At 38.6% G+C, this 144,179-nt stretch overlaps 9 protein-coding genes across 15 annotated transcripts in view; 6 read left to right on the plus strand and 3 right to left on the minus strand.

Annotated features, from left to right (window-relative positions):
- The window catches only part of ufd1l (ubiquitin recognition factor in ER associated degradation 1), a 3,519-nt gene extending 933 nt beyond the window's left edge, over window positions 1–2,586 (minus strand). Inside the window, exons 1-8 of the mRNA XM_052108290.1 lie at window positions 2,455–2,586; window positions 1,876–2,008; window positions 1,738–1,770; window positions 1,539–1,660; window positions 1,287–1,417; window positions 1,107–1,179; window positions 240–308; window positions 1–51 (exon numbers count right to left, since the gene is read on the minus strand). The exon at window positions 1–51 is cut by the window's left edge and continues 18 nt beyond it. Of these exons, the coding sequence (XP_051964250.1) occupies window positions 1–51; window positions 240–308; window positions 1,107–1,179; window positions 1,287–1,417; window positions 1,539–1,660; window positions 1,738–1,770; window positions 1,876–2,008; window positions 2,455–2,457 (615 nt within the window). The 5' untranslated portion in view covers window positions 2,458–2,586. The remainder of the gene's footprint in view (window positions 52–239; window positions 309–1,106; window positions 1,180–1,286; window positions 1,418–1,538; window positions 1,661–1,737; window positions 1,771–1,875; window positions 2,009–2,454) is intronic.
- A 384-nt stretch (window positions 2,587–2,970) lies between these two features.
- Window positions 2,971–17,297, plus strand: LOC127630644 (cell division control protein 45 homolog). The gene is made up of 18 exons (XM_052108281.1): window positions 2,971–3,123; window positions 3,424–3,483; window positions 4,216–4,308; window positions 5,331–5,468; window positions 5,565–5,723; window positions 5,870–5,928; window positions 6,021–6,069; window positions 6,441–6,502; window positions 8,158–8,208; window positions 8,300–8,419; window positions 10,002–10,133; window positions 10,463–10,561; window positions 10,683–10,844; window positions 11,988–12,126; window positions 14,330–14,413; window positions 14,656–14,774; window positions 14,892–14,968; window positions 16,617–17,297. Exons 1-18 carry the CDS (start codon window positions 3,073–3,075, stop codon window positions 16,679–16,681), a joined length of 1,719 nt encoding a protein of 572 aa, XP_051964241.1. The 5' UTR covers window positions 2,971–3,072; the 3' UTR covers window positions 16,682–17,297.
- Window positions 17,298–28,787: 11,490 nt separating this feature from the next.
- On the minus strand, window positions 28,788–30,967 carry LOC127630659 (claudin-4-like). The gene has a single exon (XM_052108296.1). It carries the CDS (start codon window positions 30,602–30,604, stop codon window positions 29,957–29,959), a length of 648 nt encoding a protein of 215 aa, XP_051964256.1. The 5' UTR covers window positions 30,605–30,967; the 3' UTR covers window positions 28,788–29,956.
- A 607-nt stretch (window positions 30,968–31,574) lies between these two features.
- On the plus strand, window positions 31,575–69,212 carry LOC127630650 (septin-2-like). Its single transcript, XM_052108288.1, has 12 exons — window positions 31,575–31,673; window positions 40,629–40,675; window positions 40,776–40,875; window positions 40,961–41,047; window positions 41,668–41,791; window positions 43,705–43,839; window positions 44,285–44,402; window positions 62,821–62,922; window positions 63,885–64,030; window positions 65,244–65,327; window positions 65,410–65,467; window positions 67,467–69,212. The coding sequence occupies exons 2-12, from the start codon at window positions 40,649–40,651 to the stop codon at window positions 67,533–67,535; spliced, it is 1,050 nt and encodes a 349-aa protein (XP_051964248.1). The 5' UTR covers window positions 31,575–31,673; window positions 40,629–40,648; the 3' UTR covers window positions 67,536–69,212.
- Window positions 69,213–70,014: 802 nt separating this feature from the next.
- On the plus strand, window positions 70,015–84,739 carry LOC127630649 (septin-5-like). 3 transcript variants are annotated; one of them, XM_052108285.1, is made up of 11 exons: window positions 70,015–70,309; window positions 76,654–76,744; window positions 76,877–76,963; window positions 78,490–78,613; window positions 78,756–78,890; window positions 79,029–79,146; window positions 79,314–79,415; window positions 80,737–80,833; window positions 81,283–81,418; window positions 81,582–81,684; window positions 84,162–84,739. In XM_052108285.1, exons 2-11 carry the CDS (start codon window positions 76,735–76,737, stop codon window positions 84,222–84,224), a joined length of 975 nt encoding a protein of 324 aa, XP_051964245.1. In that variant the 5' UTR covers window positions 70,015–70,309; window positions 76,654–76,734; the 3' UTR covers window positions 84,225–84,739. The 3 variants fall into 3 exon arrangements, with proteins under 3 accessions (XP_051964245.1, XP_051964244.1, XP_051964246.1); XM_052108284.1 differs by lacking the exon at window positions 70,015–70,309 and adding an exon at window positions 73,625–73,992; XM_052108286.1 differs by lacking the exon at window positions 70,015–70,309 and adding an exon at window positions 76,171–76,246.
- A 308-nt stretch (window positions 84,740–85,047) lies between these two features.
- LOC127630660 (platelet glycoprotein Ib beta chain-like) lies at window positions 85,048–90,582 on the plus strand. The gene is made up of 3 exons (XM_052108297.1): window positions 85,048–85,724; window positions 86,933–87,286; window positions 90,024–90,582. Exons 2-3 carry the CDS (start codon window positions 86,946–86,948, stop codon window positions 90,319–90,321), a joined length of 639 nt encoding a protein of 212 aa, XP_051964257.1. The 5' UTR covers window positions 85,048–85,724; window positions 86,933–86,945; the 3' UTR covers window positions 90,322–90,582.
- Window positions 90,583–99,584: 9,002 nt separating this feature from the next.
- On the plus strand, window positions 99,585–122,935 carry LOC127630642 (clustered mitochondria protein homolog). 5 transcript variants are annotated; one of them, XM_052108277.1, is made up of 26 exons: window positions 99,585–99,715; window positions 102,832–102,938; window positions 103,209–103,380; window positions 104,271–104,402; window positions 104,618–104,772; window positions 104,996–105,150; window positions 108,079–108,201; window positions 108,281–108,413; window positions 108,716–108,808; window positions 109,883–110,586; window positions 112,192–112,265; window positions 112,344–112,448; window positions 114,259–114,359; window positions 114,437–114,589; window positions 115,209–115,271; window positions 115,462–115,697; window positions 116,068–116,152; window positions 117,067–117,220; window positions 117,302–117,441; window positions 118,753–118,833; window positions 118,922–119,047; window positions 120,747–120,856; window positions 121,416–121,509; window positions 121,589–121,714; window positions 121,801–121,874; window positions 122,491–122,935. In XM_052108277.1, the coding sequence occupies exons 1-26, from the start codon at window positions 99,670–99,672 to the stop codon at window positions 122,918–122,920; spliced, it is 3,972 nt and encodes a 1,323-aa protein (XP_051964237.1). In that variant the 5' UTR covers window positions 99,585–99,669; the 3' UTR covers window positions 122,921–122,935. The 5 variants fall into 5 exon arrangements, 4 of the variants coding, with proteins under 4 accessions (XP_051964237.1, XP_051964235.1, XP_051964238.1 ...); XM_052108275.1 differs by having other exon boundaries at window positions 99,588–99,715; window positions 102,829–102,938; XR_007968891.1 differs by having other exon boundaries at window positions 99,588–99,715; window positions 102,829–102,938; window positions 121,589–121,874; window positions 122,491–122,563.
- A 602-nt stretch (window positions 122,936–123,537) lies between these two features.
- srrd (SRR1 domain containing) lies at window positions 123,538–127,254 on the minus strand. The gene is made up of 7 exons (XM_052108292.1): window positions 126,878–127,254; window positions 126,549–126,589; window positions 125,786–125,949; window positions 125,598–125,696; window positions 124,882–125,033; window positions 124,726–124,771; window positions 123,538–123,859 (listed from the first exon to the last, which is right to left on the minus strand). Exons 1-7 carry the CDS (start codon window positions 127,018–127,020, stop codon window positions 123,665–123,667), a joined length of 840 nt encoding a protein of 279 aa, XP_051964252.1. The 5' UTR covers window positions 127,021–127,254; the 3' UTR covers window positions 123,538–123,664.
- A 165-nt stretch (window positions 127,255–127,419) lies between these two features.
- Window positions 127,420–143,234, plus strand: rad9b (RAD9 checkpoint clamp component B). The gene is made up of 11 exons (XM_052108212.1): window positions 127,420–127,864; window positions 127,966–128,036; window positions 129,004–129,141; window positions 132,076–132,190; window positions 132,459–132,558; window positions 133,146–133,252; window positions 133,411–133,517; window positions 135,242–135,306; window positions 135,440–135,562; window positions 141,336–141,618; window positions 143,065–143,234. The coding sequence occupies exons 1-11, from the start codon at window positions 127,831–127,833 to the stop codon at window positions 143,188–143,190; spliced, it is 1,269 nt and encodes a 422-aa protein (XP_051964172.1). The 5' UTR covers window positions 127,420–127,830; the 3' UTR covers window positions 143,191–143,234.
- The last annotated feature ends 945 nt before the right edge of the window (window positions 143,235–144,179 follow it).

Here is a 144,179-nt window from a genome sequence, read left to right on the forward strand (position 1 = left end):
TTGCATGTGTCTTTCTGGTTCTTTATAACCAAGAGGAGCATCAAAGTCCACCTGAAGGTAAAAAGAAAAATGCAGTCATCAGACATATTAAAGGCAAAATGTGTATGGGGTTTTGTTGAACATAGAGGTATAATTCATGGCTCATTCAGTGACTGTACTTTATAATGTAACCTGAGTTCAAAATATATCACATGAGATATGTGTGTATTATTTAAACAAAGTGAAAAAATCAGTCCTACATTCATATCACACTCAATGATGGACACGGCCTTGTCTGGTTTAGTCTCCATGACACGCAACTCGTAGATCTGTAAGAGAGGAATTTATGGTTTAGTTCATTAGGACTTTAGCCACACTTGAAGAAATAGTTCACCCAGAAATTTAAATTCTCTCATCATTTACTCACCCTCGTGCCATCCCAGATGTGTATGACTTTATTTAATCTGCTAAACATGAATATTTGTGACAAATGAAGATTTTTAGAAGAATATCTCAGATCTGTAGGTCCTCACATTGCAAGTCAACAGGTTTCAAAACTGAAGCTCCAAAAAACACGAAGGCACTATAAAAGTAATCCATAAGACTCCAGTGGTTTAATCCATGTCTTCAGAAGTGATATGATAGGGGTGGGTGAGAAACAGATCAATATTTAAGTCCTTTTTTATTAAAAAATCTCCACTTTCAAATAGCCTTCCTAAGAGATCTTTTATTTTTTACGATATGCATTCTTCGTGCATATCGCCACCTACTGGGAAGGGAGGGGAATTTATAGTGAAAAAGGACTTAAATATTGTTCTGTTTCTCAACAACACCTAACATATTATCTCAGAAGATATTGATTTAACAACTGGAGATGAATAGATTACTTTTATGCTGCCTTTATGTGCTTTTTGAGCTTCAAATTGATGTTGTTGTCTTGCTGTCCTGCATTGTATGGACCTACAGAGCTGAGATCTTCTAAAAATCTTCATATGTGTTCAGCAGAAGAAAGAAAGTCATACACATCTGGGACAGCATGACGGTAACTGATGAGAGATGTTTCATTTCTGGGTCCCTGTCCCTTTAAGTGTAACAAAATTACCATAAAATTTCATAGACACATTCACCTTTTCATTATAGTTGATTGCAATCACATCTCCTGTGGTCAAACAGGCGAAACTTCTCAATCCATTCTCTAATCTGCAAAAATAAATATCAAAAGAGAATGTATTCATACAAATGCACAACCAGATCTAAAGTTTTTATGTTTTAATGTCATGTTAAAAGTGGGCATAGTTTTAGCTTACACAGCTTTAGGGTTTGTGATATCCAGGAAGTCTGGACTCTGAGGCTGAAATTTGGAATATGTGGCCACCATGAGATTGACACTCTCCACCTGGACCAAACCTCCTTCTTCCAACAGCAAGTTCTGCATCATCTGATGATAAAATAAAACATGATACATAAGGACATTTTTACATCCTGAATAACAACATGTCTAATCAGGGTACATAAACATTTCTGTAATAAAAAATGTAGTAGGTTCTAAAGTTTTATACCCAATGAGGGAGATAACAGATTCCTTCATCAGCCACAAACTCCAGAACGCCACAATGTGTCATTCTGTCTGAATTCTTATTGGTGAGTTTGAACAGCATGGGATAGGTGATATTAAGTCTGCCTGAAAATAGATCAGATGTGAAATGAAAATACACAAAATGACTGTAAAGATGGAATGTATTTCATGTTTAGACTTACTCAGCTGGTCCAAAGCAGATGGAGGCATAATTACTGAAAAAGAACATCATATCTGCATTAAACAAGTCTCATGAAAATCACTGCATGTCTTTTATTGGCAAAACAGATCTTTAGACTGTGTTTTAGACCATGACATACTCTTTCCTCCTTTCTCTACATCTGAACGGTCATTGGGCCCCGCCAGCATGGACACAGAGTAACAGCGGTACTGAGTGGAGAAGCGGTTCTGGAAGACCCGACCCACATGGGGCTCGAACATGTTGAAGGAGAACTGGTGGAGGAAGAAGAACAGACACTTTCACAACAAAAATATCTCATAGTATTTTAAACAAATATATATATATATATGCATTTGATCATCTAACATACAAATGGATTGATATTTTATAATATTTCTGTATATATATATATAATGTAAGTACATATGATTCACTATAAATCCATTTGTATGTTAGATGATCTTATGCAGATAGATAGACAAACAGACAGACAGACAGACAGATTTCTGCCTTGTAATTCACTTTGGATAAAAAGCATTTTCTAAAAGAATAAACGTTAATGTAAACGGAATTCTAAACAAACAATCGATGATGCCACAGTGACAGTGCAGCTTTCCACTGACTTAGCTTAGCATTAGCGAACTCTTCATTGTATTTACAATAACAGGTAAATTATGCTACAGTTAAATTTAAAGACAGATAAACGTCAACTACACACCATATTATCTTTTTATCTGATTGACAACAGCACCCAATATTATTCAGAAGAATATTAATGACACTCGATAACAAACACAACAGCTTTCCCCTCAGTTAGAAGAAGCACTTCTGTTGGAAGTGACGTATCAACACAACAAACCCACCGCACCAATCAACAGCTCCGACTCAGAGCGCTTTAGCCAATCACATCTCCCGTTTGAACTTGGGTCCAGCTCCACTGTTTGGGTGTTGAATACAATTTGTTGTATGATTTTGTCATGTATTTTACAGTAAAAAGATCATATTCATACAAAAAAAATATGTGAATACCCTTGTTATTATATTCTATTAATTTGTGCCTAGTTTTTTTAACTTGCCAGGCGTTTTGCACCACATCCGATTGGACCAAAGGACAGCCTCTGTTCGAATACCATTGGACAATTTCCCCATCCGTCACACCAAATCATGATTCTATTGGTTATGTTTGCAATGGTTTACTTAATATTTAATGAGAACATTTGGCGCCACATATCAAACACGGACATTTGTAGTTTATAACAACAAGGGTATGATTTTAAAGCGTGAACACACGGCAAAGTAATAGTTTTATATGTTTTAAGTTTATAAACTTTTTAACATGTTTGTGACCGATATTCGAAAGGATTTTTATGATGTTGTCGTTAATCAGGTGAGTAACAAGCACTTTTGCTCGTGGTTTGTTGCTTGAAGAATTCAAGCCTAAATACCATTGATTGTTTATAGCTACTAGTATATACGTCACCTATTGTTAAATGCTAGTGTTTTTAATAGTATATGGCATATAATATATAATGTATGTGAGAATAGATTTTTCAACGTTTTAATGTTTTTTTCTTTTGAGTTTGAACAACAGTTTTGCTGGTGAAATTGGTAATAATACAATCATATCCATACTTAACACTTATTACTTAACTTTATATTTTTTTATTCTTGTTTTTTTTGTCTTTAGAGAGTGGCTCTGCTGGTGTCCCCTGACATTGATGCCCTCTGTGCATGTAAAGTGCTGCAGGTTAGTAATCACTGTTGGGATAGTTACTTAAAAATGTAATGAATTACTAACTACTAATTACATATTCTACAGTGTACTTGGGTTACTTTTTACTAATTACTCTGTCTGAAAAGTAATTGCCTCACTTCTTGCTTTCTAAAACCCTTATTAACCTCGACCAGATGAAAAATATAAGTATAGACATGAAACTGTTCTTATTATTCTTTCCGATAAATAATATAAAATCAAATAAATTATTAATGACCTGGCCAAAGAATTTAAGGGGGCAGCGTTAAATTAGAAAACATATATTTTAACATTAGACTTCAAATTTCGATTTTAAATTCACTAGTTTTATATAGAATTTCTCTATAGTCTATACAGTATTTAATACAATTATATCAGAAGTAACTAAAGTAATTAAATTACTGAACAATTAAGAGTAATCCCATACTTTTTACAATGAAAAAGTAATTTAATTACTTAGTAAAGCATTGCACACAACACTGTTAGTAATATATAGATACATGTTGTTAATTACAAAATAAACAGCAACATTAAACAGAGGCTACACAATACACACTGTACACTGATATGAAATGCACAAAACAACAGACCACAGAATGTGGAAAAACAGAATAAAAGTTGAAAAAAAAATGCAATTGCACATTTAAAGTATGCATATAGATGATCATGAGGTACATGTTACCCAGTTTATGCTACATGGTTTATTTCTCTGTCCATTCTGTTCAGGCTCTGTTTCACTGTGATCAAGTGCAGTACACACTGGTTCCTGTCACAGGATGGCAGGATTTGGGGACTGCGTTTATGGAACATAAAGAACAGGTACTTGAAACACTTTACAGTCTCTGTAAAGCTGCTCTGAATGGTAAAGATGGGTTGTCTGATGCCAGTACTAGTTGTTAGCTGCCCACCTTGACAGCAATTCTGGGCATTGTAGGTGTATTTAGGTAGATGTCGACCGATAGTGGATTTTACAGATACCGATAACAAACTAAGGTGGTGGAAAAGGCTGATAGTTTTTAAAATCGATTTGTAGAATGATAAATGAAAAAAATGACCATGGTGGACACGGAGGCTACAAACATACCTGCTTTATTGGTTGGGCGGGAATGTTGTCAATTAGCTTATACAATCCCAGATGCGGTTCATTGTTCAACCAAAATCCCGATTAAAAACAGAAAAATAATAATGTTTGGTGCTTAACAGACTTGAATTGATGGAGACCTGGCTCTGTAACAATGCTCTTTATTTTAGTATTAACCACATTAAGCCTTTTAATCAGTGGCTTAGCCAGGGGTGGGCCGGGGTTGGCCCTGACCAAATTAGACCCAGGCCCACCCAGAATATGAGAGATTATTCTTTGTCTTCAAATATATATTTATAAAATGGTTTAAAAATGCATAATTCTGATTTCTGAGAGTGTGAAAGAACTGTTTGAATGTGCTACTTCTCTGTTGTTAAATTTGGGCAAAAACTTTGCCCATCCATTTTTATTGAGGCCCATCCAAAAGTAATTTCCTGGCTATGCCCTACCCTATATATTCACCAGATGAGGAGTTTAATAAGCTTGTTTTCTTTGCATTATTTGAGTTATTTTGACCAGTTGTCATTTTCTGCAAATAAATGCTCTAAATGACAATATTGGAATTTGGGAGAAATGTTGTCAGTACTTTATAGAATAAAACAAAAATGTTCATTTTACTCAAACACATAACTATAAATAGTAAATCCAGAAAAATGGATCGTTTTGCAATGGTCTCTCTTTTCCAGAGCTGTATAGTCCTTGGGATTTTCATTTAAATCTACAACCAATTTTTGTTTGTCCTGGTACCTTTTGTTTTTAGTACCAATATTTTGTTTTGATGAACTGTGGGGCAAATGTGGACCTGCTGGAGACCCTTCAGCCTGAGGAAGACTCTGTGTTCTTCATCTGTGATACGCACAGACCTGTTGATGTTGTCAACGTCTACAATGACACTCAGGTACAAACATACAGCAGCATTTTACCAAATATAAAGTTTATGAATTATCTTTTCACTTGAAATGCAACATACAATAGCATCAAATTGTGTACACAGATTAAGCTTCTGATTAAGCAAGACGATGATCTTGGCATTCCGTCCTACGATGACATCTTCCGTGATGACGATGAGGATGAAGAAGGCGATGGAGATGATTCTGGGAATGAGAGCGATGGCAGCGCAGAGGCTTCTGGGAAACGGAGGAGATACGATGAGGCATGTACCCCCCATGGTTTAACCAAGCTCACTGTGTCACACCTTAAACTCGTGCTATTGTTTGAGCAAATATTGCTATGTCAGACTGGGTTCTTAAACGAACAGCAAACACGTTAGGCCGCTTTAAAGTCTGCATTTTGTTTCAGGGTGCATTGGAAAGGAGAATAGAGCGACAACGGGCTCGACGTGAATGGGAAGCTCGCAGGTCATTAATTAAGAAATGTCATAATGCTCATTCCGTAAGAATTTTTGTATTCATTCAAGTTGTATGATATTAAAGTTTGCTTGTGTTTGCAGGAGAGAGATTCTGTTTGACTATGAACAATTTGAGTTCCATGGAACCTCCGTAAGTAACAAGTTCTCTAAAATAGAATCTTTAAAAAAATGTAGTTACATTTTACATCTTATTTTCACACTAGTTTTTATATTTTGCTGGATGATACGATGTGACACTTATAATAGGGTGGTCACCAAGATAAATTGAGTTGTGTTTGGCTGGTCATGTGATCTCAACATTTAAAGAGACTATGAAGATTAGAACCGCTTTTTTAAGACCACTGATATAACTGAAGTCTTCAAAAGTTAAGTGCATCTTCTATACAAGTGATGTTATTTACTTAGTAATACTGTTACTGATTATATAGCCAATAAGCTACAGTTTCTTCAAAGTTTGTTGAAGGGATTTAAAATGATCTTTGTTTATTCTGTGTTCTACAGGCAGCAATGGTGATGTTTGAGTTGGCTTGGGTAATGTCTAAAGACACCAAAGACATGCTGTGGTGAGCATCATGCTACGATAATATGGATATTAAAGACCATAATAGAGGTCGGCCGATAGTTGATTTTGGCGATATGATAACTAAGGTGGAAAAGGCAGATAACTAATTAAATGGGTGATAGTTTTCAAAAAAATCAATAATAATTATTTTTTTTTTACTAAGAGTCCAAAAGGAACAAATTCCCAGATGTAGTTTGTAGAGGTAGAATGATATGATGGGTTTACCGATTTATCGGTACTGATTGTTGCTATTTTGAACAATAGGCTATCGGAAAAATCTAAATGCCGTTAGTTGCCGATACGTTTATTTTTTTCCCCTATAAGCCTCAGCTGGTGAAATATATACATACAAAACTCTTCATCTAGTGAATATAAAGAAGACTATAAAAAGTTTAATTTAATAAATACTCCCATGTAGAGCATTTTAACGGAGCCAAATCTCTGTAATTTCAAAATACGAGTCCCCGGTGTATTTTGGGCTTGTTTGAAAAGTCCTGCATTATGCACCAAATCGTAATTATTAATTCATATTCAATTTTTTGTTGAAATATGAATTAATAATTACACAATAAATGCACAATAAACTGCTTTTGAGATTTTATTCATTTTGCTGCCTCAATATCCGTGCCCTTTATAGTAAGGAAAGAATACAATCGTTTATATTTTTATATTTTATGAAACTACTGGCCGATTAATCGGTTATCTTCCTTTTCCACCACCCTATCGGTATCGGCAAAATCCACTATCGGTCAATCTCTAGTTTGTTGTGTAACCAAAATCCTTATAACAATCAAAACATTTACATTATGTGCTGTATAACACAGACTTTTAACTATAAACAAGCCTGGAATATACTTTCTTATCTTGGGACTCTTATTTTGAAATAACGGTGTCTTTGCTCCAAGTATTTGCCAAACTAACCTTTTTATAGCCTATATTCACCAGATTAAGGATTTATAAATGAGTTATTTTTGTTTTATTCCCAAGATATGTCATCTCCTGTATGATGTATCTTTGTCATCTCCTGTATGATGTTTCTATGTATTGATTAATTAAAATAACAAAATATGCATTAAATTGAGGATAAAAATGTGAATGAATATTATCAATGATGAAAGTTACAGCGAATCCCCATGAGGTGTCAGTGATTGTTTTTATTTCATCTCTAGAAGTTGCTGTTATACTGTTAAATTAACTGCAAAATCCTCCAACTCCGGTCACAGAGGAAATATTGTTTTTAATAAATATTTGCAACTATCGGGACAGATGTTTGCAGAGAACCGATAGTTCCATAAAGCAACTATTGGCACCGAATAATCGGTTATATCAATCTACCTTTAGACCAGATGAAATCAAAATTAGTTTTGTGGCTTTTAGACATTTTATTAGCCGAAAGGTTGACAAAACATTGACCAAATTCACTTTCAAGAGATTTAAGCATTTAAAGGTACAGTCTCTCTCTTCTGGGATTAGTGTCCCAGGAAAAATGATGATGACTATACTGTAAGTGGTGCAGCCACTCTCGGCACCTCTGTAAACTCTATGGTTTGCAAACCAGAAAAAAAGTCAAAACTATATATATATATATATATATATAATAAAACTGTAGACTTCAGGCATAATTGACGATTTGCTTTCTGCACAACTTGTTGACAGGTGGAGCGTTCTTGGACTGACTGATCAGTGGGCTCATGACAAAATACCACAGTAAGAATCTCCCACTTGGCATATATTAACAACAATCATGTTTAAACCAATACATTTAAAAATAAACTGCATGTCTGTCTGTGTCATACAGCATGAAATATGTGACGGACATCGCTACTCTGCAGCGTCACGTGTCCCGACACAACCATAGAAACGAGGATGAAGAAAACTCCCTCTCCATTGACTGCATGAGGATCTCATTTGAATACGAGTATCCTGAACTGCATTATGTTGGTTTTGTGTGCGAGTGTGTTCAGAAGGCAGTATTAGTATTCTGCATACAGTGCAGTTTATATACTGCACAATGTACATAGTATGTACTGTTTCAAACAGTAGTATGCCACATTGTCTCTTCTCATCACTACATTGCAGTGAGGGGCATCCAGTTATCATCTCAATAATAATGTTTATTATTATTAATGTAAATTATTTTGTATATAAAAAAAAGTTAAACTTTTGGCAGTCAAATTAAAAGAATAGTTCACCCAAATATGAAAAATATCTAATTTACTCGCCCTCATCCATCCCAGATGGCACTTTCTTCTTCAGCAGAACACAAATGAAGATTTTTAGAAGAATATTTCAGCTCTGTAGGTCTATACAATACAAGTGAATGGTGATCAGATCTTTGTAGCTCCAAATATCACAAAAATTAAACATAAAAGTAATCTATATGACTCCAGTGGATCAATCCATATCTTCAGACGTGATATAACAGCTGTGGGTGAGAATTCACATGTGGTGCCATTTTCATTTTCACATCTTAAAGTTAAAGTGGAGATTTTGAGTAAAAAAGGACTTAAATATTGTTATTTTTCTCACTCAAACCTTTTATGTTGCTTCTGAAGATATGGATTGAACCACTGGAGTCGTATGGATTACTTTTATGTTTCCTTTATGTGATTTTTGGAGCTACAAATGTCTGGTCGCCATTCACTTGCATTGTGAGGACCTACAGAGCTGAGATATTCTTCTAAAAAAGGGTGAGTAAATGATGAGAGAATTTTCATGTTTGGGTTAACTATCCCTTTAAATAATCTATATGTAGATGTTTAAATCACAGTTGATATTACTATTGTTCATTCATTACACAAATCTAGGGTGTGCTGAGTGACTCCAGACTAGGTCTCCTAAGCAACCAAATTAGCCAAGTTACTAGGGAGGGTAGAGTCACATGGGGTAACCTCCTTGTGGTGGTGATTAGTGGTTCTCGCTCTCAATGGGGCGTGTGGTGAGTTGTGTGCGGCTCGTGGAGAGTAGCATGAGTCTCCACATGCTGTGAGTCTCCGTGGTGTCATGCACAACGAGTCACGTGATAAGATGCGCGGATTGACGGTCTCAGAAACTGAGGCAACTGATACTTGTCCTCCGCCACCCGGATTGAGGTGAGTAACCGCATCACCACAAGGACCTACTAAGTAGTGGGCATTCCAAATTGGGTGGAAAATGGGACCAAAAAAAAAGGTTGATGTGTGAAGTAATATGCAGTGTGCCCTGGTTGTATACTGCATGCTCTAAGAAAATTAAGAATTTCACTTATGCTTTCCATACTATTTAAAAAAAAAACTATACTCCGTAAACATGCCATTTCTAAAAATAGAATGGCATATAGTATGCTTGCAGTGTTGAGGATGGCATACTACTTTGCATTTTTAAAAAGAAAGTAGTATGCCATTCTGAACATTGTAAACATGTTGCATACTATTTTCTGTAAAAACATAATAGGTAGTGTTCAATTCTGATCAAGTCTGATAAAGGTGTGTGTTGTTATGACCCTTGACCTTGTCCATCAGTCTGCGTTTAGTATTGTATCAGCACTGGTCTCTGTATGAGAGCATCTGTAACTCCTGCTACACCTCCTGCAGCTTTAAAATTTGGTCCATGAACGGACAGAAGAAATTGCAGGAGTTCCTGGCAGACATGGGGTGAGTGGATATTAAAGCCATTGGTTCTTGTGTGACTGGCAACCATATTCAGCCTATAGTTAGACTATAGATAAACTCTAATACTCAGCAGAAGAGTGGCTTTCTCTGATTATTAGTAGCAAATAATACTGTTTATTTAACATTGGTTTCTCTGATCTTATTGCTGATGTAATTCTTACGAGTTATGCAATACATTTCTAATGCTGTTTGTTAATTTATGGGTTTGTGTTGGCCCAGGCGTTCATATATGAACACATTTTCAAACGTGGCTCATTCATTCAGGGTTTAGCGCACAGACTTTAATTTTAATTATCGCTTTTACTCTCTAGTCTCCCACTCAAGCAGGTGCGGCAGAAGTTTAACTCCATGGATATGTCGATCAAAGAGAACCTGCGTGATGTCATCGAGGAATCTGCCAATAAATTTGGGTGAGACAGTCAAAAGATCATTTCTATTGCATAGTTGTTAGTAAATAAGATAAAGCATTCATGAGTGTTTTTGAACTTATTTGTCATGTTTACTCATTCATTTAAAATTTTTCTTCCTCAGGATGAAAGATATTCGTGTTCAGACGTTTGGCGTACACTTTGGATATAAGAATCGTTTTCTGGCCGGTGATGTAGTGCACGCCGCTGCCGCCCTGCTGGAAAACATTGAGAAGGATGAAACTCCAGCAGACAACTTCATCAAAGCTCTGGACTGTCTGTCCAGGTATGACTGTGTACCAATACATTTCCTACGATCATGGAAATCCTGGAAATGTCAGGGAATTTGCACTTTACATGACTGAATAGTTCGTGGAAATAAATTAAATTCTTAAGGTTTTGGAAATTTTATAGTGAACGTACATTTTTGAAGATATGCTCTGCAGTTAATCATTTCATAGGCTGGATATTGCTCCTACATTGATATTTTGTAGAGTTTAAGTTGCTTGCACACTCCGGTGTTGACCCATGTGTGAGCAAATCAGTCTAATGAATTGGTTATTTTCAATGAATTAGTTGAACTGCTTCACGAAACCTTAGCAGGGGAAAAAAGGGGGGGTGGGGCTGGGTAGCTCAGCGAGTATTGATGCTGACTCACACCTGGAGTTTGCTGGAGTTCAAATCCCAGGGCATGCTGAGTGACTCCAGCCAGGTTTCCTAAGCAACCAAATTGGCCCGGTTGCTAAGGAGGGTAAAGTCACATGGGGTAACCTCCTCTTGATCGCTATAATGTGGAGTTGTGTGTGGATGGCATGAAGGCATGGCATGTAGCCTCCACATGCTCTAAATCTTAGCGGTAATGCTCTCAAGTCACGTGATAAGATGCGCGGGTTGATGGTCTCAGATGCGGAGGCAGCTGAGATTCATCCTTCGCCACCCGGATTAAGGCGAGTCACTACGCCATCATGAGGACTTGGAGCGCATTGGGAATTGGACATTCCAAATTGGGGAGAAAAAAAAGATTACAAAAAATTTCCCACTAATCAAAAACCACTGGAAAGGATGGGTAAAAGTCATGGAAATTCATTGATTGAAAAGTTGAAATGGCTTTGTAGTTTATGTATTTTAGTAGGGCTGGATATATCAGTACAGATTTCATGATTTGATTAGATTGTGATTCACAAGCTTTCAATTTGATTTTGATGCAAATCTAATTAAATTCGGAGTCATTTTGGTGTATTTCAGTTTTAAATGCTGATGCTGTTTTCATTTTGTAGGAACCTTAAATAACAACGGGGCCCAAACTATGCAGTTCAATTGCTGTTTATTTCAATAGATACAAAAGTACAAAAATACATTTGGGGATTGTTTAAGAATCAGGAGTCATTCAAATCGATTTTTACTAAATACATTTTCTTTTGTTCTGCAGGAGTAATCTGGAGCGGTTGCATTTAGGTATCGGTCTGGCGAAGAAGAAACTAAAGGCCATTCAGCAGACGGTGGCGAGCTGCATCTGCACAAACCTCATACTGTCACAGGGACCATTCCTTTACTGTCATTTAATGGAGGTTTGTTATCATATATCTAGAGGTTGATCGAGAGTGGATTTTGCCGACATGATGACTAAGGTGGTGAAAAGGCTGATAACCGATAAATGGGCCGATAGTTTTTAAAATAGATTAATAGAATGATGCAAAACTTTCTTAGCCTTTCCTTACTATGATGGCCACAGTCGTAGAGGCGAGAAGATATGAATGAATGAATAAAATCCCAGATGCAGTTTATTGTGCAACCAACATCCCAATAACCAGAAAATAAGTAACTAAGATTTGGTGCATAAAAAGGGACTCTGTGATAATTCTCTATATTAAAATATTAAGCAAATGAAGCTTTGTCACCTGATACGGTTCTATATGGTTAAGATATGGAGTTGGAGACGCAATGTTTGTGCTGTCGGAGCACGTTTCTATGTTGTCGCATTTTTCTTTTCACGCCCTGGCTTCAATATGAAACCCTTGATTGATCTAATCCAGGGTGTCTGCGGGTTTTAAAAAGGTCCTATCTCAAATTAAGGCCATAAAAAGGTCTGAACATGTCTAAAATGAATACGGTCATGGCATCAAATGTGCACGAGGGATTGTTTTCTCATTGCGTTTGTCCTTTTAAAGTGAAGAGTATGCCTAATATCTGTGTCACGTGGCTAAGATTAGATCGCTAAATATTCATTGAACAGTATATAGTATGTGGCGGTAGGGTTGCAAAATTCCAGGAATTTTCAATGTTGGAAACTTTCCATGGGAATTAATGGGAATAAACTGGACATTTGCAAAATTGCATGTTAGCCTATTACAGGGAACTTAAATGTAGTTGGAAAAACAACATAATCATCATTTAAAGCAACCTGATTTAATGCAAATTCAGTTGCGCATTCCTCAATCACATCCACACAGCACACTACTTACTGCAGGCTACTAACTACAGCAGGACTATTGAAGCCACACTACTGCATTTGAGCATGAGGACTACTACGGTCAAGTAAGTTTTGCTGATATTACTAGGGTAAATATATTTGATCTATGGTATTAAAGTTTAACCAGCATATACTAAATCAAAACGTGTTTATACAGTAGCTAGCTAGCCAGTAAATAAGATATGCTAGCAAACACCAGCTAGCAATTGACAATTTAAGAGGCTAGCTATCATAGTGCTAGCTAGCTCAACTGTGATGCTGTTTCTTCTGCCTTCTGTAAGCCATGGCATTGCATTAGTGAAAGCTTTTTTTCTAATCTTACTCTACAGAACAATGCCACGTGTGCCATCTGATGTGTGGATACATTTCATCGCAGCCCATGTAGAAGGAAAGGCTGTGTACATTTGCAAAGACCTATGATAAGAATGCCACAAAGATGCAGCAGCATATAGCCAAGTACCCAAAGTTTTTTCCAATATTTCCAAAATTCCCCAGCTTAACTTCCCATGGAAAGGTTCCGGAAATGTTCTGCCCCTTTGCAACCCTAGGTGGCGATATGTGCCGCTTCATCTCAGTAACCATTGAAGAGCTTGCCGATCATGTGCAGATGCACCGTTTCTGAATCTCACAGTTTAGAGTGTTACAAGAGATGCAGTTCGATTGACAGGCGATAGATAAGTTGGAGAAATGGGGAAATGTTTGTTTCCGGACCAAATGTACAAAAATACGATTATTTTTCTTAAGAATTATTTTTGTCAGAAGAGTTCAAGTAATGGAGATCTATTGAAAATTGCATTTTTAAACATTGTAGTGTTGCTATACCTATCTTCATGTGCTCCTTAGACATTTACATTAACAGAACATATTGGCGTATGGCGTTCCCTTCAATTGATTCCTTGCATTTTCTTTAGTTGGTCTTAAAAAGGTCTTAAATTATGCTAAATAAAAATTGCAGAAACTCTGTAATCAAAATAACCAAATATGCATTGAAGTGAGGATTAAAATATGGATGAAATTGTCATTGTTTGTTTTTATTTCATCTCTAGAGGCTCCTGTTATACCGCAGAACCAAGTTCTAACTGTACAATCCTCCAGCACCGACCACAGAGAAACATGGAGGGATATAATAGAAATATCTGCATGAAGTTTTGCAGATATTGGAAGTTTTAAAAAGCAAATATCAGCACCAATTAATACTAATATCTTCATCTTACATTATCGAGTCCGCAGTTCCTGAGATTAAAGTGTTTTATGTCTCCTACTGTTGTAACCTAAGCGGAGAATGTTTTTCCTGTCTGTAGGGAACGCCAGATGTGAAGCTCTTCTCCAAACCTCTGGCATTGACTCTGCTCTGCAAGTATCTGCTCAAAGCTTTCGTCTGCTCTGTAAGTATAACGGAAAAAACGGCTTGTTAAAAGTCTTGCGTGCCTCAATCTTATTTCATCTTTATTTGACCAGATGGTTTTAGATACTTAATGCTTCATACAAAAAAAACAAAACATGGTTTGAGTTTGTCTTGACCTTTACCCTCAAAGTGATTAATACATTTACCTGGTTACAAAAGGAATATGGAGGTCAGCACGTGTACAGGTTTGGCCAGTTCTCACATGCGTGTTTTTTGTTTTAGACGAGAAATAAGCGCTGTAAAATCTTGCCATTGATAATGGCCGCTCCTCTGGATGTGGAAAAGGGAACCGTGATCGTCCTGGGAATTCCACCCGAGTCCGACACTTCCGACAAGAAAAAGTGAGTTTGGATTGTTTTGATACAGAGATGTACAAGCACCCCTTCTATGTTTGTTCTCGGATTAAAGTTCATGCGTTTACTGGAGTACATTTAAGTTTACGTATTTTCTTTCTCTAGTTTCTTTGGCAGGGCTTTTGAAAAGGCGGCTGAGAGCACCAGCTCCAGAACTCTACATGATCATTTTGACACGTCAAGTAAGTAACTGCACACAATCTCGTCACTCGACACTTGTATGAACCATTAGGGGGCAGAACAGGCCAGTGCTTTACTGATATACTGCAAAGAGAGTTTTGATTTGAATTTTCAATGATAATAAAAATAGAATAATTTTCCTGAAGAGTTCATGTAAATTCATAGATGACAAATAGTGCATTTGTACTGCCATCTCAGTCTCCTAACCTGGATCCCATAGAAAACCTGTGGGGGTGAACTGAAGAAGAGAGTCCACCATGTGGACCTCCTGAATTTGAAGAATCTGGAGAGATTCTGTATGGAGAAATGGTCTCAGATCATTTGCCAACCTCATTGGGCATTATAGGAGAAGACTCAGAGCTGTTATCTTGGCAAAGGGAGGTTGCGCAAAGTATTGAATAATAGGGCGCCAATAATTGTGTATATTTAATATATAAAATATATTTGACAAAAATATTTGTTTTTGATAAAACTTGTGTTGTGTTTGCAATTGTTTGATATCCATTAGAGGATATATTTTGAATGAAAGATCAAAAGGAGGAACAATAAAGACATATTTTTCACACCCTTCTTTGCTCATATTTACCAAGGGTGCCAATATTTTTTGGCCACCACTTCTCACAATAGTGCATAAAACTTGTCTAGTCAAAGAGACTCAAAATGATGTAGCAGGTTATATATATGTAAAAGGGAAAAAATTAGATGCCGTAATCCTTAGATCCTTATTCTTTAGAGAATAGAATTGTACAGCAAAATTACATCAATTTTGGTGACCGTATTTAAGCCAATTTTGTCAAACCTTTGGACAAACTTTATACAAGATTTTATTAGAAATATATTATTCGCTTGTTTTGATCAGAGTGATATGAGAAGTAGGAAAGATGATTTGCAATAGCCGGAAGACCGGTGAAATATCACTAGCCCTGAATGTGCGGGCATAATTCAGAAATATCACACTTTTCCAGAGAGCCGTGAAATTAAGTTTTTATAATTTAATACGTAATGGATAATGTTCAGTCAGCCAGTTATCGCAAAATAAACCCTGACAGGGTGATCAGGACCCCGACTTTAAGCATATGACCCTGTTGGGGTGATACGATAACAATCATCTGACTAAACATTATCCTGCTTATTTCACGGCTACTTACCAAATAAGTAAATCGCATGAATCATTGATTTGCGTTGAAATTATTTTATTAGCCTACTTGTAGAGATTGCACTGTAGAGATCTGATATGTGGGTCTGCGGTTGTTACCGAACAATATCAAACCGCTAGATGGCGCCATTGACCAATCAGAATGTAGTCTTCCAGAGAGCCTTTGTAATACATTTTGTTAATAAAGGGAGCAGTTTTAGTGTTCTATTAATAGTGCAATATTAACACTGTTAACATTTGTGTGACATGCACACTTGCTACACAACACTCCTGTTTGACTGACACATGCAGATCACTTCACACAGTGGTTCTGTGGGGATAAGGGACCGTTTTCCCATGGATTTTGTCAGTTTGGTGTCAAATACCTTCACCTCTGCCAGACCCCAAAACACACGCATGTTCACATGTGCTTATGTCAAGATATTGTACAGTTCAAGTGAAGATGTTCTGCTTGCTCTCTCTCTCTCTCTCTCTCTCTCTCTCTCTCTCTGCAGTTATTGAGCTAAAGATGGAGGACCGGGGCAAGTTTCTGGATGCACTCATCACTCTGCTTTCATAAAGCCCCAGATCGTCCAATGATTGTCAAACTACCAACGAAAACGCTGGACATCAAGTGTGTTGTTGTGGATGGGTTTTGCTATACTTATGAGGGCCACATTTTTTAAAATGTCCTCAAGTATAGTAAAAGGGATGACATTTTAGCTGTCCTCACTAGTAAAAAAATAAATGCTCATAAATCACCTAAATTATGTTTATCTTTAAATCTAATGAAGTGAACATGTTTCTATGAGGGATAGGGGATTGAATATAACTTTAGCCTGCTATAAAGTGTGTGTGTGTGTGTGTGTGTGTGTGTGTGTGTGTGTGTGTGTGTGTGTGTGTGTGTGTGTGTGTGTGTGTGGTAATGTTGGATGGATAAATGAATGATGGATGCAGTTCAGGGTAGGATAAAATTAATCTCTGTGAAAAAGAGTGCATGTAATACTCAAACGAGTTTGTGTGTGTGTGTTCTCCTCACCTGGTTTAAGTCCTCTTAAACACTTCATGCCCCCCCACACACGTGTACTGTTGCTCCAAACTTGGAATTTCACACCCCTTGTGTAAACAAGAGATTGCCCGTGATCTCATGCTGTTTGGTGCCAAATATCTTCACAGAAGTTGTCATTTTGTATGTATGTGTGCATTCTGTTTAAAAATGTTAATAAATGTTTTTTAAGATCTTTTGTATACTACTTTTAGTGTATATATAATAATCAATTCAATCAATGTTTTTTTTTTCTTGACGGAATATTCCGGGTTCAGTACGAGTGAAACTCAATCATCAGCATTTGTCCTCTGGGGTTCCAGCAAAGCTCTTACAATGGAAATGTATGGGATTGGGGGTGTGTGAGTAAGTGATTTTAGTGTGATAAAATCACTTACTAACCTTTTGTAAAGTTAGCCAATTTTACAGCTCTGTTGCCATGACGATGTAATGTCAACAAACCATAAAACCCTAAAATTGACTGTAAAAAAAAAAACAAAAAAAGTATGATTTAAACAACTTTACAGCTCAAATAATACATGTGTTTTTAACAGAACAATTAATGTAAGTGCTTTAATAAAATAAACTTCATCTTTGTTTAAACTCCCCATAAATTGGCCCCATTCTCTTCCATTGTAAGTGCCTCACTGTAACCTTAATTTTTGCTTTTTTTAAAGGAGGGACGGGTCGAAATTAATTTGTGGTAATCAACATTTTGCCACAAATGCTGCCGATTGAGTTGACTTTTTCAATTTTTCTTAAGTAACAATATGTTTTGTCAAAGTTATTAATTCAGTTTGGTGTTTTTTAATCAGTAAAAATTAAAGGTGAACACTTTCAATTATTACTTAAATGACTTAATTGTGCATCCTAAAGGAATATGGGTTCAAAACAAGTTCAACTCCATCAATAGCACTTGTGGTATAAAGTTGAATACCACAAAAAATATTGTTGACTCGTTAATTTAAAAACGCACCAAAAAACGTGGTTACAGTGAGGCCCTTACAGTGGAAATGAATGGAGCCGGTCCATTTGCATTAAAATACACGGTTTAAGACGTATAGCCACAAGACATAAACATTATACATGTTTTGCAACTTGCTGAATAACTTGGTCACAACTAGGTTATATCTAATATAATACCTTTTATTGTCATGACAACGCAACCCCAGTAATCACTGAGTGAGCACACTAAAATCATGTTAACATGTTACGAGGGGAGGAGCCAAATATTTTTGTGGTACGTCAGTGCCGCAACGCCATGCCACAAATGTTGTAGATTGAGCTTAACGTGTATTGAACACGGAACATTCATTTTTAAAGGGACCGGTCACCCAGACATCTCACTGTTTTTAGTCACCCTCATGTTGTTCCGAACCTGTATGACACTTATGGAACACAAGCGGAAGACGTTTGCTTCAGTCACCATTTAATATCTTCCATGGAAGAAAGTAGTATGCTAGTATACTTGGAGAGCAAGCTGAATTTAAAAATGCTTTAATGCTTCAAGATGTGAGGAGTCTTCATAGATCGTAACTTCAAATGAGCACTGCATACAGGTTTTCACAGACTATATCTGGAGTAAACGTCACTCCGGTGTTTAGTTGAGGGACGGGACTACCATCCACACACCATCAACCCTTGCACAGCTTACCCCACTCTCCCCTACATACTATGCAGTACACTAGTTGTCCATTTCAAACATATCATTGTCTTTCTCGGGCCTTGTCCGGCCAGACTCTTCTAACTAATAACTCCTAGGTTTGCTGCTCTTTCCACTAAGCTGCTCTTCTGGAATGTAATAAGGCGCTGGTTAGGTGCACATCTACGCTCTTAGTTCAGTAGTGTCCTGTGGGAGTACATCTCTTTTGATTTTAAGATCACACTAGTGGTGCACGTTTGAAAAGAACAACAATTTTATCCGAGACACATCTGTTATTATCAACAGTGACTTGTAGTGATGTAAAAGCTGATAGTAGAGCACTTTCATGTTCTGGCGTGTAGCTGTGCACTTGTATTCTTCTCACTCCCAGTTCTTGAATGGTTTGATCCTGTGAGGATTAGCTGCCCTGGATAACCAGGAACAATAGAAGTCATCTCTGCATGGCTGTATCACACTGAGCTGCCTACATGGTTGTGTGTGTGTGTTTCTCCATCACTTTTGGGTGGGCTTCGTGCGCTCGGACTCCAGACAACACAAGTCCTAAAACTTCTCAAATGCAGAGTACCATAATTAATATCTGTAATTACATTATCTCTGAAATTGTTTAAAAGCAATGGATTTTACAAAGGACATAGGTCTGTTTTATTTGTCTCAAATGAATCACAGATTGTGTTAACAGAGAGAGAGGTTTCATACTCACTGGCCTCACAACCGATAACGAATAACTAAAGAATTCAGCTTCTAATTTATTTTTAGATAAGCGTTTCTTCAACTTCAGGCTCTTTAGCATTGGACTTAAAGGTGCACCTTTAACACTTTGCTTCTTGTTCAATTTACTTACTAAGATGAGCTTCTGCAACACAATTATTGAACATTTTGCCACAACCTTATTTTGTAGCATGCAATCTACTTAAAGGGACAGTTCACCCAAAAATGAAAATTCTCTCATTTTCTCACCCTCATGATATCCCATATGTGTGTGACTTTCTTTCTTCAGCAGAACACAAACCTTCAGACCTGATATAATGGGTGTGGGTGAGAAACAGATCAATATTTAAGTTTTTTTTTTTTTTTTTTTTTAATTCTCCACTTTCACTTTTACATCTGAAAGTCACATGTGGTGCCTGTTTCATGTTCACATTTGAAAGTGAAAGTTAAAGTGGAGATTTAGCATTAAAAAAAGGACACATTTTTTCTTTGTTTCTCACCCACAGCTATTATATCGCTTCTGAAGATATGGATTTAAACACTCTAGTCTTATGGATTACTTTTATGTTTTTATGTGATTTTTGGAGCTTCAAAGATCTGATCATCATTCACTTGCATTATAGTGACCTACAGAGCTGAGATATTCTTCTAAAAATCTTAAAATGTGTTCGGCAGAAGAAAGTAAGTCATACACATCTGGGATGACATGAGGGTGAGTAAATGATGAGAGAATTTTCATTTTTAGGTGAACTGTCCCTTTAAAGCACTCTATTTCTGTGAATATTTGCTAAACTGATGTGCAAGATGTTGTCTCCTTTAAATGAGATATGAGCTAACAACTATACATTTGCAATAAACAAAAGACTGGTGAAAAGCTAAACAGTTATGTTGCCTCAACTTAATTAAAATAATGACACGTTTTCAACTAGTTAATATGACAAAATAAATGTAAGTTCATGCAGCAAGACTAGATCAAATCCATTTTGTTTATTTTACTCTCTGCTTAGATTATCATCATTTTGAACATGCCATGGCAACAACTTGTAATTGATTTTCATAGTTTAATATAAAAAATCTGGGTCAAGGCTAACACACATCTTGGTTCCACGCTCTCTTAAATTAGGGGAATGTTGTTTCTTTTGTTGCTATAAAAGCGGGAAATCTCTTAACACTGTTGAAGAACAGAACAGAGACATCTAAAGCAGCATAAGACGTCTCATAACCCGTACCTGTCCCCATAAGCTGGTAACTCCGCAGGAGGCTAAACCCACGTCCAGTCCGATTTACTGCCAATCTGAACACATTCCATATTTCATTAAGAACATTCCGGAATCATTCTCAGACATTCCAGAGTCTGCAGGGTTCAGTCTCCGCTGCCAATCAATGTCCTCATAGGAAAGATAAATCACACCAGAGATCTCTTTAACATCTCAATTGTTTCTCTAGGACTGCAATGACATTTTCACAACTCTTCTGCTTCTCCTCTCCTGAGGAAAAGACCCCAGTAATCTCACATGTGTCTCCTCTAGAGTTCCAGAATGTCTCACAGAGCTCCGATTTACAAAGATATCAAAGTGTGCAATCAATCAGGGATCAATCAGAGATCAATAGATCAATATCAACTCAAACCTCCAAGACCAAGTTGTTTAGACTATGCAATCCACATTTATTTTATACCTCTTTACTTGAGGAATTGAGCAGGAACATCTGACACAACGTTGATACTTAAATGACCATTAAGAACTCCCTTAAAGGGATAGTTCACCCCAAAATTTACATTTTAATGTACTCATTCACTCACCCTTATGTTGTTCTAAACCTGTATGACCATCACAAGCCCTTTCAAAGTTTAGATGTTGATTAATTTCTTACTACACATCACCAATGTACATCTTACCAGTAAAATATATTTATTTATTTCAATAATTACATTGTTGCTATAGTGCAAATGTACATTCCTCACATCCACAATTAAATTACAACTAGTAAAAATGCTCATTTTATTTGCATACCTGAATACGTTATTTAATGTAAATACATAGCCAGATGTAACATTGTGAAATAGAAATTGGATAGCATGGAATTTTAACTAGTATGAAATTAATTGACATCTAAACTTGCGTTTTGAACAGGAGTGAATTGTGAAATTCTACTAGTGACAATCCAGTGACTGATATTTAGAATTATTTTATACTAGTTGAAATTCTACTTTTTATATCAAAAATGTAATTTTTACTAGCAGAAACCTAAATCATGATATAAAAACTTTTGCATTTTAACTAGAATGAAATAAATTGTCTGTAGTTGCGTTTTGAACAGAAGTGAAATACAGGAAATTGTGAGATTCTACTAGTGAAAACGCAGTAACCGATATCAGGAATTGTTTTTTTTTACTACATTTACATTTATGCATTTGGCAGACACTTTTATCCAAAGCACCTTACAGTGCACCTATTACAGGGACAATCCCCCCGGAGCAACCTGGAGTTAAGTGTCTTACTCAAGGACACAATGGTGGTGACTGTGGGGATTGAACCAGCAACCTTCTGCTTACCAGTTATGTGCTTTAGCCCACTACGCCACCACCACTCCTAGTTTTTATATCATTTTTATTTGCATTTTAACTAGTAAGAAATTGTATAATTCTTCTAGTGATAATGCAGTAACAGATATCAGGAATCGTCAAGAAAGTTTTTTTTAGTAATAACGTCATTTTTTTTATTTCAAGAATTAATGACTTTACTAGTGCAAACCTAATTGTTGATATAGAAAATTTTAAATGTTTATACTCATGAGTACATTGCTTGGACTTTTAGTAAGTAAAAAAACGATTATAGATATCTGTAGTTGCAGTTTGAACAGGAGTGAATTACAGGAAATTGGGGAATTCTACTAGTAAAAATCCAGTAACGGATATCAAGAATAGTTTTTTACTAGTTGAAATAAAAAACTAATTATGTCAAGAAAGGTTTTTTTAGTAATGACGTAATTTTTTTATATCAAGAATGAGTATTTTTACTAGTGTAAACCTAGTAAGGAGTACATTGCTTGGCATTTTAATTAGTAAGAAATCAATTGTAGATATCTGTAGTAGCATTTTGACAGATCGTTGTGAAATTCTACTAGTGACATCACAATTACAGAAATCTAAATTAATTTTACTATTTCAAATTTCATTTTTGGTATCAAGAATGGGTATTTCTCTGAAAAAAACCTGTAATTTCTTTTAAAATCAAGAATGAACATTTTTACTAGTGCCAACCTCATTACTGATATCAAACATGAGCTTTTTCTGTAATAGTAATTCCATTGCTGTTGTCAGGAATGAGCATTTTAACTAGTTAAAATTGAATTAAAGATGTCTATAATTCATGTCTTGCGCTTGATTAAAGAAAGGGCTTGCAAAAGTATGACTTTGCATTTCCCGTGGAACACAGAAAGGAAATATTATACATAATGTTTCGTGAATAACGACTTACATTTTGGTGTGTTCCTCGCATAAAGCTGTCATATGACATCAGAAGACATGGAACAAGCCATACACACTACTATAATGATACATTTACGGTGTTTTTAGCCTATTTTGGAGCTTGACAGATGAGGTCACTATAACTGTGGTTATATGGAAAAGAGCAGCATGAACATTCTTCAACATTCCACAAATTAGTTTTTTTTTAATTCCGACTGGTGTGGAAAAACATGAGGGTGAGTAAACGAAGACAGAATCTTCATTTTGGGTGAACTGTTCCTTTTAAGTCTCCTGAATTCTGAAAGAGCAACCATTGAGCAGTGTCGTTTTCCTCCGTGTGCTCTCCTCTAAACGTTCTCATGTCTGCATGCACTTTATGACTTGTTACACGTTTTGAAATCTTCATGCATCATCTTTCTTGATTTTGATGATACTCCCATGTTTAATGCATAATAACTCGCACAGACACACTCTTTGCCCCTCCTTATCAACTACCTTCCTGTTTCCTGTCCTGCTGAACCACGAACAGGAAGTCTGATCATTCTGTTGGTCTGTATCAGTTCTGCATCATAATCAACTTCACATAAACACACTTGAGCATAATTTTGTTTTGCGTTTGGTAGTCACAACATTTTAAAGTGATAGTTCACCCAAAAAGAAAATTCTGTGATCATTTACTCACCCTCATGCTGTTCCAAACCCATGTGACTTTCTTGCTTTCTCGAAATACACAGGGAGATGTTAGCCTCAGTCACTTGTAAAGTTCATGTTTTATATCATGTGGTGAGGACGGTGCTAGTTTCCCAGCAGCTTGTTGGATTGACGGGGGGGTGTGTATGCTGACTAATCCGTCTTAAAGGAGTGTGAGCCAGGGTGAGAGGTTGTTCACACTGGACCGTCACCATGATGATGGTTGTTTGATGAAACCACAACTGGTCATTCGTGAGATGAGGGAAGTGACACATGACCTTTACAGAGCAAAGGTCAACCCAGCGTCATGAGAACCGGCCATGTGAGTGTGTGAAAGACGGAGAGAGAATACGAGTTAGTGAGAATGTGTGTTTAAACTGTTGTTAGATTTGCAACCGTCACATAATTAACATAGTGGACACTTGTATTGATCAGAGGATGCTCTTTGTGGCTCATGGAGTTCTCAGTTGTTTCTTTCAAGATTTCTCTCCTTCATTTTCTCAGGACAATTAAGAATAGACTCAAACGAGTGAACTGTTGACACAAAGTATAAGAGTTTAGAGGCATACGATGAATGTGGATAGCACAGCTCTGATCATTTGGTCTTCGGAGAGTTCAATGAGAAATGATTGAGATTTCTGACTTTTGATTGCAGAGACTTCTTGGCAAATCTGAACACAGTATTGAGATCTCTTCTGAAACTGGAGGAAACACATGAGATTGCCGGGATCTTTTTCACTGGTAAAAACACAAGGAGATGTTAAGGAGCATGAATTTGTGTTGTTGTTGTTGTTGTTCTGTTTTTTTTTTTTGGCTGGGTTTGCAACCTGATCATAACTTTCATTTGAATGATAAATTCTAGACGTAAAGGACGTTAAATTTCCTACAGATACGACTAATTATTTATCTGAAGATTTCTTTACAACTTAAGATCTTAAAAAAGTGCATAGAAAACAGTTTTCAGTTGTGAGTATTTTTAGTGCATTTCCCCTTTAAACATACAGAAGTGCCATAAAGAAGTTGTAATGCATAAAGCAAAATTATAAATGTTCGTGTCGAAGCTCTGAATGAAGTGTATTGTTTCAAGTGATTTGAATGAACATTTATAGACAATTAAAAAATATAATTACAAGTGTGTCAGTCTAGCTGGGTAAACCGAATATAGAGTTTGTGGTAAGTTGTGGATCGCGGAGAGTAGCATGAGCCTCCACATGCTGTGAGTCTCCGTGGTGTCATGGGAGTCACGTGATAAGATTTGCGGATTAACTGTCTCCGTAGTGGAGGCAACTGAGACCTGTCCTCCGCCACCCGGATTGAGGTGAGCAACCGTGCCACCACGAGGACCTACTATGCAGTGGAGTGGTGATGGCATAGTGGGCTAAAGCACATAACTAGTAATCAGAAGGTTGCTGGTTCGATCCCCACAGCCACCACCATTGTGTCCTTGAGCAAGGCACTTAACTCCAGGTTGCTCCGGGGGGGGACTGTCCCTGTAATAATGGCTCTGTAAGTCGCTTTGGATAAAAGCGTCTGCCAAATGCATAAATGTATATGTAGTGGGAATTGGGCATTCCAAATTGGGAGAAAAGGGGATAATAAAGAAGAAAAACATTGATGTCTAGAAGAAAGAGAAACAATTGAGCTTTTAAGCTTTTTTATGGATTAATAAAGGAATTAAAAATAATCCTTTTCATTAAATGAATGCATTATATGTTGTGAATGTATTATATATATATATATATATAATTGTTTATTTAAAGCCTTTCCGGGGTCCTGATATGCTTGTCTTTCAGCTAAGATTGTTTTTGAACTGTTCCTAAACTCAAAAATTATTTGAACCTTTTTTTTTTTTTTTTTAAGTATTATGCATTTCAATTTTATAAAATTGCATCAAATTGATTTTTGCAATGTTTAACAAAATTAAATTAATAAAACTTTTTATTTATAAAAATAAATACAATTTTATTAAAGATAACTCAATTCAATTTGATGTAAATTTGTTATATACTGAAATGCGTAAATCTTGAAATTATATTAATTATTATTATTATTTTATTTATAAAATGTAAAAAAAAATATTGGTCTTTAATGAGTATGATATTTACCATATCTGATGTCAAAAATATCATCTAATACATACATGATCAGTTTGAGTTATTTTTTTATTTTTTTATCATGTGCACAGTGAGAAATTATTCTTCACACACTTGTTTCTCATTTGTGTCTCTCTCTCGTTCTTTCTCTCTCCCCCATCTGTGTTTTGGAATGTCTTCCGACAGGTCGTCCTTTGTCCTCATCCATATGACCACATTATGGGGTCCTGTCACCAGGCAACTGCAGGTTCTTTTGCCGTTGCCATGACAAAGTTTTTAATGACGTCGTGGCAGCCCCCATGTGCCTCTCTTCATTATGGATGGAGGGTCCTTTTAAAATGTCTGGGCACCTCCCCCAAATACCCTCCTCAACTCCACACCCCAAACACACACACAGAGAGTCGTTACTCAGCCTCGTAACCTCCTTTGCTTCCAAAGGGTGACTGGAACTAACAATTCCACAATGGCAGCTGAAAGAACTGGTGTGGACTTTCATACAGCCTCTATTGTGTTTGAGACTGAGAGAGGAGGATCGGGGGATGCAGTATACTGTTAACAAACTCATAAACTACACAAACCCCAGACTAAAATTATCTTTTGCACTGCAAAATAAATTAAAATAACCTAAAAATAAGAAAGACTTTGCCCAGAGCAACATTGGTTCAACCAATTGGGTGAGTTTGGGACAGGACTATCGGTTTGTTTAGCCAATGGCAGTTTTGGGGAGTGTTTAGGAAACCTGTATGAAAACAGTCATTATTTTTGCACTTTGTTTAATGATGCTATCTCTAATACTGCCTGTATTTACTTTTTACAGTGTAAAAAACTGATATAGCTTCTCCAGAGTTATGCAAAACAATTGCTTGATTTTGGTGCATTTATGCAATTTCTTCTACACAAAGGAAACATTCACCCCAAATGTCTGTCATCATTTACTCACCCTCATGTTGTTCCAAACCTGTTTATTATTTCATCAAGTCAATGGTAACATTCTGCCTAACATCTCATTTTGTGCTTGATGATGGAATATACGGTTTGAAACCTCATGAAGGTGAGTAAATGATTTTTCTTTGAAAGCACGTTGGATATTTAAAGGGACAGTTCACCCTAAAATGAAAATGATCTTATCATGTACTCACCCTCATGCCATCCCAGATGTGTATGACTTTCTTTCTTGAGCAGAACACAAATGAAGATTTTTAGAAGAATATCTCAGCTCTGTTGGATCATACAATGCAAGTTAATGGTGACCAGACATTTGTAGCTCCAAAAAATCACATAAAAGAAAAAACAAAGTAATCCATAAAACTCCATTGGTTAAATACATATCTTCAGAAGTGATATAATAGGTGTGGGTGAGAAACAGAACAATATTTAAGTCCTTTTTCACTCCAAATCTCCAGAAACTAAACGGGTGACTTTCAGATGTGAAAGTGAAATTGGAGATTTAGTGTAAAAAAAAAAAAAAAAAAGAACATTTGGTCTGTTTCTCACCCACACTTATTATATTGCTTCTGAATATATGGATTTAAACACTGTAGTTTTATGGATTTCTGTGTTTCCTTTATGTGATTTATGGAGCTACAAAGGTATGGTCACCATTCACTTGCATTGTATGGACCAACAGAGCTGAGATACTCTTCTAAAAACCTCCGTTTGTGTTCTGCTGAAGAAAGTAAGTCATAAAGTCAAACTTTACTGTTTATAGCCATCACAGAATAAAATAATCTCAGCAGTTACATGTCTGCTACTAGTACTGACCAGTAAAATCCGGTCACACAGTTCTCCAGCACGCTCTTAGTGTGACTGACATGTTTTTTTTCTGCTATGATGGGCCATATGACCGACTAAGCCGTAAGCAACAAGGTTTTGGAGAGCCAGGCAACAGTAGTGCCATGACCAGACCACACTTCACATCTGACTGTACACTGACTATTTTTCATTCCCTATCCACTCGTCGTAAAAGCATGGTACTACTTTATTAGCAATGTCATTTTAATACATTTGACACCTGTTGTTTGCACCTGTGTTACACTTTAGTAAGCTCCTTCCTAATTCTTTTAATGCTAACAAAAAGTTTTTTTAATGTCAGATTTGTTTAGCACCAGCACCAATTAAGAAAGCTAAGCACCCATCCAGAAATCACAATAAAGATGTGGGGGAGGGTGTTGAGCAAACAGGTGGAGTACGTCACAAAAGAGGAGATTGTAGATTGCAGTAGTTGTCTGGAATTATAACGACATGTTTACTGCCTAAAATCATTTAAAATGCACATTATTGTCCTATAAAATGTGCAAAGGAGAATAATGCCTATTTTACAGAAAAGACTAATCATATACATTATATCACAAGATCGGTGTACTTTGGAGTTTAAGACTAACAGGTATCTTTCATACCATTTTGCAGACTTGCATAATATCTTTTAATGGTCTTTGGTTTAATGTTTACTCTATTTCATTTGTCAGGTAACCTATAAAATTAACATCAACATTAACTGGTTTAAATTGACTAAATCAGTGTTTTGAAGTTTAAAATATATGAATTAAAATGAATAAATATACCTGACAAGATTAGGTTACACTAATGAAATTCATTTTTAATGCTCATATTTGGTATAAATAACTGCTTAAATTAAAATGTCCACTTTTAATTGTGTAGAACAAGGGAGTAGCCAGGAAATTACATCTGGGTGGGCCTCAATAAAAATGGATGGGACAAGTTTTCACCCCAGTTGTTTTTTACAACAGAGAAGCAGCACATTTAAACACTTCTTTCAGAAATCAGAATTTATGCACATTTTATAAAAGTCAAAAGAAGAACCTCTAATATTCTGGGTGGGCATGGGTCTAATTTGAGTGTGTCCCGCCCAACCCGACCCACCCTTTTCCAACTGCATTTTTAAAATGACTTAATTTCTCTATACATACAAAGGAGTCTTAAAGAGGTGGTAAAAAAATATATAAATGTGCACATTCATGTCAAAACTGTAAATGTTTATTCCAAACAACATTCATAACAACATGTAAAGACAATAATAATAATACAAATAAAAGAAAGTTTCAGTCGAGCTGGATAAACTGAACATATTGGTCTTGTGTTCTAAGAAAATGAAGATACCCGTCCATGAAGTTTTGCATTCTGCAGGACAAAACCAGCAGGATATTCCCAAAAACAAACATTTCCATTTCCAAAGGCATAGATCCTGCTCGGCTTTCCTTCTCATGCAGCCTTGTTGTGCTCATGGTACTTTGAGCATCCGTGTGGACGGGAGAGTTTTGAATGACAGAGCAGTCAAGATTTGCTGTCTTGAGCTTTCCAGCTGTTTGTCCTCGCTGACCAGCGTTGAGATTCTCTGGGAATGTGCCAAAGGTGAGATTCCTATAGGTTTACACACTAAACATCACTGACATCTCTCCAGGACAACGAACACATTGGTAAACATGTTTGATAGTAACAACTAGAGCTACTTTATCTGAATGCTTTTAGACTTTTACAAGCTTTCGGAGGTACCTAAAATAGATGTTTTGTCAGATTCATGTTTCTCTTTCAACCCTTTAAAAAATGCACATGCTTGATAGTTTTTCAGCACATCTAATGAAATAATGGGTAAAACTTTAATAACTTTAATTGTTTCATTAGCAGTTATTATGTAGTGCCTAAGGAATCGGGCACATTTGAAATACGTATAGGTCAATAGCACATATGAAATATATAAATCAAAGTTTGACATTTGCACTGAATGTACATAGACATATCATTCCATCATTATGACGTTTGCTTATGCCATTCATAAAAGTTGCTATAAAGCACCTTTTGACACATATATCCTCAACCGTTTTTGAAATTGCATGTTAAATAAAAACAATTGTCCAAATCAGCAGTAGTCCAAGATGCTTTAAAAGTAAGATTAGTCAACTGATACTTGAAGTTTAAGGGTAAAAGCGTTCATTGGGCCATTAACAAACATGATATAATGTCCAACACATCTAACTATACATGATCTGGTGAGCATTGTGTAACTTTAATGAAAGTTACTCTAGCTTTTCACTGCATGCACAGCAGCAATTGTTTTTAAACACAACTGTAGTCCAAGAAAATCAGTCAATAGTACAAGTTTTCATAAGAACTATAAAACAGGATGTTTTCTCTTGTAAAACTAGTCCAAAGCGCACCATACTCTCCAGTTTTTAAACATAATTCCGTTTGTCATATTCCCCGTTAGGTGTTGATCTTTTGGTGGGCGCGTATTTCACCGAGTAACCGGAGCTTCCCGACGTCGGACACGAGCAGCAGAGCATGCTGCCCCCGAGCAGAAGCAGCGCGGTGGCCGCCCAGCCGATGTAGAGTGCCGCGCCGATCTCCCGCTTTTGGGCCGCCGGCACCTGCGGGTTGTAGAAGTCGGAGATGATGTTGTTGGCCATCCAGCACAGGGGCACCAGCATGAAGATGGCACTGATGATGTAGATGACCCCTCCGACGTTCACTACGCGCGCCTTGACGCTTTCCGTCTTGATGCAGTTGGTGCACTGCGCGCCGGCGATCACCACCATCAGCCCGATAACGCACATCACGGAGGAGATGACCATGAGCGCGCGCGCGGCCTGGAAGTCTTGGCTGAGGGCGAGCATGGAGTCGTGAGTCTTGCACTGCATCTGGCCCGTGCTCTGCACGGCGCACGACATCCACAGGCCGTCCCAGATGGTCTGCGCCACCACGATGTTGGCCTCGATGAAGGCGGTCACTTTCCAGGTGGGCAAGCCGCAAGCGGCCATCTCCAGAAGCGTTCCGATAACGCACAGGGTCAGACCGAGGATCTCAAGAGCCGCAGAGGCCATTGCTTCTTATTTAGCCTATATGTTCCTTTATTCCTTATAATGCTCAGGTGTATCTGTGCAACCAATTCCAAGACTGTTGGAAAGTTGGGAAACACTGCACACAGTTTTCAATCCAAGCTCCAAAATCATCTATCCACAGTATTCCCACTCCAGATTATGTTTTTCCTAATTTTTACTCTCAAATGGATCCTAATCCAAAGTTTTCTTCTCCGATTTCTTCAATCAAAACGTTGTTGTTTTTCCTTTGAGATTTATTTTCAATCAAGAAAAAGTTAATTGTATTGGTCAGGTGGACAGCATTACCTCGCCGCGTCTCTTCTGTGCACTGACTAACGGACTTTTCCTAGACTGGGAATAAGTGGAGTGGAATAATTGTGGCACGCCAAGAGGAGGGGTGTGTGTGTGTGTAGGAGGGTGTGTTGTACAAATGTTCAAGACTGCAGAGTAACTTTTGTCCAATCGCACCACAGAGCATTTGTTGCTCGCCAATGAGGACCCAGGGAAGCTGGATGTGTGTAAGGTGGTGCGCTTGGGGGTAAACTGTTTTGATTTTAGCTGTTTGACAACAGGCCTACTATATTTTTATGTAGCCTTTTAGATAGATAGATAGATAGATAGATAGATAGATAGAAATAATCAGTAAATTCGTATTAAGTCACTAATTAAATATTGAAAAATGTAGGCCTATTGATTTTGAAATAGTAAAAACGAAAATTAAAAGAAAATAGATGTTTAATTGTAAATAGATGCACATTAATTGTAAATAACCTACTTCAAAACTAACTGTTTATAATAGTTTGACACAACAAAGCCTGATGCGTGTTTAGACATGTTGAGAGCGCCTCTGAACTTCTTAGACATCTTTTTGAAACTGGGTTCTGTCCTCGCCATCTTGGCTCTAAAGCGGCGCTCTGTCCTCCATTATCAACGTCACTGGTGTGAGCCGTAATGGCGTCTGTTGCGCCGGTGTCAAACCCTATTAGTGAACAGGCATTGTGGGATAAGGGCGGAATTGTAGTGGTTTCCGGATTCACTGAATTGGCCTGCTTGGGAAGAGAAAACAAGGAAGGTGAGAAAAATTCCACTTTTTTGTGTTTTATCTCGAGTTTAATACAGGTAAGGGCTTCTGGCGCGTGAAAGTTAGTCGAACTTGTGTGTATCCGGAAGTGCTGATTCAGTCAAGCCTTTGAAAAGGTTACAATGTAACTCTTGCATGTCAAAGTTGATACAAAGTTGCAATGAGATGTAGTTACATGAAATAATAGGTCGTATTACTCGATATTTCCTTGCAAACTCTTTGAAGTGGTTTGATAACGACTGATTTTCTGTTTTACTGTGCCAGTAACCGTTTTAGACGCGCTACGTGCTCTGAATTGAGAACAGTTTTATCAAGCAGGGTGTGGACATGAACGTGCTTCCCTTCTGATGAGGTAAAATTAAAATGTGCATTAAGGTTATCTGAAGCTGTATTCGTAATTTACTCAGGAATTTGGCATCAAGTGAATGTAGAGGCATGTTGCTGGAAAGAGGTTTGGGGGAGTTTAGAAGAGATGTCCATGTCTGACAGCACATTTTAATGTTTGCCTGAACTAAACCTCCTTTAACAACGTGACATCATCCTGAGAACCAACAATCCAGTCTGCAAAATCATTTATTTGATAGATTTATTTAAAGTCCTTAAGAGGACATCACTTTTCATGTCATATCAAAAATGTTGATATATTGTGTGATATAATAACTGTATATACACTGTCGGCCAAATGTTTGGAATAATGTACAGATTTTGCTCTTATGGAAAGAAATTGGTACTTTTATTCACCAAAGTGGCATTCAACTGATCACAATGTATAGTCAGGACATTACTGATGTAAAACAGCACCATCACTATTGAAAAGTTATTTTTGATCAAATCTAGACAGCAGCATCACTCCAACACCTTATCCTTTAGTTATCATGGTAAATTGCTGATTTGGTTCTACAAAATCACTTGCCATTATATCAGACACAGTTGAAAGATATTTGGTTCATTAAATGAAGCTGAACATTGTCTTTGTGTTTGTTTTTGAGTTGCCACAGTACGCAATAGACTGGCATGTCTTAAGGTCAATATTAGGTAAAACATGGCAAAAAAAGAAACAGCTTTCTCTGGAAACTCATCCGTCAATCGTTGTTTTGAGGAATGAAGGCTATATAATGATTGAAATTGCCAAAAAACTGAAGATTTCATACAAAGGTGTAACTACAGTCTTCAAAGACAAAGCACAACTGTCTCTAACAAGGACAGAAAGAGATGTGGAAGACCAGATGTGCAACTAAACAAGAGGATAAGTACATCAGAGTCTCTAGTTTGAGAAATAGACGCCTCACATGTCCTCCGCTGACAGCTTCATTGAATTCTACCCGATAAACACCAGTTTCATGTACAACAGTAAAGAGAAGACTCGGAGGTGCAGGCCTTATGGGAAGAATTGCAAAGAAAAGGCCACTTTTGAAACAGAAAACAAAAAGAAAAGGTTCGAGTGGGCAAAGAAACACAGACACTGGACAACAGATAATTGGAAAAGAGTGTTACGGATCTTAACCCCATTGAGCTTTTGTGGGATCAGCTAGACTGTAAGGTGCGTGAGAAGTGCCCGACAAGACACATCTATGGCAAGTGCTACAGGAAGTGTGGGGTGAAAGGTCACCAGAGTATCTGGACAAACTGACAGCTAGAATGCCAAAGATCTGCAAAGCTGTCATTACTGCACGTGGAAGATGTTTTGATGAGAACTCTTTGAAGTAGTTAAATAAAATATTAAAATTGTAATAGTCATTTTTAAAATTATTAATGTCCTGACTATACTTTGTGATCAGTTAAATGCCACTTTGGAGAATAAAAGTACAATTTTCTTTCCATAAGAGCAAAATCTGTACATTATTACAAACTATTGGCCACCATTGTGTGTGTGTGTGATAATCTTGGAGGAGCATGGCGAGGTAATTAAGGCCTTACCTACAGACAAGGCTCCAGAGCCAGATGGCTTTGCCACTGCATTTTTTAGATCTTACGCTACAGAACTGGCTCCACTTTACACCATCCAAGCGAGTGTAAGAGTTACCGTCCAATTTCCATGATCCAGTTATGGGGGTGGCATGGTGGCTTAGTGGTTAGCCCTGTCTCCTCACAGCAAGAAGGTTCTGGGTTCGAGTCCCAGCTCAACTAGGGTCTTTTTGTGTGGAGTTTGCTTGTTCTCCCTGTGTTTGCATGGACTTCCTCCGGGTGCTCTGATTTCCCCCACAAGTCGAAAAAACATGCAGGTTAAGTGAATTGGAGACTCTTAAATGCCCCGTGTGTGTGTGCGTCAGGAAAGGCATCCGGTATAAAACTTGTGCCAAATCAAATATATATGCGGACTATCATGAAGCGGACCCTGCACCTACGTGGGACAAACGCTAGGAAAGGAAGCGATTGAGTAAAGTTATGACATCTCATATACATCAGGTGGGGTTTATTCAGGGTCGTAACTCTTCTGATAACATTAGGCATTTCATCAATATCATGTGGTCAGTGGCGAACGATTAGACTCTGGTCGCTGCCTTCTCGCTTGATGCCGAAAAGGCGTTTGATATGGTAGAATGGGATTTTCTTTTTAAGATTTTGGAAATGTACGTTTTCTGGAATACTTTTATTGGGTGGATTAAGTTACTTTACAGACAACCGGTAGCGGCTGTACAAACAAATGGATTAATTTCAGATTATTTTACTGTGGATAGGGGCACCAGGCAGGGTTGCCCACCTTCCGCATTATTGTTCTGTCTTGCCCTGGAACCATTAGCAGCTGCATTAAGAAAGGAGTATGATTTTCAAGGGCGATGGCAGGAGGTATGGCGCATAAGCTTTTGCATTATGCAGATGCTATTTTATTATTCGTCTCCGACCCTACTAGATCTATGCCTTGCCACCACAGAATTATTCATTCCTTTTCTAAATTCTCAAGATACAGAGTCAGTTGGTCTAAATCTGAAGCTTTGGCTCTGACAACGTACTGCCCAGTAACGACTTTCAGCCAGGCGCCTTCCAATGGTCCAAACAGTGCATTAAGTATTTGGGTATTTTATTCCCAGCAAATTTGTGTGATTTAGTTAATTAATTTTGACACTTTAATAAAAAGGTTTTTGAGCAATGCGAGCAGGTGGGCTTCATTACATTTATCGATGATTGGGAAGGTTAATTTTAGTAAAATTAATTGTATTCCAAATTTCAACTACCTGTTACAGTCACTCCCTATAGATACTGTATCCCTCTCTCTTATTCCAAGCAATTTAATAGCATAGCGAAGTCCTTCATTTGGAATGGTATATGTCCCGTATTACATTTCAGTAAGTTACATTGACAAAGGTGGGCTAGGCCTACCCAAGAGTTTGTTTTATTATTATGCATTCGGTCTCAAGACATTTGGCTCACTGGTCGTTTCCACCTGATAGAGCCCCTCCCTGGTTTTGTATTGAACAGGAAGTTTTTGCCCCTATTTTGCCATTGCAAAGTCTTTCTATTAAACTTAACCGGAGAAGTTAAGTTACGCCCATTTATCTCTCATTTGCACTCAGTATGGACAAAAATGTCCAGCGTGTTTAATTCGGACATTTATTTAAATGTTGCTTCGAGCATATGGCTGCACCCAAAGTTATGTATTAAAAAGTCCCCTTTCTGCTGGTCAGAGTGGATTGTGAGGTAGGTTAATATGCTCGTGCCTACGGCCGAATCGCAGCAGTGTTAATGTAGGGCCATATCGCACTCGTATTGCGCATGTGATATTGCTTAAATATATAGATATATATGTAAATGTGTATATAAACGCAGCAAAAAAAAAAAAAAGAAACGTCCTCTCTCTTTCAACTGCTTTTATTTTCAGCAAATTTAAAATGTGTAAATATTTGTATGAACATAAAAATATTCAACAAGTAAGACTGAACAAGTTTCACAGACATGTGACTAACAGAAATGTAACAAAGGGGGTGTCAAAATCAAAAGTTACAGTCGGTATATGGTGTGGCCCCTAGCCCTCACCCTCCCAATCCAACAGGTCCCAGATGTGCTCAATGGGATTGAGATCCGGGCTGTTCACTCCAGACTGACATTCCTGTCTTGCAGGAAATCGTGCCCCGATCGAGCAGTATGGCTGGTAGCATTGTCATGCTGGAGGGTCATGGCAGGATTAGCCTACAGGAAGGGTACCACATGAGGGAGCTTTAACACACAGCATTGAGATTGCCTGCATTGACAACAAGCTCAATTGATGATGCTGTGACACTCCGCCCCAGACCATGACGGACCCTCCAACTCAAAATCGATTCCGCTCCAGAGTACAGGCCTCAGTGTAATGCTCATTCCTTCGACAATAAATGCGAGTCCGACCATCACCCCTGGTGAGACAAAATCGTGACTCGTCAGTGAAGAGCACTTTTTGCCAGTCGTGTCTGGTCCAGCAAAGGTGGGTTCGTGCCCATAGGCGACATTGTTGCCGATGATGTCTGGTAAGGACCTGCTTTACAACAGGCCTACAAGCCCTCAGTCCAGCCTCTCTCAGCCCATTGCGGACAGTCTGAGCACTGATGGAGGGATTGTGCATTCCTGGGGTAACTCGGGCAGTTGTTGTTGCCATCCTGTCCCGCAGGTGGGATATTTGGATATACCGATCCTGTGCAGGTGTTGTTACATGTGATCTGCCATTGCAAGGACAATCAGCTGTCCTTCCTGTCTCCCTGTAGTGCTGTCTTGGGCGTCTTGCAGTACGGTTGCAGTGTATTGCCCTGGCCACATCTGCAGTCCTCATGCCACCATGAGGAATGCCTAAGCCACGTTCACGCAGATGAGCAGCGACCCTGGGCATCTTTCTTTTGGTGTTATTCAGAGTCAGTAGAAAGTTCTCTTTAGTTTCCTAAGTTTTTATAACTGTGACCATAATTGCGTACCATCTGTAAGCTTATATATATATATATATATATAAAAATATGAGAGGGAGAGCGAGAGAGAGTGAATGGATGAATGAATGAATGATTCGATCTGATAAAGTCTACGGTAACTCGGATAACCACTCTGTACAACTGTAGTGAGAAGAATATAATCTCAGAATGCTATGTTGAGATGCGGGTTGGTGCTGTTTTGGGGGCACGAGGGGGACCTACACAATATTAGGCAGGTGGTTTTAATGTTGTGGCTGATCGGTGTATGTATACATACATAAATATGTTTTTTACAAATTTCATATTCATTTTGCATTATGTTTTCTTTTTGAAAATTTTCAGTGTTCTTAAAATTCCAGGTTTTAATGAGATTTTGAATCCCAGATTGTGGAAATTGACTGTGTGTATGTAGCATGTTTCTTATTCAGCAAATACTATCATGATGATGTTATAAAAATCTAAACACTACAGACATTTTTGGACCGGGTCTCAGGAGAGTATTTACAGGACCAATTCCAGCTGAAAAAAATATTTACATTTTATTTTATTTCAAGGCAAAGAAACATTTATCATTTTAATGTAGAAAAACAAATGTCAGGCTGTTCAACAGCTTGCATTCATCAAAGTTATATCTTTTGGCTCATTAAGTTACAAAACTTTGCCTGAATTTAAATATAAGTGTTCAGATAGGACATTACAGATTCATAATGAGCAGAATCTTGGCTTTACATGTGACGAGTAAACAAGATACAATGACTCTCTTTTTATATATTAAGAGTTTTTCTTTTTAATTGCTTAAATGTTCTATTTTAGAACACCGATACATTTTTGTTCTATATGGTCCCAATTTAAACTTCTGATTTCTTTCAAACTTCTTCTATTTTCTTCCTTTCAAACTTTATTTTAAACATTCTTTTTTTTTTTTCATTTGAACTTTTTCAAACTTTCTTCAAATTTTAGAACTGTTTCTAGCTAGTTCTCTTTTGTTCTTTCAGACTTTTTCATACTTTCAAACTTCTTTTTTCAAGCATTAGAACTTTAGAACTCTCTCATTAGAACAATCATTCTTTCAAACCTTTTCTTTTTCAAACTTTATTTCAATATTTTTTATTTTCATTCAAACTTCAGAACTCTCTCTTTCTTTCAAACTCCACTCTCTCTCTCTCTCTGTGCCATTATGATGTCTCATCCCTTGCTCCAAACTCCTGTACTATAGCTGGTTATTTCCAGCTTAGTTTGAAAGTGATTCCGTCCTTTGTCTTTAAAATCATTCAACAATAGATAGGAGCAGAGTTGCTTTTCAGAGGTGAAGTCAATTGCACCTGGGGTCATGAGGCAACACGTTTCACTCATAAACTCAAGTGGTGCTTTGGACTGTTACTCGGTTAGTTCACTTCACTGTGTGAAACACAATGTTGTTATTATGACCAGTAGCAGTAAGCAAACCCAGCCTGCTTCCTGCGTGGATGATCTGACTGTATTTGTGGCATTTCAGTTACACATGCTCACAAGCCTTCTTTCAGGAATTCTATTAAGAACCTCAAAAGAACCATTTTTCAGTTTATCATAAAAACAAAGCAAATCTTTAAAGTCGGGTCACAAACTGTGCTAGTATTTTGGGGCGAGGTGAGGTTGAAAGCTTATGTTGGTAAAATCACAATTGTTTTCAGAATCGGTATCAAAATGAGCTTTATTGCCAAGTATGCTTGGACATACAAGGAATTTGTATATAGACTCATCATCATGGATGAGGCCAATGGCAGTGGTGTTGTCTGCAGATTTCAGGAGCTTGACAGAGGGGTCCTTGGCAGTGCAGTCATTGGTATGCTTGGAGAAGAGTAGTGGGGAGAGCACACATCCCTTGGGGGCACCAGTGCTGATGGTATATGGCATATATTGTGTGTGTTAATGCAAAAATCACCCATGGAGCTGATTGGTATAATCGCCGCAGCGATAATGAGGCTGCTTGATCCATCTGCAGCAGGTTTATCCTTACTATAATTCCCAGCCAATAATAACAAGATCTCAAAGTGTGTGTGTGAGTGATAAGTCAGGGATTGCAGTGTCCTTCATTATAGAAATGGCTACACCCAAAATCTGACATATGTTCTCAATGAGTTTCCGTACATTCCAGAGAAACACTTTGACTCTTGATTCGTCCTGGCTGTGGAATCGAAATGCTCAAGTTCAAGATCATAGGAATTAAAAACTCCTATTCTAATCCATCAAATACAGCTGATTTGGCCTTCACAATGATGACTTCCAGCCCGGCTGTCTCTATAATGAATAAACTTCCACCCAAACCCCATAAAACCCTCTCGCACTCGCATACACTCACTGTGTTCCTGGGTGGTTTAGTGTGTGATAAGTCACTGGTGTGTGTGTTTGTGTATGTGTGTGGGGGTCCGCGGTGTGTGCTCGTTTGAATTTATTGGGAGGGGCCATGAATTTTGGAAAGCGTTTCCAGGAAGATGGAAGATAAACAGCATTGTTCCCTCCCTTTAGTCAACCTCCCTCTCTCATTCTTTGTAATGTGTGTGTGTGTGTGTGTCGGAAGATGGTAATGATGGATGGCCTTAGAGATGGTTACAGAAATGTAATTTAAATGTGAATGTTTCATTCGACTAGCTTGTATTGTGAAGGATTTGACTATAGGGTGTTCTGGGTGATTGCTATGTTGTCGCTAACTGGCCCAAGTCAAAAAAGCCTATGGGTTTGGGGTTTGTTCAATTGACCAACCCTAAGTTTGAGGAATAGTGATATTATGAAGCTAGCCTTCGTAAACACCATTTAATGTCGACTGTCGGCCGAGAGTTTTATGACTTATTCCAAATAGAGATAGGCATGGGTGTTGGTTAAAGCCAAAATATTAAATGGCCTGAACAAATGTTTTAGTGAAAAAATCAATTATTTCTAGAAGCGAAATTCAATGATTTTGAAGCAAAAAGTCAATTGAAATCAATTATCAGTTTGTTGAAATATATTCCAATGGTGTGAGTCCAAAAATGGGAAAGCTATTTTTTGTGTAGTTTTTTTTCCAAAGTTGGAGTACCTCTTCGTATTTAAAGCCCGAATGGTTAAATCCGAGACATATGGGGCTCTCAATGTGGCTCCATGCATAAACCGTTAAATTTGATCCATTTTCAATGGGCGAAAACCAAATGTGGGTCAAAAGCCATGAAGCTAGTTTTTCTTGTCCAACAAAGGAATAAAATATGAATAATGTATCTTTGTTTATTCACATAAAAATGATAATGAGTCCAACAATGCACTATTGTTAAGAATAAGCGACTCTTAATAAGGCTCTACCTAGTGCAATACCTATATTTAGTTTTAGGATTACAGAAATGTTCTGCAATGGAGGTCGACCGAAATTGGATTTTGCCAATACCGACAATTACGTTGGTGGAAAAGGCTGATAACCAGTTAAAGGGACGATAGATTTTAAATCGATTTATTGAGTGTTAGGAAAAATGTTGTAGTCTTTCCTTACTTTGGGCCCAATCAAATGTGTTTTATTTTTTCACCAATTTTGTTCTGAACCAGAATCTAAAAGGATATTAAGATATCTTTAACACTCCTTGATTTGAAGGTACTCCAACATTGGGGAAAAAAAACCAACAGAAAAAGGCTTTTTCCCCCATGTTTGGACTCACACCATTGGCATATAATACAACAAAGGGTGCTGAAGGCAAATGATTTTATTGATAGACCCGTCGATCTCTGTGGAAAAATGTATAATGTTGCTGCCATCTCTATAAGATAATTTTGACTTTTAGTTTGCTCCACAATCGCAGGCGAAAATTGCCATTTTTAACCATATACTAAATAATATTGCCAATAGCGTTTAGTATTTTGGCTTACATCATCATTTATGTTTATCTTTCACCAGGAAAAAAAATTATCAAAAACAAAATATTAAGTCGAGGACCTCTGGTTGAATTGACACCGAATTACACAATAATGTGTTTTGCCAGAGGAGGATGAGCTCCCATGTTGAATCTGGTTCCTCCCAAGATTGTTTCTCCTTCCAACCACCCACTGATCTGATTTTAATTGTTTTCTTTTGTACATTTAGATTAGCCACACAGTAGAATCATGTCACAGTCCGGAGAAAAAGGAAAGGTAAATTAGACACACATTCTTGCACTTGTCAAGTATTAAACTTACTGATACTCTAGTTGACTTTCAAGCAGATGTAACAGATGTGATGTGTTTTTATTAGTTCCCTGATGCCACTGGATATGTCGGCTTTGCCAACTTGCCCAATCAGGTTCACAGGAAGTCTGTCAAGAAGGGATTTGAGTTTACACTGATGGTTGTCGGTGAGTAACATTAAAAAATCAAAAACACACACACAGACACACTCATGCATTTTGTTTTGTTCATCGGTTTTATTTGTCTTCACAGGAGAATCTGGTCTTGGGAAATCAACTCTTATTAACAGCCTTTTTCTGACCGATCTCTACCCAGAACGCTACATACCTGGAGCAGCAGGTAACACACAAGTGAACACACAAGTGAACACACAAGTGAACACACAAGGCTTGTTGAAGAACTTTATGGGATATCGTGTGCGAAACCAAAATGATTCCCATTAGTCATGAGAAAAGCCTTTTAGATGAACCTCATTTTGTCCCCAGTGTTTACAGTGGCCCCAAAAGGTATTTGAACACTTGAATCCCATTTAAAAATGTCATCTGCACAAAAATGATGCCAGAATTTTTTCTGAACTAACTTAAAACATCGGTCAGTTTCTGCAGTACAGTATGTATGATGCTACTTGCAGTGGAATGCAAGATATTTCTGATTTAGGCTCAAAAACCCCTTTATATCCCTTCGTTGAGAACTTTGTCAATTAAACTCACTGGAGACTGGATGTTTTCAGAAAAGTAATCGCATCTATAGCCCACGGCTTCCTCCCACCAGCTGAGTGAAACTTCGCAGAAGCATCTCCTAAATCTTGTTTATGTTATATTTAACAAATCATGAATATTTTTAATGTGATTTGTCTTCACGGCCTCTCTATGCACCCTCCAATATATTTGAATGTTCAAGGTCCTGTTGTTCTGTAGATGTGTGTGTTTGTTCTGACGGGAGTCATGTTGTGTTTCCAGAGAAAATAGAGCGCACAGTTCAGATCGAAGCATCCACCGTGGAGATCGAGGAGAGGGGAGTGAAGCTTCGCCTCACTGTGGTGGACACGCCAGGATACGGAGACGCCATCAACAGCCTGGATTGGTGGGTGGGTGTGGGTGGGTGTTGTCGGGTGGGACCTTGAAAGAGTCATTTCTTCTGTGCCAGATATTTGTTGCCAAAGATGACATGCTCAGAGGATGATGTTGCATGCAATATGATTTGTCCAGTATAATTGGGGGCCATTCACAATGAACGCATTTTTCGACCACTCTATTGCAAATGCATTGTGGGGGGGTCGTGAAGTGCTCCGATGCACACGCCATCAGCAGAGGCTCGTGGCAAATGAACAAATATAGAGCATTGTGCTGTACCATCTTCTCTCATATTGGCTGTCGCTACAGAAAGTCGCTCTTCATTTGTATAAAGTTAAACATTTCTCAACTTTGTTGCGTCGCTGGACACGCCCACATCCGGTGGCCAATGGTCGCTGTCGCTCGTGTTGCCGGAAGTCGCCAGCTCTCATTGAAAATTAATGGTACGAGGTCGTCGCTGGCAGTGTGAATGCATCTTTCGTGCGGATCATTTGAACAAGTGTGAACGCTGCCATCCGAACCTTCGTGCGTACCAAACAAGCGGGCCGAGACCGCCTGAAAAGTGGGTCTCGGTCCGCTTCCAAACGAACTCTGGTGCGGTTCAATTGATATATGAACGCAACATGGACCAAAGACGTCTAAACGGACCAAAACAGGAAGTAACTTGCCTAATACTGACCTCAAGCATACCTGGTTCTCCTCATCGTAGGAGCTATGTTGCCCATTACCGTTTGGTACTGGCGTCGGAACCGCCCGTCACCCGTCCTTGCAGCATAACTTCGATCAGCCAGCATTGTTTTGGATGTTCGGAAAGTGCTGTAGCAAAATATACATCATAAAAGTTGTCCAGTCAGGTTGTGACATTTTCCTGTTGCCTTTTGTGTCTTTAGGTTCGGTGTTAAAAATGCTAGTGTGAACACTAAGCGAACCAGGACTAAATGTTTAATTTTCTTTTTTTGGTCCGGACCAAGAGAACTGAACTACAAGTGTGAACACCCTAAGACAAGGAAAAAATGTAAACAAATACCACCCCTGGAGTTGCGTGTTCAATTCCAGGGTGTGCTGAGTGACTCCAGCCAGGTCTCCTAAGCAACCAAATTGGCCCGGTTGCTAGGGAGGGTAGAGTCACATGGGGTAACCTCCTCGTGGTCACCATAATGTGGTTCTCGTTCTTGGTGGAGCGCGTGGCGAGTTGTGCGCGTATACTGCAGAAAATAGCGTGAAGCCTCCACATGCGCTACTTCTCCACGGTAACGCACTCAAGTCACGTGATAAGATGCGCAGATTGACGGTCTCAGACGTGGAGGCAACTGAGATTCGTCCTCCGCCACCTGGATTGAGGCGAGTCACTACACCACCACAAGGACTTGGAGAGTATTGGGAATTGGGCATTCCAAATTGGGATCCACATAAAAAGTGTAAAATAAAATAATAAATAAAAAAAATTCTTACTATTCTAACTTCAATCCATGATAATTGATAAATTCCTAAATAAACGAATCAAATGTTATAAAATGCATACATTTTAAGGGAAAAGACATTTTTCCAATTGATAAGTAGGCTGATAATTCTCTTATTATCAGCAAGAGATATTTTTCCAGTACATGGAAATTAATCTTTTAGCATGTATCAAACATAAATCGAACAACTTAGATTCATGTTTCTGCAATTTCTGATTTATGGGAAATATACCTAAAATGCAAAGCTTGGGACATGGGGGACTTTTTTTGTTATTATCTTTAAAAATAACCTCAATTCTTTCCAGAACTGTTTTATTACTTCACAGTGAATTCATTTACCTTTAGATATATTGCATTTGATACAAATATCAGATATGTCAGATATATTTTACTCATTTTCACGAGTACATGACTGTTTTTCCCTCTTCTGTTCCCTAATCTGTGTTTTGTTCTCTCCCGACAGCTTTAAGACAATCATCCAATATATTGATAATCAATTTGAGCGTTACCTGCATGATGAGAGCGGACTGAACCGTAGACACATCGTGGACAACAGAGTACACTGCTGCTTTTACTTCATCTCGCCGTTTGGACACGGGTAACACACGTACACTTTCTACCTTTCTACATTAGTCAAAAACATGTGTATGTTTCTTTCAGTAAGTGGCTTAGCTTTACACCTTCAATTATCACCTGTGCAACAAATCAATTCTCACCGAGCATGATATTACAGCAGCGTCTGAGAGAAGTTCATCGATGGCGTTAATCACCAAATGAAATCAATAGCGTCAACGCTATTCAACTTTTTGGCAGCCCAAGAGAAAATGTCATTGCCGATGTGCAGCAAAAATTGCAGGAGAGAATTTGTATCAACGCTACTCACTTCGAGCATGACTTGAATTTAAACATTTTGGTGTGAAGGACTCTTTAGTCTGCTGCTGCATAAATATACACTTGGTGTGAATAGGCCTTCTGCTCTCTGATTCTGTGTTCATAAATTGGTCAGTGACTCCTACGGATCTCTCCGCTTCATTTGTTCGCAGTATGAAGCCTCTGGATGTCGAGTTTATGAAGGCGATCCACAGTAAAGTCAACATCGTCCCTGTGATCGCTAAAGCTGATACTCTCACACTGAGAGAGAGAGAGCGACTCAAGAGACGGGTGAGGATCTGTTTCTCTATTGGCGTTAATGTTTTCATATTTTTTAGCCTTTCAAATGTATATTTCCAGGATTCTTGGAATGGTCATTTGGTTTATTTTAATTGCTTAAAGCTCTCCTTATTTTCTTTTTTTCTCTGGCTATATAAACCAGAAAGATATCGATACCTTGTTGATGCAGTTAAACAAGAGGCATCCAATAATGTCATGAGAACACATATAAAGATGCAGTGGTCTTAATGTTTAACTTTAATGTTGAAGTTGGTCAGGCTTAAGTATTTATATAATGGGGCATTTCCACTGCACGGTACAACTCTACTCGACTCTGCTCGCTTTTTGGGGGTTTTCCACTGTGGATAAGACCTTGTACCTGTTACTTTTTTAGTATCACCTCAGTCAAGGTTCCAAGCGAGCCGAGCCGATACTAAATGTGATGTAAAAATCCTGCAGATCACTGATTGGTCTGGGAGAATCGTCACTACCAGCGTCACTGGATTTCCGACACGCGACATCAACCCGCTAGTTTTAAAGTTAGCAACCGCGATAACAGTATAATTTGTTCACATGACTTTTGAATTGTGAAAAACTAAATTGCTGTGCGCAAAACCATGCCATGGTCTATAAACGATGTGTAGATGGTCGACTCATTAGCTATGAACATCTCAGGATGTGTCTCAGCTTTTGGCCGCACACAGCTACTACCGACCTACCAACAGTGTAGGGAACGTAAAAGTGACGTTTCTGAGCTTGCGTTTCCACTGCAGTTAGTTACCTCTACTGCCGTGACATCATCTTAAATGCGACACAAACATTACTGACTATAAACAATAACACGACTGCTAGCTATTAGCTACTAGCTCATTGTTCTGCAAAAAGCAGTTGTTGCATGGTGATTTTAAATCATAACAGTTAAATTGGCCTGGTTGTTTTAGAAGCTTTCCAGTAGCTGCTCAACTAAATAAAGTGAAGCTTTCGAGCAGAGTTTAGAGTTAACGTAACAAAACGTACCATCCTCCATCGTGGACTCCAATAAAGCCGTGGCTGAGAACAGGGCACTCTCCCTCCCATTGCTCGCCGGTCTATTGCCATAGAATAGCGTCCATTTGGTCGAACCACTTCCACTTTTCCTTTCCTTTCCTTACCTTTGCTTTTTTTACTTTTCCCTACACTGTTGGTAGGTCCGCTGGTAGACGTGTGTGGCCAACAGCTGAGACACTTCCTGAAATACTTTTTTGTTTCACGTCTTTTCGTTCGTTGCTAATGAGAGGAACGTCTGCACCTCGTGTGATTTTGCGCACAGCCATTTCTTTTTACAATTCGAAAGTCGCGTTAACAAGTGATACTGCTATCGCTGTTGCTAACTTTAAAACTAGCGGGTTGATGTCCCGTGTCGCAATCACGCTGGTAGTGACGATTCTCTCTGACCAATCAGTGATCTGCAGGGTTTTGGCGTCACATTTAGTATCGGCTCGGCTCACTTGGACTGAGGTGGAACTAAAAAGTACCAGGTACTATCCACAGAGGGAAAACTCCCAAAAGTTGAGTCGAACTGTACCGTGCAGTGGAAAAGCCCCATTACAGGATAGTTTAGCGATAAGACTGATGGACTCTCATCCACTTACTGCAGTCGAAACATGTTCCAAAATCAGTCAATTTAATTTCCACCACAAGCCGTTTCAAACTAAATGATCCAAACAGACACAAGATTTTTGTTAATACTGACACAATGTGTGTGTTGGCATGCTGTGTGGTGTACAGTGTTTTTTGGTTTGAGTGGTGTAATGTCAAAAGTTTTCACACAAACACGCACAAAAAACACACAACTGAGTTTTCTGTCACTCTTAAAGGGACAGTAAAAATAAAAATGTCATTATTAACTCACCCTCATGTTGTTCCAAATCAGTATGACATTTTCTGTTGAACATAAAAGGAGTTGTAAGGCAGTATGTTAGTCTCAGTCACCATTCACTTTCATTGCTTATACATGATGACAGAATTTGAATTTTTGGGTGAACTATTCTTGTGATGTAGTGTTGTGTGTGTGTGTGTGTGTGTGTGTGTGTATATATATATATATGTGTGTGTGTGTGTGTGTGTGTGTATGTATGTGTGTGTGTATATATATATATATAATATATAATATAATATGGTGTATTGTAGATGCTCAAACTAACACACAGGATGTCACAGGACTAAATTGCAAATGCTGGTCTATATTAGGCATCGCTTCGGACACCAAATGCTTTTCTTTTTAGTAGTTCCTGTTATTCACCTGTTGCTTAGAGTGCAGTTTTCTCTTCTTGTAAGTAATTAAAAAAATGTTATCAACATTCCCACATTGGCATGTTTGTCGATGCATGTTTTGGTTTTTATAGTTCATGCAAGCAAATGGTTACTGTTGCTTAGAAACCCAGAACTACATGAAACCTTAATTGTTTAAAGCTTTATTTGAGGAAATCGCCCCTTCAAACGGCAATGTTTATTTGAATGAATTGGAGGAAACTTGAGGGCTTGTTCTTTTCAGAAATGATTCACATTTAAAGGGATAGTTCAGGCTAAAAGTTAATTCCCTCATCATCCTTGTGTGACCTCCTAGGTTTCTTCCGTGAAACACAAACTAAGATTTTTTGGAAGGATGTGTGATGTCTGTCCATACAATGCAAGTCAATGGGGTCTGAATCTTTTTTCGAATTGTTTGTGGGATCTAGTCCTTTTAAAGGAATAGTTCATCCAAAAGAGAAATTCTGTCATTTATGCACCAAGTTTTGTCATTCCAAAGTCATATGGTGCATCGTGATCGGATATGAGACACATGACCGCCAGTGCCGTGTTTGAATGTGCGAATTAGATTTTCAGTGAATAATGACTTACATTTTGGTCTTTCCCCTCACACAAAGCTATCGTACTGTATACCTACAGAAGACTTTGAATAATGGGCCCAAGTTGTATGGACTGCTTGAACACGAGTAAATTATTAATTGTTTGTTAAACTAGCGTTCTGCCAACAAACTGATGTTGTCGTTTCTGAGAAACCCTTGACTACTTGAAACCTTGATTGTTTTGGACTTAATTTAAGGAAATCGCCCATTCAGATCTCTTAATTTAAATGAATTGGAGGAAGCTTAATGCTTGAGGGCTTATTCTCTTCAAAATAAAAATCATTAAAGTAACAGTTCACCCAAACATCATAATTGTGTCATTGTTTACTCACCAACTCATGGCATTTCCAGCTCCTAGAACGATCAATCTTTCGGGGAACACAAAAGGAGATTTTTTTTTAAAGGTTAAAAAATTATGCATTAGTATAAAACCAATCCAACGAAAATAAACACTTGCAGAAAACATAAATTATGCTAGCACTTCTCGCAGAAAATAAATATTAAATAAATATAAACACAATAAAAATGATAACCAAATGAATGTGGAGGGCATATTTTGGCGTGCATAATATATTGAGGTAAAACAAATGGCTTGTATTACGAGTGATTAACGTCATGCGACACAATTTGCATATTATGTTTTTCTGCTCTGTGTTTGGTTTTGTGAACCTACACCACAGATGTCACCTCTGTTTTAATAAAAAGCTTGTCTTCATTTCCTTGACTTGCTCAGGAGTCGTCCCGTTCTGTGGAGATGTTTTTCTCAGTGTTTTTCATGGGTCAAAAATGATTAATTGGCGCACGTTATTCCATCTGCGTTCTCCGTATCTCCTGCTAGACTCGCGTGCGCTTGCATGCTCCTGAGATAGCGCAAACGATGCCATTTTCTACATTGATAACCGATATCTGTTTCACGATAGCAATGCTCCTGAAACCGCAATTCAGTTATTTGTGCCAGGAGTACAAATGAAAACATGCAATATCAAAACGGGACTTTTATTATGAAACCACGATCGCCAGATGAATCCAGTTCAACACACTTGGGTCAATTGTCCATGACAAGTGTTCATTGAAAAACATCCAATAGCACTTTTTGTCCATAGAAGTGATAAATCTGAGAAATATTGATATATTCTCCATTGTTTACATGAGATCTCTCCTGAAAGAATTACCCTTCATCATCGTTCTTCAACAAACTGCAATCTGAGCAGCATTCATGTTGTAAAACTGTATATGATCTTATATATTAAAATCTCATAAACAAAACGAGCCGTCTCCAAAGTCTATTTTTAAAACTGCAATGTAGTTTCATTCATAATAGCCGAGCAGTGCAGTCAGATTTAGTGTCGTCTTGAGAGGCGGAGCCTTAATTTTACTCTGTACACCGGCAGCGATTTTCAGAGAAAAAAAGCTCACAGGAACCTCATTTATTGTTCGATCATCTTCAAATTTGAAACGTAACTTCTTTAGACTCGTGGCTTTGAGGACATTGTATTTCTGGATTGTCTTGGTATTTCTATTATTGTTTTTGTAAATTATAAATACATGTTCAGCACAAAATATTTCCATTACTATAAACTTCAGCTTCTCTAACTTTAAATAATAACAACATATATTAATTCTGAAACTTGGGAAAAAAGCCCAAAGTGTCTTCTTTCATAAGATACTACTACTGTGTCCATACTCCAAAGGGTCCAGTAAATACTACCATTTAAGTTCAGGTCATTTTCATGGTTTGTGCTCAAAAAGGGGGCGCACATCAACAGGTTAAACGCTGACGAAGCACCAAATGGATTCACTGTTCTCATGCATTATGGCTAAAACCCTTTCTGCTGTGTGCTCCACAATAGAAAGCAAGTCTTTACACCTGTCATACGAGTTTAAAGCAACGTTCGTGTTTTAATTTTTGGGTGAACTATCCCTTTAAACTTTGGTACCCCTATAAGTGGTTGAATCATGAAAAGAATGATCAGGAAAATAAATAACACGCCCTCGGATATGTCATCTATCTCCATTTCAACTTGACCCAGGGTACAGTGAGGAAGCTCCCACTCATCAATTCTGAATTTTGTCAAGTCAGCAATTTAGTCTCTGATACAATAAAAGTCTTAATTTAAAGTGGTCTTAAATGTGGGGGCAGAATGATTTTGTATTTTCTCTCTGCACATGCGGGGGCTTGTGAATGTTTCCAGTTGTTGTAGAGGAGTTCACAATCATTTGGCCATATAGGAAATGTATGACAAGCCATCACTAATGATCACCTGTTGATGATGATGATGATATAATGTTGATGAAATAGGAGTTTACTTTTAATTGTTTATATTGTAATACCTTATAGATTATTGTAAGAGAGCACGTTTTATTTCCCTTATCTGTTTGAGTGAGCAGCTGGATGCAGTGAAGCAGAATAATTTCAAAATAAGAGTCCCCGTTGTATTTTAGCATTTAATCTTAAAAGATCTCCACTATGAATCAAATCTTTTCTTTATTTTTATATTTTATGTATATATATATACACACATATTTTTTTAATTTTTTTATTTATATATATATATATATATATATATATATATATATATATATATATATATATATATATATATATATATATATATATATATATATATATACACTTTTTATTATTTATTTATTTATTTTGCTCACAATGTTTAACAGTGTATGCACTGTATATGCATCACATTAGATTTAATGTCATTTTTTGGCCTTGTTTCTGAAAGTTATGGAAATCCCAGCACAATGTCATTTCCAGCACATCTCAAAGTCTGTATTGTGTTTAATAGAATTCTGTGGAGGAAATTACAGTGATCAAATTTACATTTTTATCATTTTAAAAATAAAATGGTCTTCTGCTATGTCTAATTTCATAGCTAACATTTTATGTATCCTAAATACACACAATTAAATAATGTTTTTTGCCTTGCAAAATTGCAGCATTGTTTGGAATAGACATGCAACTTAATTTTTCTTTTAGTTTTTTCCTCATATATCATCTCAAGCATGCTCTTAAACAACACTTTTGTCCACTAAGATAACAAATACACTCTAAAGTTTTTCAAAATAGTTTTTCAGTCATTTTTTCACAGCAAGTATTTTGATGTTTTTAATGCTATTTAAGGTTTATTTCACTCTGTTTAGATTTTCATAGTTTTAAAGATGTAATTATTTGTGCTTTTATAATGGATAATCATTGTTTAATATTGAAAGGCTGGGTCTGGTTAGACTGGGTCATGATAAAACGTTTCTAAGTCAGTTTTATTGTGACCATATAACAAAAAGAAAAAAAAAAAAGTTAAAATCTTTTAGTTTTAAGTTGAGGAATCATCCATAGATTGTATTGTTTTACTTTTGTCCCAGACTGAAGATATTAAAATCTTAACAAATTCTTCCAAAAAGAATTATTACATTTTAAAAACTCAAAAAATCTTGAGCATAAATTATTTCAGTATGCGTTCAGTTAAAATGATTTATAGCCATTTCTGCACAAATTACAGCTGTGGCATAATTTCCATCACAACAAACTAATTTTGTAATTACTAGTTTTCTGTTAGTTACTAATAAATTAATCAAACATTGTTGTACTTGGTTACCAAGGAGACAAAAGTGTCAATTTTGAACAATCTTTTTACTGTTTGACATTATTGCAGCTCATTTGAAAATAACAAACTATGCAAAAAGTGTTAATATTTTTTAATTGAGTATTTTTAGGATACATAAATATTAGGCTTGCAACTAACGATTATTTTGATAATCAATTAATCTAATGATTATTCGGCGATTATTGCAACGATTAATCATTAGCTCGATTATTCAGCTTGTGCCCGACTTGAAAGGTTGTATTAAATGTGCTTACTAACAGTAAAGAGGACAAAATCATCTTTTAAAAAATACCTCTAAATGACGTTCACTGAATTAAAGGGGAAATTACTTTTTATTAAGTTTAATTCAGTAAAGAATTTCACTGCGGAATCATATTGATTAGGGCTGGGACAACGCGACGACGTCGACGCAAAAAATACGTCGACGCAAAATATGCGCGTCGATTCCTCAGACCCAAAACAAAGATGGCGGCACCGAAGCGTAGTAGCAACACGAGTGGCTCCTCAGACTATCAGAAGTGCAAGGCGGCATGCACTCGTTCCTCTAAAGTATGGGAATTCTTTCATTTAAAAGGAAACAATTCCGTGATATGTCGTCTTTGCAAAATGGAGATGGCCTTCCATTCTAGCACTTTTTTCAGTAAGCTAGGACTATGTGTTTTCAACATAAATGTTCAATTCTGTTGGTTCAGGAAGGACGCCATGACAGGCTGCTGGCTCCCACTGTCGCTGTTAATTTTTATTTATTTTTTGTTGGAAAAGCACTCTCTGTATTAGCTTAAAGCCCTCAAGTTTACATTGGTTACTGTATTCTTTCAATTGCTCTAAACAAATTTTGGGTGACCTTTTTATTTTTTTTATTGAATGCTAGACATCAAGTTGTTGTTATTTTTTTAATCTGAAAGAAGAATTACAAGATGCACTTTTTTCAGTAAGCTAGGCCGATGTGTTTTCAAGGCTTCAAGGTTTTATTGAATGCTACCTCTGACTAAGAATGCATTACTTTGCACTTGTATAGTCTTTTATTTTGGAATTTTAAGAGCAATAAACATATATTGCAATGTTAAGGAATTCATGTTTTTTTTCATTCAGATATGTAAATCAACATGTATAAATTGCTATTAGTCAATTCATGGTGAGATTATCGAATCGGACTGAAAAAAAAATAATCGCTAGATTAATCGTTTAAAAAATAATAGTTTATCCCAGCCCTAATATTGATATCAAGTGTTTTTATCATGTTTTCCATTTTAAAATTGTCTAAAAATCCTTAAAACAAGATACATTTACTTGAGAAGCAATATATAAGATATTTAGACTTGCTTTAAGAGAATGTGTCATAAATAAACAGTAAGTGTATTTTGTATATAAGTGTATTTTATTCACTTGGTTATACTTCTGCCAGTGCAGTAAAGATAAAATATACTTATATTCAAGATTTATTCTCTAAAAGCAAGTTTAAATATCTTATCTGCTGCTTCTCAGGTGAATTTTAGATATTTTAAAATATTTGTATTTTTTTATATTATATTCAACATTCTCAGATAACAGTTTTTTCTTCTGCAGTATAGCTGCTAAAGTAAATATACATTGTATTAAACGAGTTTTACATATTTATATTGGAAAACAAGTCAAAACAAAAACAAATCATAAACGTATTTTGTTTCAGTGTATAATGGGCAGAAGACTTCCTCTCTCACGTCTTTGACTCCCAAAAAAACAAACTCTCTCTTATTAATAAAGCTGCGTATTGACTATTTTCTTTACGATAAGAAATGCACAGTGACATATTATTATGACTCAACAAGTCACGAGCCATCACGTTATAATCTAGCTGCATTAGGCACGCACGCTCGGGATGAGCGTCCCGTGACAGAGTGTGCATAAGCCAGGTGCAGTTTCAGTCTCTCCCTCTCAGATCGGGACATTCGCACAACTCGTAGAAGATGCACTGACCGCACAGAGAAATGCCAGTTTCGGAATTTGTAGTTATTTACATGATCTGCTGCCATATTATTTGAACTTTAATAAAGCTATAACGCTTTAAAACTGCATTTAAGATGTAACGCTGGGGTGTTTCATTTAAAGAGCTCTGACTGCACTTATTCCACAACGACACTGCTTCTGTATTTACTTATTTGGTATTTTTGTTTAATTCCCTCATACTTTGCGATCTACATCAGCTGAAGCTGTTTGGAGTGCATCTGGACTATGATCTGTGTAATTCTTCCTCTCCTCAGTCAGGCGCAAACTGCAGTGCTGCTCTCATGCACCATCATTAGAGTTTAAAGTGATCTCATGTTACGTTAAATGACATCAAACGACTAGTCGATAAGGTCGACTAATCGTTTCAGCCTTACATAAAATTGTTAGCTTTGAAATTTGCCTTAGCAAGACAAAGGAGTTGGTAATTTTATTCCAAACATTTTTTAAATGTAATTTTCACCACAAAGCGATCGCATGCATAATTTGAGGTGTAGTGCAACATTTGTTCATGACGTTTCCAAATAATCTCCTGTGATGCATGCTTATCGATTGTTGCACATTTGAGTGTTTACATGCACAATCTTACACCATTGACGCTTAAGCTGCGTACACACTGCCAGCGACTTTGTCGTTGCAGGTCGCCCGTGGCTGGCGGTGAAGTCGCTACTACTGGTTGCCTAGTAACGTTTATAAATGACATTCACGGATGTCATTCCATTGCTGTTGACAGCGAATCTCTTTTCTTGCCGCTAAAAACAAACATTTTGGAGGGAAAAGACTAAATATAAATGGAATCAGTACATAAAATGCTTTATAGCAATGATGAATGAGAAAAAAGGTGTGCTGTTTGCCATAGCGGCTGTTTATCTGCGGCGAAAGCGCAAACGCATATCATAGAGCACTGGAAAATTGCAAACAGCAAGAATTAGCCTTTCATCCATTTTTCCGTTACTGCAGCTGCTGAGAGAGAAAGAGAAGGATCACGTGAGCTCTCCTGTCTTCTCTCCTATTGGCTGTCGCTTCCGTAAGTCTCTTCATCTACATTGAATAAAGTTGAACTTGTCTCAACTTTGTCGCGTCGCTGGACACGCCCACATCTAGTCGCCAACGGTCGCGACAGCTCGTGTCGCCGGAAGTCACTGTGCTCTCATTGAAAATGAATGGGATGGTGTCGCTGTCTCACACGATGCCACTGGCCATGTGAACGCACCTTTAATAAGCTGACAGCATGTGTGGTTTGTAAACGCCTGATTATTGAGAAAAGGTCAAACAATTTAAGCAAAAAACGATCGACACAGGTACCCTGATTTTGTGTTGCTTGTAAACACTTCTACCAGCCTTTCCAATGTGTGCATGACCGTTTACGGTTTGTCAAAACCGAATAACCGATGATTTCAAATCTCATTTAAATGTGATTATCTTGCATTGACTTTTTAATTAGCTGATTTTTGGTAGCTAGTGTATTTGTGTGCATGCAATGGCAATCATTGATAGTAGAAAAACTAAATAAACGAATGTGTGTTTGACAAGTCTGTTTTAAAAGACTTTATTGTCTAAAAGTTCACAGGGCCTGTAGTCGAAGAAACGTCCTTATATTGATAACTACAGTATGTGACGCAAATCTTTTTGAGAAGGAAAACCTTTGTGTCCAAACTGACGTTAATCTGGGAAGTTTATTCTCACAGAACAATTCCATTAGATTCCCACTGGCCAGATAAGTGCAGCGCATTTTAGGTGCGCTTGGTTGCATTGTTGTGTTTATTTGAATTTGAATGTTATTGTTGATGTTTGGCATGTTGCGATCCCCATCACGGACATGTTTCAGCGTCCATACCATCAAACCTTTCCTCTCTTTGTCCTTTCGGTTGGCTCAATGGGAGAATTTTTACAAAAGCACCAAAGTGGGTTCTGTTCATTCAAAGTGGTGTGGTTGCCAACCTTATTGTTTTTAAAAATGTGTTTATGATCCTGCAGCCATCTCGTCATTGTCTAATTTCAGGGCTTTGCTGTTGAAATGTGTTGTTTGCTGTACAGTGAAGAAATCTCATATTTGCTGGAGTGACAAACCACTGAGATCCCTTTCTTTTCATGACCGAGTCCTCATATTGCTTTCATCCAATGTGGTTATAATCTTATCTTTATCTACAGAGGTTAAAATGGCAAATATCTCAAGGCTTTGGTTGTGTCTGTGTCCACATTCCAGCCTTGTGGAATGTTTTTGTGGTTATTTATGTGCTCAGTCAGAATAATTGCGTCCTGGAATGGCAGCTCACACAGGCCATATGAAACAATAAGTATCCAGCACCGGTCCCATATGATTTCTGTGACCCCAGCTGGACATTCATTTAACACTTCAGCACCCAGTTTGCATGTGTGGTTTGTGTTTTAAACACAAAAGCATGAGTCAACTAAAAACTTAAGCAAAAATTAACCAATTGAAATGTAGAACCTTTAACATTTTATTAGTGGTAGATTTATGTCGCCGGGGTCGTTACATTTTTTTTAATTATCGGCATCGTTCAATATATTTCCCCTTTGGCCGATTTGTTTCTTGAGGGCGCTGAGAATCGTCTGCTTGTATGTGAAGTGACTGAGACATGTTAATGACCAGTCATGGTTTGTTGATGGAGTGGTGGTGGCATAGTGGGCTAAAGCACATAACTGTTAATCAGAAGGTTGCTGGTTCGATCCCCACAGCCACCACCATTGTGTCCTTGAGTAAGACACTTAACTCCAGGTTGCTCCGGGGGGATTGTCCCTGTAATAATGGCACTGTAAGTCGCTTTGGATAAAAGCGTCTGCCAAATGCATAAATGTAAATGTAAATGTTTTGTTATGTGCCATCCTATTACCACAATAATAGACAGGTGTGCAACACGGTGCCATTTCAACGGTCCGCATAACTGTCGCGGGACAGTCGCATTTAAGCTCATAATGTTAAAGTGCTCGTCTGTTTCATTCTCCATCTCTCTCCTCAACAGTTCCCTGTAACTTGTTGTCTAATGATAAAAAGGCAAATATCAATAAAACTAATATCATATACCATCTGCAAATAAGCGCATATCTCATTAAAACAGATGTAATAAACCAACCTCACACAACTTCAGCAGATCCAGCATAATTTACCTCTGAAGCACGTCTTCTAACAGTCTCTCCTCAACAGTTCCCTGTCAATTTTCTAATGATAAAAGACAAATATCAATAAAACTTCATCCCAATGCAATTTCATATATATATATATATACACACTCAACTAAAGGATTATTAGGAACACCATACTAATACTGTGTTTGACCCCCTTTCACCTTCAGAACTGCCTTAATTCTACGTGGCATTGATTCAACAAGGTGCTGAAAGCATTCTTTAGAAATGTTGGCCCATATTGACAGGATAGCATCTTGCAGTTGATGGAGATTTGTGGGATGCACATCCAGGGCACGAAGCTCCCGTTCCACCACATCCCAAAGATGCTCTATTGGGTTGAGATCTGGTGACTGTGGGGGCCATTTTAGTACAGTGAACTCATTGTCATGTTCAAGAAACCAATTTGAAATGATTCGAGCTTGGTGACATGGTGCATTATCCTGCTGGAAGTTGCCATCAGAGGATGGGTACATGGTGGCCATAAAGGGATGGACATGGTCAGAAACAATGCTCAGGTAGACCGTGGCATTTAAACGATGCCCAATTGGCACTAAGGGGCCTAAAGTGTGCCAAGAAAACATCCCCCACACCATTACACCACCACCACTAGCCTGCACAGTGGTAACAAGGCATGATGGATCCATGTTCTCATTCTGTTTACGCCAAATTCTGACTCTACCATCTGAATGTCTCAACAGAAATCGAGACTCATCAGACCAGGCAACATTTTTCCAGTCTTCAACTGTCCAATTTTGGTGAGCTCTTGCAAATTGTAGCCTCTTTTTCCTATTTGTAGTGGAGATGAGTGGTACCGGTGGGGTCTTCTGCTGTTGTAGCCCATCCGCCTCAAGGTTGTGCATGTTGTGGCTTCACAAATGCTTTGCTGCATACCTCTGTTGTAACGAGTGGTTATTTCAGGCAAAGTTGCTCTTCGATCAGCTTGAATCAGTGGGCCCATTCTCCTCTGACCTCTAGCATCAACAAGGCATTTTCGCCCACAGGACTGCCGCATACTGGATGTTTTTCCTTTTCACACCATTCTTTGTAAACCCTAGAAATGGTTGTGCGTGAAAATCCCAGTAACTGAGCAGATTGTGAAATACTCAGACCGGCCCGTCTGGCACCAACAACCATGCCACGCTCAAAATTGCTTAAATCACCTTTCTTTCCCATTCTGACATTCGGTTTGGAGTTCAGGAGATTGTCTTGACCAGGACCACACCCCTAAATGCATTGAAGCAACTGCCATGTGATTGGTTGATTAGATAATTGCATTAATGAGAAATTGAACAGGTGTTCCTAATAATCCTTTAGGTGAGTGTGTATATATATATATTAGTTTGCAAATATGCAGATATTTCGTTTAAACATGTCATTCATGAACCTCACGAAAATCCAGCATTTTCTTCCCATCGAGTGCTCCTCTAATGTCTTCCTCTGAAGTGTGTATTGCATCAGCCAGAATCAAAACTTAAGGATCAGGATCAAAAGTTCCTCTGATTCACAAATCATGATGGTCAGTCTGTGACAATCCAGGCCATTTAAACTATCAGGACATTGCTGCTCACGCTGGATCTGCACGAACGTGTGAGAGCAACTTCAATGTAAAAGCGCTTCTCATGTGCTATAAATATGTCTTATTCACCATGCACTGTATGTGCAATTGTTTTGATTTTAGTATTTTTTAGAGAAAATGCAATTGCTAACATGGACATGCCCTCCATACAGTGTGCAATGTTATTTCCTTCTTCCTAATATATTAACAATTTCTTCATGTGCAAATAAATGACTAAATTACTCAAATTGACGACTAAACAGAAATCAGAAGAAACCACTATCTACCATTTTAAAATACAATATATATTTTTTTATATTAGTTAATATAGTGCTAAATAAGAGTATTAATTTTTTAGCAATTTCATATTTATGTTATTTACTACATTACATTTTCGGATATATCGGCCTATTGTCCCTCTTGCTCTCTGGATATCTGCATCAGCCATTAAAAAAACCCATATCGGTCGATCACTACATTTTATTCGTGAAGCCACATTGAGAGCCCCATATCTCTGGGATTTAATCATATTACAAATTAAGATGCAAAAATAAAAGTTTGTTCTGAACCAGAATCTAAATGGATATTCGAATAGCTGTAATGTTTCTGAAGATATAGGGTCTAACTTTGGAAGAACAACACACAAAAATTAGCTTTTTACTAAATTTGGACTCACACCGTTGGAATATAATGTAATAAGTTGAGCTGAAGTCAACAGATTTTAGAAATAGACCTGCCTGTCTTGGTTTAGAAATAAAATGATGACACTGACACCTTTCTAAGGTTCTTTTTTGACCTGTTGTTTTGCTCCCAAATCGTAGGCGAAAATTGTCATTTTGACTCGTTTCTACAAAACAGTGGGTTACTTGGTTAATATCGATCCATGGCATTTCATATGTTGGCTTTCATTATCATTTGTTTATCTTTCCTCAAAAAAAAGTATAAGCAAAATGTAAAATTTCAGCCATGGAGGTTTATGAAATTTGGTTGAAGAAAATTATTTTATTCATACAACAAAAACAGATTGCTGTCTTGGGCTGTAAAGCTTCAATAAAGGTCAAAAAGTACTATTACAGTGTCCTAAAAGTAGCCCATTCAACTTGTGCGAATTGAACAACAGGAGCAGCTGTGGCTCAGGTGGTAGAGTGGGTTGGTCACTAATCACAGGGTTGGTGGTTCGATTCCTGGCCCACATGTCTGCACATGCCAAAGTGTTCTTGGGCAAGACACTGAACCCCAAGTTGCTCCCAATGGCAGGCTAGCACCTTGCATGGCAGCTCTGCCGTCATTGGTGTATGATGAATGGGTGAATGAGATGCAGTGTAAAGCGCTTTGAATACCGCTAGGGTTAAAAAGATGCTATATAAGTGCAGACCATTTACCATTCCAAATCTTCAAAAGCTGCAAAGCTGGAAATTTGAACACACGTGAGAACCAGTGTAGTTTAATTTCATTGACTTCAGAAACCTGGCATGACACGTCCTGACATGCAACGGTTGAAAATGTGCACTACAGCAGAGGGGATTATTTTCAGCATGTATAGACTTACATTTTGTTCTATTCCTACATCATGAGAGAGTCAATGATTGTAGAATTTTCTTTGCCATGAGTAGTAATCCTATTCTGACATTTCTTATCAAATACTTCATGCTTTAATTGTTGCATCTAACACAAGCTGTTTGTTGAAGGCCTAAACACACACACACACACACACACACTCACTCACTCACTCACTCACTCACTCATCCCTGACTGCTAGTGTGCTCATCTCCTCGCATCCTGCTGTTTCTGAGACGCCAGATTAACATTAGCCCTAATACAAGCTCACACACGCAGTGCAGAGTAATTGGTCTGTCCTGTTGAGTTTCTTTTGGACTTGCACAACACCCCTGGGTGTTTTTTATGTGAATGAAAGACCGTCTCAAGCTGCAGCCACTGGTCTAATCCAGAGACAGTTAAGACCTTCACAGGGTTTGAATTTGCCACGCTTTAATGTCGAATATTGGATTTTACAGTGTTTATGACACAACAGTGATGTCTTTTTTTGATGTCTTGCTTTTAAAAACTGAATGTTTTTGTGTTAAGAGTGTGTTCTCTAAAGCAGTGACTGTGTTAAACAATCTCAAGACCGTAGGGAGTGGTAAGGTTATGGTTGCTTATTCATGCGTTTGAAACTACTGTTTTGCCTCCTGAAGTGTAATCTAATAATAACTGGTCTGTAGCAAGAAAACAATACTTAACTTATTTTCACATGTTATGCATTTAAATGTAGTGCCTGACAAACTGTCTGTGTCCTATTTTTGTGCAAGTAACAAAATATTATTGGCCCTAGTATAGAGCCTTGGGGCACCTCTTTAGTTGTACAAACATAACATATTACAACTAGCCTGCCACCTGCCATTTTTAACTCTGTTATTAAAAGTGAATAATTTAGAGATGTTTCTTGGCATCTAGTGCTCACAGATGGGTGAAGAAACCATAATTACGTTTTCAGTTTTTAAAAAGCATCTAATGCACTGCTTGCCATTATTTTGCTTGTAAAATTTGCCCTTCCATCTTTGTTCCTGAATTATTTTCCTCATTAATTTTTTCCAACTGGATAAAAAAAGTCATTTTTTAAAATTAACCAATTTTAAAAAAAAAGCCAGCTCAGAGGTTAATCACAACATTACAAACTTTTATTTAAAGCAAAACATATTTGAAAATTGGACAAAAATTGGGAAAATAAATACACTTTAAGGCACAACAGTTACATATATATGGAGTGGTGGTGGCGTAGTGGACTAAAGCACATAACTGGTAATCAGAAGGTCGCTGGTTCCATCCCCATAGCCACCACCATTGTGTCCTTGAGCAAGACACTTAATCCAAGTTGCTCCGGGGGGATTGTCCCTGTAATAAGTGCACTGTAAGTCGCTTTGGATAAAAGCATCTGCCAAATGCATAAATGTAAATATATAATATGCACTTAGGCTAACTAAGGCTTACAACTGTAATTTTATCTCTTCAGGATCATGGCTAGACTAGTTCTTCAGGAATACCATTTTTAAAGCAGGATTTTATAAAAATGTATTTGAAATATCAGAAGCATTTACCATCAATTAACCTCGAAACTCACGGTAGGTCTGTCCTTATCTATGGATCAAATGAATACTTCCTGAACCAGACTGTTGCGACTGATTGAGGCATCTGCTGCTTAATGGATTCTAACATCCAGCTCACACAAGCTTCATTCACTCAAATCCACAAATAGTCTTGCTCTGCAATCACATGTTCACGACTCATAATGCATCCTATGAAAAACAAATTACAAGCATAATATGTGAAAGTCACTTCCCTTTGCAGTACAACCCTTGGAGAATCTCCTGTGCCATTGTTTCAGGCCAGATTTGCCTGGTGCCTCTAGCAACCATGTGTATGTGCTGCCAATCCAAACACATTGCGGCTGGAAGAAAGACAGGAAAGCTAATGATTTTAATCTACGCTAATAAGGTTTTCTGTATGCTGTGAAATATCAGCTGTTATCAGTGTACGACTGTATCCAAGTTTCTTGATGGTTTAAATGTGTTGAGCGCTCTCTCTCTCTCTCTCTCTATATATATATATATATATATATATATATATATATATATATATATATATATATATATATATATATATATATATATCTCTGTGCCAAGTTTTATTTCAGTAATTAATATTTTTCTTAGTATTTATTATTCAAATTTGTCATATTTGAAATCCAAGATGCCATTTTGCCCTCTCAAAACAAATATAATAACTTTATTATAGATTGAAAACTTTTGACACATTTATTTTTTAATTATAACAAAGTTTGCTATTTAGTCTTTCAAGACGAAAGAACAATAATATTATAAATACAACACTTGGTAAAGTTTCTGTCAGACACATAACAGTGTGCAAATGTTTTTAACCCGTAAAGCCTAATGTATAAAATTTGATGCATCTAATATTAACGTAGTAATAGTATAAACTTAAAGTGCTTTGAAACAACGATAGGTTATAGGTATATAACATTTATTGTCAAAAAATGTCAATAACTTTAATTATAATGCTACCATGAACTTTTAAATAAGCGTTCATTTATCCCAACATAGTCATTTTTTGTGCAAATAACCACTAGATGGTACCGTAAACCTGTGAAACTTTCATACTCTAGGCTGTTTGGCTCATTTGCTTGAACAGACAGTAAAACTGGAGCCCTCAAACATTGTGCATCATATATGTTATAGGGTTAACGAGTTCTTGCACTCCTTTTCCAGTTCTCGTGCTGGTGAACAGTATAGAAAATGTATAGTCTATCTAAGTCTCTTAATGTGAAGCAATGTGTTCATTTTCCCACTTGGAGGTCAAGTCATCCAAAATTTCAATATCTTTATCTGTTCACACCCCAAACTTGGCACGACTGGGGAAGATGGACCCTTAGAAATCTTGTGCATTCCTTCTGGCTTTCAATGCATTTTTTTCATGCATTTGTTCTGCAGCCCTTGATTTAGTTTGATCACAATGACCATGAATGCGGTCACGCTCCCCACTGGGCCCGTCTGCGGCACGTTTATTTGGACTCAGAACGCACAACAATGACGCCCACACAAACAGTTCTCTCTGCCGGTTTGCCGCGGTTCCTCGCTATAAAAACAAGACTAATCACAACAGGAGGGGATTTCTGTAAAGACCCGCGTGTCCCGTTGAAACACCGTCCCCGTTGAGATTACATGTAAGTACTTGGAATGTCAGGAAGAGGCTGCTGGTGGCGTTTCTGACCGCAGTTACATCATGGCATTGTGAATGTGCTTGGAAAAACAGCTTTGAAGTTAGAAAAATAAGTCCTCGTCTGATCTCACACGGGTACATTTGAAGTGAACTTTTATTTTTAATAGTTTTAACTCTGAACAAAGCCTAACCTTTTACATTTTGGAAGATAGGACTTCTTAAATGAACTGCCCTTTAACTACTACCGTTATTAAAGGTATCTTCCAAGAAAAAAAAAAATATGTGAAACGAGAGGCTGCACAGATGACTCAATGACTGATACTCACAATTTTATCTGGTTAACTTTTATCCGTCTACTAAATTTACCATGAAAGCTGCACAAAAATATTCTAGACACAATGAGAATTTGTGCTCATTGGATTGAATCTGGTAAGAGGTGCGTCCCGATTCAGTTCGCCTTGTTGTCCTGGTTATTTCCTGTAATTTTTCTGTGTTCTTTAATGCAGATTTTGGATGAGATCAATGAGCACGGTATCCGGATCTACCAGCTTCCTGACGCCGATTCAGACGAAGACGAAGAATTCAAGGAACAGACGCGTGTCCTAAAGGTCAGAGATCAAATATATTCGGGTTCATAATCAGCCCATTGCCTGACCTACAGAGACTATGATCAAAGTTAAACTAGTATGTACAGTTGAAGTTTACATACACTTATGTTGAAGTAATTAAAACTTGTTTTTTAGCCACTCCACAGATTTCATATTAGCAAACTACAGTTTTGGCAAGTCATTTAGGACATCTACTATGTGCATTTTTCCAACAATTGATTACAGACAGATTGTTTCACTTTTAATTGACTATATCACAATTCCAGTGCATCAGAAGTTTACATGCACTAAGTTAACTGTGCCTTTAAGCAGCTTAGAAAATTCCAGAACATTATGTCAAGCCTTTAGGCAATTAGCAAATTAGCTTCTGATAGGATAATTGGAGTCAATTGGAGGTGTTCCTGTGGATGTATTTTAAGGCCTACCTTCAAACTCAGTGCCTCTTTGCTTGACATCATGGGAAAATCAAAAGAAAGCAGCCATGACCTCAGAAACAAAATTGTACCTCCACAAGTCTGGTTAATCCTTTGGAGCAATTTACAAATGCCTGACGGTACCACGTTCATCTATACAAACAATAGTACGCAAGTATATACACCATGTGACCACGCAGCCATCATACCGCTCAGGAAGGAGATGCATTCTGTCTCTTAGAGATGAACGTAGTTTAGTGTGAAAAGTGCAAATCAATCCCAGAACAATAGCAAAGGACCTTGTGAAGATGCTGAAGGAAACAGGTAGACGAGTATCTATATCCACAGTAAAACGAGTCCTACATAACCTGAAAGGCTGCTCAGCAAGGAAGAAGCCACTGTTCCAAGACTGCCATAAAAAAGCCAGACTACAGTTTGCATGTGCACATGGGGACAAAGATCTTAATTTTTGGAGAAATGTCCTTTCACAGTTTAAATGTATTTGGCTAAGGTGTATGTAAACTACTGACTTCAACTGTACGTGTGCAGGCCAGCATCCCTTTTGCTGTGATCGGCTCAAACCAGCTGATCGAGGTGAAGGGCAAGAAGATCCGTGGACGTTTGTACCCGTGGGGCGTGGTGGAGGTGGAGAATCCCGAACACAACGACTTCCTCAAACTGCGCACGATGCTAGTGTGAGTTCACATGCGTACTGGGATCTCTTAAAGGGATAGTTCACCCAAACATTTAATTGAATGTGAATGGTGACTGAGGCCAACGGTTTGCAGAATATGTCCTTTTGTGTTAGAACGACATACGGGTGAGTAAATTATGACAGAATTGTCATTTTAGGGTTTATATATGAGAAACTGTGAATAGTGACCAGAGAAAAGGAGACGAAAACGTTATAACAAATTTATCAAACAAGGGTGGTTGAACCAGGGCCAGAAATTAACCTTGGCTTGGGGCAAAAACCAGTCTTGCCATTCTCTCTTGACCTCTCTCATCAACAAGACATTTCCCTTGTTGGAGAATTTACTCCAAATGGTACCAAAAACGTCCAGTGAGCGGCAGTTCTGTGGATGGAAATGCCTTGTTGATGAGAGAGGTCAACAGAAAATGACCAGACTGGTTTGAACTGATAAATTCTACAGTAACTCAGATTTTGACATAAATGCATGACACAACGTGGTGTTAGAAAACCTTAATACCCTAACCAAGGTGTGGAGTGGTGGTGGTGCAGTGGTCTAAAGCACATATCTGGTAATCAGAAGGTTGCTGGTTCGATCCCCACAGTCACCACCATTGTGTCCTTGAGCAAGGCACTTAACTCCAGGTTGCTCTGGGGAATTGTCCCTGTAATAAGTGCACTGTAAGTCGCTTTGGATAAAAGCGTCTGCCAAATGCATAAATGTAAATGTGAGGTAAAAATACTCATTCTGGTGGCAAATATTGCATCTTCATAAAGTCACTGGATGGAGCTGCTGCTAAAGCTGGATTTCAAAAATGTTGGTTCAGTAGTGCCCTCTGCTGTTAGAAATATGCATTTGTAAAGTGTACAAACCCTCATGCTAGTTTAAAGCAGTGTGCTTTTTCTGTGGGGCAAATTTTAAGCAAATAACAACTTAAATTTTGGTCTGTTTTGTTGCTTCAGAAGGTTTGGTATACAGTCATATGGACTACTTTAATTATATTTTTATGGTTTTATCCTTTTTGGGAATTGGCTGACCTAATTACTACTCAGTCTTGTGTGGAAAAAAAGCTTGGATGCTAAAACAAAATGAAAACAGAATTGTAACTTTTTAGATGACTTGTGCCTTTAAAGTGTGTGTGTGTGTGTGTGTGTGTGTGTGTGTGTGTGTGTGTGTGTGTGTGTGTGTGTGTGTGTGTGTGTGTGTGTGTGTGTAGAACTCACATGCAGGACCTACAGGAGGTCACTCAGGATCTACACTATGAGAACTTCCGTTCGGAGAGACTAAAAAAAGCCGGCAGGTTCGACAAATCAACAATCACAGTTTCAGTCTGTTAAATAACTATGTGAACACTTGGGACTGATAACGTGTGTGTCTTGCAGAGCGGTTGAGGAGGACGTGCTGGACAAAGATCAGATCCTCTTGGAGAAGGATGCCGAGGTGGGTCAAACACACAAAATGTACACGCATCACGGATGTACTTAAGAACATATTTTCAAAATCGAATAGTCGGTGGAGTGCTGGAGGGCTTATTCAACCCTGATCGGACACGTTTCTTACAGTTTTTTGATAGATGAGCAATGGTATAGAACAGTATGCAGTATTTTTTTTTTTTAAGCGACACAACGCATCTTAAAATGTGGCACAATGACAAAAGACGTTGCGTTTGGCTGTTGCTGCGGTACTTCAAAGGGGATGAATTTAAAAATGTTACATCTAATATTAGAAAGATCTTTTATTTTTGAAAAAAAAACTAAAGGGGTGTTTCTTCAACTTCACACTTTTTGCATAATTACAGCTTGATTGGAAATGACGGCCAATAAAAATACTATTGAAAGTGACACATACAACACAACAAGCATTAGACAGAAATAATAATAATGCATTAAGTAATAATGGTGCCCTTGTAGTCTTATTGTGCAAGTCATCCAATGGTTTTTGTCTGGCACCCACAGTTTTAACAATCCTACCCAGTTTTGTTTTATTTGCTATCGTTAGTTGTCCGTACCAAACTGTTATGTTGAACGCTACTAGAATACTTTCGGCCAGGCTGGTATACACTCTTTGCAGGACACCTTGTCTGTCGGCAAACTCTCTTAGCATCCGCAGCAAGAATAACCTCTGATTTGCTTTCTTACAGATGAGATCGACATTATCCAAAAGTTAGTTTGCTGTCAATCAAGTTCTCAAAGTACTTAAAACAAACAAAAATATCCATCATTTTTATAATGGATATATTCATAGTTAATAATATTGAAAGTCTAGGTCTAGGACAAGGATAAAACATAAAAATCTATACATAAAATACATTTGAAAAGTACCAAAAATAAATGATTGAAGGCCTGGTGAAATCCTGGGGGGATGCTAGGATGGGACATTTTGGTCTTTAGGATGGGCAAGTCTTTATATCTTTGTCGGATCGGCGGGTGTTGCTGCTCATTAATTTCGCTTGGTTTGGTCCCCCTTGATAATTTTTCAGCATTTCTCTGGGGGCCCCCTTAAGGCCCAGGTATACTTCATCTTTGCGTATTCCGGATCGGTTCACGCCCGCTCAACTGCGTTGCCTTTGTGAGTATACTCTTCTGACCGTGAGCGACTATGAACGCGTTTAACGATGCTCACTAGAACTTCTTTGTGATACTCTTTTAGTTGAGTCAATGGCCGGCGCATACGCGTCGATGCACACAGGCGATGACCGCGTCCCCGAGTCGAAAACATCTGCCCGCTGCGTGGACGCACAAAGTATACTTTCCTCTTTAGACCCAGCAATGCTCAGGGACATGAAAGTGCATCCCCCATATAAACTAGCCAGTCACCTCCCTAATCGACTAGTCTGCTATTGTGACCCACCTCTAACACGTGCATATGAATTTGGCATTGTTATAGTCGACCTGAACTCTGTCGCTGTCTCCGTCTCGATATGGATGTGTTGTGGTTTCAGAGCCATTATTCTGTGCATTAATGACTCTGGCGTTGTGTGTAATTATGTGCCGTGCTTTGACCTATGGGAACATGCGTATATCCCAGTCGGGTGCGGACACAATCAGACCTATTTGTAAACATGCACATCTACACAGGCACTGACATTAGCTTCCTGCTGTGCATGTTTGACCCATTCAAATTGTTGTTATGATATATCTTGTGACATGAGAGATGGATAGAATGTGTGTGCGTGTTTTGTTTTGAACAACATTATCAACAGCGGAAATGTATTTCAGTTTGCGCTCTGATTATCATGATTGTTGTGATTAGGCTTTAATTAGAGATGACGAGATAATTGTGTTTGTTTAACTCCGTATATGTGTCAGTCATCGTGAGGTGTGTTTTGAGGTCATGCAATAACATTGTAAACACAATTTTCTTTTTTTTATTCATTTTATCATCAAATATTTTCCATTGCACCAGAGATGCATTATCAGCATCTTTATTTCTCTTGCAGCTGAGACGCATGCAGCAGATGATCGCACAGATGCAAGCGCAGATGAAAATTAAACCAGGAGACAACTAAGAGTGTGTGTCTTTGTATGTATGTGTGTGTGTGTGTATTTGTGTATTATTTGTGGGAACAGGACGTGCCATCTTATTGGAGGTTTCATCCTCTGCAAATCCTCCCCAATTTTAAACACTATTCACTGGTTAAATCCCTTAAAAGACTATCAGATTAAATTTTTATCCTGTTAATGACATCTAGATCATGTGACCTTTACTACTTTACAGCTCCGCCCATACGAATAACCTCTATACTTTTCAAAACGGTCCATTATGATGTCATTTGTCAACGGTTTCTGTCAAAGCATGGAAAACTCTTAAGTTATTTAGTTTGTAGTTAGTCACGGTTTCATTGTGAAACTTAAAGGAGCATTCATACACATTCAAAATATACTCAAATAAATATAAAGTTAAGATAATTTTACCACCAAATATAGCTCTATTAAGTCTTAAGTAAAAGTTATACATGTCATTTACAAGTATGCATATTCTATAAGGTTTAAACATGAAATGTAATTAAATAAATGTACTGTTTCTTGATTTTCTCTGCCGAACAGCTTAGCCGCCGCTTATACAGTTGTTTTTCATGTATCAGCATCACATAAGTTTACCAGTTGATCCCATCAACACTTTATAACACACATACAGTGCTTTCATTGTGGAGAAATTGAATAAAAATGAGGACTGTGTATTTGTAGATGCAGTCTAGTCAAGTTTACTAATGTGTACACGTTCATGAATACTGAAGTTAGTGTGTGTTTGGAAATGTGTCTTTATCTTGATAAAACCGTCATGTGTGTTTGGCATTACGTCTTTCATGAAGAAATACAGCGAGAGTAGCACATGCATGTTTAAATATACCATCATTAAGAAGCCGAGTCAAATGCTTGCAAATCAACTTTTTCTCAAAATTGGTTCAATCTCCAATTTTTCAAACACATCTGTAGGGCGTGTAAGATCCAAGCCTTGCGTAGGGCAGCGTTTCCCTCTAGTGGACAGTACTGAGAAGAGTGTGACAATTGGACAATCTCTTGAAATGTAGCTTATGATGTTTTGTTGGTAATTCAAATCTTTTGGAAAGGGGAAAATTGTTATTAAAGGGAATGATTGTTGATCTCAGCAGAGCGTGAGTGTTGTGATGGTACTAAATGACGTGCAAGTTGAAGTGTTGATCGTGGTGTCACTAAGTCAGCACCATGAACTCATTCACAGAAATGCCTTAAATCCACCTATCATAGAAATATTCTGCAGACATTTAGGGTTTCTCTTTTAATACTTTGTCTTTGTTCTGGGGTTTCTGTTGTTTTTATATCAGTTTTATTGCGTGTATTTTTGCTACTCTTTACTTAGTACTAAACATTATACTACAGAGACAAATTCTAGTTGATCTTTATATTTCTTGTTTACCAGGAACATTTAACGTTATATGTTTTAAAGAGAAGAACGGTACTAGTATTAAGAATAGGTCAGAAAGACCATCATTGTACTATTATTACTGTCTGTAAACACACTGTTTGTTTTGTTTGTTTGTTTTTTTGTATTTGTGGTTCAGCCCAGTTATTTTGACTTGGTTATCTCCTGTTAAAAAGAATAACACCATTTTCATCTTGCGGTACAGTAACTGTAAAGCTTTCCTATTTTAAAAGTTCCTTTTTGTACTTGATCATGTTGAGAAATAAAATAACTTTCTGAGTCATCTGTGGTCAAATGCTGCAATTTCCTATGAACTTTAAACTCTTGTGTGAGTAGACGCATGTGTATCTACCATTTCCCCTTATTAGAGGTTAAAGGATATTTTGCTTGTAAGAAAAAGAAGGGCACTATTTTTCTAATTAAATGCATTTGAAAATATATATTTCAGCTCATCCATTTGAGCAGTTTCATTTACCAGGGAATTGCATGCCTGTTTTATAGATTTATTGTAAATTACATAATACAGGTGTTTGTTTGTTTTAAAGGTTTAAAAAAATTAGGTAAATTAAGTGAATTCTATAAATGTATAATTTAAATGTATGATTATTATAAAGTTTAAACATGAAATATAATAAGAAAATATACTCAAATATAAAACAAAGTTAGGATTATGTTTGCCACCAAATGCAACTTTTATAATATTTTACACAAGACAAACAGGTAAATAATAAAGTTCATTCTTTAGTGAAAGTTATACATATAATTTACAAGTATGCATATTCTATAAGGCTTAAACATGAAATATAATTACAAATATACTAAATTAATTATATAATAAGACGCAAATGTATGCCCTTATTCGTGCTAAATTGACTACAAATATTCATCCTTGCATGATTAACCCAAAGCAACAAAAAAGTACAGTAGTGTTTTTCATACCTTATTAAAGCATTGATCCAAATAGTAACAATTACCCACATGATTTAAAAATAAAGAAAAGGATATGATGTACATCTGAAATTAGATGATTGACGTTTACATGGGCGAGGTTTCGGCAGACGTGGCCACGCCTCCTCTTCCACGTCTTGGGTTCCCAGCGGGACTGAGCGCGAGACAGACGGAACTCCAAGCATCAGGCAAACGGAGCAGAGCAGCAGAGACACCCCGAAACATGACCACAAACAGCTGGTTCAAGAGCAGGATGATCAAATCCGGTAACGAAAGAGACAAAGTGACAGTTTTTAACTCTGTTTGAGTGTGTTTCATTGGATTTCATGCTGATCATGTCTCTCTTTCTGGGCATCTTCATCCGTCCTGCATCCGCGCGCCACCTGCATCCCACATGCGACCTGATGCTGCGCGCGCTCAGATGACAGCGAGGTAAGAAAACGTGCACCTGCACCAAAATGCACAATTTAACTTCTGTTTTAGCAAAGATGTAAAGGTGCAATTTACAAACCACAAACGATTTCCACACTGTAAATACGCATGCGATAAGCACATACGACTAATTTGACTGTGCGCGAGCTGAATTTTAGTGTTTTAAACCTGTTGCCGTGGTTTTAAAAGCATTATGTGTGCATACTCCTGCTTTTGATGTTTAAAAGCGTCGCAGAAGATTGGGCTGACGGTTTGTCACCCTCCCCGGGCTGACGCACTTCTCATGATCTCATCCTTCAGGATTATCATGCATCCTTTTGGTCGAAAGATAATTAGATGACAAACCTTTGCTTTGTCATCATACCTTTTCTGGGCATTGAATAGGAAGCATGCAGTATAATGTGTGTGCTCTGTCCATTTGAGCTCTGATAGTGCTGTATTGCTCTAAGTAGGCGTTGTCATGGTTACAAGAGCAGGAGCATGTGAGGTTTGCCTGTGCTATTGCAGCATCACTTTATGCCAGTGATGGCAAACATCATATAACAACCAAGTTTGCGTAGCTCAACAGGTAGTACGTGGCGCTAGCAACACTAAGCACACGGGTTCGATTTCAAGGTAACACACATACTGAATAAATGTACATCTTGGCTGCAGTAAAAGTCACTTTAGATAAAAGCATCTGACGCACGTGTAACAAATGCCACAAGTGTGAATTCTGATATCTGTGAAGCTAGATGTTTATTCTGAGTTTTGTGATCATTATTATTACAGCTGAAAGAAATGGCCGATTATGTGATGTCATATCAATGTCATAAAAATTTGTTGCATCATGCTTTATTGTATCATCGTTATTGCATGCATACTACTACAGAGTTTCTTGATTGTGACTGTAAATATATGAGAGTGAGATCTCATTTAAGCAAGTTCAAATCATTTGTTTTGAAATATCTTTTAATGCAATATGCACAGAATGTTCAGCACTTGATCCATGAACACACACATACTGTATGCATGCAGTCATTAGAGAGTCCAACATCCTACACAAGAGCAGTAATGCAACAGTTAACACCCACACGCACACATTCTGTTGATGCTTCAAGATATGTCAGTCTCTCACTTACTGTAATTCTACGAACCCTTTCCTTTTCTGCTTCTCTTGCTGTCTTCATTGGGTCATCTTTGCATTGAGGTTTAATAACTTAAATGTGTGGAAGGCTGGTTGCAGTTTCACACATCTTTATCTCTGAAAAGGTCACTTGTGTGCAGTGCCTTGCTTCGGCTCTAAAGTTCACTGTCAGTCCAGTGATTCACACAGCTGCTTACGCTGTGACAGATGGCATCACCGAAGATGCTTTTGATCATAAAGTCAAATCGCCTGTGATGTTGCTCAAATGCAACAGCAAGATTGACAGAAGAAGATTTGAGCCAGAATTGGTGCTACAAAGATCGCCTCTCCTCAGTATTCCAGTCTTCACTCCTCCCTGTACTTCATAACGATGTCATCGCGTTTGTTTCAAACCCTCAATCACCGTATAATGTAAGACAACACATGTTAAAGACATTAAAGGATGACATCACCACCTCACTTTAAAGATAAAGTTCACTCAAAAATGACAGTTTTGTCATCATTTACTCACCCCCATGTAGTTCCAAACACACATGACTTTCTTCAGCTTCACAGTGAGAGGGTGTTGTTTTGCTTTTAGGAATGGGGAGCAGGGGCTATTGTGTCATTCTAGGACATCTGTTTCCCTCTATTCAAAGACCCCCCCCACCACCAAACTGATCAGATATGCATGGTCAGTACCCCCATCAACCCTGTAAAGGGGTGAATCATACTTTATTGCATATATGTTCATTATTGGAACTAAGGAAAGCTTCACTTGGAGAAGTTTGTTAGTACTTTTCCAAGTGATAAGATTAATAATTGGACTACTAAAATGGACAAACAATACACTACCCAGCCAGATTCTAATATTGTTTCTGTCTGTGTTTCCTGTTTATTTTAGTTTTTAAAAATGAATTTCCTTTTTCTCATAGAACACAAGTGCCCCCTATAGGTCTCTGGAAGCAAAACATTCCTGGTCATTTTATTTGTCTTGATATAATCTCTTGTGATTTCTCCTCTCAAAAGAAGCTCAGTAAGACGTTGTTTGACTTTGGCTATGTTTGTTATGTTACCATGTAGTATGCAGTATGTGTACTGTGCACAGTATTCCAATGTATCCGTGGAATACTCGGATGACCTACAGTACATTGACCGAACTGAATACTGTATTCCACAAAGCAATTCACTCAATTTCTTCTATTTCCTGTGAGATTAATGAAGCAGATGTAATATATCAACCATGATATGTATCTGTCTGTCTATCTATCTGAGAATGTCTGTCTGTCCATCCGTCCATCGTCTGTCTGCCTGACTATCTATCTATCTGAGAATGTCTGTCTGTTGTTCTGTCTGTCTATCTGAGAATGTGTGTCTGTCTGTCTGTCTGTCCATCGTCTGTCTGCCTGACTATCTATCTATCTGAGAATGTGTGTCTGTCTGTCTGTCCATCCGTCTGTCCTTCTATCCATATGTCTATCTTTCTAACTGTCCATTCATCCATTGCCTGTCTGTCTAACTATCTATCTGTATCTGAGAATGTCTGTCTGTCTATCCATCCGTCTGTCCTTCCATCCATATGTCTGTATGTCTATCTTTCTGACTGTCCATTCATCCACTGTCTGTCTGTCTGACTATAGTTATTTCTGTCTGTCTGTCTGTCTGTCTGTCTGTCTATCTATCTATCTGTCTATCTGTCTGTCTGTCTGACTATAGTTATTTCTATCTGTCTGTCTATCTATCTGTCTGTCTGTCTGTCTGTCTGTCTGTCTATTGTACTTTCTATCTATTGATCAATCTGTCTGTCTGTAAATCTATCTCTCTCTCTGTCTGTCTGTCTATATATATATGTCTGTCTAAATGTGTAAAGCTAGCTTTTATTTCTTGTTACTAACTGAAACTGAGATTGTCATTAAAAAGGAAAGAAAAATCATTTGAAAATGTAGTGTGCATAGATGTGCTATAGTCCGAGGAAAAGCTGTGTGCCCATCTGGCAAGCTCTGATGGGAAGGGTGTGGCTCCCATCTTACTAAATGTGTCTGTCTCTCTCTCTCTAACACACACACACACACACGCACAGAAATCTCTGCACCTCATGCCCGTCTGCTTATCCACTGTGGAAAAAGTGGGGGGAGGATTGAGCAACTAAATGAATGAGTGTTTTTATTCCCGTTTTTAACTGCCCATCTCTTTCCTGTCTGACATTGCTTCAATGCTTTTTTCTTTTTACGTCTTTTCTTTTTTTCTCTCTCTATCCCTCCCTTCTTACCTTCTTTTGTATTTCATTCATTTGTGTGGGGATTTCTCTCTCTGCCTGCCTGAACACAGAGCTCTCGGATGTGCCTTGGGCAACAGACAGACAGAAAACACGGAAAAGGAGACAGACAGTTTACACTCGGGGTGAAGACTGTGTTACACATTTAAAGTGTTAAACTGAGAAAGAGAGAGGTGAAGCAGGGTTGAACAGATTTTGAGGCGTGTTGGTTGAGTTGTCTGGGTCAGGATGGACAACATGATGCTACAGGAGAAACTGGTGGAGAAACTTCTGTGCCCCCGAACCCGAACCACCCGACAGAAGGTTGTGTATGTATTTATATAAATATGCAGTATCTGTGTGTTGAGTGTAGCACTTAGCTATAGTTATGGGACAAAAGTGAGCTACATTTGGCATCTCTTTGGGGTCACTGAGGATGTCTTCATTTGTATAATTGATGCATAGGGATATTTGTTTTTCATTCTAAGATGACAAAACGTTTTAGGGTTAGATTGTGGGTTAAGGTTAGTCTATTGTAATTATACTTTGCAGTGTAAAAAACAGGATACAATAGAAGCCTATGGTATGTCCTCTTTTAAGTGTGTGTGTGTGTGTGTGTGTGTGTGTGTGTGTGTGTGTGTCTTGAGAGAAACTGCAAAGGTACATGCTTGAAAGTTAGAATGTGTTGTATGTTTGAGAAACAGTATAAAGAAGGATGTATGACATTGTAAATTATGTTTATGTATATAATGACATGTATTTATATACATATACTGTATAATATATTCTGTATATAAGCAAACTTTTAGTGACATAGCTACATCCAGGAACACCTTAGCAACCACATAGCAACATCCCAGGAACTGCATAACAACACACTAAAAAGAACACTCAGAACACCTTAGCAACATCCCAGGAACTGCATAACAACACACTTAAAGGAACAATCAGAACACCTTAGCAACCACATAGCAACATCCCAGGGACTGCATAACAACACACTAAAAAGAACACTCAGAACACCTTAGCAACATCCCAGGAACTGCATAACAACACACTAAAAAGAACAACACCTTAGCAACCACATAGCAACATCTCAGGAACTGCATAACAACACACTAAAAAGAACACTCAGAACACCTTAGCAACATCCCAGGAACTGCATAACAACACACTTAAAGGAACACTCAGAACACCTTAGCAACCACATAGCAACATCCCAGGGACTGCATAACAACACACTAAAAAGAACAACACCTTAGCAACCACATAGCAACATCCCAGGAACTGCATAACAACACACTAAAAAGAACACTCAGAACAACTTAGCAACCACATAGCAACATCCCAGGAACTGCATAACAACACACTAAAAAGAACGATCAGAACACCTTAGCAACCACATAGCAACATCCCAGGAACTGCATAACAACACACTAAAAAGAACACTTCAGTAACCACATAGCAACATCCCAGGAACTGCATAACAACACACTAAAAAGAACACTCAGGACACCTTAGCAACATCCCAGGAACTGCATAACAACACACTTAAAGGAACACTCAGAACACCTTAGCAACCACATAGCAACATCCCAGGGACTGCATAACAACACACTAAAAAGAACACTCAGAACACCTTAGCAACATCCCAGGAACTGCATAACAACACACTAAAAAGAACAACACCTTAGCAACCACATAGCAACATCCCAGGAACTGCATAACAACACACTAAAAAGAACAACACCTTAGCAACCACATAGCAACATCCCAGGAACTGCATAACAACACACTAAAAAGAACACTCAGAACAACTTAGCAACCACATAGCAACATCCCAGGAACTGCATAACAACACACTAAAAAGAACGATCAGAACACCTTAGCAACCACATAGCAACATCCCAGGAACTGCATAACAACACACTAAAAAGAACACTCAGAACACCTCAGCAACCACATAGCAACATCCTAGCAACCGCATAGCAACATGCTGAAAACCACTAAGAACACCTCAGAAAACACAAAGCATCACTTGAGCGTTTTGGTGATGAGTTTTGGACTGGAAATCACCACTCACATTTTCTTCAGAAGATGTGACAAATCTAGTTCTCACTCTCGTTTTGTAGCATCAACCATAATTGTATTCCATGCACACATTTTTATTTAGTCTTCTCCCTCTTTCTTGTTCCCTCTCTCTCACACACACAAACTGCATGCATGGGGTGAGACCTGATAGGGTTTCTCTTTTCTAGCATGATGGACTGATGGAAACACATGACAGGATCTGAGATGTTCCAGCAGTGAGATGAGTTGTGTTTGGCTGGAGTTTGAAGATGTGTTTAAAAGCCCTTTTCAGTCTGTGTCAATAGGGTTGCTGTGTGTGTTTTGTGGCCGCTGGGGTCTACTTGACATGGCGACTGAGATGGTTTTGCTATTTGGTTTTATTTTGCTTCCTTTCACTGCATCAATGTTAATAATCTCAACGTTCAGAGAGCTTCTGTCTTTTGACCGTTGATGACTGCTGTGCGGTTTCCTGTGCAGTCAGTGGAGATCAACAGGGGGCGACTCAACAGTACTGCACTTTTCATGCAATTTTATTTTTGTGACAGGCTGACCATTCATTCAAGTTTAAGGGATATTAAAGGGTCCATTATTTACTCACCCTCATGTCATTCCAAACCTATATAACTTACTTTCATTCTGTGGCATACCAAAGGAGATGTTTAGCATAATGTTCACATCCTTCTGTTCCATACAATGAAAATATCTTAAACATACTTGCACTATATTTCAAACTGGTCACTATATTTTTTATCTGTTAGAAAACAGCAGCTTAGACATTCTGCTTAACGTCTCCTTTTATGTTTTGATCATATCATATGGGCTAGGACCAACATGAGAGTGAGTAAATGATGACTGAATTTTCTTTTTTGGCTGAGCTATCCCTTTAAATTAGGGTTCTCTCTGTTTCTTTCTCAGGATAAGCAGTATGTTGGCTTTGCAACGCTTCCTAATCAGGTGCACAGGAAGTCAGTGAAGAAGGGCTTTGATTTCACTCTAATGGTGGCAGGTCTGTGTGATTTCATCACTACGGCATGTGTCAGCATCAGCGTTGACTTTCACTGACATAAAGCAAACATAAAACAGTACACAAGTCAACACATGCACATATTGCCAATAATCTGTTCATCTGTGTGTTTAGGTGAATCTGGTTTGGGCAAGTCTACTCTAGTTAACAGCCTCTTCCTCACAGATCTCTATAAAGACAGAAAATTACTAAATGCAGAAGGTAAGAATTCTCTGCATGAGAGATTTATCTGTTAAATTACATCTGTTATGTAGAGAACTGTTTCTGTAACTTGGAACATGTTTTACACATTAATTTTGTAACGTAATTTAAATTGAGAACAGTCATGTTCTCAACTCCCAATAACAATTTTAATCTTTATGGCTGTTATGAAAGATAGATAGATAGACAGACAGGCAGGCAGGCAGACAGACAGACAGACAGACAGACAGATGGATGGGAGGATGAACAGACAGACAGACATAGAGAAACAGGCAGACAGATATAGACCGACAGAAAGATAGATAGATAGACAGACGATGGATGGACAGACAGAGAGACAGAAAGATAGACATACAGACAGATGTATGGAAGAACAGACATACATAGAGAGAGAGAGAGAGAGAGAGAGAGACAGACGGACGGATGGATGGAAGGATGGATGAGAGAAAGACATAGAGACAGACAGACAGATATATGGAAGAATGGACAGACATAGAGAGAGAGAGATAGATAGACAGACAGACAGATGGATGGAAGGACAGACAGAAAGATAGACATAGACAGACAGACAGATGGATGGTAGGACAGACAGACAGAAAGATAGATAGATAGACAGACAGACAGACAGTATCGAAGAATGGACAGACAGAGAGAGAGAGAGAGAGATAGACAGATGGATGGATGGACAGACAGACAGAAAGAGATGGATAGACAGACGGACGGACAGACGGACGGATGGAAGGATAGACAGATAGATAGACGGACGGATGGAAGGACAGACAGACAGATAGATAGACAGACAGACAGACAGACAGATAGATAGATAGATAGATAAACAGACGGATGGATGGAAGAGTGGAAAGAAAAACAGACATAGAGAGACAGACAGACAGAAAGATAGATAGATAGACAGACACACACACACAGACAGACAGACGATGGACATACATAAAGATGGATGGGAGGATGAACAGACAGACAGACATAGAGAAACAGGCAGACAGATATAGACCGTCAGAAAGATAGACAGACAATGGATGGACAGACAGAAAGACAGAGAGAGAGAAGGACGGATGGATGGAAGGACGGATGGATGATGGAGAGAAAAACAGGGAAAGACAGACATAAAGATAGACACACAGACATAGAGAGAGAGAGACAGACAGACAAAAAGACAAGAAGGCACAGTAGATAGATAGACAGATGGATGGAAGGTTATACAGACAGACAGACGTTGGACATACAGACAGATGGATGGAGAATGGAGAAATATAGAGAGAGAGACAGACAGAAAAAGAAAGATCGATGGACAGAAAAAAGAAAGATAGATTGACAGAGAGACAGTGGTTCAGGCACTTTTAGCAAAAGTTTGGGGGTTAATAAAGTCATTGTTTGGTGTAGTGGAAAACGCCACAACTGTGGGACTGTCGTAATTTATAGATATTATATATAGTCATTTTTAAAAAGGTGTAATGGTATGTTTTGTTTGAACCTTATGTAGACTGGTTGCGTTTCTCCCATAACAGAACGCATTCATCAGACTGTTGAAATCACCAAACACACAGTGGACATCGAAGAGAAAGGAGTCAAACTCAAACTCACCATCGTGGACACGCCAGGGTTTGGAGACGCTGTTAATAATAATGAATGGTGAGAATTCAGCTGCTCCCATCCTGACATGGACACAGTTGTGTCCAGTTCTCTCATTCTGAGCACTGTGTGTGTGTGTGTGTGTGTGTGTGTGTGTGTGTGTGTGTGTGTGTGTGTGTGTGTGTGTGTGTGTGTGTTGCAGTTGGAAGCCCATCACAGACTACATTGATCAACAGTTTGAGCAGTACTTCAGGGACGAGAGTGGACTTAACAGAAAGAACATACTTGACAACAGAGTACACTGCTGTCTGTACTTCATACCGCCATTTGGACATGGGTACGAAAAGCACAATGAGTGTGCGTGTAGTGGAGTGGGACGAGTGTCCAAATATGGGTCAAAATATCATAATGTTCATGTCTGCATAATAATACAGTGTATTTGTTAGGAATCATCTTATTCGTGTTTGCGGTGCAGGTTGCGGCCGGTGGATGTGGCGTTCATGAAGGCGCTACATGAGAAAGTGAACATTGTTCCTCTGATCTCTAAAGCCGACTGTCTCACTCCCAATGAAGTCAAAAAACTCAAGGACAGGGTTAGAGATATCCTCTTATCTTTTGTCCTAATTCCCACAGTAGTTTCCCCCATGATAGTAAATCAGATGCACTTAAAAGTTATATGGCAGGTTGACTCATTCAGCAGGATGCGCAGAATTGCGTTCTTAGCATTGACCCGTGGCTGCTTTATTCTGCATTCCTGCAGGTGCGAGACGAGATTGAGCGATTTGGGATAAAAGTGTATCAGTTTCCTGAATGTGACTCTGATGAAGAGGAGGAGTTTAAAAAGATGGACAAAGAACTGAAGGTACAAATGAACCAATCTCATTAATATGCCTCTGAATTGACGCAGAAAAATCATAAACTCCTTTCATTTTATAATATGACATTAAAATGTGTTTTCAGTGGCGTCATGCCACACGAGATCAGTAAAAGAAGCTGTTTTAACTACTCGATGATGATTTAAAGTAATATACATGCAGAAGGTAATGTGTCATTTGTAATGTTTACCTTTTGCATTTATGGCGCTAATGCGCTAACACGCTATACAGGGGCCAGAATATGCACCCTTTACACTCACCCATTATTTACGATGACACTGGTGCTACTGCAAAGATGGGTGTATAAAAGAGCATTGATGGGTAGAATACAGACAAAAGAATAAAGGGAGGTATATCTTACCCTGGGCAGATGTGTGAAAGGCTTTTGGCTTTGGCATATAAACAAATGAGTGAATGGGCACTTAAGAGTATTTGAGCAGATTTGATTCCATTTATGGACTAATTAAACAAAACCTAAATAATCGCATGACATTTTCTTGGAAAATGTCTCTATGTGAACGATCATACAGATGTGGGTTCGTTCGCACTAGCTCGCTAATGACTCTGCGTGCCTGACGTGTTCATGTTGACTGATCCTGGAATTAGTCGTCGGCATCAAAAGTAGGTGGAGCTTCAGGTCACACCTACCAGTGATGTGGACCAATAGCAGTAAGGAGGTGTTTAGCAGCTTGTACGATGTTTTCCTGAAAGTTCACCATGGCGAGCTGAGCCACGGATACAAACTGAAAAACACCAGATGGCCAGATTTCACTCTAAATGACGTCACACCCATTCGTTCTACGATTTAGTAGGAAGTGCGTCATTTTTAGCTCTCTCACAATGCCAAAAATAATAACAATTTGCTAATAACCAATATGTAAAGGCTGTCGATCAATAAGGATTCTTTTGCACATGTAAGGGGAAGGTGTATTCATGAACAGAAGCATCGCTGCATGCTAAATGAAAGATTAATTCAGTTTAATTTAACATCAAAAGGGTGTCTAAATAAACAAATCCATTAAGGCTTTAATCAAATGAAAAAAGAACAATTAAATTAAATGTAACATTGCATTATTCTTATCATTTGAAGCACTTTTATATGGATTCTCACGGCTCAACCCAAAATGCAAAGTTGGAGTTATTGTTCCAGATAATTTAGGCCCGTTTGGGCTGGTTTTACTCGGATCATAGACTGTTTCCTGCTGTTAAGATTGTGATCATGAAGCAGAATTCAGTGTTACTGTAAATATCATATAAAATAGTAAGTGATACATTAAATTTGATCATCTGTTTGTATGTGTGTTACAGGAGTGTACTCCATTTGCTGTCATTTGCAGTAATGCAGTAGTGGAGGCCAGAGGCCAGCGGGTCAGAGGGCGTCTTTACCCCTGGGGTACAGTAGAAGGTCAGTGTGTTTAGAAACACGATGAACACTTACAAAACGTGTAAACTTTCATGTACTTTGCATATATACATAATTAATGTACTTTGCATAATTACATATTCAATGTACTTTGCATAATTACATATTCAATGTATGTTGCATATTTACATATTCAATGTACTTTGCATAATTACATATTCAATGTATGTTGCATATTTACATATTAAATGTACTTTGCATAATTACATATTCAATGTACGTTGCATAATTACATATTCAATGTACGTTGCATAATTACATTTTCAATTTACGTTGCATAATATGTAATTATGTCATGCGCTTTGCATATTCAATGTGCTTTGCATAATTACATATTCATGGGCTTTGCATACAAACACATTTAAGGATGCCAATGTGTTTGTATTAATTGTTGTGAAATAAATAACATTTTGTGTGTGTGTTTTTTCAAGTGGAGAATCAGTCTCACTGTGACTTTGTGAAGTTGAGGAACATATTGATTCGCTCTCACATGCACGACCTGAAAGACGTGACCTGTGATGTGCACTACGAAAACTACAGAGCGCATTGCATACAGGAGATGACCAGGTGTGTGTTAGAAGTTCACTGACAGTGATTGATATAAATATCATGAACAATGCCAGGAACCAAAATCCCAACACAATTTTTTATTTTAACTTACAGAATTTGCAGAATGCATCGTGCCATCAATAGGTGACTTTAATGTAATGCATGTTTGTGTGTGTTGCAGTAAACTTGTGCAGGATAACCTTACAGACAGCCCGCTACCCATCATGCCATTGCCCACACCAGACGTGGAGACGGAGAGGCTTATCAAGATGAAAGATGAAGAGGTACGAAATATATCAGCCATCACTGACTGACGTCTGTTACGGGTCCGGGTTAAACTCAATCAACAGCATATGTGGTATAACGTTGATTACCACAAAAGTTCATTTAGAAGCACAAAATCAAGTTTAGAGTGAGACACAACGGAAGTGAATGGGTCAATCCTTAAAACGTTAAAATATTCCCTATTAAATGCATAGACACACATTATGTGTAAACATGATTTTAGTGTGATAAAATCTCTTACTAACCTTTTCGTTGCAATCACAACATAACTCCAAAGCCCTAAAATAACTGTAAAAATTACGATTTAAACAACCGAACAGCTTAATACACAAGTTTAACAAAATAATGAATGTTTTTCCTTTTTTTTAATTATAAGCTTCATATTTGGGCCTTTTACTCTTGTGCACTGTTCGGTCATGTTTGACTGAAATCAATATGGTTTCTTTAATAGAAATGGGACACTTCGTCTGAGTGGCTCGAGGCTTGGTTACTTTTTCTAAATTTTGCCCTCTGGGAAAAATAAAACTGGGCTGGATTCGATAAGTTTAGGCCACGTGACAAAAAAAAGCAACACTTTTGATGTTCACATAGGAGATAAATGGGTGAGACTATAACACAAAGCATTTATTTTGGGGGGATGTGTGAAATAAAATCAATAATTCAGTCACAATGCAGAACACACACACACACACACACACACACACACACACATATGTTGTGTTTCCATGTTTTATGGGGACTTTCCATAGACATAATGGTTTTTATACTGTACAAACTTTATATTCTATCCCCTAAACCTAACCCTACCCCTAAACCTAACCCTCACAGAAAACTTTCTGCATTTTTACATTTTCAAAAAACATAATTTAGTATGATTTATAAGCTGTTTTCCTCATGGGGACCGACAAAATGTCCCCACAAGGTCAAAAATTTCAGGTTTTACTATCCTTATGGGGACATTTGGTCCCCACAAAGTGATAAATACACGCTCACACATACACACACACACACACACACACACGCATTTATTTAGTTACAACCAGGAATGAATTAGTGGATCTCTGCAGCCATCTGCTGGTTATTTTTGGCATCTAATTGTTGTTGTTTTGCACCACATGGCAGCAATCTGCCCCAATACATGACACATTCTCATATTTTATTCATGTTTCAACTTATAGAAGTGTAGGTTTTTACTGTAGTGAAATTAATGTAAATGTGCTTATTTGCATATGCAAATTAATGGTGTAATTGATCAATTTAAGGGTAGATTTAAATAGCATAAAATCCCCACAAAAATGCACAACTTTAGTGTGTACTTACTGTAATTGAAGTTACTGTTATTCATTTTTTTTTCTTCATAATAATATAAATAATTACACGTTTATTGTTTTTGGTCAAATTGTCTACGGATAATAAATTTGGTCCAAAAACTGTCTACGGATAATTTTTACGTTATTTTATGTCAGATAACCAATATGATTGCCAGAATTATACATCTTTGAAGTTTTGACTGTATTTTTAGAACCGTTTTTAATAAAATGTACATTTTCATGCATTAAATATTATAAGAGAAAGATAGTTTGTTTTGTACCGTTTAAAGGGATAGTTCGCCAAAAAAGGAAAGTTATCTTGTGTGACTTTCTCTCTTCTGCAGAACACAAATGAAGATTTTCAGAAGAATATTTCATTTCTGTAGGTCCACACAATATAAGTAAATGGTGACCAGACGTTTGTCGCTCCAGAAAGCACATAAAGGCAGCATAAAAGTAATCCATACGACTCCAGTGGTTTAATCCATGTCTTCAGAAGTGATATAATAGGTGTGTGGGAGAAACATATCAATATTTAAGTCCTTTTTTGACTCTAAATCTCCACTTTAACTTTCACTTTCAGATGTGAAAGTGAAACTGAACCGGCACCACATGTGACTTTCAGATGTAAAAGTGAAAGTGGAGATTTAGAGTAAGAAATGACTTAAATATTGATCTGTTTCTCACCCACACCTATCATATCACTTCTGAAGTCATGGATTATACCACTGGAGTCGTATTAATTACTTTTATGCTGCCTTTATGTGCTTTCCGGAGCTACACAGGTCTGGCCACCATTCACTTGAATTGTATGGACCTATAGAGCTGAAATATTCTTCTAAAAATCCTCATTTGTGTTCTGCAGAAGAAAGAAAGTCATGCACATCTGGGATGGCATGAGGGTGAGTAAATGATGAGAGAATTTTCATTTTTGAGTGAACTGTCCCTTTAAACCGGAATCGAAAAAGGCTATTAGAAATAAAAGGCATTCAAACTACTAGCTGAATGAGAGAAAGTAAGCCTTATTATTATCTTCTTCTAATATATCAGACTAACTGCCGATATCGAGTTGATCACCAATATATTGTGCAACCCGTTCCTCATGAAAGTGGATTAGAAGAAAATGTCATTTTTGTGGTTTTGACTGAGTCGTTTTATATCTGCAGCTGAAGAGAATGCAAGAGATGCTGGAGAAGATGCAAAAACAGATGCATGACAAAGATCAGTGACACACACACTGCAGCTCTCAGATGTGAATGCATTTAAATGATACTGTACAGATATCATATATACAGGTTTATCAGATTCAGTCTTACATTTGCTGTACATTTATTTGCTCATTGTTTCTGTTTGCCTGGATCAAATATGGTGCAGCTGCCATGCTCTTGTCTAAGAGAAACATAAAAAACGGTATTATTAACTTAAATTAACTTTTAAGGGGTCTAATTTATATGTACTTTTTTATTTGCTTAGCCAGATGAATGTGTGAGTTTTTCTATAATATTATTTTCTGAAACAGTGCGGTGGACATGTGTTGATATGTATGAGATAGATTTTGTGCATTTGTTGGATTCAATGGCAGTTTTGTTTTTTATATTGTTCGAAGTGAATGTGCAGATACGATTTAAATAATTGTTACCAATAAACTTTCTCAGTTCAGACTGTGCATCTTTGCTTGTTTGACAATAATAATATAAATTATATTAGTGTTGTTGGTGAATTACTATATAGTAAATCTTGAAGTAAGGCTCACTAATAAATGTGAATATTTCACAAGTTGTCTTTTTGTTTTGTCCACAAGGTTTCAAGGCTGTTTAATAATGTTGTTATATAACGTGTGTGTGTATATATATATATATATATATATATGTGTGTGTATGTATATGTGTGTGTGTTTATTGTTTATTTATATATTTAAATATTGAATATTTTCTGATACTGTATAATTCCTCTTTCCTTCAGATGTAAGTGCATTTTTCTGCGTCACTATTAGAAGTTGAAAGTGGTTCAGCAGCCCCAGTATCAGAGAGGGAATGTTGCGCATCACTTCCTGTGTGTGAGTGTGTGTGCGCTTGTGTTTGTTTGTGTGCGTGTGTTTGTGCTTTTGTGTGTATGTGTTTGTGTGTGCGCTTGTGTGTGTTGGTTTGTGTGTCTGTGTGTTGTTTTGTGTTTGTGTGAGCGCTTGTGTGTGTTGGTTTGTGTGTTGTTGTGTGCTTTTGTGTTTGTGTGTGTTGGTTTGTGTGTTTGTGTGTTGTTTTGTGATTTTTTTGTGTTTGTGCTTGTCTGTGTGTTTGTGTGTGCATGTGTGTGCTCTTGTGTGTGTTGGTTTGTGTGTTTGTGTATTGTTGTGTGCTTTTGTGTTTGTGTGTGTGCTTGTGTGTGTTGGTTTGTGTTATTTTGTGTGTTTGTTTGTGTGTGCATGTGTGTGTTTGTGTGTGTTGGTTTGTGTGTTGTTCTGTGCTTTTGTGTGTTAGTGCTTGTGTGTGAGTGTTTGTGTGCGTGTTTGTGTGTGTGTGTGTGTGTGTGTGTGTGCTTGTGCGTGTGTGTGCATGCTTGTGTGCGTGCATGTGTTTGTGCTTGTGTGTGTGTGTGTGTGTGTGTGTGTGTGTGTGTGTGTGTGTGTGTGTGTTGAGAGTAATTTTATCAGTCAGACACAGCTGTTGTCGATGCTGCAGTCTTAACTCTTCCTCAGTCTGATACTGACACTTATAGAGACGCTTGTGACACTGGTAAGAACTTTTCAGGATAGTTTGTTCTCACTGTATTTGTTCATGAATTCTTATTGATTTCACATTGCTCGTCTGTTTATAACAGGATCTAACAGAAACCTCAGAGAAATAAGAAGGTTATTATAAACCGATATTTGCACAGCAAAAATAACATTATTTTTGTCTTGTTTCCAGTAAAAGATATATAAACAACTTTTATTGGGAAATTGTTGTATTTTATTTAACAGCACAATGAATGTCATTTTACAGTAAAATATTGTAAAAATAAATAAAGAATTTTTATTAAGTAAACAATATAATTTACCATATGCAGTACTTAAGGGTGCAAAATGACTTTGTTTAACAAGACAATACATGTACTTTTACTGTAAGCACAAAATAATAATTTGGCATTTTCATAAATCCCTGCATGACCGATCATATTTAATTAGATTTTTATATATTATATTTTGTCTAAATATAAAACCGTGATCCTGTAAAAATATACATGCACCAAAATTGCATCCTGTAATAACAGCAACATGTTCCCTGTACTTTTACTGTAAATTTCTGCCAGTTTTTACCGTAATTTGAACAGGATTTGTCTTACAGTTTTGTTTTAAGGATGTTCAGACATTTTTACTGGAAAACAAGACAAAAATACTAATTAAGAAAAAAAATTTTGCAATGTGAATGAATAAAAAGGTGTTTTAGAATAAAGAGAAATACAGACTGTAAACATTTGCACACCTAAAAGTTCCACGTATTATTTTAATTTCTCTCTCGCTGATCCACGGCTGTTTAAAGCCTTTACACACACACACAAAAACACATTGAGTTCTGAACTGAATAGACATTGATGTTTCGAGCTATCTGGAATTTCAGCAGCAAAAAAAGGAAGCAAATTTAGCTGTGAAGACCAAGATAAAAATGACCGAGAGCTTCACACTCAGAGAAGGACTTTTCTCCTGGTCTCCATGAGGGAAACAATAGGAGACACCACAATTGCATATTGTATTTTCTTTTTCTAGGTGAAATAAAATGTATATATGATAATCATTCAATGTTAAAATGTGTTGAACAATTCACCATTGCTTGTTGTTACATATTGTTACCTATATTAATAACAGCATATATGGTGATGCCAGCATAAAAGCGTTTTAATTTTAAAAGTGTATATCAAAATAATCCTAGTGTCTCATTTCTCTCATATATGTCTCTCTCTGTAGTGTGTGAGCGAGTATGAGGTGTGTTCTGCTTGTGTTGAAGGTTCTCCTGTCTGTGCTGTGTAGTGAGATGTTTGTGGTTCAGGCTGTTTGTCCTCAGGTGTGTTCCTGCAGCGGTACTGTGGTAGATTGCAGTAAACGCGGCCTCACCACGGCAACACTGCCCTCCTCTTTCCCTCCACACACCACTGAACTCCACCTGAATGATAATCACCTGACTTCACTGCCCAATGCCCTACTGGACTCACTGTCTGCCCTGCGCCAGGCGGTTCTCCACGGTAACCCGTGGTCATGTGACTGCGGTGTCCTCTACCTGAGAGGATGGCTTCTGAAACAGAGAAACAATGATTTGATACGGTCAGTGTGTGAAAATGTGTGTGTGTGTGTGTGTGTGTGTGTGTAGGGCTGAGTTCTTGGTCTTATGAAATTTTTTGATTCTTGTGTTATAATTTTCTGTTATTAGTGGGAAATAACAGAATAGTTGACCCTTTTCACTATTTGATATTTTTCTTTAGAATTTATGTGATTTATTTATTTTTTGTATTTGTCTGGGTCTTAGGTTGTCTGGTATTGTTTTGGTCTTAGGGTGTGTGGTATTGGTCTGTATCTGGGTCTTAGGGGTCTGATATTGGTCTGGGTCTTAGGTGATCTGGTACTGGACTTGGTCTTAGGGTGTCTGGTATTGGTCTGTATCTGGGTCTTAGGGGTCTGATATTGGTCTGGGTCTTAGGTGATCTGGTACTGGACTTGGTCTTAGGGTGTCTGGTATTGGTCTGTATCTGGGTCTTAGGGGTCTGATATTGGTCTGGGTCTTAGGGGGTCTGGTAATGGTTTGCGTTTGGGTGGTTTGGTATTGGTCTTGGTCATAGGTTGTCTGGTATTGTTCTGTATCTGGGTGTGATATTGTCTGGATCTTTGGTGATCTGGTACTGGACTTGGTCTTAGGGTGAGTGGTAATGATCTGTATCTGGGTCTTAGGGGTCTGATATTGGTCTGGGTTTTAGGTGCTTTGGTACTGTCTTGGTCTTAGGGTGTCTGGTATTGGTCTAGGTCTTAGGGTGTCTGGTATTGGTCTAGGTCTTAGTGTGTCTGGTAGTGATCTGGGTCTTAGGGGTCTGATATTGGTCTGGGTCTTAGGTGATCTGGTACTGGACTTGGTCTTAGGGTGTCTGGTATTGGTCTGTATCTGGGTCTTAGGGGTCTGATATTGGTCTGGGTCTTAGGTGATCTGGTACTGGACTTGGTCTTAGGGTGTCTGGTATTGGTCTGTATCTGGGTCTTAGGGGTCTGATATTGGTCTGGGTCTTAGGTGATCTGGTACTGGACTTGGTCTTAGGGTGTCTGGTATTGGTCTGTATCTGGGTCTTAGGGGTCTGATATTGGTCTGGGTCTTAGGGGGTCTGGTAATGGTTTGCGTTTGGGTGGTTTGGTATTGGTCTTGGTCATAGGTTGTCTGGTATTGTTCTGTATCTGGGTGTGATATTGTCTGGATCTTTGGTGATCTGGTACTGGACTTGGTCTTAGGGTGAGTGGTAATGATCTGTATCTGGGTCTTAGGGGTCTGATATTGGTCTGGGTTTTAGGTGCTTTGGTACTGTCTTGGTCTTAGGGTGTCTGGTATTGGTCTAGGTCTTAGTGTGTCTGGTAGTGATCTGGGTCTTAGGGGTCTGATATTGGTCTGGGTCTTAGGTGATCTGGTACTGGACTTGGTCTTAGGGTGTCTGGTATTGGTCTGTATCTGGATCTTAGGGGTCTGATATTGGTCTGGGTCTTAGGTGATCTGGTACTGTCTTGGTCTTAGGGTGTGTGGTAATGATCTGTATCTGGGTCTTAGGGGTCTGATATTGGTCTGGGTTTTAGGTGCTTTGGTACTGTCTTGGTCTTAGGGTGTCTGGTATTGGTCTAGGTCTTAGGTGGTCTGGATATGGGTCTTAGTGTGTCTGGTAGTGATCTGGGTCTTAGGGGTCTGATATTGGTCTGGGTCTTTGGTGATCTGGTACTGGACTTGGTCTTAGGGTGTCTGGTATTGGTCTGTATCTGGATCTTAGGGGTCTGATATTGGTCTGGGTCTTAGGGGGTCTGGTAATGGTTTGCGTTTGGGTTGTTTGGTATTGGTCTTGGTCTTAGGTTGTCTGGTATTGTTCTGTATCTGGGTCTTAGGGGTCTGATATTGGTCTGGGGCTTAGGTGGTCTGGTACTGTCTTGGTCTTAGGGTGTCTGGTATTGGTCTGTATCTGGGTCTTAAAGAGGGTGGGATTGGTCTGAATCTGGGTCTAAGGGTGTCTGGTACTGGTTTGGGTCATCGGTGGTTTGTGTTGTAGGAAGACTGGCATTGGTCTGGGTCTCAGGAGGTCTGGTATAGGTCTGGGTGTATGTCTTAAGTTCTTGGTTTGGGTTTTAGGTTGTCTTGTATTGTTTTGGCTCTAGGTTTTGGGGTTTCTGATATTGTTCTGGGTTTTAGGATGCCTTGTATTGGTCTAGGTCTTAGTTGGACTGTGTTAACAGTGGTCTGGATTTCAGGTCTGAGTCTAGGCTATATGTTGTCTGGTAATGGTCTGAATGTGGGTTTAAGGTGATATGGGTCTTAGGGGTCTGGTATTGGTCTTGGACTTAGATGGTCTGTGTTAAAGGGGGTCTTATATTGGTCTGGGTTTTAGGTCTGGTAGGCTTTAGGTTGTCTGGTAATGGTCTGAATTTGGGATTTAGGTGGTCTGGTATTGGTCTGGATATGGGTTTTTGGGGGTCTGGTATTGGTCAGTGTCTACATCTTAGGATGTCTGTAAAGTGGTCTGAGTTTGGGTCTTAGGGGTCAGGTACTAGTCTATGTCTTGGGTGGTCTGTGTCTAGGCCTTAGGTGGTCTGGTATCGGTCTTGGTCTTAGGGGGGTCTGGTATTGGTCTGGTTCCTTGGGGGTCTGGAATTGGTCTGGATCTCAGGGAGTCTGGTTTTGGACTATATCTAAGTTGTTCTGGTAGAGGTCTGAGTTTGGGTTTTAGGTGGTCTGGGATTGGTCTGCAAGTGTTTTGTAGGTTCTGCATTCATGAACAATTAAACTGCATTCACAGTAAAGCTGTCTGTACTGTATGTTTTCCAGGAATGTGAGCTGTAGTTCTCCTGCGCACCTGCGGGGGCGTCTGGTGGTTTATCTGGTGGAGGAGGAGGTTTTGGAATCATGTCGTTATTGGGTGTGTAATTTAGCTCTGGCCTCTCAGATCAGCCTCTTCATCTTCATCACTGTTCAAGTGCTCCTCCTTGTCTCTGTCATCCTCTTCCTCAGACGGTTTAACCGGCTCACTCGAGAGGCTCGCCGCATGGCTGCAGAGACATTCACAGGAGAAGATGATGCTACTCAGACCAGTGAATATGTCACGTTAAAGGACAGGGACATGTAGGACAAACAAATTGGCTCATTTCAAAATTTTATCAATTTGCAATATTTATATTAAATTGTCATTTAAAGTGTTTATTTAGAATTGTAATATTTACTGTAAATTGTACTAATCATGGAAAATTTGGAAAAAAACAGTTTACAAAACAAATTATTCTTTATAGTTGTACTTTGTGAAAAAAACTTTATTATAAACGATACATCGATCCATTTGTCACGATGAATTAAACCATTTGAATCTGTACCTACATGTGTAATGTGTGTGTGTGTTTGTGTGTGTGTTTTTACTGCAATTTAAAGAATATATCACTTTATGTTTATTGCTCACAACATATTAAAAAAACAAAACAATGGAGAGCTCATTGTTGCTTATCATGGTAGAGTAGACCATATAAAACACCAATTAACATGAACTTATTATATATTTTTATGATAAAAATTTGGCCAGGACTCTCTGTTAAAATAAATGTGAATTATTAAAGGACTAACCTGGTTTCAAATGATTTAAATGAATGCATAAATACAAATTGTAACTTTCCAAATGACTTGTATTCGACTACCACTCATAAATAAATATCAAGTGAGCGATAAAACTCACTCAAATGGGAGCTTTTAAATAGTATTTGATCATTTGTTAGGCAGACAAGCAGACTTACTTTCTTCTGCAGAACACAAATGAAGATTTTTAGAAGAATATTTGAGCTCTGTAGATCCTCACAATGCAAGTGAATGGTGACCAAAACTTTGATGCTCCAAAAAAAGCACATAAACAGATCAAGTAAACATTTTTTAACTACAAATCTCCACTTTCACTTTCACAATCTTCTTTTTTGTTTTTGGCCATTCACATTTTTTGTGCATATCGCCACCTACTGGGCAGGGAGGAGAATTTAAAGTATAAAAGTACTTAAATATTGATCTTTTTCTCATCCACACCTATCATATCTCTTCTGAAGACATGGATTAAACCACTGGTGTTGTTTGGATTACTTTTAAGCTGCCTTTATGTGCTTTTTGGATCTTCAAAGTTCTGGTCACCATTCACTTGCATTGTATGGACCTACAGAGCTGAGATATTCTTCTAAAAATCTTCATTTGTGTTCTGCAGAAGAAAGTCATACACATCTGTGTTGGGATAAGGGTTAGTAAATTATGCATAATGTTGATTAGAAAAAATAATAATTTCGATCATCCAAAGCACAAATCTGGATACTGGCACTTACAATGGAAGTGAATGTGGCCGATCTGTAAATGTTAAAATACTCGCAGTTTCAAAATTATAGCCACAAGACATAAAATATGCATGTTAAAATTATTTTAGCGTGGACAAAAATTGCTTAATAATATTTTGTGTGTAAAGTTAGGCCAACATTTAATTTTACAACTTCGTTGCCATGACAACATTATGCCTTAAACCCTAAAATGACCACAAAAATGTTGATTTAAACCATTTTACATCTCAAATAATACACCAGTTTTAACAGAATAATTAATGCAAGTGCTTTTTAAACCCTCCAAAAACATGGCCCCAATTACTTCAATATAAAGTGCCTCACTGTAACCTACATTTTTTCATCATGATGTAAAAAAATAACCATCTTATATAAAGATGGTTACATAAATAACCATATAAAAACCATCTTAAGACAAATGATTTTTACTGTATTTTACATCTTGCATTAAACAGTTTGAATAGACTTTGCATCAGTGGCTGTTTGGTCAAAATGTTTTTTCCTCTAATGTTAAAAATGTACTATGATGAGGAGGAGTGTGTGGCCGGGCCGTAACGACGGACGCCTGGCGCTGAATCAGCCCAATCAGCGGGAGAGGGATGCCAGCTCGAAAGAGAGAGAGAGAGACACACACAAGGCCGCCGTATGTTTATTTAAGTTAATTTATGTAATTAAAGTTTTGTTGACTGCTCAACCGGTTCCCGCCTCCTCCTTGCCCATCCTTACCCATTACATTCACATAAGGCTGAAAACCAGTGGTGGGCTGTGCATTTAAAGTCTAGGCAATCATGACATTAAGAAAACACAGTTTCACAATGAATAAGACACCCTATGCCTTTGGGCATCATACATTATGTCGCAGCTAACTAGTAATACCAATTGACATTTTAAAAACACGTCCATGCACGAAAGCCAGAACTTGAAATGACAGTTAATTCTCAAGCAAGCCTAATTTTAACTGCAGCATGACTGTTTTGTGAAATTAACGTCTCCCGAACAGATATTAAAAAATCATAATGTTTCATATGAATGTACCAAGCAGGTCTATAATACCTGGAAAAATTTATCTAATAATATTTGCGTTTCGTCAGGGTACACAGTTATGCTGCGTTCCATTCAAGTCGGATGTGGGATATTCCTACTTGATATCTCCGACCATAAATGCTCCAGTTAGCTTAGCAGGGGTTTGACTCTCATTAGAGATGTCTTCTCGCAACCCAACTGATAACCAATGCTGCAGCGCTATGTCTCCTAGCAACCCATCTGATAAACAATGCTGCAGCGCTATGTATCCTAGCAACCCAACTGATAAACAATGCTGCAGCGCTATGTTTCCTAGCAACCCAACTGATAAACAATGCAGCAGCGCTATGTTTCCTAGCAACCCAACTGATAAACAATGCCGCAGCGCTATGTCTCCTAGCAACCCAACTGATAAACAATGCCGCAGCGCTATGTCTCCTAGCAACCCAACTGATAAACAATGCCGCAGCGCTATGTCTCCTAGCAACCCAACTGATAAACAATGCTGCAGCGCTATGTTTCCTAGCAACCCAACTGATAAACAATGCCGCAGCGCTATGTATCCTAGCAACCCAACTGATAAACAATGCTGCAGCGCTATGTCTCCTAGCAATCCAACTGATAAACAATGCTGCAGCGCTATGTTTCCTAGCAACCCAACTGATAACCAATGCTGCAGCGCTATGTCTCTTAGCAACCCAACTGATAACCAATGCTGCAGCGCTATGTCTAGCAACCCAACTGATAACCAATGCTGCAGCGCTATGTCTCCTAGCAACCCAACTGATAACCAATGCTGCAGCGCTATGTCTCCTAGCAAACCAACTGATAAACAATGCTGCAGCGCTATGTCTCCCAGCAACTCAACTGATAAACAATGCTGCAGCGCTATGTCTCCTAGCAACCCAACTGATAAACAATGCTGCAGCGCTATGTCTCCTAGCAACCCAACTGATAAACAATGCTGCAGCGCTATGTTTCCTAGCAACCCAACTGATAAACAATGCTGCAGCGCTATGTTTCCTAGCAACCCAACTGATAACCAATGCTGCAGCGCTATGTCTCCTAGCAACCCAACTGATAAACATTGCTGCAGCGCTATGTCTCCTAGCAACCCAACTGATAAACAGTGCTGCAGCGCTATGTCTCCTAGCAACCCAACTGATAAACAGTGCTGCAGCGCTATGTCTCCTAGCAACCCAACTGATAAACAGTGCTGCAGCACTAGCATTTGTGCTTCAGGTGTACGATTATCAAAAGAGATTTTAATGTTTTATACACCTGTTTCTGCAAGCGTTTGTTAAACAAGCTTTAATATCATGTAATGTGGAAACAAACTCATTTATCGATATTACTTAATAAAGTTAATGTTTATCACTTACTTTGTATAGCTCCCTGAGTGTCCACATGTTTGTGTGACATCCAGGGCTGGATTGGTAATCTGGCATACCGGGCATTTTCCCGGTGGGCTGATACACTTTGGGGCCGATCAGGAGTGGACTGGCCATCGGGAGAACCGGGACTAATCTGAAATGAGCCGCCACGTTATGCAGAACGGGCAACAAAACGCCGCTGCAAAATGCTGTAGGGAGCAGCTATATGCAAAAAAAGCAATTTCTACAATAGCCTACAAGTTGTAATTCTGACTTTAACATGCATTCCATTGCACTTTTCCTAGTAGGAAGTTGTAAAATCCGACATTCCGTGTTAAATGAAACGCAGCGGTACCTTTCAAAACTTGATCTGACACTGAATTCTCAAGCAGCCTAATTTACTCTAAGAAAACTCCTGATGTTGCTATAACAATGCAAAAAGCACTTAAAGTTTGAAGTGAAAATCAGTCCTCCTTTCCTGTTTAATAAATTAATCAATCTCACGGTCGTGCAGAACATCTCCTGTTTTTAAATCCATAAGAATCTCTTTCTCAACAGCAATATCGGCAGTGATGTCAGTAATCCTGAATAAATCAGAAAATGTCCTGATCAGCTATAACTCCGAGTACCCCTTTCCCACTTCCTGCTCATGGTTGATGCAACAGTAGGACACGTGGTCTGGTACATTTGGTACTTTTTCATAATTTAAACAAACAATGTATAAGTCTCTGCGGTCACAGCTTCAACTTGTCAACTCTATTTTAAACATGTTTTGTCCCTTATCTCAAGAATCAGTGTCTTCTCTCAGCGTATTGTCAGTGGATTCCAGAGTCTGTGCATCCAGAAGTCACTAAAAGCTGGCCACCAATCTGACGCAGCTGCCTGACCAACACGGCAAACACATCTTTGTGAACCAAAAACACCGCAGGACACACGTGCATTGAGACTGGTTTCTCATGGAGATCTAAACCTGTTCCTCATTCTGACTCTGAAAGACTTTGGACAGAGAAAGACTTCCAGTTTCAAATGGCGTTTGAATGCTGTCAGCAGCTCGTGAGACATCTCGGGTGGAAACTGGACGTTTGGAATTGCTCAGCTGTGCATCTTCATGCATCATAAACAACCTCGTGTCTGTGTGATCATTCTGGCCGAATCCTCACTCTGAAGAAGCTTAATAAATATAAGCATGTAAATAATTAGAGAATATTTCCTGTTGGTTTTAAATGGCTTCACGTCCTAGTTAAAGTTTCAAATAAATGACCCCAGGGTTCAAAATTAATCGGAAGGAAGCGCCATCCAGGATCACATGATCGTAAACCGCAAAAGTACTTACTCAAAGAATACTCGGTTCTAAGGGGGGCATTACCCCTCAAAATGTTCCTGGAGCCCCTCCAGAAACTTCTGATGCCCCTGCCCTGACTGCCAATGAAACAATCAAGGGGCACTCCGTCCCCTGGACCGACGACAAAACTATCAATTCTTGAAGGGATTTTGTGTATCCAAAATTCTTTAATTTACAGTAATGAGGAGCAGAATTCTGGACCAAAAAAAGCAAGTTAAATGTCCTCCAAAACAGATGAGGTTTCTAATGTGAATGCCCTATGGAGGTTTAAATGAACAAAACTGACCTCCGTACCCTAAACCTTAAACTAACCGATAATTTCATAACAAGCTAATGTGAATGTGGCAGGGCGGTGGGCGGGGCCGGGTCATGATTCCGCACACCCGGCCTCTAATCAGGCTAATTAGCCCTCAAGAGGAACAAAGGCTGACCGAAGATGGCAGTGGGACAGAGAGAGAGATTTACGGGCAGCTGTCTGACACCTGTGTGTGTGTTTGTCTTTTTGGTTCAGTTTTATATAAAAATATTATTTATATCGTCAAGCTGGTACTCACCTCCTCCTTTCCATTAATACCTTTACACTGGTGCCGAAACCCAGGAAGGAGGAGGGATGTGCCGTAGTAGAGTCCTCACCAATACAATCCACCCCAATGGAGCAGCCGCGGCCATCTGCTGGGGGACAGAGGAGTCCAGCCGCCTGAGAGCGAATGGACGCCGACCGCGAAGGGAGAAGGGGCCCCTAGCCGACCGCCTGGAGCAGTCAGGGCCGCTGCTAGGGGTTGGTGGAGTCCCCTTCTGTTTTCCGAGAACGCGGCGGGGCGTCCCATCCGCCAGGGGCCTGAAGACTGCTTCCGATCCGCCCAGGGAGGTGCGGCTGTCACCCATTAGAGGGTGGAGGAGTGGCCGAGGACCAAGCTACCACGTATCAGATAACCGGCGAGTAAGTGTTTTTTTTTTTTTGTGTCTCTCTCTCTCTCTCCCACTGCTGCTCCATGTTGGCCTTTCCCTCTATTTTTTAAAGATTCTGTTAATTTGGCACGATCGCGTTACGGCGTGTAGGTGCAAAATTTTTTGGTTTCCCTCCCCTTGTCCCCTCTCCTGATCCAGGTAGAAGGGGATGACATGCTGGCAGACAGGTGGCAAGGCACACCCCTCCAGTGAAAGGGGGGAGGGGGGTGTACGTCATGCCAGGGACTCCCCATCCTGAGAGAACGAGGGAGGAATGTGGCAGGGCAGAGGGCGGAGCCGGGTCGTCATTCCACACACCGGCCCCTAATCAGGCTAATTAGCCCTTGAGAGGGATACGGGCCGACCTAAGACGGCAGTGCGACAGAGAGAGAGATTTACGGGCAGCTGTCCGACACCTGTGTATGTGTGTTTGTCTTTTTGGTTCAGTTTTATATTAAACTATTATTTATATTGTCAAGCCGGTTCTTGCCTCCTCCTTTCCCATGCATCCCTTTACAGTGACATAAAAATACAAAGCAACTGAAGCAACAATGTCATTTTGTTGTGCTTCTTTGACGATTCGGCTCACGGGTCAACTTGCGTGCCCTTCAGGACTCGTACCCCAGTCCTTTGCATCGCAAGAGCAACGTTCTATCAGTTGGGCTACCGCAGCTGCAAATGTTAAAATGCATGCATTATAGTAAGAGTGTTTAGATTTCATAAGATAGCATTGTGTGAGATACAGAGCAAAATGTAAGTGTTTATGAACTGATAATCTGCCGTTTTACTCGTGATTTGTATTGCGCAATCTGTCTGTCTAGCTCTCATTATCAGCAGCTTACATAACCTACAGATCTATTTCACACATATTCTCTATTTTGCCTCAGGAAACAGTCTGCACATAGACCAGATAAGAACAGTTTTTAAGGAGTTAGACATGATCTCTCGAATATTTCTCTACTCACCGGGTGAGCTGATCAATTGAATCCTCCCAAGAGTGCTGTGTGCTCCTGATACTCACACAGCATTAAATGATAAAGGATTGTTTGCCAGTCAGTTTAAAGAGCTTTGGTATGTGAGGAGATGCTACTGTGACCTAAAGTGATGCTTTTGTTGGTCTAATCTACCCAGCAGTGACTTGTTTCCTAACTAAATAAATGGCAACAGGCCCCTGCGAGCTGTTATACAGTATAACAGAGTTGCTCATGAAAGCCTCAAGGTGAACAGTTCAAACTGACAAATGCACCAAACCATGCGTTGCATTTTTAAGCATATTCAGCCTTTTCATCACATTACGGCACAGAAATGTCCGGCATATAGCTGCCACTGCAGCATTTGAGTACAAAGAGCCTTTAAAATGTCATTATAACCGGATAGGTGTGGAAAGGATTAGGAAATGCAGCAATTGCATCAATTACTCCTACACGCTCCCTTACAAATTCTTCCCTTTAAGGTGCAAGTTCATTTTTTGACAATGAATAGTTAATTTGAGTCATCAACTATATCTAGGTGGGTCAGTCACACAAAATGTTTGGATAATATTTCACTCAAATATGAAAAGAAAAAAATATATTTTGCATATAGAAAATAAAACCTATTTTTTATAATGTAATTGCATGTTTTATAATATTAAAATATTATAGTCAAAACAAATGTATATATATTTATAGTTATATTTTATATATACAACTTATATTATATAGTATCATATAAGTATATACACACACACACACACATATATATATATATATATATATATATATATATATATATAGTACATATATAAAAAAATACATCTATATTTCTTATATTTTCCTAATTTGATATTATTTTGATTTAAGGGTGAAATGTGATGTGTAAATGGTTTAACCCTTGTGCAGCAATTTATAAATGTTACTCAGAGGTCCTTCAAGGACAAAGAAAACTGCCATAATAATAATATATATTAATAATATTTTCCACTTTCAACGAGTACATTTTTTAAACCAACATCAGTCCTGATCATGACTACCAAATATTCATTCATTTTCAGGACTTTAACCCTTTAAATGCCAGTTTGTTTATATAATGCCACTGTTGTTCTTTATGGGGGAAAAAAAAACAAAAAAATATATATTATTTTCCATATACTAAATGCTAAGGGGAATTTTAATTTATTTTTGGATTATCACAGTCTGGGATATGTCAATGATTAGCAACAACATTGATTTTGATGCATTATTATTTTTGTGCTGTGTCAGATTGATATATATTTTTATTATAGATGTATTATAGGAACTGTATGCGCGTGTGTGTATGCGTGTGTGTATGTATGTGTGCGTGTGTGGAAGTGTGCGTGTATGTGTAAATGTGCGTGTGTGTATATGTGCGTGTGTGTATTTGTGCGCGTGTGCGCGCGTGTGTGAGTGCGTGCGTGCGTGTATGTGTGTGTCGTAGTATCCCTCCCTGTCCTCAGGGTAGTCAGATGGGGAGGTTTACACACCCACAACACTTTCGCAAAATGGAGTGAAGCGTCAAGTGCAGTAAAACATACCTGTTGTCGGCCCAGTGTGCATGTGTGTGTATTTATCACTTTGTGGGGACCAAATGTCCCCTAAGGATAGTAAAACCCGACATTTTTGACCTTGTGGGGACATTTTGTCGGTCCCCATGAGGAAAACAGCTCATAAATCATACTAAATTACGTTTTTTGAAAATGTAAAAATGCAGAAAGTTTTCTGTGAGGGTTAGGTTTAGGGGTAGGGTTAGGTTTAGGGGATAGAATATAAAGTTTGTACAGTATAAAAACCATTATGTCTATGGAAAGTCCCCATAAAACATTGAAACACAACATGTGTGTGTGAGTGAATGAGTGAGTGAGTGAGAGAGAGAGAGAGAGAGATCAGATGATCAGATGCAGGTGTTACTGAAGGAAGACAATCATGCATCAGTTGCAGCTAAATTCATTTTTGAGCTGCACACCCTCAGAAACCAATCACTGCCTTAATGTTCTCCAGTCACAGTACTTTTATTTTCTTATGTCCATAATGTCTTGTTAAATGCTTATTTTATATTGTATTTTGTTATTATAGTTTTCATTTTATTCATTACCTTGCACCTTATTTTAATTCTATTTTTATTTGTTACTATCTTATCATTATTATTTGTCTTGTCATTATCTGTTTTGTGTATTAATGCTTCGGCAATATTGTATGTAAACACAATCAAGCCAATAAAGTACTTTAAATTGAAATTGAGAGAGAGGGTGGGGAAACACTGCCAGCAGTTTGTGGAAAGAGGGCGTGGCTGTGCGGTGAATGAGAAATTTAAAAGACGTGTTGGGTCAGTCACGCCTCACAGCTCTCCGTCTGCACAGCACGAAACAGAAAGAGTGTCCACACTTAAGGAGAACCACGAGCCAGCAGCAACCAAAGAGACACAACCGAGTGTAAAACATGAGGGACACGGCGAAGAGAGGAAATGCAGAGAAGAAAACTATGGGTAAGAGTTGCCATGGTCTGATTCATTGCACCCTCCTCCTCTCTTAAAGTTTTCCTGAGAGTTCACTCATTCTCTTGCTGCTCTGTTTTGGTTCCAACGTTTTCTGACTTCCTTGGGTCAACTTCCTTTTGAGGTTTGTGTAAAATGGTACATGCACAGGGAGAATGGTGACATGCATTGCATGCATTCTGCATTAACAACATGCTCTGATTGTGAAAAATAGTTAAACGCTGCACTATTTGAGCCAACACATAAAGCATCCTTTAAATGTATACTGTCCATTCGAATGTGCTACTTATTTTCAATGAAACGTGTTTATTTTAAATGGCCCTTTTAGTGTGACAAATGCATTTTTAAAAAGTACAAATATTCATTGTAGTCTCTTAATATTAATATAAGTTTATAAAAGACAGACAGGTAGACCTTTTAAGTTTTTCAACATTTGAATGACCTTTCTGCCATCACAATTTTATTTTAAACAATCATGTGGTGTGACAAATGCACATATGCATGCATTAAAAGTTATAATTATTACTGCATGTATGATAATTCTAAAAGAAACTAAAAATATATTTTTAACCGCATTTATCAATGTAGTATAGCATGTCACTGCCGAACAAGTCAACTGTCCTGAAGTCTTAAATGTCAACTACCCCACTGCAAAACATGCATAACCTTTGACCTCATATACTCTTGCTCCTTTGTGTGTTTACTGGCCGACCTCTTTGTGCTGTAGTATAATGTACGTGCACACACACACTCACAACTGTTAAAGCTGAAGACATCTCGATGTGTGATCCTCTCCAGTAAGTTTCCTCATGGCATTGTGTCAGCGCATCACTCTGCGGGACATCCCTGTCTTTCATTACGAGTGCGTTACTCCTGGGGGAAATGCATTTCACTGTGATTCCTGCCTGTCATGAAGAACGTGTTGCAACCTCAAAGCACTATAATTCTTGTCTCATTAATAACACCTTGTTCTTGATGTTACTGTAAGTCAATGGTATAATATTGGTATCCAACCAATATTCAAATTAGCAGTCAACCTTTAGTCGTTCAAACAATTACATATGTTTTCTCTCCTTCAGGGTGGTACTATGATGCATTCTTTGGTGAGGTACTTGTTTGTTTAGCGATCAGTCCGCACGGGGGCATCAGAACTTTCTGTTAATTAATTAGGGGTGGTTTAGTGCAGAAGTGTTGCAATCATTATTTCGGAGAGACTAGAATCCTCCCTTGTTCATATTACTCAATGTAATGTAACCATGTGAACGGGGGATTTCTAATTCTCTGCATACTTTGCATGAGACTCGATGTGGAGAGTAAAGGTTAAAAACACACATTATATAATGTGTCATGCATGATGAATGTAAAGGGGTGACATGTTAATGTTTAATTTTTGTTTTGCTGCTATGTTGGAGTTTTGGGGGTTGCCATCATTATGAAGAGTGGAGCTTAGGTTGAGGACAGGTGCATGTTAGGAATGCTCTATATTGCTTTACTCATTGTTGAGCAAATGCTATCCTAATCAAAGCATGTCGTTTTCCATAGCATGCATTTAGCATGCTAGCATTCACTGTACATGCTAGTATACACCGATCAGTCACCATATTAAAACCACCTGCCTAATATTTTGTAGGTCCCCCTCATGCTGCCAAAACGGTGCCACCCACATCTCTGTATAACATTCTGAGATGATATTCTTCTCACCACAATTGTACAGAGTGGTTATCTGAGTTACAGTAGACTTTGTCAATTTAAACCAGTCTGGCCATTCTCTGACCTCTCATCAACAAGACATTTTGGTACACAGAACTGCTGACACAATTTTTCTACATAGTTGTTGTGTACATTGAGTGAACGTGTCCCCCATTTTTTTCAAATCAAAACATTTAATCTTTCGGTGAAGTTGTAAAGATTTTATTTACCGTGTTTAAATGCAATTCAGCAGCAGTATTTCCCTCCAATCAGTGTAAAATGTCTTCACACATGTAGCTCTTTGTCTGTTTGTTTATTAAATATTTTGGATAATTGATCGTTTCGCCGCAAAGGAGTCAGTTGAGGTGGTTTGGGCATCTGCTAAGGATGCCCCCTGGCCGCCTCCCTAGGGAGGTGTTTCAGGCACGTCCAGCTGGGAGGCGGCCTCGGAAGATCCAGGATTAGGTGGAGAGATTACATCTCCACACTGGCCTGGGAACGCCTCTGGGTCCCCCAGTCAGAGCTGGCTAATGTGGCTCGGGATGGGGACGTTTGGGGCCCCCTGCTGGAGCAGCTGCCCCCGTGACCCGACTTCGGATAAGTGGTTGAAGATAGATGGATGGATGATTGTGTTTCACTTCCAAATAAGACTGTCATATTCTAAACTCTGTATAGCACATATTTAAAATGAAAGTCAGTTGATTACATCTGGGCCTATTCATTATCAATAAATGCAGATCCAGTGTTCGTTTACAACAGAATAAACTTCATTGACTAACTATAAAGTACACGTGACCCATAGCTTCAATAATAAATCGCATCTTGAAAGCCGCTGTGACACGATCAGTCCTTTCGTTGTTAAAGTTAGCAAGACCGGTCTCCTGGAGACATTATAAAGCTATTTTCTATTGTCAGCGAAGGGGTGTGGTTTATTAGTAATTGCCACTCATCCAGTGGTCCTTTTCTCCACTCACTAGCCAGGGGGAAATTTGGAAGTGCGTCTGGACAAGCTCCTGCTAAATCAAGGCCAAGTCCAGTGTTGCTGACGTTGGAGATCGTAGATGTTCCATGCACACATCCTTCAGGAGACAATCTAAGCTTTTACTCTAAAGGATGTCAGATCACAGTGTTATGTTTTGTGGGTGTTTTACATGAAATTGCTCGCAAAAATAGCGTGGCTCTGCCATATCAAATGGTAATACTGTGCCATTGTACTTCAATATGTACTGATTAACTTATTCATGTGGCTATGGTATTTACATGGTACTCAAAGGTGCAGTATGTTCAAAAAGTCTTCGAATGCATTAAATCTTTAATATAGATATTTCTTAACTCTTATATATCTGTTTTAGCTTGAAGCACATTTGAGCTAAAATTGAGAAATCCACTCTTGCTTTACTCCCCTATTCACTCAGCAGATGTCTCGTGTCCAGCAAACGAGAAAAGTGCTTCTGAAAGCCGAAAAGATGGCTGCTCATTTCCCATAAAGATTCAGGGTGCAGGTGTTGACCCCTTTGAGCTGCAGGTGAGCTGTGAGCACTCAAGAACTGTAGACAAAACCATATCTGTTTACAGAAATAATTTTGGGGTGTTGTGGCCCAGTGCTCAAATCTAGTTTACTTCATGCTTCTAGTGTATGCAAATATTTTCATTTATTTGGCTACAGAACATGAAAGGATGCAAAGCATTAGTCATCCAGTTTATTAGTTTGATTGGATTAGAATTAAGTGTGTGTGTGTGGGGGGGGGTTTATTTATTTATTTATTTATTTATTTATTTTTTTTTTTTTGTGCAGGTTTATGGATTCTGTCTGGTCCAAGACACCATACTGAACTTACTGGGCAGGGAGGAGGTGGCACCACGCACCTCTCTCTCTCTGGCCCTGTCAGGTGTGAACCTCGACCCCATGGCAGAGCTCCAGGACGTTAAGGGTTTTAAAGCAGGAGTCACTCTTCGTCTAGTGGAAGGTAAACAGTAAACTTCCAATTAAACATTTCTTTCTTTCTTTTGTAGAACACACAAGGATACATTTTAAGGAATGTTGCTGGTATAACCAACTGGTAGCTGGTTTTTTTTTCTGGTCTCCATGTTCCAAAAAGTAGTTATACCATCTTAAGCTGGTATAATCAACTTGTAGCAGGTTTATGCTGGACTCCAAGACTGTGTTGGAGCTCAGCCTGGTCCTCACAAGCTGTTCAACCTGTTTGAACCAACTACCATATCCAACAAATAGTTTGACCACATTAAGTTTGTATAACCAGCTGGTGGTAGCTGGTTTGTTGCTGGTCTCCATGATGGTTTAGGAACTCACCCTGGTACTCACCAGCTGTTCAACGCGTTTGAACCAGCTACCATGTTCCAAAAAAGTAGTTTGACCATCTTAAGCTGGTATAACCAACTGGTAGCTGGTTTGATACTGGTCTCAGGTAGTCTACCAGGTCGCCACCAGCTGCTAGTCCAGATGGTCAACCAGCTTTAAACAGCAAGAAACCAGCAACTGGATTCCAAAAATTATTAGCTTGAGCTGTTTTTCCACCATGGTGAGATCAAATAAGTGTATGTGGGAATCGGTTGTGGTTTGTTTGCTATACTGGTTTTCACATTTTTTGGATTTTACTGTTTGGGCCTTTTTTATTGGCATACTAATTAATAATTTCTCAGAGCTAAAGCAAGTCAGCCATTATGAGCAGTGTGGGAAAACGACTGTAAAATGGATTCCGTTATTACTCTCTGGATAAATTTTATTCTTGAAAAATGAGACCCAATGAAATTTGGCTAAAATCAATTGACTGAGTTGCAGCAAAGGCTTGCTTTTTGTATCGTAATGTGACCTTTGACCCATGTGCATTCTTTACAGATTCGTACTCCCCGCGGTCTGCGCAGGCACACCTGGCACGTGTGCAAGAGATGCTGAAAGCTGCCGGACCCCAAGATGCCTTGACAGAGGGCCGCTCACCCAGTGTACTGAACACACTCATCCAGACATCCGGTGAGAATTATAATTAGAAGGACAACTGCATAGCAACATCCTAGCAAGCACCCACAGCACCTTTACAAATTCATCGTATATTGTAAAAAATCTATTTTTGTTTAACTGTCTATATGCACAGTGCTTGTATTCATTGTTGCCTATAAATAACTCTGTGCATTGATTCATCTTCACCCATCAATGATACTCTAAACGTGCGTGTATGTGTGCATTAGAAGCTCCTCCCACTCTCCACCCATTCAAAAACAGACGAGCCAATATTAAGGCAGAACAGTCATCTGAAGCCCCACCGCCACCTGCATACATCTTGCCCGGAGCTTCAGAACTTCCTCCTCTAATGACCCTGCTGCCCACCAACACACACAGCGAAGTATGGGAAAATTATGTCTTGCTTAAAGATTTCTCTTTCCTAGCTCAATGTAATTAGATGCTCTTTTGATTGCAGACTTTGGTATCTCTTCTGAAAGTCTAGTGACTCATGAGAATTCTGGATGCTTTTTCTCATTGCTGTCTAGGAGAAACTATTGTGATGTCATTTGCTTTTATCCTCCTATGAGTTGATCGTAAGTGCAGAACTGTTTTTTTTCTTATAGGCTCCCAATTATGTACTTGACCTGTCACTCAGCTGTTGGAACCCGCCCCCTGGCTTCAGGAAACTGCAGGGCGACTTCCTGTACTTCAGGGTCCACACTCTGGAGGGCAAGCAGTGTGAAATCACTTCATGTCCACGTGGATTTTACCTGAACAAGTAAGGTCATGGGTTTGTTCTGAATGGCATACTGCTGTATTATGCACTAATCTGCAGTATGTATTTTATTTGCCACAATGCAATTGATTCGACTTTTCAAGATGAGTTTTTTCCCCATATTTTTCTTGACTCATTATTTGATCAGATAGATTAAAAAAAAAAAAAAAATTCTCAATATTCGCATTGTTCACAATAAAATGGACCTAGATTGACATGAAACTGTACGCATAATTACAGTTAATGTGTTCTACAGTTACTAAATTACAGGGTCAAGAAAAACAAAGTATGATTATAGTTGCAAAATGCCATCTATGATTTTATTTTTTTTTTTTTACCCTAAAAAGACAGTGAACCCAAATTAGTCTCATTCTTCTCCTTATTAGCAACAGATATAGCGCTAGCTTTTCTTCTGTCAACAACTCGAACTACATGTAAGACAAAGACTCACAATGATTAAACTGAATTTGCATACTGTTTCAATGCCTTAAACAATCTCAAAGTTAACGTTTGGGCTTAAAATCAAAATTCCTTACACACTTTTGATTTTGTGGCACACAGAATCTGCGGATCAGTAGCGCACTGCAAACGCATCATATGTGAAAGCACTATAGCGCGTGCTGCTCCTGTACACGCACCGCATACGCACTGCACACGGAGTATGTGTGAAACTGGCGTCAGGCTTGCTTAACACTAGTGACTGTACAAGATGAGAACGTCCAGCTGTTTGAACACTGAGTGCAGTTTCGAATGCTGCAATTTTTTTTTTTTTTTAACCTGCGCTCAAAGCTACACTCCTAAACTACTCTCCAAAAGCATCCATCTGACGCATATGCACATTGACACATCCTTGGAAAAGACTAACTTGGATAATTTATTGAATAGATTGACTAATGCAATCGCAAAAATATTTCTGTGAACTGATTTGCTTTTCAATAATATGGAAATAAACAATATTGCCTTCTAAAGCCACATTTTGCATTCATTTAATCGTCTGCCACAATCTAATGCATTTTAATTATCTGAATTATATTCATTTACTGTATCTGGAATTTTTTTAAATCTAGCATTTTATAATTATTTAATCATTATGCAGTAAATTATTGTTATGTGAGGACCTTCTCAGATTTTACTTTTTTTTTTTTTTTTTTTTTTGGACTATGTCCAAGATTCAACTGAAAGGCTCTCTCTGAATTAATCGTGCAATGTTGGGATTCTCATGCAGCAACAATTTTAGTATACTACAGTTTGAAGTCATTATTGCATGCGTACTGTTAATGCATAAGAAGTATTTCTATCCAAACATGGCCAGCGGTGGTAATGGAAGTATACCAGATATAGTACAGTGACATGCAAAATGTTTGGTACCCCTGGTCTCAAATTTCTGTTACTGTGGATAAAGCGATTTGGATGAACTGATCTCCGAAAGGCATAAAGTTAAAGATGAAACCTTCTAAAATTAAGCAAGATAAGTGTATTGTTTTGTGCAATTTTTAGATTGAAGGGGGAAAAAAAGGAAAGGAGCATCATGCAAAAGTTTAGGCACCCCGATAGATTTGAGCTCTCTGATAACTTTTACCAAGGTCTCAGACCTTAATTGGCTTGTTAGGGCTATGGCTCGTTCACAATCATCGTTTGGAAAGGCTGGGTGATGCAAATTTGAAAGATTTATACATACTCTGACTCCGTAAATCTTGTCCCAACAATCAGCAGCTATGGGCTCCTATAAGCAGCTGCCTAGCACTCTTTGGACAATAATTGATGCCCACAAAGCAGGATAAGGCTATAAGAAGATTGCAAAGTGTTTTCAGGTTGCCGTTTTCTCCGTTCGTAATGTAATTAAGATATGGCAGTTAATAGGAATGGTGGATGTCAAGTTGAGGTCTGGAAGACCAAGGAAACAATCCAAGAGAACTGCTCATAGGATTGCTAGAAAGGCAAATTAAAACCCCTGTTTGACTGCAATAGACCTTAAGGAAGATTTAGCAGGCTCTGGAGTAGTGGTGCATTGTTCTACTGTGCAGCGACACCTGCACAAATATGACCTCCCTTCATGAGGAGAACCTTTCCTGCATCCCCTCCACAAAATTCTGTGTCAGAAGTTTGCAAATTAACATCTAAACAAGCCTGATGCATTTTGGAAACCAGTCCTGTGGACCGATTTTTAAGTTAAAATCTAAAATTATGTTGGAGAGGAAAAAATAGGGTGCAGAATTTCATGAAAGGAACACCTCTCCAACTGTTAAGCACAGGGGTGGATCGATCATGCTTTGGGCTTGTGTTGATGCCAGTGGCAAAGGGGAACATTTCTCTGGTAGAGGGAAGAATTGATTGAATGCCAGCAAATTCTGGAACGTCACACCTTCTGTAAAAAAGCAGAAGGCGATGGCTTCTACAACAGGATAATTATCCTAAACGTGCCTCAAAATCCACAATGGACGACCTCGAGGCGCAAGCTGAAGGTTTCGTCATGGCCCTCCCAGTCCCCCGACCTAAGCATCATCAAATCTGTGGATAGACCTGAAAAGGGCAGTGCATGCAAGACTGCTCAAGAATCTCACCGAACTAGACTCCTTTTGCAAGAAAGAATGGGTGACAATCCCCCTCAAGAATTGAAGAATATTTAGCTGGCTACAAAGTGTTTACAAGCTGGGATACTTGCCAAAGGGGGGTGTTACTAAATGCTGACCATGCAGGGTGCCCAAACTTGCGTCAAATCTATTCATAAAAGGCAAGTACCAAAAATAAATGACATTGTACAACAAACATTAATAATAAAAAAAGATTTAATTTGTTTTTATATGTTGTAATCTGGGACAAGAAATTGTAAAAGAGAACCCAATTAGTGTAATTACCTATAATAAAAAAAATTTGTTGGTGACATTTTAGTCACTAAATGACTGTGATGCTCAAACCTGTTATGTGTTTCAGGTCGACTTTCGACGTGTTTGACCCTCGTCCCGCCCAGTCCACTCCAGTGTGTCACTGTCTGACCGATCTTCTTTCTCACATCAGCCCACAATTTAAACACAACTTCAGCTTGCTGCGACACAGGTGACCTCTCTCTCTCTCACACACACACACACACACACACACACACACTCACGTGCAGTTAAAGTGTCTGTCTATACAGGCCTTCCCTACTAGCTGAGGAGACGCTGTCCACTCTGCATCGAACACTCAGCTGGCTCGGCATCTCTTCTCTTCACTCGCACAAATCCAGCTTCCTCGGCAGACTTGGTCTGGAACAGGGACTCCATACACAGGTACACAGTGCACCCCAGTCTCTCACTCAACTTTCAGCTTCAAGTTCACAGATTGCTTTAATGAGCACTTGGTAGAAAAATATTTTACCTTTAAAAATACAAAGTTAATGTGTTTCATGCCATTGAATCTTTAAACTTTTAGTGGAAGCAAGTAATCAAAATGGGTCTGCTCCAATGGGGTGTTGATGTCTTGCTGTAGAGGAAGTCTTTTGCTGACCTGTTCTTTGTGACGTCATAACACATTCCAAACGAGCAGTTTCAACATCCTGGTTTAAATGCATTTTTAATTTTTTATATAAAAGGCCCCTGACTGGAATAAAGAACTACAAGAGGCCAGAGATCTTCCACAGGGAAGTCTTGAGGAGAGACTGGAAAGAGAAAGAACCTTACTGCAGGTGTGAGCACACAGACACAGACACACACCCACCCACCACGTAGGTGTACCATTTATATAGTAGTCCAAAAACAAGTATTTGGTGGCTCGGTTACTGACCGGAAGGTCGGGGGTTCAAGCCCCATCACTGCCAAGATGCCACTTTTGGGCCCTTGAGCAAAGCCCTTAACCCTACCTGCTCCAGGGACGCTGTATCATTACTGACCCTCACTCTGACCCCAAGGATTGTGACCTTGCTAACCCTCATATTTTTTCCAAACCCGTATGACCTTTTAATACAATGGCAGTGGATGGTGCCTCACTTTAAAACTTGAAGGACAAAGTATGCAATTTTTGCATTTTCAAACACGTGATTTGTGCATTTTTGAACACCTCAACCACTGAACGAGCTTCTGTCATAGCATTTGTGAATGCGCAATGGACCAAGTCTTGCTCAGATAAATTGCTTAAATTTAATGTTTCTCACAAGCAGCATGGACTTTTTTTTTTTTTTTTTTTTTTTAAATCCATATGTGAACTGTCAAGGAATTTTATTGTAATTGGTGTCTGAAAACGCCAAATAAATTGGGACCATTTTATTTACATTCTATAGGTTTTATTTCACTTTGTTACACTTGTGTTCCCGGTCAAATGACCTACCATTGGAAATTAATGGGTGGGGCTACAAAAAATTGTGCTCTGGTGCCGGTCCAACCATCGGAGTACATGTGTGCATGTGTACTTGCACACTCACTCATACCACACAAATGCTTTGTGTGAGTGTTCCAGGCAACATCTGAACTATTCTTGACCCCACAGGAACAAAGGAAAAATATTTAAGCAATGTGTTTTGGGATTTTTCACTTTCTCACAAAGAGTAGGAACATTGTTTACTAATATACAGATGCTTTCCCTTGTATAAGGTCAGATCAATAAAGCCTATATCAATAAGTTCCACAAGAAGTACAAACCTGTTCTAATTACTTATTTATAATAAATAATTTGTATAATTGTGTAGCCTCTATCTGTGCCCTCTTTATTTTGTGACCTGTGCTAAATGACTTCTTCCTTATCTTTTGAATGTCTGTTCCTGCAGATAAACGGTGCGTTTGTGTGGGCAGTCACTCAGGCAGCAGAGAAGGTGGTTGATGGTTTTGCCGAACCGATCAACAGTTCTTGCGACGACCCAGCATTCTTATTGGGTGGAGTGTTTGTGAGTATGCCAACACACATGGAGGATATGCTGGGCGGAGAGCGAGGTCACAGGGCCGCACAGCGCCTCGAGCTGCAAGGAGTTCAAGTTTACAGCGACCTGGAAGGAGACCTCCAAAACCTGCACACCATCCCCACCGCTCTTGCGGACTACCGTGGTGTCCGGCTCTCGGCGCAGGGATTGGCTCCTGGCCTCCAGGGCCCTGAGCAGGCTGAAGTTCCCAATGGCCTGTTATACGGCTTCAGTGCGGGGCCCCTGGAAAATCCAGAAAGACTGAAACTTCTAGAGTTACTGGCCCTGTCGGCAAAGGCGCTCGCTTTGCAAAGACATGTGGTCCTGGGGCCCACAGGACAACAGTTGACCCTTTTTACTTCTGTAGATGCCCAGGGCATGTTGGGAGCTGATGGACGGTATTATCTGCTGGATGTGTACCGTACCATGCCAGCCGATGCCAACTTCCTTGAGGAAGGCAGTGATGGAGTAGAAACCGATCATGAGGAGGGGAAAGAGGAGCATTTTCCCAGACGGTATCCTCATCTTTTGTGTCGTTTAAGACCGGAGCTGGTGAAGGCGTTTGTTCAACACAAGTGAGTATGATTTGAGGTAATGGTGAAGTAGTTTATTCTGCACCACTAGCGTCACCAAACAGAATTGCAAAAATGATTGTTTTCATACAATCTCCCTGTTGGTCAAATGATCCTCACAATGGCAGTGAATGGGGCCAATCCGTAAAAGTTAAAATATTCAAAAGTATAGCCACAAGACATGAACGATATACATGTTAACATTAATTTTAGTGTGCTAATTAAGCAATATCACACACTCAATCATGCTATATGGCCCTACATCAGCATTGCTGTGATTCGGCCGCAGGTCAAGTGCCGTAGGGAAGCAGTGCTGATTTGGGGCCATATAGCACGATTGAGTGTGTGATATTGCTTCTATACAACTGTTCAATGAAGGTACGTTTCTAAAAGGGGGAGAAACCGTCCAAAACCTTCATTAGTAGTGTGTGTCCACTCCAAAGCAGAGATGCTGTCAGCTTTCTCAGTGGGGAAAAATAGCCATCCAACTGGGTATTTCTCCCTATTTCGCAGTAGCCAGTGCACAAAGAGTCTTTCACTATAGAAACCGCAATGTCCTCCCATTTTAAACTGCACCCATTGTGTAATTAATCAGTCTGTGTGTCAGATGTGATGAGCCGTAATGCTGAAGTTGTTCATTTAAAACCATTTCCTAGCTTTGGTGTAGTAATGCATGTGATCAAGAAGAGCTGTTTTATAGACACTGGCTAATGCGGATTCCCTTCACTTCACCTTTTGCCACCACCTGCTGGCTAACATATGTAATGTCAAAAAAGACTAGCAGTAGCTCTTAACACATCTGCACTGCTCTTACACTTTAGTTTAGAATGGCATGAACACAAGCGGAGTGATACATACACACACACACACACACAGTGAAGTGTCGGAGTGCTGATGATGTCACACCATCAGTGCTCATGGAACGTCTCTTGTCCAATCAGATTCGAGGACTGGAACTAACTGTACACAGAAAGGTTGGCAAGCTGTATGAATTATATAGAACGGTTATATCCAGTTTTACAACTCCACAAAAAACAATGATTTAAACCACTTTACAGCTCAAATAATAGACCATTTTGAACCGAAGTGCTTTTATAAAATTAAAGCTTCACGTTTTTTTTGCCTATAAACCCTCCAAAATTGGTCCCATTCATTTAAATTGCAAGTGTCTCACTGTATTCTCGATTCGAGCATATTTAAAGGAGGTACGAGTTCATATAGATTTTTGTGGTATCAACATTATGCCACAAATGCTGTCGATTGAGGTAAACTTGTATTGAAACTGGAATACTGGAGGAGAAAATGTGTTTGTTTATATTTGCCATTCTTTCCTTTTGCAGTGACGGTGAATAGAGACTGGAGCTTAAAAAAATGCAAAAGCATCAAAAGTGGTTCATGAGACTTGTATGCTGTATTCCAAACTTTAAGAATTTAAGTTATGCACCAAATAAAATGTCTGTTCTCTCATTAATGCATTAAGGATAGCTAGAAGTATCGATATCCGATTTGTGAATGAATCATTGTTTCGTGCCGTTTATTACAGAAGTTTCCCTTTATTTCTATGGACATAATATGCTATGTCGGTTTATCTGTGTCTCGATATTTCAGATATGCTCTGTTTTCAAAGCGAGTGAGGGAGCGCATGGAAGAGAGCGGCGGGGTGGAGGAGTGTATAAATGCTGGTAAGAGAAGTTAGTTTTCATGTGATTAACTGCAAACGCACACGTGCAATCATAATCTGTAACATTGTGTGTTATCAGGTGATTCTCGGAGCACAGACGCAGTCAGAGGGGCGTGCGAGGACGTCGGATCTATCAGTCACATCTTCTTTGAGATGCGTTTTAACCCTAATATCTTCTCTCCAGGTCAGCTCATTTGGACTTTGACATTTTGAATGCTGGAACAGTAACTTAAACCAATCTAAGGTGGTTTGTCAGTCCACCAGCCTGGCCAAATGGGTCATGACTCATGCTGGTCTCTTTGCTAGTTTTTAGAGGGGTTTTTGGACCCTTTTCAGCTGGTTTTGACCAGCAAATCACCTTGCTTTTTTTATATTTGTTTTTAGCCAAAACTTAACTGTATGATTGGGTGCTGTACAGGGTGCACACTGTATGATTTTGGCCATGATTCTGCCGAGACCCATTTCGGGAATCCTAAAGGATTTCTCTTGTTTCAGGGCAAAAGCGTCAAATATTACAACGTTCAGTGTGACATGTTCACAGACAGCCGATTAATAGCCTTTAAGATTATCTTCAGCCTCCGAAGTTCTGTCAGTGTCTGGAATTTAGCATCATAGCCGTATAGTGTCTGCTATCATGATGGCGGCTGTGGCTCAGTTGGTAGAGCGGGTTGGCCACTAATCACAGGATTGGCCCACATGCCGGAGTGTCCTTGGGCAAGACACTGAACCCCAAGTTGCTCCCAATGGCAGGCTAGTACCTTGCATGGCAGCTCTGCCTTCATTGGTGTATGAATGGGTGAATGTGTAAAGCACTTTGAATACTGTTAAGGTTAAAAAGGCACTATATAAGTGCAGACCATTTACCATTTCTCTCGCACCCTACTTTGAAAGAAACCGGCTCCGTGTTTGCCCCACCGTCGCAACATTTGTGCCCAGTTATCTCCCTAATCAAGCACTTTCAATGTTTTTATTCATATATAAATAATACATTGGCAGAAAATGCTTGGGAGAAGAACATGTCAGCAATATGAAAGCGTTATTCTCTGAATTGGCTTACAAAATGGAAATAAATAAGTGATTGCATTTTCTCGTTATTTTTCTTTACATTTTATCATGCATTTTCTTTACAACGTTATTTTACTTAATGGTAATTAATTTACTTAAAACGTCTGTAAATGTCTTTTAGTTCAAATTCACCCCTCAAATTTTATTTATAAATAAAATGGAAAGATTTAACAATTTATACTGGTTGGTATTTATTTGCAAGCGTGATGTATCAGCCTCTATGGATTTTCAAAATGTTGCGTGGCCGATAGGTTACTAGCCTAAAGAGAAAGACTTACTATAACCCACCTTTGTTTTCTCCAATGTGAATGGAGAAGTTTGTAATTTTTCATGCCACAAGTCTTTAATTCTACAATGAAAATTTGCTTGTAGCTCATTATTACTATAGGTTTCCCACACTCGTGTTCTTCTCAACCGCTGTCATTTGGTGGTCTTATTAAAGGCCTGTTAGACAAAATCCATCTTTCTTTTAAATGTTTGCCTATGCTCGTGATGGAGTGGTATTACAGCAATGGAAATGCTGATGTCCTGACTTTCAGAGAAAGAAATGCTCCATGGTGGGCAAATTTCGCCATTTTGCTTCTGTTCTGCAACTCTCCCATAACCGGAGTCCCCTTCACTGATTGGGACCACAGTCGGCTACGATGTGTATCGTACAGTGTGCCACGGCGATAACAATGCGTTCAGATCGTACAGTCTGACAAGCAACAATCGTAAACTACTATTATAAATCGTACAGTGTGCACCCGCCTTAAGGACTATGACATTAGTTAAAATAATGTAAAAAATATCACTTTCCTGTAATTCACAAAGCTGTCTCACTAGATTTCCATTAAAAGATCTCTAACAGAAATCATCCATTTTCTTCAGCTCTAGATAATGACTAATATAGCTTTTTGAGACCTTAAACATTGTTTGTCTCCGAGTAGGCGTGCAGTTTCCCAGCTCCGAAAGTGACGCCGTGGAGCTACAGAAGAGATTACTGAAGGAAGCTGCGTCTTTCATCATTAACGACCAAATACCAGCATTTGTGAGTGTTTCTCCCATGCTTAAATATACACAAACACTGACTGAACAGTGTATTAAAGTGTTGGTTTGTGCTTTCAGATGAATGACTGCATTCAAGGCTCCGATATGCCCATGGATTGTGCTACTTTACGAGAAGCTCTTCATCAGAAGGGCATAAACTTGCGCTATCTAGGTCACCTGATCTTGACCATCAGCCAATCAAATCTCAAACGTCAACTAAGGCACATCACGGTAAGGCGATGACCCTTTTTACAGCCTGTGCTGATGCATCTCCTTATTTAGCAGCTATTTAGGTAAAACTAGATAATATTGTTCTGTTATATTATCCTGCCATTTAAAGGGATTGTTCACCCCAAAAACATTTCTCATTTACTCGCCCTCATGCCATCCAAGATTTGTATGACTTTCTTTCATCTGCTGAACTCAAATGAAGCTATTTAGAAGAATATTTCAGCTCTGTAGGTCCATGGAAATGCAAGTGAATGGTAACCAAACTCAAAAGCACAAAGGCAGCATTAAAGTAATCCATAACACTCCAGTGGTTTAATCCATGTCTTCAGAAGTGATATGATAGGTGTGGGTGAGAAACTGATACATTTAAGTCCTTTTTTTCTGTTAAATTCTTCTACCTGCCCAGAAGGTGGCGACACTTATGCCCAAAGAATGCGAATCGCCAAAAACAAATGTAGAAGGTGAAAGTGGAGATTTACCCCACTATATTTTTTTTTTTTCATTGTACCAAACCTGCAAATTTGGAAAGGGTCCATTTGATTTTATTGTGAGAATTAACATTTTACATCACTATCATTTGACGTGTCATTAATCCTATATTGCTGTTTCTCTTTTTCAGAGGCTGGCGTTTGCTGAGATTTTAGTGCGCTGCGCACAAAGGTTCTTCAATGGTTACATTCAGGTATTTTATTTACTTGATCTATAAACCAATTAGTTTTATTTTGACTTAAGGGAAAGCTCACACAAAAATGAAGATTCTGACATTATTTAATAACCCTCATGTTGTTCCAAACCTGTAAGGCACTCAAATCTTCTGTAGAATATTTGAGTGCACTATCCCTTTAAATGGTTTGCATATCTTCTGTGTTTAGGGGGTGGAGACATCTAACTTGTCTGCAGCAGTGAGTCATTTCCTCTGCTGCTTATTGGTTCCCAACTTCAGTTCAGCAGCCACCGGGGAGGAGTCTAAGAAACGCTCCAGGAGGCGTGGTCGTGGAGGGGGCGGGGCTTCGGATAGCACCGCCTGGAGTGCACTCAGTGGGAATGAACTGTGGAGTGTGATCTGTCAAGATGCTCAGGAGACCTACAGACTTAAAGGAGGATTAGGGTGAGGGACAATTGTCTAGTCTACTCCCAAGAGCTTCTCTTTTTTTTTTAAACCTATTAAAGGAACGGTTCACAAAAAATTTAAATTGTCATTATTTAACCCTCAAGGTGTTCCAAACCTGTATGACTCATTCTTCTGCGGAACACAAAATTTGATATTTTAAAGAATGTCGCTATTGCAGATTCCCATTCAATAACTGTTGTATAGTGACTCTGAATATGGCGCACTAATATGGACACTTTAATGCAAGTGTCCTAAAGGCATCTGATCACTTTGTATGATGAGGGTGAACTCTTCCTTTATTCTTAACATGTGTCTTATGTGTTTCACTCAATAGCATTGTGTGAATATTTCCAACATTTTCTTGCAGGTCAAATGCGGACCATCTGGTAGAGCAGTACGGACTCCAGAAGATATCCTTGTTGAGGGAGATGTGCTTGAAGACTGGCATTCAGGTATTGGGTTTAACCACTATATGTGACTAGAATTATCTTAATTGAACCTGCAAACAATGTGTGTAATGCATGATCAAAAATCGTTGGTGTTACACTAAATTATTTATGCAGTATTTCAATTCTAAAAATGTAGTTTAAAAATTTATTTAACATGTTTGGATATTGATTTGCACTAGCAAAAGTAAAATGTAATTAGCTTTTTTTGGACATGGTACCGTAGTAATGCCATGGGTTTTAGACAAGTACCACAGTATTACAATCACTATAATAAAATGGTATCTTTCTGTTGTCAAGGCCAAAATAATGATCAATATATGCAGATCCTTTTTGATAGTTAATTGTACAATTCAAAGTTTTTTTTAGTTTATATTTTTGTGAAATATAATATTTTGCAGAAATGTGGAAAACATGGAAAATCAGGGGTTTTTCAGGCCTGGACAAGTTTTGGAAATCAGTAAAATCATTTAAAGTCATGGGAATTAAATCTTTAGTCATAGAGTCATGAAATTGAGAAATCTTTATAGTCATGGAAATTTATTAAAATGTTTAAATTCTTGAAGTCATGGAATTAAAGCTTTAAAGCACAGAGGAAAATAAAAAAAAATGGCACTCCATGTCAAAAAGGTTGCCGACCCCCTGCTCTAATATATTCAATTGGAAAGGAATTTCTTTTTCGTGTAGAGTGAAACTTGCTTTGAAGCCATGGTTATGTCAAATTTGTGAGCGAATCTGTTCACTCAAATCATTGAAAAGCTCTCAAATGAATTTCACAAATCATAGCAATTGCCTGACTCAAGTTAATGAGGATCTCCATGTGATTTCTGATTTTGAGATTATTTTTATGTGTTAAGTACGATGACTTGTATCATAGAGAAACCCCTTTTAATTGGTCCGCTTATGGATGTGTCTGACAGCTCCGTCTCAGAGAATATGCTCTTGACAACCGTAACAAAGCGCCTATCTCCCCTGATGACGTGCTCAACATTCTGCCTGTCATCAAGCACATCACCATGACAACCACCGACGCCACACGGCTGTTCCAGGCAGCTGAGAACAACCTTCAGAAAGGTAACCAAGGGAAAGGTAGTATAGTTTCATAATTGGGTCTCATGAGCAGGTTTGTTTGACGATGTCGTTTTCTCGCTGCAGGGTTATTGAAGCAGGCGTACGAGCAGCTGAAAGAAGCGTCGTATCTCTTCGGTCGTGTGTGTGATGACCTTCACCCTGAAGCCTGCCATTGTCTTAGTCTCCTGGCAAAAGTGGCCTATTTACAGGGCCATGCTTCAGAGGTTTGTGTACGATCTAGGATGCATCCTGAAGAGAAGCTATGCTGTCAGTGGCTTCTGAAGCCATTTGATAGCTTTGTGAGAAACCGACCAAAACATGAAATCCGCTTTGGTTGTCATATGGCATCAGAAGACACGGGGGGGGGAAAAAGCACCTACCTCTGTAGCTTTCATATCTCATTTGTGCTTGTGTACTTTCAAACATGGTGCATCTCAATCGTTAACTAAACACTTTAGACTCTGAAGACCGTGGTTCGAGCCCAGCCGAGTACACAAGCTAACACAAGTGTCATAGAAGTGGCTCCTTCAAAGAATGTGCTTTTATGACTCATTTGCTTTTAGGTTAGGGCGGTATGTTTTATTTATTAAAACCTCCATCTAACATTCACCTTAACCCTGTCTGATAACATAACCATTTCACTCTTTTGGTGCCCCCTGCTGGACAAATTACTGGGAAACTGCAGCAAATCATGTAATGCAGCACGTAATGTTTTGTAAAACCGTTGCCACAGTCACGCAATGTTCATGAGATCAGGCTGGCTAAAATACAGTTTCAAAAGTATAGCCACAACACGGCAATATGCGTTAACATTATTTTAGCATGCTAAAAATCTTGTGATTTAAAACCTGTATGTTTTCAAGGCGTTAACACTGGAAAAATCCAACTAAATTGTAATATTGGATCTAACGTTACACCTATAAGGTTAGAAAGTGGTTTTATGGGGGGGTCTGGGTAGCTCAGCGAATATTGACACTATCACACCTGGAGTCATGAGTTCGAATCCAGGGTGTGCTGAGTGACTCCAGCCAGGTCTCCTAAGCAACCAAATTGGCCCGGTTGCTAGGGAGGGCGGAGTCACATGGGGTAACCTCCTCGTGGTCGTTATAATGTGGTTTGCTCTCGATGGGGTGAGTTGTGCGTGGATACTGCAGAGAATAGCGTGAAGCCTCCACATGAACTACGTCTCTGTGGTAACGTGCTCAAGCCACGTGATAGGATGTGTGGGTTGACGGAGGCAACTGAGATTCGTCCTCCGCCACCCAGATTGAGGCCACCACGAGGACTTGCAGCACATTGAGAATTGGGCTTTCCAAATTGGGGAGAGAAATTTTTTACGTCTTGTGGCTATAATTCTGAAACGGTAAATATTTTAGTTTATGGACTGGCCCCCATTTACTTCCATTGTAAGTTGTTTGTAAATGCTGTCGAATGAGCTTCACTTGTATTGAACCCATAACATTCCTTTAACGTGTTGGACACTCCCAAAACTTGACGGTTATCTGAAGTTGAAAAACTAGAATTTCTCTCTGTAGGCCCGTAGCGTGCAGCTGAGGGTCGTGGTCATCAGTGAAAGAGTTCTGGGCTTTGACCATCCCAACACCATTCAGCAATACGTGAGTGATGCGTTCACAGAACACAAGCCTACTTCTAAAAATGCAGTGAAATGATCATCATCTGATGCAATCGGTGCTCTCGTTCCAGGTACTGTTGGCAGTCTATCTGTTTGCTAGAGGGGAACCCGCTCTGGCTCAGCGCTGCCTGTATCGTGCCAAAGTTCTTCTGTTGATGGTTCATGGAGCAGATCATCCTTACACTGCAGTCATAGATGTAAGCATCTTTTAACTCGGACTGAAGTAGCAAACCTTTGACTAAACGGCCCAAATTCTGGTCCTACTTAAAATTGTTTTAGAAATCCAGTTGAAAACACATGTCAAGTTTAGAAATGCATTCTTTGTGTCCATGTTTGTCATACGTTTTGGAAAAACATTTATAGCTTTTTCTACATAAAATTGACTTGATGGCTTTAAAAATGTCATGTGATGTAAAGGGTTTTAAAATACTTTTCTTGCTCCTTGAATACACTAGCGTACTTGTTTTCAAACATTTTTGAAGGTAAAAAGTACACACAGGCAGCCAAATGTTTGGAATAATGTACAGATTTTTGCTCTTATGGAAAGAAATTGGTACTTTCATTCACCAAAGTGGCATTCAACTGATCACAATGTATAGTCAGGACATTAATAATGTTTATTACAATTTGAATTTATTTAACTACAAAGTTTTCAACAAAAAATCCTCCACATGCAGTAATAACAGCTTTGCAGATCTTTGTTATTCTAGCGGTCAGTTTGTCCAGATACTCTGGTGACCTTTCACCCCACACTTCCTGTAGCACTTGCCATAGATGTGACTGTCTTGTCGGGCACTTCTCACGCACCTTACAGTCTAGCTGATCCCACAAAAGCTCAATGGGGTTAAGATCCGTAACACTCTTTCCAATGATCTGTTGTCCAATGTCTGTTTCTTTGCCCACTCGAACCTTTTCTTTTTGTTTTTCTGTTTCAAAAGTGTCTGTCTTTGCAATTCAGCCCACAAGACCTGAGTCTTTTTACTGTTGTACATTTAAACTGGTGTTGAGCGGGTAGAATTCAATTAAGCAATTTCGAGTGTTGTAAAGAATTCATTCCTCAAAACAATGACTGAGTTTCTTGAGAAAGCGGTTTCTTTTTGGCCCCTTTTATTAATATTGACCTTAAGACATGCCAGTTTATTGCATAATGTGACCACTCAAAGACAATGTTCAGCTTAATTTAATGAACCAAATATCTTTCAACTGTGTCTGATATAATGGCAAGTGATTTTTCTAGAGCTAAATTGATCAATTTAGCATGATTGCTCAAGAATAAGGTGTTGGAGTGATGCTGCTGTCTAGATTTGATCAAATGACTTTTCAAATAGTGATGGTGCTGTTTTACATCAGTAATGTCCTGATATACTTCAATTCACCAGTGTGGCATTCAAAGGCTCAAAGTACCAATTTCCTTCCGAAACAGCAAAATCTGTACATTATTCCAAATTTTATTTGTTTTTTTAAACTCATTCCTCAGAAAAAATCAGTGACTATAAAAGTGCAATTTACACGCAATTACTTGAATGCACCTCCTATGATAACAAATGTTTTCAATTTTTAAGTTTAATGTATCTTTTGAATAACTTTTACGACACTCACTCGTCATGTTTAATTTGCTACTTGGTGGCTCAAACTAAACTAATATTTTTTAAATGTTTTCCCACTAACCTGGCAAACTTTGCCAAATTCAGTGACCATTTCTTTCTTGAAAGCACTTATTGTATTAGACTGCCACCTTGTAAACCACCTCAGAAATGGCAAACACCAGCCGATTCGATGTGTGTGCAATATGCATCAGATCATCTGTGGGACTGGAGGCTGAGAATAACCAGAATCCCTGATCGAGTAATTGAGATATTTGTATGAATTTTCACGTAACCTCACATTGTCTCGCAGGCTTCTCTAGGATTGGTTCTTCGAGGAGAGCAGTCCCTACAGTACCTACAGAACGCACTGAAACTCAACGGCTCTTTCAGAGGGGAAACGGACCTGACAACAGCTCTGACGTGAGACCACATGCTCAAAGCATTAACTAAATCACGATGGAATTGTATAGCAATCATACAGTGTAGTTTTCTATCTGTACTATTTTTAACGTTTTCCCCATGTAAACATGCATTAGAAAGACATCTATGACCAGTGTGCTGCGTCTCGCTGCTTTTCAGTGTTTCACATGATAACTGTTATGCATGGTGGCTGTTCACCTTAAGTTTCTTTTAAAACAAAGGCTTTGTTGCAAACTCTGAGCTGCAACATTTGTAAGCATCATAGACATAGTAATGTGTTCTAAATGTAAAAGATTTTATTCCATCCTAAAAGTATTGATATATCCAAGTAATGACAAAATAAGCAATTTCTCGGTTAATGCTTGCTTGTGCATTACACAGTTGTTGCCCTTAAGAAGTTTTGGAACCCTAAATAGGTTTCATTGCAGTTAGGATGCTGCCTATGTAGGCAGCTTACTTGGCTTTGGAACGGAGTAATCAAACAGTACATTTTATTGCATGTGACATAAATTGAGTAATTAGAGGATTTTATTTTTTTTTTTTTCTGTTTGACTTGCAGTCACAATCTGCTGGCTCAGAGACTGTGTGTGACAGGTGACTACAGAGGAGGGATGAACCACGAGAAAGAAGCTCACAGCATCTTCCAGGACAAGGTCAGACTCATTCAAGATTTTGAACGTTTGTAAATTTAAGTATAACTGTGTTCTGAGCTCACCTGTGTTTGTAATGCAGTGGGGTGAAAATCATCCACAAACTAAATTCAGCTCAGATTTCCTAAGAAATCTTACCCAGCAGGCTGTATGCGTGGAGCGGTCAATTCGTCAGGGAGGCGTGGATCTTTCTGATAAGCTGCCTGAGGCAAGCGCAGTTTGATACCGCTGTCTTAAGCAAACGCTTGAGGACTTGCAAATGATTTTTATTGAGCTTTAGCTTTATGTCTACAGTGTTTGTTTCTCTCTCTGGACTCTACATTGGAACAACTCGCTCTGGTCAATGGCATAAGTAAGACTTCATACAGGTGAGGGATTTTACCATTTGCGTGAATCTCACAAAAACGCAAAAACAATTTGTTTTAGAAATGGGGTTTAATTTTCTTATACATGTTTATCTTTTTTTTTTTGCTGAAACTTGCAGAATTGTACACAATGACAAAACATTTAATTACATGTCTTTTTATTCTGATGGTAAGACTTGATTTATAAATTCCTAAAATAATCCCCATATTTTATAAGAAGAAACAAATTTTATGCTTTTATTTTAGTGCATTTAGGAATTGTTTCATGACTTTTTTAACCTGTTCTCATTGCAACGCATGTTCAGTTTTATTTATTTACATCTAATTGGTGATTTTCATTAGATTCGCATTACTGTTCTACAATAATTTATGCCGACTAAAATAAAAAGCTGTACAACCAATATTACCATGATGTAAACTTTGTAAATTAAATATCATGATTCATAATATTATGCATGACATTGAGTTTCATGGCTGATAAGAAATATGTATTGCTATATTCTTATTTAAGATGATGATGATGATATTTTATTAATATTAAATCACTCTGTGCACCTAATGATGCATTGTTTGGTAATTCAAACAGCTGAATGATTGCATTTTATTGTCATTGTTTAAGCACAAGAATAATGGCGTTCAAGGAGAAACTGAAAGAGCGGAAAGCAGCAGCAGAAGCTGAAAAGACCAAATCGGAGGGCTCTGAATCGCTCAATGAGAACGAAGCTTCTGAGCCGCAAGCCAGTGAAGTTACTGGAGGTGCCACGTCCAGTGGGGAACAGACAAAAGAGGCCACCGACGATGGAAAAGGGGAAGCCGATGCTTCAGAGGCCGACGATGCTTCAGAGAAGTCTGACTACTCAAACATGAATCGAGATTGTGTCACACAAAACAAAAGCGATGATGAAGAACATCGGTCAGACATCTCCAAAAGTGTCCCAACCGAAAGCCAATCAAGACCATCTGAAGCACAGTCGGAATCCGCTGTGGTAAATTTTAAAGTGTGTGTTGTGAGCGAAGGAGATTTGGAGAAACCGGCTGAGACGGAGTGATGTTTTGAGAAATGATAAGATCTCCAAGTGAGATTTGTCAACTTATTTGAAAGCACTGAGAGACATTAACATGACTGTATGACTGCCCAAATATAGTAGTTTATTATTTTTTTTTAACATTTAACATTAATAAATATTAAATGAATCCAATAAAATGTTTGACCAAGTCCAGTTTCTGCGTGTCTGTTACACATCAAACTCATTTGCATTAGCAACACATTTAACTTCTGTAATGCTACACATTTCACAGCGAAACTGAATATTCATTAGGGCATTATGTAGGGTGAGACTTCATTTCATCCATTAGAATTTGATTTGGATTTAATTTAGACTGGTTTTGCCCTGCCGCCTTGGCATAGTTTCAGAGGTGCAGAAAAGTTTGAATGTTTCTTTTACTTCCCTCTAGAGTAACAAGACATTATGAATCATGCACAAATCAACCAGGGACATTTGTAAATGTCTTATTGATGAGGTCATCAGAGTGGCCAGACTTGTTTGAACTGAAAGTCTATGGTAACTCGTATAACCGCTCTGTACAATTGTGATGAGAAGAATATCATCTCTGAGATGCAGGTTGGTGCTGTTTTTGTGGCACGAGGGGGGCCTACACAATTTTAGGCAGGTGGTTTTAATGTTGTGGCTGATTTTTGTGTGTAAGAGAAACAGAAAATTATATTTTCTTGTAGTGTAACAAATAATCAACAGGAGTCTTGTTAAATATTTAAAGTAGTGAAAGTTTATTCCTCAGCAGGATTTCTTTCTCTGGATGATCTCAAGATCTTTGCAGTGTTGGTACAGCGGCTCTAAAGGCTCAATCCACGTGGTGTCTGCTAGTTTGTTCAGATTTTCAGGAGGGAACCGAATGAGCGCAGTGTCATTAAACACATCCAGGAAGCGCGGTGAGCAGGGCAGAGACGTCTCATCGCACACACTTATCACCTAAAACAACAGCTGAGTCAAGGGCTGTAACATTCTTATGAGGAGAAATACCTGTAAGACTCCAATCACATTTACAGTGTGACCCTTGTTTATTTGGTCTGTTCCTCTGAAGTTCTGTCTCAAAGCTTTGCTGAATATTTTCCACTTAAGGCAATTTCATAATACGTGGTTATACACCGATCAGCCACAACATTAAAACCACCTGCCTAATATTGTGTAGGTCCCCCTCATGCCACCAAAACCACACCAACCTGCATCTCAGAATGGCATTCAGAGATGATATTCTTCTCACAAATGTACAGAGCGGTTATCGGAGTTACTTTGTCAGTTCAAACCAGTCTGGCCATTCTCTGTTGCTCTCTCGAGACATTTACAGCCACAGAACTGCCGCTAACTGGATGTTTTTGGCACTAATCAGAGTAAATTCTAGAGACCGTTGTGTGTAAAAATCCCAGAAATACTCAATCCAGCCCGTCTGGCACCAACAATCATGCCACGGTCCCTTTTTTTTTCCATTCTGATGGTTGATGTGAAGATTAACTTAAGCTCCTGACCTGTATCTGCAAGATTTTATGCACCGCTGCCATACAACTGTCTGATTAGATAATCACATGGTTGATTGTTGGTGCCAGACGGGCTGATTTGAGTATTGTGGGTTGGCGCAGTTTTGGTGGCACAAGGGGGACCTACACCATATTAGGCAGGTGGTTTTAATGTTGTGGCTGATCGGTGTATACATGCAACATTGTGTTCTGGGTGAGCAGCCATATCCAAGTTCAATAGACCCTTTTACGTTGTGTTGGAATTCATCTCTAAACAAACACCTATATTATGCTAAACGTGTAACTGTTAGATTTAAAGGATACATTTGAAAGGAAGCTGTAGTCTCCTTGAAACTCTCTCTGAAGCATCCTAAACAAATAAAAGTCAATTATTAAAGCACTTTGAAATAAAGCGCTAAGAACTGCGTTTGCACTTGGTGATTTAAGAGATATGCTGCCCAAATGACTTAAGGCATCTACCTTTCTTGAATGCCATGAAAACTGTTGCCAATAATAATGATATTTGGCAGTGCCCAGGGCGACCAGTTTCTCCACAGTAGGTTGTTATATAGAGCCTTCCCACAATGCATCAAGTAGAACAGGGTCGGTTCACACACCGCTCGTTTCCCCTCCTGACGAGGATGCCACCAGAAAGAAAAATAAAACCAATGCTTCCCAACTATCAGACATCTACTGGCAGAGAACAAATTATGTATTTATTTAAAAAAAAAAATAATCCCCTTTCTCCCAATTCCCACTACATAATAGGTCCTTGTGGTGGTGCGGTTACTCGCCTCAATCCGGGTGGCAGAGGATAAGTCTAAGTTGCCTCCACTTATGAGACCGTCAATCTGCGCATTTTGTCACATGACTCGTTGTGCATGACACCGCGGAGACTCGCAGCATGTGGAGGCTCATGCTACTCGCCGCGATCCACGCACAACTCTCCACACGTCCCATTGAGCGCGAGAACCACTAATCACCACCACGAGGAGGTTACCCCATGTGACTCTACCCTCCCTAGCAACCGGGCCAATTCGGTTGCTTGGTAGACCTGGCTGGAGTCACTCAGCACACCCTGGATTCAAACTCACGACTCCAGGGGTGGTAGTCAGCATCAATACTCGCTGAGCTACCCCGGCCCCCCGCAGAGAACAAATTAAATATCTATTTCAATGACCGTAGATGTGATCCACCTCATTCTCGGTGAGCACAGTGAAGCCGAACTCTCGGAGAGCATCACACTCGGACACAGAAAACACAGGATCATACACACAACAACTGCCCACTGGAATCTGCAAGAGAACAAAGAGCGGTTGAGGGAGGTCGATCTTATTCGGACCACAATATCTGAAAAATACAGAGTATGTGCATGTTTGTTTACCTGGAGAGTATCTAGAAGCAGTAACAACATTGCAAGTTGGTATCGGGCAGATACACAAGAGGCAAAGTTACCCAAACCGTAACACACACAATGTTGAAGAGGCACATCTTTAATTTTCTCCGAGGATGCTGAAGCATTGGAAAGAAGATGCTCTGACAGCAGATCTGATTGTGGGAGAAGGGAATGTGGTAATTATTAGGGATGCACTGATATGAATTTTTTTTGGCAGATACCGATATTTTACCACTTACCAAATTTTGTCATCAGATCACTGTTTTACTTAGGAATTATGCTTTAGAAATGTACAAAGAGGTAAAGAAAAATACAGATGTTTTTACCTTTGTAACAATAAATAATTTACATTAAACATGGGCTGGATCTGTTGAACACTAGACAGGCCACACTTCTGAGAGCCACAATGAAAGATAAATACAAGATAAAAAGACTTAAATATATTTAAGAAATCGTGCATTGACACCAGTACAAATGCATTCATATTATGCACAGTCAACACACTTTTTTCTGACTTATAGGTGCTTGTTTAAATTACACCCAGAAAAATACAGAATACAATTTATTCAATGCAATAAATCAGCAAAATTATAAATCAACCATTTTTATTGTCATATCATCGTTTTCATGCTTTTGACCGATATGCCAATGGTTTTCATTTGGTCAATAACTGGCCGATAAAAAGGTAAATCCCTAATATTTATTGTAGTTTAGCAGAAATAGTGGTTCAATGTATGAAAAACTGAGTCACCTCTCCATTCCAGACAGAAGTTTTCTCCTCTCAGGTCATTCCTGTGAAGAAGAGATACAAAATGCATCACAGGGACGTCAAGAATATGAACAATACAACACTGTCCAACTCTATAACTTACAAAAATGTACAGTGGTGGTACTAATCAAACAATAATGCCTTGATTCTGTATCACTGTTGTATACATTTATACAAGTATTTGCATGGTAATCCATTGCAATTCAAAGGATACCATGGTATTATCCTGGTAACACCAATGCATTGTGTTAGTGCTTGGATTTGAACCACTATGCTATCCATAGACATGTAATAATGACGGATTGACTCACATGGCATTGATTATCCTCTGCTTGTCCAGTTTGATGTCATGGACCTGAGAAGAGTCTGGTTTTGGATTTAAGGGTGGTTTTCCTCTTCGGGCAGCGCCTTTGCGGCGTCCTGCTATCTGCCAGACATCATCATTACAGGCCATAACCACAAAAATGTCTTTACCTCACCAAGATCAAAACTATTTACTGTCGATCAGACAGTCTGAAATACATCATCAAACCGGCGACTTCTATAAGTGAAGTTAAAAGTGCACCAACTACCATATGAACTCATTTTGTATTCCTATAGGTGTTAACGACACTCATTTAGACTATATGGTCTTTTAAACGCAACATTTGTTTATATGCACAACCACGTGAGTGTTGAGTGTTACACTTTAATCGTCCCGGCCGGCTGCTGTTCACGATATATTCAGTTCCTATGATTCCACAATGAATGTGATGAGTTAACGAATAAATAAAATAAATTAAAAAAAATAAAATGACAAAAAAACAAAAACGTTTTTTTCTTATTTTTTTTAAAAGAGATATTTGACACCACATTCGTCAGATTTTTTAAATAAATTTTTTTTGCACCGTATTTTTTATTATCATTATTAAATATATAGATTTTACATTGTATGTGTTGTTAAATTTGTTCTGAAAGTTGTGGAAAACTTGCGTCTGACTTTGTAAAATCGAAAGCATGTGCTGTGAGACCTCATGAACGCGAGATGGCGCGCGTTCACAGCTTCATATCGTCGTCGTCATTCCCGTGTGCGCGCGAAAATTGTAGTATTTTATAAACAATTTTCATGCTCAAAATTCACTCTCTTCAAATACTTTCTGTCAGAATTTGCGTTTTTAGCCGAAAGATAATACAGTTACCATTAGAACGATTAAATACGGAATAGTTTGTATTCAGCAAATATTGAAATATTTTTCAAGTAATAATTATTAAAATAATAATTAAAATGAAGTGCCTAATTGAAGGCAACGGCATTAAAGGTATGACACGTTATACTATATAAGCATATATAATATTTCTTAATGAGTTTTCACACAGGTTAGTTTTTGTTGTTAATGAATGTCTTTTTTTCTGTTTTTAGTCTTTGGGAAAGCAGTCCATGCCCTGTCAAGAATTGGTGATGAAATGTGGCTGGATCCACTGGAGAAAGGGGTAATATAGCCTATATTTTATATGCATAAATATTGGCTTTATTGCAAAATATAGTGAGCTGTCTCGTAATGCAGCATTTTGCAGCATTTAAGCTCTTCTAGCTTAGCGTGAGTATGCAAACTAGATTTAAAGGGACAGTTCACCCAAAAAAATTAAAATTCACTCATCATTTACTCACCTTCATGCCATCTCAGATGTGTTTGACTTTCTTTCCTCTGCCGAACACAAATACATTTTGTGGAAGAATATCTCAGTTTTGAATGTCCATACAATGCAACTGAATGGTTACCAAGGGACCGGTTGCACCACCTGTACTTAAGTTATAACTTAGCCTAGTTGTGGCGTAAATATTTGAGCGTTGCAGCATTAAACTTAGGTAGGACGTAACCCTACATATGAACTAAATATTTACGGAAGCCTACGACCACGAGTAACGGATTTTAACACTTAATTTAAGGTAAACATCATATTATTTGACTACGCATTACATTACGGAGAGCTTACGACCTACTAGTTAAGTCTTGCATTAAGAACTGGTGGTGCAACCAAATTAAGCACTGACTTAGTTACAAACTAACTAGTCCCTTAGTGTGAACTTTACGTCCTGACTTACGTGAGACCTTACACACAGCTGATGCAACCCTACCCAGAACTTTAAAGCTCCTAAAAGTCAAAATAAAAGAAGTAAACAATTTGCAGGGTAAACTTCGATAGCTGTGAATTGGAGTGAATGGAAGACCATGACAATTATAATTTATTCAAAAGAATAATGCCACTATTACGTTTCCGCATCTTTTCAAATAAATACAAAATTAGGGGGGTGATGGGTTGCACAATTCAGAAGAGAGAAGATGGCACATTTACATATTTAAAAATTACATAAAGTCCATTGTATTATCTTTTTATTCCAAATATTACATTTTTATTTTCTTTCTCACACTCTCTAATGTCTCGTTCCCATCTGCAGTTGGCTATTAGGTCAGTCAACACATCTCAGTCGGCATATGGCTGTTTCTTCTTCACTTCTCTGTTCTTCCAGCAATATATTCCAGACTTTGATGATCAACATGGCTGTGAAGTGGCAAAATGCAAATTAAACATGAAGGTAGTAAACATTCAGAACCACAGGTTGTAAGAGTACATCACTTTCAAGACTTAAAAGTTTGGATGTGGTACTTAATCATGACTGTGCAGCTTCTGTGAGCTCAACATTAAATGCTAAAACATTATCGGTAACACTTTACAATAATGTTCCATTTGCTAACATTAGTTAATGCATTAGGTATCATGAACTAACAATGAACAATATATTTTTTACAGCATTTATTAATCTTTGTTAATGTTATTTAATAAAAATACTATTTTTTATTGTTAGTTTATGTTAGTTCATAGTGCATGAACTAATGTTAACATATACAACATTTATTAGTATATGGTTACATTAACTGTATTAATCTTGGTTAATGTTAAAGTCAGAAGTTTACATACTCCTTAGCCAAATACATTTAAACTCAGTTTTTCACAAGTCCTGACATTTAATCGTAGAAAACATTCCCTGTCTTAGGTCAGTTACGATCACTACTTAACTATTATTCTGACATTTCACATTCCTAAAATAGGGAGAAGTATTTATTTCAGCTTTTTGTTCTTTCATCACACTCCCAGTGGGTCAGAAGTTTACATAGCCTACACTTTGCTAGTATTTGGTAGCATTGCCTTTAAATTGTTTAACTTGGGTTAGACATTTTGGGTAGCCTTCCACAAGCTTCTCACAATAAGTTGCTGGAATTTTGGCCCATTCCTCCAGACAGAACTGGTGTAACTGAGTCAGGTTGGTAGACCTCCTTGTTCGCACATGCTTTTTCAGTTCTGCCAATCAAATTTTCTATCGGACTGAGGTCAGGGTTTTGTGATGGACACTCCAATACCTTGACTTTGTTGTCCTTAAGCCATTTTCCCACAACTTTGAAGGTTTGCGTGTGTTCATTCTCCATTTGGTAGACCTATTTGCGACGAGCTTTAACTTCCTGGCTGATGTCTTGAGATGTTGCTTCAATATATCCACATACTTTTCATTCTTCATGATGACATCTATTTTGTGAATTGCACCAGTCCCTCCTGCAGCAAAGTACCCCACAACATGATGCTGCCACCCCAATGCTTCATGGTTGGGATGGTGTTCTTCGACTTGCAATCCTCCAAACATAACGATGGTAATTATGGCCAAAAAGTTCCATTTTTGTTTCATACGACCAGAGGACTTTTCTCCAAAAGTAAGATCTTTGTCCCCATATGCACATGCAAACTGTAGTCTGGCTTTTTTATGGTGCTTTTGGATCATTGGCTGCTTCCTTGCTGAGCAGCCTTTTAGGTTATGTCGATATAGGACTTGTTTGACTGTGGATATAGATACTTGTCTACCTGTTTCCTCCAGCATCTTCTCATGGTCCTTTGATGTTGCTCTGGGATTGATTTGCACTTTTCGTACCAAACTACATTAATCTCTAGGAGACAGAATGTGTCTCTGTTGTGATGGGGGCGTGGCCGTGTGTCTGTTTGCGGGAGAGGGGGAGTGGTGTGGCTCGTCAAGCTGGTTGACATGATCTCTAACAGCTGTTTCTTGTTACATTGATAGCGGGGAGAGGCCTCAAAAGCAGCAGAGACACGCCAGTCACTGCACACTCGTGTCCCTCTCTCTCTCTCCGCTGTCTGGTGTGTTTCGGCTGCTTTTGAGGCCTCTCCCTGCTATCAATGTAACAAGAAACAGCTGTTAGAGATCATGTCAACCAGCTTGACGAGCCACACCACTCCCCCTCTCCCGCAGACACACGACCACGCCCCCATCACCACAGTCTCCTTCCTAAGCAGTATGATGGCTGCGTGGTCCCTTGGTGTTTATACTTGCGTACTATTGTTTGTACAGATGAATGTGCTACATTCAGGCCATTGTAAATTGCTCCCAAGGATGAACCAGACTTGTGGAGGTCCACAATTATTTTTTTGAGGTCTTGGCTGATTTCTTTTGATTTTTCTATTATGTCAAGCAAAGATGCACTGAGTTTGAAGGTAGGCCTTAAAATACATCCACAGGTACACCTCCAATTCAGTACACCTCCTATTATAAGCGAATTGGCTAATTGTCTAAAGGCTTGACATCCTTTTCTGGAAATTACCAAGCTGCTTAAAGGCACAGTTAACTTAGTGTATCTAAAATTCTGACTCACTGGAATTGTAATATAGTCAATTAAAAGTGAATCAATCTGCTTGTAAACAACTGTTGGAAAAATTACTTGTGTCATGCACTAAGTAGATGTCCTAAATGACTTGCCAAAACAGTTGTATGCTAATATTAAATCTGTGGAATGGTTAAACTTCGACCTAATTGTATGTAAACTTCTGACTTCAACTGTAAATGCTGTAAAAGCATTGTTCATTGTTAGTTCCTGTTAACTAATGTCAACAAACAGAACATTGACAAACAGGTTGACCGATAGTGGATTTTGCAGATACCGATAACTAAGGTGGTGGGAAAGGTTGATAACCGATTAATTGGCCGATAGTTCTTAAAATTGGTTTATAGAAATTCAAAAAAATGGCCTTAATATGGCGAACACAGATAAATCAAATCCCAGGTGCTGTTTATTTTTCAACCAAAATCCCAATCATGACCAGAAAAAAATAAGATTTGGTGCATAATGCAAGACCTTTAAGTAAAAACATGCCCAAAACACAACAGGGATTCTTATTTTTAAATGATGACATGATAAAAAAATCTATCAGCAACTATTAGCGCAGATTTGAGCAGATAACCGATAGTTCCAAAAACCAACTATCGGCACAGATTAATCTGTAAAACCGATATATCAGTCTACCACTAGAACCTTATTGTAAAGTGTTTACACATTATTTTAATATAATGTGGACAATTGATAAACCAATAGACTAGACGGGTTGTTTAATCTGAAGATATTTGGCCTTTTCATTTCAGTCAGTCATTCAGAACAATATACTGTATTGACCAAGTATGCTTGCTTTTCAGTGTGTACTTCCCTTGTTCCGTTGTGTTGCATGGAGAGATCGCAGTGTGGACAGATGTGAGATATCCATCAGTGTCCCTGATAACAGGGTGATATTTCAATTCCACTGCAGACATGGTGAGTTCATTTACAGCTCTTTGCATGTAAATTATAGGTGAATTCCATCTAGCGATACACTCAGTTTGTTTTGACATTGGAGGAACAGATCGTGGTTGGTGGAGGTAATCACACAGTAACAGCACACTACACTGGACAGACACCAAAATTCACTGGAATGTTAGAAATCCTTCCCAAACTATATGCTACTGTATACTATAAGGCTAAAAATCTAAGTCTCATTTGTTTTAATCAAGATGTTGTCACTTACTGTACATGTACATTATAGGAATAATGAAGACCTATAATTTGGGCTATCAGGAATGTGATGCTTTGCAGGCCGTGTTTCCAACTCACCTCTGTCCAAATGTCCTGACAGCCCAGCCCAAGTAAGTACACAAACAGTTGTTCCCAAAATGCATTGTTTACTTATTAGCAGTGCTTGCTAAGGGTTGTTTGGAGAGGTGTGCTATCACAATCTGACTTATATTGAAGAAGCCACACAAGCCATGGGCTCTTGACTAGGAAGCAAGCAACCACCCTGATTACCCTAGAAACCACGTAGCAACCAACCAGAACACCCTTGCAGCTGAATAGCAAAACTAACAACCACTCAAAACACTTTATAAATCATATAGCAACACCATAGCAACCACCAAAACAACCTAGAAAGCTCCTCACAACCAACGAGAAAACCCTAGCAACTCTCTAGCAACCACTTAAAACACCTTAGAAAACACATAGCAATGCCATGGCAACCACCTAGAACACACTAGCATCATAGTGGCAGCTTTTGCATGGGCAAATACCCCTTACATTTTAAATGGTTCTTAAACGGTAGTCTTAAAAATAAATGAAATGTTGGAGCTACATTAACACTTTATTTACACAATTGATCTAATTACACATTAGTTTAAGGGTGATATTAGTATTACTGTGATGTTACCTCCATCCTTTATTGTTTGTGTTAATTTAGACTTATGGGTGATCTTATGGTGCATTTCCCAATTTCACAAGAAGAGATCACAGTTTCCATATCATCTGTTAAAGTGACTTTGAAGACCTACTGTGAGGAAGAAAAGAGTAAGGAAACAGAAATATGATATTATAATGGTACAGTATGAGTCTTCCAATGAATTATTATTTTAAATCCATTTGCTGCAATGTTAATGTGAAATGACAAAACATGCAGTTATTGAATAGTGCAGTACTGCAATAATTAGACTTTGATTGTTTGATAGGCTGTGTTAAAGGTATGAACACTGAGCTATCACTGCACCCGGATGAGTTTGACTATTTTCAGGTTGGAGTGGATTCAGCCGTAACCTTCTGCCTCAAAGAACTAAGGGTGAGACTTGAGCACGGAATGTTTTTACACAGGATATGTGTGCAAGTTGTGTGTCCCACACTTCACATGCTTGAATGTTTTTAATAGAGCTGGACATCTGTGTGTGTTGAGGACCAGCCTGTATTCATTTTTATAGCAACTTATTTCTGTCCTGGATGTTCGGTAGTCCTTGTGCATATCATATTCACCCAAGCGAGTTCAAAGAATGTATGTAATACTTCTGCCGTAAACGGACTGCAATGTTTTTTTTCAACTTCTGCCCAAACTCAAACTTTAGGTACTTTTGGCATTAAAGGGATAGCTTCACCCCAAAATTAAATTTTTTGTCATTATTTGTTTGAAATACAAGATAAGGCTGTTTTACTGGGGACTTTTATGCATTTAAGACATTCAAGCAGGGCTGGACTGGGAAGTGAAATTGGCCCGGGAGTTTTACATGGCAACTGGCCCAACTGTTGAGCGGGGAGGGTGGGTGGTGGGGGGGTTCGCTGCCCTTATCTGCATATCGTGGCGCTGTTTTGTGGTCCGTTCTGCATAACGCGGCGGCTCATTGCTGCTTATCGCGGCTAATTCGGCACATTCGCGAGCCACCGGCCCGCTTGGTTCTCCCGATGGCCATTACGCCCCTGATCGGCTCAAAATGCGTCGGCCCACCGGGAAAATGCCCGGTATGCCAGATTACCAGTCCAGCCCTGCATTAAAGTATGATTTTCTTTAAAGCTGCTTTGAAATAATGTGTACTGTGAAATACAATATACAATTAAAAATGACTTGACTTGATTCACTCACCCTCACGTATGACTTTATAGGAGTTGTTAGGCAGAATGTTAGCTTTAGACAACATTCACTTTCATTGTATGGAAAAGTAATGTATCCAAGATAAACAAAACCTCAAGTTAATTTTGTATTCTATCTCTCAACCTTTGACCCTGATTTCCAGGGAAATCTGGTGGCACTGGATTATGCCCCCTATAGTACTGACACATTTCACTTACACATTTTGGCTGCATGGCATCATGTCTTGGCAGGCCACAGTGTGTTTGTGTCAGTCAGTGATGCAGTTGCACAGATGCTTGGACTCTAACCAGCAAACCTGTCACAATGAGTTACAGCGCTAGACAGCACACTCTGGTCTGGACACACATGACTGACCTTCTCATGAGGTCTAAAGATGGGGACTAATACATCTGTACGGATCAGTGTGTCCCTTGTGTATAATAAACTGTACAAATCTGCTTTGACAGGTCTTAATTCTTTGTAATTGTGCAAGGCTACCTCTAGTTTGCACTCATGACAACCCTGTGAAATTAAAATTGGTGTCCATTTAGTCTGTTAGCTTTGAGGCCATCAATATGCTAATGGCCTCCTAAACGTTGACACAATTCGCTTTTAGCCGATATAAAATATGCTAAATATAAAAATATAATGGCATGTGAAAAAATATTTCAAATTGATCTTGCACGCTACAAATTTTTGTCCAGTCAGGTGCTCTATTGAATTAGAATGTCCCTCCCCTTAATACCACCTAAAACGTACAAGCAATAGCAAGTAGCAAATCATTATTCACAACTGTGATATGACTAGAGCTAATTGGCTGTTTAAGAAAAAAAAACAAAAAAAAAAACAAGCCTTAGTATGTCCTACCCCACCGTTTCTAAATTCAACTCTTTTGCTCAGGGATTTACTTCTTTGAAAATTAGTAATAATTATTCAATTGTTTTTAGGGGCTTTTATCCTTTGCAGAGTCGTATGGTGTACCAGTGTCTGGTCACTTTGGTGTAGCTGGAGAGTAAGTCATCATTTGATTTTCATACTAATACCAAATTAGTGACAGTCCAGTGTACATTTTAATGCAATTGTCTTTGAACTTTCCTAACTAGACCAGAATATTATTTGTTTATTGTGTGCGTGCTGTCTTTCAGACCTGTTTCCTTCGGTGTAGAAGACATGATGCTGGAGGCCAGTGTTGTGTTGTCCACCCTAAAGGATCTAAAGAACAATAGCCCATCCCAGGTCACTGAGGATCAGGTGGCACCAACACCTGGGTATTCCATTTTAAACCTCTCATTTACGTGGACTAAATGGTTAAGATGCTGTAAAATTGGCAATATAGACACGTAGGGTAATTACTAGCACTCAGAGCAAGAGAATGGAATAAAAAAAAAATATATATATATATATATATATATATATATATATATATATATATATATATATATATATATATATATATACACTCACCTAAAGGATTATTAGGAACACCATACTAATACTGTTTGAGACCCCTTTCGCCTTCAGAACTGCCTTAATTCTACATGGCATTGATTCAACAAGGTGCTGAAAGCATTCTTTAGAAATGTTGGCCCATATTGATAGGATAGCATCTTGCAGTTGATGGAGATTTGTGGGATGCACATCCAGGGCACGAAGCTCCCGTTCCACCACATCCCAAAGATACTCTATTGGGTTGAGATCTGGTGACTGTGGGGGCCATTTTAGTACAGTGAACTCATTGTCATGTTCAAGAAACCAATTTGAAATGATTCGAGCTTTGTGATATGGTGCATTATCCTGCTGGAAGTAGCCATCAGAGGATGGGTACATGGTGGCCATAAAGTGATGGACATGGTCAGAAACAATGCTCAGCTAGGCCGTGGCATTTAAACGATGCCCAATTGGCACTAAGGGGCTTAAAGTGTGCCAAGAAAACATCCCCCACACCATTACACCACCACCACCAGCCTGCACATTGGTAACAAGGCATGATGGATCCATGTTCTCGTTCTGTTTACGCCAAATTCTGACTCTACCATCTGAATGTCTCAACAGAAATCGAGACTCATCAGACCAGGCAACATTTTTCCAGTCTTCAACTGTCCAATTTTGGTGAGCTCTTGCAAATTGTAGCCTCTTTTTCCTATTTGTAGTGGAGATGAGTGGTACCCGGTGGGGTCTTCTGCTGTTGTAGCCCATCCGCCTCAAGGTTGTGCGTGTTGTGGCTTCACAAATGCTTTGCTGCATACCTCGGTTGTAACGAGTGGTTATTTCAGGCAAAGTTGCTCTTCTATCAGCTTGAATCAGTCGGCCCATTCTCCTCTGACCTCTAGCATCAACAAGGCATTTTCAGCCCACAGGACTGCCGCATACTGGATGTTTTTCCCTTTTCACACCATTCTTTGTAAACCCTAGAAATGGTTGTGCGTGAAAATCCCAGTAACTGAGCAGATTGTGAAATACTCAGACCGGCCCGTCTGGCACCAACAACCATGCCACGCTCAAAATTGCTTAAATCACCTTTCTTTCCCATTCTGACATTCAGTTTGGAGTTCAGGAGATTGTCTTGACCAGGACCACACCCCTAAATGCATTGAAGCAACTGCCATGTGATTGGTTGATTAGATAATTGCATTAATGAGAAATTGAACAGGTGTTCCTAATAATCCTTTAGGTGAGTGTATATATATATATATATATATATATATATATATATATATATATATATATATAGATAAAACTGAACACAATACTCCCATATTACAATACTTGCACTGGCTCCCGTTTAAATATCGCATTGACTTTAAAATACTTCTCCTTACTTATAAGACACTTAATAATCTTGCCCCATCATACTTATTTGACCTTCTTCAAATCCACACTCTTCCTCGCACTTTATGATCTTCTGCACTCACTCTTGTTATCCCTCGAGTTCGCACAACATCTATGGAGTCTAGAGCCTCTAGACATGCAGCTTATTTATGGAACTCATTGTCACAGGATATGCGAAATAGTGAAAGTGTTCTGGTTTTTAAATCTCGCCTTAAGACCCATCTTTTTAGGCAGGCTTTTATGTGATTGCTTTTGTGTTTGTATTATTACTATTCAGGCTGAAATAATGATTAATTGTTGTTTAATGTTATTGTTTTGTTGAAAGGTGTCCTTGAGTGTCATGTAAGGCACCTATAAATAAAATGTATAATAATAATAATAATAATATATATATATATATATATATATATATATATATATATATATATATATATATATAGTGGGAACCAAATGGCTGAGACCACACTGAAAAAGGTCAGATTTCCTTCCATTGAAGCACACAAGAGGATTTGAACATTCCTAAATCATGCCGGATAACATTATCATCGTGTTTTGTTCATGCCAAAACAATATGTGAGTGCATACTGTTATTTGTACCAAATACTGAGAAATTCTGAAATTAATGTGCATTTTTCAATTCAACTTGAAAAATGATTCAGCCCTACAATGTTAAATTATAGGCGCAATGCAAATGCAAAGCACTATGACTCACAGCCAATGCTATAAGCACCCAGTGGGCGTTGAGTTAAGTGACAGCTTAATGCTCTAGTCTTCCATGTCTTAACTATATAGGGTACACAGAGCTAGAGCTGTGACATGCTGGCCCTGCCTCTAAGCGCATCTATCACTTTGATTTATCCACAGGAGGCAGTGATATCACTGGAGCTGCCCCACCTCTTTGTGCCATTTGTGGTTGTATTGTCAGTCTTTTAAAGTCTGTCAGTCTGAAGCAGTTGCAAACATCTGGGTCACCTGTAGCATGCTCATACGTCACCGCTGACCTTTTAACAACCTGCTGAAGGCTATCTTATCACGATAATCCAGGCCAGCCGAAGCTAAAATAAATAGAAAATGTAGATTTCTTTTAAACCCATGTTTTTTTTAAAGAGCAAAGGCTTTATTTGTTTTGTTAGTGGCTGATACTTGCGTAGATTTCAACAAATTTGTGTTTAGTCTGTAAACAAAGTCTATGGTACAAGAAGGCCATTTCAGCTTTTCTTGTTTGACTGGAAAAAAGCGTCACATTTGCATAGAAATTACTGGAAAACAATAGTAGTGCTACTGTATCTGAATATTAGGATTAGGGCTGTAAATCGAATTCATTACATTATGTGCAGATTAATAAAAGAGTAATTAAATTGCAATTAATCACATATCAATATTTACTCAGAAAGGCCCACAAATAAAGACATGTAGTATTTAATAATTAAAATATAAAATAAACAAATATTATACTGTACATGTATTGTGGCAACAGATAAGCATTAAGACAACACAAAAAGGTTTTTAGAGTCAAAATATTCTTTGTTTTGTTTGCGTATATTTAAACATAACCCTAATTTTGGCCTACTATGCTATTTTTAATTGTTGGCCTATGAACGGATGCTTTTGGAGCATCTCGCTTAGGTTCGGTTTCACTAGTTTTCTGCATCTCTAGTCGTAAACCCTGTGTTTTAAGGATGCTGTGTCAAGTTAAATGTAGTTTTTGAAACATTGAAAATCTCGAGAATCCTTGCATACTCTTGTACTCCGTCCAGTTGTCTTTAAGCACGTTTGTTGGAGGCTATTCTGCCTGCTCGCTGGTTTGACGAGGCCTACAGAGCTGTTCAGCCATGATGTTAATTAGTAGGCGAACCTAGAAGACTAAATTCGACATGGGTTCCCTCTGGATTTTCCTATGGGTTTTTATAATAGGGATAAGTTTATGAGGAAAATAAGGTCTGTGGTAAACATTCCTTGAAGATACTTGGGCGTTTTGCTCTACAACATAAATTATACACAGTTGCTAACGAGTCCGGTTGCTAACCCAAAATGCTAATACTCTTCTGTGTTTTTGGACTACAACCTGAACTGCTCTATTGTCTGTACAGCTGGAGCGGACTGCCAGCTACTGCCACATCAAGCTTAAATTACTCCGATGGAAGAAACATTCCATATTATGTAATTGATGCATGGGTTAGGGGTGTGATTCATTGCGATTAATTGCCTTTTCGCACTACATTAGCGATTTAATAAAAATGTAATACAAATTATATTTAATAATATATATATATATATATATATATATATATATATATATATATATATATATATATATATATATATATATATATATACTGTATATAGTAAATCATACTAAACAATAAATACAAGTAATATTTAATAAATAATAAATTAAGAAATAAATAATGAGATAAATTAGTGCCAACCTGCTCAATTACTTTTCTGTCAGTTAATTTTAGTAAACATTTTCTAAACCGAATATTTTGCAATGCAGCTGGGTAGCTATGTAGATAGTGGTTAAGTCATAAACATTTGTTCTAGTCTGCTTTGTCGTCGTGTGTAATGGAATATTTGTCCCGAAGGCCACAGTCGCAGTTCTGGTACTAGGCCAGAACACAACAAGCCCCGCCCCCCTGGGATGCAATCAACATACTCAGAGACATGCATTCATGCTTCCTTCACATACCCACCCCCACACATCACTATGTGATTCTGATTCTTCTCGCTCTCTCTTCTGTCCTTCACACATGCCTGCACGTGCTTCTGTACCCACAGAAAGACACTCGCGTCGCTCAGGCTTTGATAACTCTTTGCTGTGTGTGCTTACAGGAACACGTATATAGATTCATCTTGCAGATGCTTTTATTCAAAGCAACTTACAGTGTACAAGCAATTCATCCTATGGTGACAGTACATAAGAAGTACTGCAATATACAGTTCCAAAAATGGCCAGAAAAAGTAGGGTGACTCAAAGTAAAAAAGTGGCCCAATTTACCCAAATTCAGCCTACAAGATAGTGCAGATAAAAAGATTAAACATAAGGGTTTCATAAGGAGTATAGAAAGAAACAGTTAAATTAATATAAATATTGTGTCATCATTTACTCACCCCACCCACATGATGTTCCAAAACTTTCTTTCTTCCATGGAACACAAAAGGAGATGTTTAGCAGAATGTTTAAGCTACTTCAGGCTTTTGTGCACCAACAAAGCAATCCACTTGACTCTAACGCTATGTCCACCTTTTTCCTGGGGGTCTTACTGGAGGAAATGAATGTGAGTGTGACTACTGCTGGAAGTCGTTCTATAGCATTCGCTAGCTCCGTCTGCATTCATTTTAGACACTGTTTACAGCTGGTATTAATACACATTTCAGATGATCTGATCGCAAATGGTCAGTTCTAAATATAGTTGGGTGCGGGGTGCAAAACTTCTTGTGATTGTATCACAAAACACATACAGATGTTGTCAAAAAAGCATGTGGCCACAAGCCATCCTGATGCATCCCAGATGGCAGTGAAGCAGCACCTCTCACCTGTCAAATCACCCGCAGCCCGGCAAACAAAAGACTAAACCTCCTCAGTGTGTCTGTCTGATATCAACATGTAGGGTGACAAGATGACAAACACACAGATCTGAAGATGAACTAGCAGAGCTAGACTACTCCAGAAAAACAACAGATATTTTTGCTCAAAATGTTGCGTTTGTGCTTATATTACATTTTAAATGCATCTGGGAGAAACAGCGTGCCGGTTTTCATTCAGTAACACACTGACATAGTGATTGATGTACATTATGTCATCATGAAATCAGACACCCACTCCTCAAAATCCCAACATCGCAACGATTGAATGAATGAATGTATGCCACAACAACAACTGAGTTTACTTGATAACTGAAGTAACACCCACATTTCTCGCTAAGCATCACAGGATGTAGGAAAAAGTGGATATCAAGTATTCTGAAGGCATGCAATAGCTTTGTGTGTGAAATAAAATATGTGTCATTATTCATTGATAATTTACCCCCTCTCAAAAATAGATGCTGGTTTGGAATTAAATGAGGTTGAGTAAATTATGACTGATTTATAAGTTTTGGGTTGATTATTTATTTAAATGGTTCATCAAGTGCTTAATGATTAAAATCATAGTTTCAACAACAAAATGAAAACAAATCTGCAGCTTTGACATTACTGGTCTGTATCTTCTAGGAATGACAGTGCTGTTTGTCCCGTTGACACCCCCAAGAATGCTGTAGCAGGTATCTCGTTATGTGAGGGTCCCATGGAGGCAGAGGTTGCTGATGTTGAACTTTTGGAGGCTTGTATTGTTGATGTGGAACAGATACCTTCCAGCCAGGGCAGTGGATTCTTCAGCCCAGCTCTTCATATGAGGGAGATGATCCAGCTCCAAACATCTGGAGAGACCCAGCCAAGACAGAGTTTGGGTCCTGGATCTGTCTTGACTACACCAATAACACCAGCCACTTTTAGGGTGAGAATAGTGAAGGCTGTATGGAATTGTTCTCTCACTAGCCAAAATAGAGCACAGTGACCACAGACTTTGGAAGGTCCGGAGTGTTTTACTCCATAAATGGAGTACCATAAAATAAATGGTCTGCACTTATATATCGCTTTTTTAACCATTTTTCAAAGCGCCTTACACTGTGCCTCATTCACCCATTCACAAACACACTCACAGACCAATGATGGCAGAGATGCCATGCAAGGCCATAGCCAGCCATTGGGAGCAACTTGGGGTTCAGTGTCTTGTCCAAGCACAATTTGCCATGTGGAGTCACGTGGGCCGGGTATCGAACTGCCAACCCTGCGATTAGTGGGCAACCCGCTCTACCACCTGAGTCACAGCCGCCCCGTAAATCATTGTGAATATCATCACTCCAATTGGTAGAACACCCATAAATTTACACACCCTCATGTCCCAAACCTGTTTGACTTACTTTCTTCTGTGGAACAGAAAAGGAGGCAGGATGTTAGGGACTGATCCCTAATATTAAAGACCCTAAGTCAACATTCACTTTTATTGTCTGGCAAAAAGATGCAATCTAAGTGAATGGTGAACAATGTTCCCTCTAACTTTTGTTCTTGCTGAGCAAATCCTATATCTAAAAAAATACATTAAATAAAAACAATGGCATGTTGTCTTAGTGTTTCTCAATTAAGTTATTTTGACACGTATGTGTTGCAAATGTTTGCATTCATGTAAGACATAAGCGACTGTTTATGTTAATCACTTGTGGGACGGGCAGCACATTTAACCGCTTGGACGCAAAGCCGCATTTCCACATTCACCAGTAGCGATCGTGCCTCACGGTAAATGTGTTTACACCTCGTCTACACACAAGATTTCACACAAAGCTTCAGCTTCATACTGGAAAAAAATTAACATTCGTATGAACACCAGTTAAAACACTTAGCATGCACTAAGCTCTGATTGAGGAATATCGTTAGGTTTTTCCACACACTAGAGTTCGTCGTCTGCGTGGATGTTTTTTTTTCCATCTGCGTGAAAGCAACATCAGAAGTGTGCAGTCGTGCATGAGCACAGGATGGAGGGAAAACTGATGATGACTGAGGCTAAAATTATGCATAACAGCTGCTGTGTCATATGGGTTTGGAACAACATAAGGATGAGTAAATGATGACAGAATTTTTGGGTGAACTGTCCCTTTAAACTTGGAGCTCATGGTAGTCCCATCTTGCAAGGTTCATATATTATCTAAAAACAAATCCGACATTTTTACTTTCATACTAATATTGAGCTCTATGGGGCTACAGTCAATGATAGCTAGTTTTGTGGCATTTTCTTCAGATTTTTGCAATTAAAAACAGTGTAATATTCAGAGGAAATAATAATTAAATGCTAATATGGGTAATTTTGGTGTTGGTGACTCAAATTCCTTTATATATCTCATTTCAGTTCCGCTCTCTGCTCTTTGGGGACTTATTCAGTGACAAAAGCAATGGTAATACTGTGGATTTACCCTGCCTGGTGTATGCAAGTGACACGGAGGAGGAAGGAGGAACAGAGGAGGAACTCGTCTAACAGGACAAGATTACCTTTCGCAGGTAACACCTCTACAAGGACATGTGGACATTGTTGCACGATGTACTGAAAGTCAACAGATTAAAATGACACAACAGCATTGCGTTCTGCTGTTAAAAGTTATATTTTACAAAACAGTTGGTCGGTTCAAAGATTAACATCGTTAACTAAACATTTTCCTTAAATACAGGGGCCAAGACCATTGCTAGACTGTAATTCTTAAAACCTTGTTAGTGCACATCTTGGATTATTTTATTAATGTGAAAAAAACAACATTTTGAATCTTTTTCAGTTCTGTTCATAAATTAATGCAATTGCATGGTTCAGTATATACAGTATTTCCTTGTGTTACAATGTTTTTTGAGATATTAACTATAAAGCGATTGTAAAGTTAAAGGGAAGCAGAGTAGAGACCAAACGGGGCAAGTTTTTCATTCTGTTACAGGACTGGAATGTGTACCTAAACACACAGTTCAGTCGAGTGCGCTCACCGAGGAGATAAGCAAACTTCAAAACAAAAACATTGCTGGGATGGAGAACTCCTTGTTCTGTGTGGCCACCTATGACTAAGTGCTTTAAAATGCTGTTTAGCACTCTTACATAAGACTGCATCAGTAATTACTGGGATTGTAAAAATACCTCACTACATTGTCCAGAGAGAGCCTTGGTCTTCACTCGACTATAATAATACTGGAAGTTGAAGAATTATTGACATATTCGAAGCTAATCAAGTCACAGCAGAGAGGCTGTTATTCTGAAGTGAACTGGTTGCATTGTGTCAAATATAATTTTCTCACTCGTTCCCCTTTAAAAGCTCAGTTGCCATTAACTGCATAACACAATAACTTAATTCTGTGCCATTTGTGGTATTTTGTCAAATGAGCTCTTAATGCGGCAGTTGATCAATTGCAATTCAATTAGCTAATGCTCACGATTTCCGCGTCTCTGCCATTACTACCATTTTTGTTTGAAGCAGACAAATGAATCTC

This window comes from Xyrauchen texanus, chromosome 37, assembly GCF_025860055.1.
Source record: "Xyrauchen texanus isolate HMW12.3.18 chromosome 37, RBS_HiC_50CHRs, whole genome shotgun sequence".
Lineage (NCBI taxonomy): Eukaryota > Metazoa > Chordata > Actinopteri > Cypriniformes > Catostomidae > Xyrauchen > Xyrauchen texanus.

Bases quoted from the DNA above. Each gene is read 5' to 3' on its own strand.
- LOC127630644 (XM_052108281.1), top strand. From the start codon at position 3,073: ATGTTTGTGACCGATATTCGAAAGGATTTTTATGATGTTGTCGTTAAT. The intron at 3,484-4,215 runs GTTAGTAATCAC...CATTCTGTTCAG, and splicing joins GTGCATGTAAAGTGCTGCAG to GCTCTGTTTCACTGTGATCA. The intron at 8,420-10,001 runs GTATCCTGAACT...CTTGTCCATCAG, and splicing joins AGGATCTCATTTGAATACGA to TCTGCGTTTAGTATTGTATC.
- LOC127630659 (XM_052108296.1), bottom strand. From the start codon at position 30,604: ATGGCCTCTGCGGCTCTTGAGATCCTCGGTCTGACCCTGTGCGTTATC.
- LOC127630650 (XM_052108288.1), top strand. From the start codon at position 40,649: ATGTCACAGTCCGGAGAAAAAGGAAAG. The intron at 40,676-40,775 runs GTAAATTAGACA...TGTTTTTATTAG, and splicing joins AGTCCGGAGAAAAAGGAAAG to TTCCCTGATGCCACTGGATA. The intron at 41,792-43,704 runs GTGGGTGGGTGT...CTCTCCCGACAG, and splicing joins GCCATCAACAGCCTGGATTG to CTTTAAGACAATCATCCAAT.
- LOC127630649 (XM_052108284.1), top strand. From the start codon at position 73,918: ATGGACAACATGATGCTACAGGAGAAACTGGTGGAGAAACTTCTGTGC. The intron at 79,147-79,313 runs GTTAGAGATATC...GCATTCCTGCAG, and splicing joins TCAAAAAACTCAAGGACAGG to GTGCGAGACGAGATTGAGCG. The intron at 80,834-81,282 runs GTCAGTGTGTTT...TGTTTTTTCAAG, and splicing joins CCCCTGGGGTACAGTAGAAG to TGGAGAATCAGTCTCACTGT.
- LOC127630660 (XM_052108297.1), top strand. From the start codon at position 86,946: ATGAGGTGTGTTCTGCTTGTGTTGAAGGTTCTCCTGTCTGTGCTGTGT. The intron at 87,287-90,023 runs GTCAGTGTGTGA...TATGTTTTCCAG, and splicing joins AGAAACAATGATTTGATACG to GAATGTGAGCTGTAGTTCTC.
- LOC127630642 (XM_052108275.1), top strand. From the start codon at position 99,670: ATGAGGGACACGGCGAAGAGAGGAAATGCAGAGAAGAAAACTATGG. The intron at 117,442-118,752 runs GTTTGTGTACGA...TTCTCTCTGTAG, and splicing joins TACAGGGCCATGCTTCAGAG to GCCCGTAGCGTGCAGCTGAG. The intron at 118,834-118,921 runs GTGAGTGATGCG...CTCTCGTTCCAG, and splicing joins CCAACACCATTCAGCAATAC to GTACTGTTGGCAGTCTATCT.
- srrd (XM_052108292.1), bottom strand. From the start codon at position 127,020: ATGGCCTGTAATGATGATGTCTGGCAGATAGCAGGACGCCGCAAAGGC. The intron at 125,950-126,548 runs GTGACTCAGTTT...TCCCACAATCAG, and splicing joins CTTCTGTCTGGAATGGAGAG to ATCTGCTGTCAGAGCATCTT. The intron at 125,697-125,785 runs GTAAACAAACAT...GTTCTCTTGCAG, and splicing joins TGCTTCTAGATACTCTCCAG to ATTCCAGTGGGCAGTTGTTG.
- rad9b (XM_052108212.1), top strand. From the start codon at position 127,831: ATGAAGTGCCTAATTGAAGGCAACGGCATTAAAG. The intron at 132,191-132,458 runs GTGAGTTCATTT...TGTACATTATAG, and splicing joins TCAATTCCACTGCAGACATG to GAATAATGAAGACCTATAAT. The intron at 135,563-141,335 runs GTATTCCATTTT...TGTATCTTCTAG, and splicing joins CAGGTGGCACCAACACCTGG to GAATGACAGTGCTGTTTGTC.